We start from the raw sequence: 144,179 nt of genomic DNA on the forward strand, positions 1-144,179 counted from the left end.
CATATATGGACAGTGAAGTCAGGGGCTCCGTCTATGATAGGAATCCGAGGCAGAGCATCACCAATGCTCTTGCCGGGGATTCTGCTGCAGGATGTGCCCTGGCCTGACGTCACTGCCCTTATATGGACAGTGAAGTCAGGAGCTCCGTCTATGAGCGGAATCCCGGGGCCAGGGCATCGGCAACCCTTTGGCCAAGGATTCCGACGCTCCAGGAGGAGTGAATGGCACAGTAGGAAGCAGATAGTTTCCTGCTTTGCCATAGTATTCAATTGTATCTGTGTCCTGAGGACGCAGATACAATTGAATGTAACAATTGCAGAGAAAATTCCATGGACAGTAATTTGCCGTGACTGTCTCTGTAAATTCGGGACAGTCCCGGCAAATTCGGGACTATTGGCAAGTATGGACCAGATGAAAAAATAAAATACATTTAGACCCCTCTATATACTTAACTCTCCCCACTCCTGGATTCTCTCTACATCTGGGCGGTGGTGCTAGCCAGCATCAGGACTTTGATGCGCCATGCTCCTCTGACTGAGGAGCTTGCATTTAAAAAAATATATACAGTACTTACTATAAAGCAAAAGTTTTAGGCAGCTGTGGAAAAATGGTGCAAACTAAGAATGCTTTCAAAATTAGAAGTGTGAATAGTTTTTTAACAAAATGCAAAGTGAATGTACAGAAGAGAAATCTAAATCAAATCAATATTTGGTGTGACTACCCTTTGCCTTCAAAACAGCATCAATTCTTCTAGGTACACTTGCACACACTTTTTGAAGGAACTCAGCAGGGAGGTTGTTCCAAACATCTTGGAGAACTAACCACAGATCTTCTTTGGATGTAGCCTTCCTCAAATCCATCTGTCTCTTTATGTAATCCCAGACAGACTCGATGAAGTTGAGATCAGGGCTCCTTGTTCTTCTTTACACTGAAGATAGTTCTTAATGACATTGTCTGTATGTTTGGGGTCGTTGTACTGAAGAAAATGATAGTGCCTCATAGTAAATAGTGGCATACATATAATATATATCTGACACCAGAACCCTAAATGAAATCAGACCCCAGACCACAGAAGTAAATAAGACAAAAAAATAAAATAAATTTAGACCCTTCTCTCTACAGAATAAATTTGGAGCCGATCAGATGCCTCCCTGATGGTATTGCATGATGGGTAAGTATCTGCCTGTATTTCTCAGCATTGAGGACACCATTAATCCTGACCAAATCCGCAACTCCATTTGCTAAACTGTAGCCCCAAACTTGCAAGGAACCTGCACCATGCTTCACTGTTGCCTGCAGACACTCATTATTGTACCAGGCTCCAGCCCTTCGGCGAACAAACGGCCTTCTGTTACAGTCAAATATTTCACATTTTGACTAATCAGCCCAGAGCACCTGCTGCCATTTTTCTACACCCCAGTTTCTATGTTTTCGTGCATAGTTGAGTCGCTTGGCCTTGTTTCCACGTCGAAGGTATGGCTTTTTGGATGCAATTCTTCCATGAAGACCACTTCTGGCCAGACTTCTCCGAAGAATAGATGGGTATACCTAGGACGCACTGGTTTCTGCCAGTTCTGAACTGATGGCACTGCTGGACATCTTCCGATTTCGGCATGTCTTTGATCTGCTGCACTAAATTTCCTTGGCCAATCACTGCATCTACGATCCTCAATGTTGCTCGTTTCTTTGTGCTTCTTCAAAAGAGCTTGTACAGCACAGCTTGAAACACCAGGCTGCTTTGAAATCTTTGCCTGGGAGAGACCTTGCAGATGCAGTATAACTTCTTTGTGTCTCGTTGCTGTGCTCAGTCTTGCCTTGGTGGACCTGTGACATGAAACGGTCTTTTACAACCTCACATTTGTAGCGGAGTTTGTCTGTTCCTCACCCAGTATTAAGCCTCCTACACAGCTGTTTCTGTTATAGTTAATGATTCAATGATTTAATGTTTCAACCTACATAAAAAAAAAATATGATCATTATCACCTGTTTGGTATAATTCGTTAATCATGCACCTATAAAATCCATGACTTTGTGCAAATGTACCTAGAAGAATTGATGCTGTTTTGAAGGCAAAGGGTGGTCGCACCAAATACCGATTTGATTTTCATTTCTGTTCATTCACTTTGTATTATGTTAATTGATGAAAAAAAACACTATTAACAATTCTATTTTTGAAAGCATTCTTACATTGCAGCATTTTTCCACAAGTGCCTAAAACTTTTGTACAGTACTGAATATATTATTTATGCGCCGCCCCTGCCTGAGCGCCGCCCTAGGCACTAGACCTACAGTGCCAAGGGAAAAATATGGCCCTGCATAGAGTCTCATATTTAATGTACAATTATTTTACATTTCACTGTGAACTATATTTCTCAAAAAAAAAAGTTATGTATAATGGTGGAGTTGTGATGAGCTAACCTGAAACACTGGTATATTATACAGCTCATGCAGGGAGATGCAATATCTGAAAAACCATGGCAAAAAATCACTGCAATTGTTAGAACATTTCCTAGAACTGTTTCTTTAAGAAAAATTTTTTTCTACTGATTATAGCAACCACATGTACTGTATTAACATGCACTGTATTAACATGCACATTTTGCTGCACTTGTCCCTGAACACAGAGGCAAACTAAGTGATCTGAACTTCCAGGCATTAGAGATCATGGGCCGCTTAACACTCACTATAGCCATGATAAACTTGATTCAGGTTAATAAAATGCATGTAATGAGCAATTGTAGTGTTCCCTGGAAACTGTCCTGCTCTCTGCACGTTGCGTGAATGGTCGATTATGTCCATTGTGTTAAACGATGTCATAGCCGCCCACAACGTGTCTGAACGCTGCCTAGTGAATAATGTATTCACATATATAAATTATTGTTAAGCCCTTTGCATGGATGCCTGTATTGCGGCACCTAGGCACTCTGCTTACTGCCATATGGTGCCACCATGAAGCACTGTATTATACCCATATTTGCCTGCTTTTAAACAGTAACATCAGGGAGATTCCAAGAAATGGTGTAAAAAGTGCAGGAAAAAGCTGAAAATGCCGCTTTTTCCCAGAGGGAAGGCACCCAACTCATCCCTAAAGTTATACTTACCCATTCCTCACCTTTCCAGAGATCCATTGTGGGCTCCATCATCGCAGCTGCCTTTTCAGGTCCCAAGAAGCAGCTGTGATAAGCTGCCTAGAAACCTGTATAGGAAAAAACTTTCTGCGTTAGCAAATTTGAATGTATTGCTATGTACTCTCATGTGCATCCAGTGAGGCTGTCAGGTCCGTATTTCAGGGTAGCTTCCTTCTCCCTGTTATTCCACACCGAATAACCACCTCTGTAAATTGAAAGCTGAAGGCATGCATGTAAAGAAGTAAACCAGCCAGAGATGTTGGTACACAGCTTTCCTCAGATCAGACAGGAAGCGAACTGAACTTTATTCAGAACAAAGAAACACAGAAAAAGACACATGCCCTGTCCCTAGAGATGTGGGACTTGCCCCCATTGGCTCCTCAGCTGTAAGTTCTCCTGTACATTCTTCTGCACACTCCTCTTGCATTCCAGGGGGCGGTGTCTTCCATAGGCGTGTTATGCAGGCTCTTTGTGCTCCATGAATCCAATCTCTTTGTGTAATATACTGAATATATATATATATGTAAGGATAATATTTTTCAAACAATATACATGGTAATGATCCCTGACGAGGCCACATGACTGTCATTTCCGTATGGACACGAGGGCACTAGGTTATAGCCTGATATAGCAAGTGAAAGGAGAATCTGTACCGGTTAAGTAAGGTAAGTGTTAAATTTTACTTTTGTTGCTGTAAAAAAAGAAAAAAAAAAGAAAAAAACATAAAAAGTTTGTGATTAAAGGGGTTTTCCCATCAGAGACATTTATGGCATATTCACAGGATATGTCATAAATGTCAGATAGATGCGGGTCCCACCTCTGAGACCGATGCCTATCTCTAGAGCGGGGCCCCCTAAACCCCAGCTTTTTGTGCTCACGTTGCCTCCGGGCCACTTTCTGATTACATGGTTGGGAGTTACGGAAACAGCGTAACTTGCTGAGCTATGCTGTTTCCGTAACTCCCATAGAACTGAATAGTAATTATGGAAACAGCGTAGCTCGCATGCTACGTTGCTTTTGTAACTTCCATTCACTACTATGGGAGTTACGGAAACAGCATAGCTCAGCGAGTTACACTGTTTCTGTAACTCCCGACCATGTAATCAGTTAGTAGCCCGGAGGCAACGTGAGCACAAAAAGCTAGAACGGGGTTTTGGGGACCCAGTTCTAGAGATAGGTGCGGGTCCGAGAGGTGAGACCGGCATCTATCCTGTGGATATGTCATAAATGTACCTCTTTAAGCTTACATTCCTTGTCAATAAATACTAAAAAGGGTTAAGTCAAAATAAAATGTAGACCGATTCCAGAAGTAAACTCTCTTCCTGACTTGGTTTATTCTAGTCTGGTAATATTGAGGCTGGAGTCACATCACTGAGATGATAGACACAGCTCCCCTTCTCCCCCTCCCTGCACAGTGACCTCTGTCACAGAGCATGCCCACAACACTCTCCCATAGAAGTCCATGAGTCGTCTTCATTCTTCAGTTTCCTGTGTCCATGTAGCTGCTGTAAAGCAAATCTCAGAAATCACGTACAGAAAATAATAAAATTTCAATAACCATCCGAAAAAAAAACAGATTAGAGAAAAAGAGAATATGTATCAGTATAAAGTTTTAATTTTGAATAACTGTAGGTGATACATTCCCTTTAAGTCTTGAATTTCATTGTTAGCAGATACTGGACATATTATATTATAACTGCCAGGATCTTGTTACTAATTGGACTTCTTGAATTTCACTTATGTAAATTGAAGGAGGGAGAGCGTATTTTCTATTTCTTTGAAACAACATGATTTAGCAGTACATATTTAATAACCAGGTCCAGTTGAGACAGGATGGAGAGGTCGTATGTCTCTAATTGGAGGATACAACGTGATTAGTATCAGCAGGGAATATAAAATCATCTGACGCAGAGAGGACAGCTGGGAGGATCGCGTGTTCTGCAGATTCTTGTGGTCTTTCTACTCTAAGAAACCAAGCATTTTATAAATAAACCCTACATTCTCAACTCTGTCATGGAATCATGGAGGGAAGTGCTGCCTATAATAATGTGCCCTCTAAAAGTATCATTGTATCGGGGTGACAAGAAATAAATACTGTAAATCTGCCGACACAGTATAAAGTAGACGAGACTTGACAAGTTGAATCCAAATCTTCATATCAAAGGAAATATCCCGCTACAAATATTACTTATAAACCTAAACCTTTAAAAATACTGTAAGTATATTTGCAATATAAATGTGTAAAAAAAAATATTCCTATGTGATGACTTACCTTCGTGTCAGTGGTAGTGCCCCTGAGCTATCCTCCCGTGTCCTGATATGTGCATCCACCTTCTCTATTGGGCAGCGGTGGACACACATAAGCAGTTGGTGTCCATCTCCCTGATGCGGCTCGGCGCTGTGTAGTGATCTTTTCTTGTTACTTAGGCAGCAATTCACTACTGCAAAATCGAGCGGCGGGAGGGCCGCGTGGTGCAGCACTGCTGTCCGCCCACAGACCCCAATGGACCAGAGAGAGAAGATAAGCAAGTAACATTAAAAAAAAATACAAACTAATTGGTTTAGACATGTGCTTTAGGGATCATTGACCATAGAATTAAATTTTTCGTACCTGGCTAGAGTATGTTTTGTAACTGGGTTGGTGGAATAACCACTTTTAAGGATAGAGGAACCCAAAAAAATTATCCGCATTTTCTGGGAATTTATGTTGAATGCTTGGATATGTAGTATTTTAACTTAACCCCTTCGGGACGAAGGCATTTTTTTATTTTTTTATTTTCGTTTTTCACTCGCCACCTTCCAAGAGCCATAACTCTTTTATTTTTCCATCAACAGAGTGGTGTGAGGGCTTATTTTATGAGGAAGGAGTTGTAGATTCTATTGGTAGAATGTAATGTGCCATATAATGTACTGGGAAACTGAAAAAATATATATTTGCGGGCTGAAATTGGAAAAAACTGAGATTCCTCAATAGTTTTTTGGGTTTTATTTTAACGGCTTTATTTTAACGACAACTTAACTTTATTCTGTGGCTCAATACGATTACAGTGATACCAAATTTATATAGGTTATTTTATATTTTACTACTTTTAAAGAAAAAAACTATGTTAAAAATTTTTTTATTTGTGTCGCCACATTCTGAGAGCTATAACTTTTTTTTTTTCATCGATTGAGGGGTGTGATGGCTCATTTTTTGCGGGACAAGCTGTAATTTTTATCGGTATTATTTTTTGGTACATGTCATTTTTTTATTACTTTCTATTCATAGATGGTGCCCCCCAAACAAGTTAAAAATGTATACTCACCTGGCCCCATTCCTGCATCAAACGGAACTGCTTTGCAAGCCTCTTCAGCTACGTTAGGCCTGCAGCCTATGAGATGCCGAGACGGGACCCTTGCGGAAGTCGGCGCAATGCACTGACGTTATCGCGCAGGGACCCTGTCCCCAAAAATCCTGGTCTTCCTTCTGTATGCTCGATGCTAGCGGTGCCATTGGTCCGGACAACTGGCATGTGTGATTTGGGTTAGGACCACGGTCCACCAGTTGAGGTAATGGTTTTCAGTACAGACATATGACCATCCACTGACGCTGCATTAAAATTAATTTGAGTTATTGAAGCCTATGAGTAAGAATTGGAACTGGTTATTTTAGAAAATCACTAGTCGAAGATTTTGTAATGTGATACTGACCCACTACAATCAAAAACCCTTTTTAAATGTTTTTTTTTCCGATAGGACCACACCTGTCCATATTCTCTTATAGAGTCATATATATGTCACAGATGGGGACCCTTACTTTGAGCCAAAGCAGAGAGATGCTATAAAAAAACAACTGCTACTCTGGGGAACTCAAAGTGGCCATGTATTACAACATCTCTGCTTGCTTTCAATACAATAGGAACCTTTATTAAAACCTGTGCTGGTCATGTGGTGATCACACAGGTGCACGGCTCGTTACAGTACAGTTATCAGAGCTGTGTCTTTAATGAGCCATGCACCTGTGTGATCATGACATATCCAGGACAGATTTTTATCCCCTGGGTGTAAACAATGAATGTTCCTATTGAATGACAGCAAGCAGAGATCTTGAAAACCATAATCAATTAATAAAGAAAGAAAGCGAGAGAATAACATTTATTTAATGAAACCAGAATACACTTTTAATACCTTACAGTATTTTCCAGACCCCTCTCAGAACTGACAAAATTATTATGTATTATATTTAATGCTCTGAAATAATATGACTGTAAAGTAGGAAAATAACATGTAACTGTACGTTTTATTTAGTTCAGTGATGGTTCTCTCGGCTTTTCTCTGGCCACTTTGTCACTGGTTGGGCATGGGGATAGCTTTTCTCTCTGTGCACCAATTAAAGATATAAAAGAAGGGAGAATACTATTTGGTATTGTTGTTAATGTGAATTGGTGCTGTAAATCATAGGCTACATCTACCTGTATGTAATTCTGCTCAATACAATGATTACATCGTTCAATAAGCAGTTTCATTCTCTCTTTATCACCACCTGATGGTTAGAAGTAGCACTGCATCCTTTTTTTATTTTTTTTTAATTCTAATCAACTTTGTATTTTTTAAAATGCTCTCTCACGCAGCTAACCAGGACCTTACTCTGTCCATAAGATAGTTCTCTGGTTTGCCTGATAATCTGAGTCATGTTTCAAGGCTCTATAAAGGCGTGGACATTGACAAACAGGGTAGCCTCTTATAGGTGGCACTAGAGAGACAGTTTTCCTCCCTTTGGAGAGTCATTTTGGATACTTTTTCTTATGGAGCATCGCCATAAGAAGTGAAGGGATCCCGGATGTTACAGGGCCTAGTGCAGGCGGTGTCACGGAATAGATGGTATGGAGACCTCTTTAAATTCCCCCCCCCCCCAGCATAATCTGTACTGCCCTACCACAGACACAAGTCAGTAGGCCGGTTGGCTAACTGGATCAACAGAAATGAATCCCTTTACAACTGCCTAGTGGCAACACAAGCAGGCTGGACGGCCATAAAAGCAGTTTCTCAAAGACATCAGGGGGACACACGGTACCACTGGAAGAGGACACAGGAACTGTCCTCTCAGAAACTTAGGAACAGGCAGGATAGCCAAAAGTCCCTTCAGGCTTACTCAGCTGGGGAGGTCGGCCCAGGCTGGATCACTGTTTGGGAAGTAACACGGGCACACTCACAAGCGGGTCGAAAGAGGAGTTCACTACCATACAGTCCCCGTACCCAGCCATGGGACACCCAGCATCGTAGCAGAGACTCCTCCTGCCACTGGCAATTCTCTTCCTCTCTGCCAAGAAGTCCATGGCAGCCTCATTCTTGGTCAGCCAGACAGTCCCACTGGCTCTGACTCCACAGGTGGCGACCAACCCTCTCCCCCCCACCTCTCCCTTTCTTGGATCACTGCTACTTCGGACCCATCTGGATGTGGCGCTTTTCTCTTCTATGACATCAAGATTATCCAGCAAATGCCATCAGGAACCGCCCAAGTTCACCATACAATCAGTCTTTCCTCTCCTGTGACGCATCATCCTGCCGACTACGCCAAAGTTTTAAAAAGTGAACAGGACCCTGGATGTTTTATGGCCCGGTGCATATTGTGTAGTGGAATAGATGGTATACAGACAGTAGGTAGCTGCAAACTTTGGACTTTGTTTCAGGCAGGGTGCCAATGGTCACACGTCCACACGTATAGTGAGTTCTTTCCAATATGGAAGACACAACAATTAGACACATCACAAACAGGGCCAAGGGTGCTCCTCTCTGGTGCAGGGGTTGGTCTGGTAAAAGGCCTTGCAGGCCGCAAAATGGCTGCTCACCATTGGTTGTTTGTGGAACGGCTCCTTCACTTGCCCTTCCCTGTTCGCACGTACGAACACCACACAATCGGGAAAACTCTGGCCTCAACCTACCACTCACTATTCAGGACCTCTGCCACAGACCCAAAGATCAGCAGTGATGTCCACAGCAGCTTTCCATTTGCTAGATCTCCTCAGCAGCTTTTCATCACAGCACTCTCTGTACAGCACCAAAGCACAGGTCCCACCAACTTCCTCCTGACAGAATATGTTTGGCGGGCTAACTAACCTTTTATACTACAAGCACCAACCCAGCTTGATGATGTGGTGTAGCCACATTTCGCCCTCTTCACCTTGAAAAAAGAGCTGCAAATGCAGCCAAATAGAAGGTCGGCCCGTGCGTCTCAGCACCAACCAATTTAAAAGGACTGCAAGCCATTCACTTTACCTGTAACAAATGAGAATTATAATGCGAAATATCCAACATTATATGTAAAGGCAAATCAAATATACAGTGTCCGGTATAATTTCTGAAGACCGGACTACCCCTTCAGAGCCAGATTACCTGTTGACGAAAGACAATAAAATGATTTAAGCATACCGGTCATCGCTCGTCACATAAGTGCAATATAATACAGTACAATACAGTACCACTCCACCTCCGGATAACGCCACCTAGGGGGAAAACAGCAGACAATATCACATTGTTAACATCACAATGTATATGTTTACAATGCCTTGGAAGGCCCAAAGTACAGTAGCATGTAAAGAAACAGAAAGTCCCCTTTAAACTTTAGAGATTTTTTCCCCACACTTTACATCCCTACTAGCTGGATCTCTGCAAAGAGAATCAGTACCTTCCAAGAGCTGCTTAAAAAGTGCTGCTAAGTATAATTCACTGAAAAGCCAGATATGAGTCCTAGTTAGAGTGGTTTCAGTAATACTAAATACATAGCTGCCATACACTAAATGAATGTGACACTGCTGACAGTCAATCCGCTGTATGCATTCCAGTTCTTGCACATTAAAAGCAGCGTCCTCCAAACCTAGAGCTTATCCAGCGACATCACATGAGCATAACAAATGTTATAAGACCCCAGGAAAATCATTACATAGTTGTGCTTACCCCATGACGATATATTGCTGTACTGGAAATGCAGGTGAGCCCCCTACCATCGCTCACAATGCAGCTATGATAATAATTGACAAGTTTTATTAAGAAGTAATGTAATGAATGACAAGTTATGATTGTAATGTGTCGGCAACTACTAGTTCCCTTGGATTGGATCAGTGTTTCCATAAGTATTTACCAAACCGGTATGCAAATGGCGTAAAATCCCAGAGGTTCAAAATGGGACACTTAGGCTGGTTTCGTAATATGGCTGGATTCTGGTGTTTATATTACAGCTGCAATACCTGGACCTCCCTCGGTTCTAATGACCTCCAGTGGGTTCTATGGCTGCTTGTAATCACGGCTAGGCATTTCTTGACCAGGTCAATAGGAGCCATATACAGCTGTGACCATCTAGCCCCCTTTAAATTTACTTTCATTTGTCTCATCTAATGTCACTGCCCTGTCACTTTCCTCACTACGTAATCCCATGAGTGGACAGGTCACTGCCTCCCACAATGTCAGCACACTCCGCTCCTGCTGCTGTAATCTGACTGCAGGTTGTTCTATTTCTTTCCATTTCCTACTTAATAGCTAGAGGTTGATGAATAAAAACAAAAATGTGGAAAGATAGTTCTGTCAATGGCCTCTTCATATTAAAATTTATTAATGGTGCAGAATAAAAGCTTGGAGTAGGAAGTGTCGCTTCATAATGTTTGTAACATGTACAGCAAACAGATCATTGAAAATGATTAGAAATTCGGAAATTAATTAAACTAGTAAGTCCCATAAATGTTCATTATACAATGATTAAAGGGGTTTTCCCATCAGAGACATTTATGACATATCCACAGGACATGTCATAAATGTCAGATAGATGCAGGTCTCACCTCTGGGACCCGCACCTATCTCTAGAACGGGGCACCTAAACCCCATTCTAGCTTGTTGTTCTCATGCTGCCTCCCGGCCATTTACTGATTACATGGTCGTGAGTTACGAAAACAGCATAGGTTGCTGAGCTATGCTGTTTCAGTAACTCCCATAGTAGTGAATGGCAGTTACGGAAGCAGCGTAGCATGTCCTGTGGATATGTCATAAATGTCTCTGATGGGAAAACCTCTTTCAGCTTTATTTACATACAAATGGAAAACCCCTTTAAATGCTATGAACACACTATCTGAAATGAAAATACGTATACAACAAGACATGAAAACAATGGGGGAGAATAAGCAATAGTGTCATACGGTGCACTAATTTACAAATTTCATGTAAAAGAATAAAATTGTACTAAAATTATCAAAATAGCGCATAAGGCTGATACATTTTGAGCAACTTACTAGGCATAATAGGTACTTTTCTGGTCCTTCACCACCTTTACATATACACCAATATTTAGCAAATAAAATGGCACTTTTAAAACTGTTGAGGTAGATCTAAACAGTTTCTAAAAATAATATAATACAATTCGTTTGGCTCACACCATGTGCTTTTTGTACTTTTTGGGAACTATTGTCCATATGGAAATGTAATTGTCATCATTATCATGATATCTTGTAATGTATGCCAGTTTGGTCAGATGAACATTATCCTGTCCGTGGCCGGCCGGCCAGCTATTTACGAGGATAAATCAAAAATAATCTGCACTGTGGCTGTAAAATTTATTTTAATCAACTTTCAGAAAAGGCAAATACATAATTTTTCGACATAATCTCCCAGTTTTTCAATCCACTTTGTCCATCTGTCGACAAGCTTTCGTATTCCCACAATAAAAGATGTTTTAGGCTGAGCTGCGAGTCACGAATGCACCGCATGAAACCCAAGTCTGTCGTGGATTATTGCATTGGCAGAGCCTATGATTTGCCACATAATCCACTGATGCTCATCTATCCAATAGAATCAGTTCACGTGCACGCTCAATGTTGTCATCAGTCGTGGACGTGGACAGGCATCCGGCTCCTTCTTCATAGCTGACACTTGTGTAACCTTCCTTGAACTTCTCTATCTATTCATGCCCCCTTCTTCCCGACAAAACACTTTCTCCAAATGGTGCACAAAGTCTTCAATAAATATCGGCACCAGACACAGCCTCAGACCACAAAAACGAATCGCTGCACGCTGCTCTTCTTTCGTGCAAATCACAAGTGGGGCAGCCATTGATTCTCGCACCGCAGTCACAAATAAACAGATATAACACGTTCAAACCAGTGACTGGGGAGACAGTGACCTCGTACAGAAAGACTGATAAGACAGTGCAGCCAACAGAAGTTTTAATATAACCGGAGTGCAGATAATTTTTGACTCACCCTCATATATATGAGCAACCTTGGGCTACATGACAACTTTTGGTTATCCCCAACTATTACACAACCTCAATGCTACTCTATGGGTGACAGAGTCTTGGGGGCATGTTGGAACTATTTTTTTTTAATGACTTTTGCCCCATATAATGGAAAAAGTCACCATGGAGTGTAAACAAAGCATGTAGTTACAAAACTAGATCTTCCCTAATTCTTTTCTCTAATTTTCAAAAAATCCCATTTGTCCTTCTGTCTAAGGCCCTGTTCACACTGGGTTTTTTTAACGCTCTTTTTGCCACGGAAACAGCAATAAAAAATGGAATTGCCTTCCATTGATTTCAAAGGGAGATGGAGGTGTTTTTTCCCGCGAGCAGAAAAAAACTCGCGGGAAAAAGAAGCGACATGCCCTATCTTCAGGCGTTTTCCACCTCAAAAACCCCATTGAAATCAATGGGAGACGAAAACAAAATACAGCGAACGGCCGTGGCGTATTTTTGATGCGTTTTTTGACGGTTTTATGGCAAAATCTGCTTGCATTTTTTTTCCTTTGCCTGTTGAAGAAAGTGGCAACAAACGCGGCAAAAAACGCTGCAAAATTTGTGGCAAAAAACGCATGTGGTGCAAAGCCACGTTAAAAAAAACCGGAGCTGATTTTTCCAGCCAGAATTTTCTGCCTGCATAAAACTCAGTGTGAACAGGGCCTAAAGTGTCTCAGACGGCGATACTGGATAACAGCCATACATCTAACCAACTTACAAATATCCACATTCTGAGCCAGTCCCCAGTACCACACTGGATACTTGTCAGGCCGTATCTATGTACTGGCACATACTAAATAACAAAAACAAAGATTAAGCCGTGAAACGATATCTCTCCAGAGAGCGTGAGGTTACATGGATATATCTGGAATATCCAAGCTGCATTACAAGAACCCCCATTTTTTTTATCTAACAGCTGACTATAAATACAAATCCTTTGCATGCAGCTGCAAGCTAGGAATTTCTTCCTTGATCCAAAATATACTTGGACAAAGAGTCTTGTACCTAATCTCTAAGACTGTCAGATACGTTCATTAGACACCATGTGTTTTGCCTGATTTACCAGCAAAAACAGAAAATTCAAAGGTGAAAGGCTCTAAGAAAAAGCATTTATTAATTTTTTTTATATATATTTTTCTGGTTACTTTTACTATTAGTGTGGTGACAAACAGATGAAGCCACCTGGGATGTACTTTTCTGTTTTTTTAGGGTATGTGCACACGAGAAGTGCCTTTTACGTCTGAAATGACAGACTGTTTGGGCGGGTTCACACATAGCGGAATTTCACTTAAATTCCGCTGCGGACACTCCGCAGCGTTAATCCGCAGCGGAGCCGTTTCTCCATTGACTTTCACTTTAATTTAGCAGTGTTCGTTTACACGATGCGTACAATTCCGCTGCGGAGCATAGGCTGCGGAGCGGAATTTGGTGTCCGCAGCATGCTCTGTCTGTTGCGGAGCAGTGGCGGACTCATGGCGGAATTTCTCCATTGACTTCAATGGAGATTCAAAGTTCCGCAATGAAGTCCGCAGCTGTCATGCACATGTCATGTGTGCTGCGGATGCGTCTTGCTTTTTTAACTTGACATTTCTTCATTCTGGCTGGACCTATGTATTTCTAGGTCTACAGCCAGACTGAGGAAGTCAATGGGGCTCCCGTAATGACGGGAGCGTTGCTAGGAGACGTCAGTAAATAGTCACTGTCCAGGGTGCTGAAAGAGTTAAGCGATCGGCAGTAACTGTTTCTGCACCCGGGACAGTGACTACCGATCTCAATATACATGTATCTGTAAAAAAATATATAAGTTCATACTTACCGAGAACTCCCTGGGTCTGTCTCCAGTCCGGCCTCCCAGGATGACGATTCAGTGTAAGTGACGGCTGCAGCCAATCACAGGCCAAGCACAGGCTGCAGCGGTCACATGGACTGGCGCGTCATCCAGGGAGGTCGGGCTGGATGCCGAAAGAGGGACGCGTCACCAAGACAACGGCCGGTAAGTATGAAAGTCGTTTACTTTCACTAGGGAAAGTGCTGTCCCTTCTCTCTATCCTGCACTGAATAGGGAGAAGAGAAGCACTTTTCCTGCAGTCCGCAGCGGCCAGTCCGCATCAATTTTCTGCACATTTTGTGCAGATCCGCTGCAGAATCTGCAACGCAGATTCTGTGCGGCATTGATGCGGACAGTTGCGGAGGAATTCCGCCATGTGTGGTCATGCCCTTTTCAGGAGAAAACAGCTGCCTCGTTTCAGACGTAAAAGCTCCTCCTCGTATTTTGCGAGGCGTCTGTGACGCTCGTAAATCTTGAGCTGCTCTTCATTGACTTCAATGAAGAACGGCTCAAATTACGTTGCAAAGAAGTGTCCTGCACTTCTTTGCCGAGGCAGTCATTTTACGCGTCGTCGTTTGACAGCTGTCAAACGACGACGCGTAAATGACAGGTCGTCTGCACAGTACGTCGGCAAACCCATTCAAATGAATGGGCAGATGTTTGCCGACGTATTGTAGCCCTATTTTCAGACGTAAAACGAGGCATAATACGCCTCCTTTACGCCTGAAAATAGGTTGTATGAACCCAGCCTTACAGTCCAGGATGGAAGCGAGTTCAGCTGTTATAAAACCTCAGCATATGACTGCATAGAGTAAGGGATGGCTCCTTACAAAATAATAAAATATATATATCGCTCAGCCATAACATAAAAACCACTGACTGGTGAAGTGAATAACATTGATTATCGTTATAATGGCACCTGGGGGAGCGCATATATTAGGCAGCAAGTGATCAGTCAGTTCAAGGGCCACATTGGGCCACATTGTGATGGCTAGACGACGAAGTCAGATCATCTCCAATTGGCAGGTCTTGTGGTGTGTTCCTGGTATGCAGTGGTTAATGCCTACCAAAAGTGGTGCAAGGAAGGATAACCGGTGAACTAGCAATAGGGTCATGGGCACCCAAGGCTCATTGATGCACGTAAGAAGTGAAGGCTATGATAGGTGTCAGAACACACAGTGCATTTTCAGCTTTGACAAATATTGGTTTGCATAGCCGCAGACTGGTCAGAGTGCCCGTGCTGACACTTGTCCACTGCTAACAGTGCCAACAATGGGCACGTGAGCATCAGAACTGGACCATGGAGCAATGGAAGAAGGTGACCTGGTCTGATGAATCACGTTTTCTTTTACATCATGTGGATGGCCGGGTGCGCGTGCGTCGCTTACCTGGGCATGAAATAGCTTCCAGATACACTGTGGGAAGAAGGCAAGCCAGCGAAGGCAATGTGATGCTCTGGACAATGTTCTGTTGGGAAAATGATTCAGGAATGGTTTGAGGAACATGACAAGGTGTTCAAGGTGTTGACTTTGTCTCCAAAATCCTCAGATCTCAATCCGATTAAGCATGTGCGAGATGTGCTGAAAATACAAGTTCGATCCATGGAGGCCCCACCTCACAACTTACAGAAATTAAAGGATCTGCTGCTAATGTCTTGGTGCCAGATACCACAGGACACCTTCAAAGCTCTTGTGGAGACAATGCCTTGAACGGGCCAAAGCTTTTTTTGCCGGCACAAGTGAAAACAACTCCATATTAGACAAGTTGTTTTAATGTTATGGCTGAACAGCAAAAAATAGTCCAGTGAGCCCACGGGCACGGGCAGCACTACACTGGATCCTGAACCCATCCACCGTCAGAATGTAGTGTGGGGAGCAACCGGCCCGGGTAGCAACCGCCGAGGGTGCTGGCTGATTGGGAAACTTATTAGACAACAGAAGGAGCAGATGGATAGAGGGCAGCTACAGTCAGGACTGAGCGAGTCTCTCAGTCAGTCTGCTCTGAGAGAGGGCCTGGGACCTGAGTTAGGTTAAGGCTACATAAAGCCAACCACCAATGTTATATCATTGTAAAAAATATTTTCTATTAAAATGTTATCATATGTATTAATTGATATAATATTAAGCGCAGGGCGAGAGACAGAGCAAGAATATAGTATGGTGTGGAAATAATAGCGATGCAATAATTACATTACTCATTTTTGCATGCCAAATCACCATGTATTGCATAAGGCCGTGGCTGCTATCATGCTGGTTTGGTGTGGCAAAATATAAAAGATGCGAGCAATGTCCTGCCTAAGGCCATGATTGCTATTAGCGTGAGAAGACACGGAGTGACAGCCACTCTCAACCGAAACCACGAGCACATACAGTGTCGAATTGCCACACAAATGCCTGCAAATCGTGCGGCCAATTGCCCCCACATGTGGGCTAGGTTTTGGCTGCGCGCAGCTGGCACTCTAGGTGTTCTTACCCTGAGGCCTCATTTACACGAGCATAATATACGCGCGTGCGACGCGCGTGCTTTTCACGCGTGTCGTACGCACCTATATTACTCTATGGGGCAGTGCAGACGATGCGTGAATCTTGCGCAGCGCGAGTGCGTTGCGTAAAACTCACGACGTGTTCTATAATCGTGCGTTTTTCGCGCATCACGCACCCATTGAAGTCAATGAGTGCGTGAAAACCACGAAGGTCGCACGGAAGCACTTCCGTGCGAACTGCGTGATTCGCGCAAGAGCTGTCAAACTGAATGTAAACAGAAAAGCACCACGTGCTTTTCTGTTTACAAACATCCGAACGGAGTGTCTTAGACATGAGCGAACCGAACTTTACCGGGTTCGGCCGAACTCGTTTTGACCGAACCCGGCAGGAGACAGTACTGTGCAGGGTGCTGAAAGAGTTTAAACTGGTTCAGCACCCTGGACAGTGACTTCCGATTCCAATATACGTGAACGTGTAAAAAAAAAAAATAAAGTTCTGACTTAACGATAACTCCCGGCTTCTTCCTCCAGTTTGACCTCCCGGGATGACAATTCAGTCCAAGTGACAGCTGCAGCCAATCACAAGCCAAGCACAGGCTGCAGCGGTCACATGGACTGCCGCGTCATCCAGGGAGGTGGGGCCAGATGTCAAGAGAGGCGCGTCACCAAGGACGTGTCACCAAGGACGCGTCACCAAGGCAACGGCCGGGGAGTTATTGGTAAGTACGAACCTCTTTTTTTTAAAACAGGTTACTCGATATGGTGATTGGAATGCACTGTCGAGGGTGCTGAAAGAGTTACTGCCGATCAGTTAACTCTTTCAGCACCATGGACAGTGACTGACGTCGACTAGCCTCACCTCTATGATGGCGGCTGCGCGAAAATCACGCAGCCGCGCATCATACACGGATGACACACGGAGCTGTCCAGTGCCTTTTGCGCACGCAAAACGCTGCGTTTTTTGCGCGCGCAAAACGCACACGCTCGTGTAAATGAGGCCTTATGCTGAGTTGGTGTGGAAAAATAAACGATGCGAGCAATGCCATGAATAAGGTCATGGCTGAGAACATAGCGGATGCCGCTATATGTGAGAACACACGGAGCGGCAGCCGCTGTCGGCCGAAATCACGCTTGCATGCGGTGGCGCATTAAGTGATGTTAGGGGGAGGGGGTGCTTTTTTGATGTTCACCCTGTTGCCCAAATAGCATAGAAACTGCCCTGGGTAAGTATATGCAGAACTCTGGTCTGGGTTATGATTAATTTAAGGGGTCCGGTTTGATTAATTCAGGGGTTCTGGTGTATGATAAATTAACGGGTCTGGTTTGGCAAATTAATAATTTAGGGTCTGGTCTGGGTACTGAGTAAATTTAGGGGTCTGAATATATATATTTTTGTCTGGTGTCTTATTATTTAGGAGGTCTGGTCTGGAGTTACGTCTTAGGTCCAAATTAATTTAGGGGGTGATAAATGATGTCTGATAAATGTAGGGCCGGGTCTGGGGTCTGATTAATTCAGGAGTTTGATAAATTTAGAGAATCTTGTCTGATGTATGATGAATTTAGGGGTCTGGTCTGGAGTCTGATTAACCCTTTCAGGACCAAGGGCCATTGATGCCTCAATGACCAGGCATAAATGTAAAGTTTTGGCATACATTCTTTTAAACTGTCATAACTTCTGAACTACTTCGGATAACTTAACCATTTTTTAGGGGTTTTTTTTTCGCAAAACAAATCACACTTTCAAAAAATATATATTTTTACTACATATGCAACACATATTTTATATTACAACGAAACAATTGATCAAAAAAGTGCCTGATTTAGTGTCATTTATTCAATTACACTGAATAGTTAATGTATGACTTAATTAACTAACAATTCATGATCACGCTAACTAACCTACTATTCCTGCCTGCCTATTCTAACACTATGGGGCACAGGGAATACAAAGTATATACTTTCTATATACTTTATAAATTTATATATACATATATATATATATATATGTGTGTGTGTGTGTGTCTATTTATATGTGTGTGTGTGTGTGTCTATTTATATGTGTGTGTGTGTGTGTGTGTGTGTGTGTGTGTGTGTGTACGCGCACATATATATGTGTGTGTTTGTATATATATATATATATATACACACACACACACACCTGTATGTAATGCTTTTATTTACTTGCTTTCTGTCTTCTCTCGATCAGTCTCCTACTCTCTGAAACACTGTGACAGAGTGAAGGAGGCTGAGACGACAAGACAAGTGGGAAAAGTTTGTTTGTAAACAAACTTTTCAGAGATCACCATGATTGGTTAATCATGGTGATCACATGCTCTCTAGCCGAACCAATTGGTTAGCCGGGGACACTGACACCGCCAACGTCAGAGCGATCTCCCCAGCGCTATGCCGGCAGATGCAGAGGTCTGTAGATTCACGCCCTGGCTGAATGGGGTATATACGGATAGGACTTGAATCTACAGATTGTCGGCATGAAAGGGTTAATTAAGGAGGTCTGGTGCCTGATAAATTTATGGGGTTTTGGATCTGATAAATATAGGGGGGTCTGAATTATTTTACATGGTCTTTTTTTTCTACTGGGATTTGATTATTTAAGCAGTCTGGTCTGGTGTTGAATTAATTTAAGGAGACTGGTTTGGGGTCTGATTATTTTAGTGGCTCTGCTCTGGGGTTTGATAAATGTAGGGGCCTGGTCTGGATTCTCAGCTAATTTAGGGCTCTGATCTGGGGTTTGAATTTGTGTTACTATAAGTGTGTGGGGGGGGGGAATGGGCTGCAGAAGTGAACAACTACATTCAGAGAAGACATCACCTGTAAGCCACTGTATTTAAAAGTTATGTATTCTTCCCGTAACTGTGTCTGATCAGTGCTTTTTTTTCTTCTATGATCTGCAGCATGATAATACTCTGCAGACCACCTGGTATCTAGTAACTGACCACTATATGGTCCCTTTATGGCGGTATTATTAGTTATATTGGTCTTTGTATAGTAACAGTATACACCTGTCCCTGATTGAAAGAGTGAGTTTATGCCTGTCCCTGACTGTGTGATTAGATGTTTCTGTTTCCCACTTTTTCATTATTTTTCTTCGTGTGTTGATGGTGTGGCTTACATATTTATAACATATTCAGTAAAATTTGGTTCAGCATGCGTTGCATGCAGGGACTTTCACATGTGAATGCAGCCCTACCTAATGCTTGAGGTTGGGCCGGGGGGAGGGGTGCTTTTTTTTTATGTCTGCCCAGTCAGCAAAATACTTTAGAAATTGCCTTGAACAGAGTTACTATATATATATACATTTTTTTTCATTCATTGCAAATGTGGAGTGTGAGATTCCTGCTGAGACGGTTGTTTACAAGGTATATGGAATCTGTGGTACAGAACCATATCTCCATGACTTATTCTATTATGTATTTAAAGTATGTTCACACAGGCTATATTTTCAGCCTTTTTTGGTCCGTAAACATCCCGAAAAACGGTTGAAAAATCAGAAGCAAGATGCCTACAAACATCTGCCCATTGATTTCATTGGGGAAACGGCGTTCTGTTCCCACGGGGCGTTTTTTTATGCCTCATTTTCAAAAGTGGTGTGTAAAAAGACGCCCCGTAAAAAGAAGTGCATGTCTCTTCTTGAGCTGTTTTTGGGGCCGTTTTTCATTTTCTATTGAGTCAAACAGCTACAAAAACGGCCGTAAAAAACGGAGCGAAAAACGCTAGTTTGATTAAAAAACCTCTGAAAATCAGGAGCTGTTTTCCCTTGAAAACAGCTCCGTATTTTAAGCCGTATTTTGTTGACCGTGTGAACATACCCTCAGATTATAACACAGGAAGCAAGTTTATATTCTATGACTGTTCAGGGGGTTATTTAAATATCGGGCGCCAAATATAACGGCACCGATATCTAAATAACGGAGGGAGGTAGAATTTTTTTTTTAAAGTGCCCCAGGGTTTGTGTAGCCCTCCCCATTACATGCTGCACTCAGCTGCACATGTATGGGGAGGTGAAAGGTTCTCTTTAATCAGCTTTTTCTAAAAATATATTTTAAAGCACAAAAAACATGCAGGGCAGATTAAACCGGTGTGTACAAAGAATGAGTACAGGACGATATTCTGCTGAGAATTTTTAGGGAAGACTTGTAAAGACATTGTAAAATACAGAGCATTACCCCTCAGCTCATGCCTATGTATATGATTTATTTGGTAAAATGAAGTTCTAGTTATGTATACATAAGAGCTGTAGCATCAGTGATGTATCACTCAACTCCTGCACGATCAACGCTCAATTTTCCACTGGTTTTCTATCAACAGCTGTAAAATCTGCTTAGTAAGGAGTCACCACTGCAGCCAGGGACTAAGACAGTTTACAAAAAGCCAGAGACCTTTCCTCATAAGATACATACAATAATCTAACATCAAGCAACTATGCTTTGTCTTTTGTTGGCGGCTAAATTTGACACAATCCTGACAAAGGTTTTTTTTTCTGTTCATCAGATAAAAGAACGTCAAATAATATGAAGCAAAAGTTTACACGTAGGATAAAGACCTTGTAGGTGTATTATGATTTATTATCAACAAAGCTTAGGGAGGTTTAGTGTTTTAGTGCTTTTCACGTAAAGTCAGATGCAGAAAAGTAGCGTTCAATAAGACGTTTTTGTTTTAGTTCTTGCCCAAAATTCACTACAATAATATTCTAGTTTGGGGCAGGATCACTGAAAGTTCTGGCAGGGCAGTCTTTAAGAGCTGGGAAACTGGGCAGTTGCTCAGGACCCTGTTCCCTAGGGGCCCCTGAGGATGGGACCACAAGAAGAAAGGCATTTTCTATAAAACCGGCCCTGAGTTTCCAATCGGTTTAATTTTCTGCAATTTGAGTACTAACCTTTCTGGTGGGTCTTCAAAATGTTTTTACCATGCAATGTATGCAGACATTTTTTTTATATAAATAGGTTCCCCAATAACATTGGATTAATGAAGGAAAATAATAGATTTAATTTAAAGCCTATCTCCTCTTGCTTTATAATGTCAAGCTTTATAGAGATTGTGAGCCTGGCACTTCAGGGAGGGTATGAGTCCCTTAAGGGTTAGGCAGACCTTAGGTAAGGTAGGTCAAGTGGGGGAAGGGTTGTTAAGAGGCTTGGTAAGGATGAGTGCAGAGGCCTCTTCATTCCTGTAACGGTATGTTCACACTGAGTTTTTTGCAGGCAGAAAATTCTGCCTCAAAATTCCGTTCAGCGCCACGGGCAAAAAACACAGCGAAATACGCTTTCTCTGCCTCCAATTGATGTCAATGGGAGGTCAGAGACGTAAACACCCAAAGATAAGGCATGTCGTTTAATTTTCCCGCGAGACGGTTTTCCGCATTTTCAAAAAACGCGTAAAAAAACTCTGTGAACTGGCCCTAAAACTGCTGCAGTATCTACATATACAGTGTAATTTCTGTAACATGTTTATTTATGATCTTGCAGTCACCTGTGGTGTATTCTGCAAGCTTTGATATTTCTGGTTTCCTAGCAATCACTTAATCTCCAGTCTGGGTGACCAAAATGTAAATATACCTTACATCCTCTATAAGAATACATTGCATTTCCTTTCCAGGTCTGGCTGAGGTCACTCTCACTCAGGTAACAGGAAGCATGAGAATGTTGCACAATCATGATATGCATGTTTATAAGGACAGTATCTATAACCACAACGTTACAGGTATCATTTTTTTTTATATACAGTATTTGATGAGCTCCGCTCTGGAATGGGTAGGCACTGTCCGTTATAATATTCTTCCATACTCAGGAGCACTGCACCCTTTCCCCCAGCCCACAATTCTGTGCCTGCTTCTAGCAGCGGATTAAGATCCATCTCCTATATGAGCTCCCCGTGTTCTCCCAGCCACAGAACTATTAAACATTGTCGGCTCCTTTATGAGCCATGACAACTGGCAACCTGTCTGCAGATGCCCCAACAACAGCACATACACAGCAGCAGCAACATTTTTGGGACATTTAAAATAAAATATTACACTGAAATGACTGAGCATTCACTGGTATCCGATAGTAGAATACAGTACTTCCTAGAAGATAATATGATCAAACCTCATAGTTGAAGGGGTTTTTCAGTGAGTGCAGAGATTCTGAACAGAAAGTGCAATACCAGGTATAGGGGAATAAAGAGGCATCTGATAACTGAAGAAATAGGCATTTTTCTTCAACAACATATGTTTCAATGTTTATATTTTGCATATACTACTGACTTATGGGGATAAAAAGTTTCAACAGTAGAGACTCTTTATTACTCATTCCACCGTTCAATCTATGGGTGAGGAACAAAGACCCAAGGTGGCTACCAGTGGTCTAAATTACATTTGTTAACAAGTGATTCACATTTTTTGCGATTTGTTTTCATTTTTTCTTCCCCACCTTCCATAACTTTTTTATTTTTCCTTCGATAAACCACATGAGGGCTTGTTTTTTGCGGGCACCATTCATTGTACCATATAATGTGTTGGGAAACTGGAAAAGAAGTGGTGGAATAAGAAAAAAAACATTGATTCCACAATCTTTTGGGGGGTTTCGTTTTTACGGCTTTCACCATACGACATGGAACTTTATTGTACTGGTCAACACCTATATATATATATATATATATATATATATATATATATATATATATATATAGTTTTTTTTACTGTTTTAATGTTTTACTTCTTTTACAAGGAAAAAACTAATTGTAAGAAATAAAATTTGGGTTTTGTCACCACATTCTGAGAGCCATAACTTTTTTTTTTTCGTTGATTGAGTGGTATGAGGGATATTTCTGGTTTCCTAGTAATCACTTAATCTCCAGTCTGGGTGACCAAAATGTAAATATACGTTACATCCGCTATAATAATACATTGCATGTCCTTTCCAGGTCTGGCTGAGGTTATTTTTTTTGGGAGACGGCTGTAGTTTCTGTTGGTACCATTTGGACTACTTTAGACTTTTTGATCACTTTTTATAAAAAATTTTTTGTGGGATATGAAGTGGTCAAAAACAGCGATTCTGTCATTTTTATTTTTTACGCCATTCACTGTGCGGGTTAAATAATGGTATATTGTAATAGTCCGGATTATTACAGACGCGGCAATACCAATTTTGTTAATTTTTTTTATTTTTTACATTACTTTAGAGGAAAAATGGGAAAAGGTGCATTTTTATTTTTTTTACACTACTAAAAACGTTATTTTACTTCTTTTACACATTTCACTAGTCCTCGTTAGATCGCTGGTACACCACAGCAATACTAATGTATTGCAGTATATTGTCATTTTTACAGGCTCCTGTTAAGACCTGCCAGAGGCAGGACTTAACAGGAGATGAAGAAAGGCAGTCCTGGAGGCCTTCATTAAGCCTCTGGGCTGCCATGACAACTATCGGCATCCCCCAATCACGTTGCGGGGTGGGCGATGAGATGTCGGAGTGGGGCACCCCCCTCTTTCTAACGCCTCAGATGTTGCGATAGTTATTGACCGCAGCATTTAAGAGGTTAAACGGCCAGGAACAGCGTGATCACTGTTCTTGGCTATTAGTCCCGGTTGTCAGCTGTAACACACAGCTGAAACCCGCTGCGTACGAAGCGAATGAGCCCGCTCCAAACATCACCCCCTGCACCACGACATACTATTACGTTGTGGTGCGGGAACAGGTTAAAAATAATAAGTCTTCATTCTATACAACATTCTTCCAAAACCAAAGTTTTCTTACTGTTTCCACAAAGCCTCACAGGGCATCATAAATACTTTCTAGTGAGATCTGTGTTCCCTCTCCGTGCGGAAATCCAAACTGACAGGAGTGTGTTCTCATTATACCATATACCTTACACTGATTTTCACATGCCGCCATTTCTAACAGCTTTCAAAGGTGAGTCAAAGACGTTTTAGAATCGAATCCATCCAAAACCAATAACGTAGCTGACCAGACTGGCAAGAGGCCTGCTCCGTCACTTTCTATAAGCCCATTTGGAATATGTATCTAACAAGACAGCTGCAGCCAGGCCAATGGCAGAGCTTCACTAACTGCTACGCTCTCATAATTACACGCAGGCTCAGAGAAGGTTAAAGAAAATCATTATTTCTTAATTTGCCATCTTGAAACCATTGCATCTTTTATAAGCTGTTTTATGTTTGGATAATAATTCAACCGAACACAGATCCAAAAAATGATGAATATCCTTTAGTTCACATCGATGTGCAGCTCATAAATGCATTGTCAAGTTTACAGTTGCATCTAATGTAATAGGAAACTTATCGCTCTGATGTTCCTGTGTTAAATAAATCGCTGCGGTAGACGAAGCTAGGAATATTTTTGGCTTATTGCAAAGAAAAACGGTGGCCCATAACAACCTGTTAGATATTAGCCATAATTTCCAAACTGTGTGTGACAGAATTTCATACTCTGAGTAGCACTATTATTTTATCAATTTTTTCTGGGAGGTACACTTTTGCAACCAAACGTCTTAAAATCACCCAATGCCTCTAAAAAGAAAAATGAAGCAGCTTTGCAAGAAGCCTTAATTAAAGTTTCATCGATTTTGTGTCTACAGCTCCTGATAACAGACTACAAACAAACTCTGTGTAGTCTGATCTTGCCGTCATACTGCCTTTTGTCCGTTCAATATCACCATCCTCGCTCCAAAGGAGTAAAAACTGCTTTACCACCATCCATCCTACTCCACACAGCCTGAGGATTATTTTGGGGGTAAATGCCATTTATTGTGACTTTTACAATAGGCATTGCTGTATCAAAAAAAAAAATGGCTCTTGTAAGAGACATCCATTGGCAACAATGACCCTCCTTGTCTTAGCAGTGAAGATCGTCCAGATGAAAATCACTATCGGATCCTCAGCATTTCAAGGCATCTTCAGGCTAGAGATGGTGTTGCCACAAGTGGCAAACTCTCTTAACCAATGAATTTGGGGCTCTATGACTGCGAACCCAACTTAGTAGTGACAGAGTTGTAGAATTTCTGCTTATCTCTCAAGAACCATATTAAACCAAGATGCAAGATTGACCATGTTTATTGGGTTGTCGGGGACAATTATTTGGCCAACAGCTACTGCATGTATAATGGCCATCTGTACTGCTTAGGGTCTGTTCAAATCTGCATTAGGGTTTTCTGTTTTTCTGCTCCGTCATAGGAGCATAACAATGAAAAACCAGAAGCACCAGATCTGTTGCATGAAGGATATCAATGGTGCCCGACTGAACCTATTGACATTAATGGCTTCCATTGGGTTTCCGTCATTTTACCGGACAAAATACTGGACATAATGAGCGGAGAAAAGATGTGAACACAGGCTATTTGGAAACATTGCCTAGTGGCCAGACCCAGCACCAAGAATCTCCCTGCTTTCACCTACTGTGGCACTTCTTGGTATTGGCATACTCGTTCTCACCCGATACCTACAAGTGAGAAATGCCAGTGCAAATCTTAGTATGTGACAGGCATCAATTCTGACTAATGTGAAATCAGAGGTTTGCTACCCGGTGGGCAAATAGAAGCTTGACCTATAATTGTCCAAGAAATGTCAGGAAAAATTAAGTGAATCAAGAAAACATATTTAACTGGGCCAGTTTCATGCCTTCAAACATAGACTAACATTCGGAGAACTTGCTACAGGACTCCTGATGGACTGGCCCACCAATGCAAATAATGCCCTGCATATACTTAGATTTTACTATCATGGTAATTTGCAATAAATGAAAATATATAAAAAATCTAATTTGATGACATTCGTCCTTAAAAAGAAGCTAGAATGGGGGAGGTTTCCGTGTATAAATAAGACATTGGGGGCAATGTTCCCATACCAGAGGCTCAGCTGCTACATGTGGTGCTCTGGATGTAACACCCCAGCTGGTGACAGCTCTAAATAATATTGTGCACTAGTGGTACCAGGGATGTTATACTTTTACTGAAGCTTTATACTATGGTCAGTTGATGCTAGGCTGAGGCCCATTTAATACTCTCACTAATAACCAATAAATAAACTTTTTCCCTTTAAAAGATGTATCTCGTATTGCAGCTCGGTGACACAGCTGCAATACCAGACACCGCCCATAGACAGATGTGGCGCTGTTTCTGGTAAAACAAAAACAAACCCTTTTTCTAATCCTGGACAAACCTGTACCCAGCGTGGTTTGCGAGCTATATAATGTTGGGGAAATGGGTGACATGTCAGAGCAGCAGTTGTTATTTCACCCCATTCATGTTAAGTATATGGATAAGATTTTGCAGAATTCTTGTCAGACCTCTAGAAATGAGGACTTAAAGAGGCTCTGTCACCAGATTTTGCAACCCCTATCTGCTATTGCAGCAGATCGGCGCTGCAATGTAGATTACAGTAACGTTTTTATTTTTAAAAAACGAGCATTTTTGGCCAAGTTATGACCATTTTTGTATTTATGCAAATGAGGCTTGCAAAAGTACAACTGGGCGTGTTGAAAAGTAAAAGTACAACTGGGCGTGTATTATGTGCGTACATCGGGGCGTGTTTACTACTTTTACTAGCTGGGCGTTCTGATGAGAAGTATCATCCACTTCTCTTCAGAACGCCCAGCTTCTGGCAGTGCAGACACAGCCGTGTTCTCGAGAGATCACACTGTGACGTCACTCACAGGTCCTGCATCGTGTCAGACGAGCGAGGACACATCGGCACCAGAGGCTACAGATGATTCTGCAGCAGCATCGGCGTTTGCAGATAAATCGATGTAGCTACTTACCTGCAAACGCTGATGCTGCTGCAGAATCAACTGTAGCCTCTGGTGCCGATGTGGCCGACACGATACAGGACCTGTGAGTGACGTCACAGATCTGCACTGCCAGAAGCTGGGCGTTATGAAGAGAAGTGGATGATACTTCTCATCAGAGCGCCCAGCTAGTAAAAGTAGTAAAAACGCCCCGATGTACGCACATAATACACGCCCAGTTGTACTTTTACTTTTCAACACGCCCAGTTGTACTTTTGCAAGCCTCATTTGCATAAATACAAAAATGGCCATAACTTGGCCAAAAATGCTCGTTTTTTAAAAATAAAAACGTTACTGTAATCTACATTGCAGCGCCGATCTGCTGCAATAGGAGATAGGGGTTGCAAAATCTGGTGACAGAGCCTCTTTAAGTGCATGTTTTCAATGGCTAAAATGTTATTTTCTAGATAATGACTGAATCTCTACAAAGATGTTTTTGTAAGTACAGAAGTTTTTAAGACAAAAACGTGAATGATATCTCAGAATGCGGAGAATTTCCTGACTTTTAGTAGCCGGACATTTCTCGCTGCAGTATAAATTAATTGATGCATTATTTGGAAGCTCGAAAATGAAGAGAACAGGAAACCTTGAGGAGCACCAAAAATTATTTTTTAAGCACAAGATTGTTACTAGGTAATTCATTATTTCATTTCATATATGACAAGATAACAGTTTGATACAAATCATGTAGCAAAATGTTGGAAAACAAAGTTTAGATTTGCAAGGGTCAAGAAAATGTCCTTCCTGTCCTGAGCTGCAAAAATTCCACCAAATGTGTTGTGTATGTGCTTTCCGTTAAAGATGCTGTTTTTAGCTCCAGAAACAGCGCCACTTTTGTTCATGGGCTGAGTCTGGTATTACTGCCTTTACTTGAATCTCTTCTAGAGACAGATTATTTTCTTTGTAGACTGAGAAACTGCAAATGTGCACTAAGGGTTATTTTACACCGGCCCATTTTGGCCGTAACGAGTGCCGATCAACAAGACAGCTTGTTGATTGGTGCTTGTTTGCTCCTTTTACAAGGAGCTACGAACAGTAATGTATGGGGACGATACATGCGAAAATGAATGTAGTATCAATGACCAAATGTTTACTGTCAACCATAGATACGTTAGATAAGCCAGAGCCTTCATCTTACTATGTAGCACATAAAATATATTAAGGGCTTTTTTGGGAGTTTGTTTTTTTTATAAAAACAAAGGATGCTGGGAAGCAGGGGTGGGATCCGGCTGGTTTGCCCCGGTTCTCCGGAACTGGTTTATTAAAATTACAGCCGGTTCGCAGAACCGTGTTGAAGCGGAAAACGGGAACCGGTCCCCTGCACTCAATTGTATCCGCGTCCTTAGGACGCGGAAACAATTGAGTTGCCTAGCGCTGCCCTGGCGAGGCACAGGATGCCTCACCATTCAGCATTTAAGCAATGATGCAGTCGGAACGATGGCGTCATCGCGCAGCTGTGTCGTTCCGCCGGAGGACTGGTGTCGCTGGAGGGCAAAGCGGGAATGGGACAGGTAAGCATATAATGTTTGGGTTTTTTCCTTCTACTGTGGGCAGCATTGGGGGCCTTATCTATAGGGGACTATACAGGGAACACTAACTACAGGGGACTATATAGGGAGCACAAAATACAGGGGACTATATAGGGAACACTAACTACAGGGGACTATATAGAGGGAACTAACTACAGGGGACTATATAGGGGGCACTAACTACAGGGAACTATATAGGGGCACTGACTACAGAGAACTAGATAGGGGCCCTATCTACAGGGAACTATATAGGGGTCCTATCTACAGGGAACGCCTCACGGGGCACTATCTACAGGGAACGCCACAGGGGGCACTATCTACAGGGAACGCCAAAGGGGGCACTATTTACAAGGAATGCCACAGGGGGCACTATCTACAGGGAATCCCAAAGGGGGCCCTATCTACAGGTAACGCCACAGGGGACCCTATCTACAGGGAACGCCACCGGGGGTCCTATCTACAGGGAACGCTACTATCTACAGTGGGCTCTATGAGGGGCACTGTGTGTGTGTGTGGTGCATTACTTTACAGTGTTTGACACAATTTTATTCATGGGCACAGTGTATGGTACTATTATATTCGCACTATTATATTCGGGGGCACAGTGTATGAAACTATTATATTTAGGGGCATAGAGTATGGCACCGTGAGAATTTTCTCAGTTTATAGGTGCGGAAATGTTGGAAGTGAGAAGCTGAAGACGTCTGTGTGGCGAACTCTGCAGAAATGGGTCGTGGCCAGGATGCATCATCATAAAGGTCTGGAGCGGATGGAAAAGAAAAGAGAAAAAGAACGACTCCAATCTAAAAAGTCATCACCGGTGAATCACTAAATGTAAATGTTTAGGCCCCATGCACACCACCGTAAAAAATGTCCGGACTAAAGTTACAGACCAATTCACTTCTATTGTCCACGGACACCTTCCCGTTTATTTACGGGAAGGTGTCCAGGCCGTAGAAGTATACAGCAAAAGATAGGATATGATACTTTGTATAGGAGCACAGGCCGAAAATGCGGGCTGCTGCCTGCGGTCGTCAGCAGCCGGCCGTAACCACAATCGCGGGCCGTGATTACGGGCACAGCCGTGTGCATGAGGCCTTATTCTTCCTGTGACTGATCAGTACTATAGTCACTGTATGATCTACAGCGAGATGATGGCTGTATCTTTTTTTGTGAAACAGCAACTCCGAGCATATTCTTATCATTGTTGAGGCCATACTGGGAGCTGTAGTTTTATGCCGTACAAACTTATATGGCAGGGGTTAAACTGAATTTGAAAATGATTTCTGTACTGAGCTGTATTTGTGCTTGTGCTGTGTATATGTACTGAGATTGGTTCTGATGTTATATACATCATAACAACGAAGCTCAATAGATATATACAGCATCAAAGAGAAGCTCATTACATATATACAAATACAGAACGAAGCTCAGTACATATATACAGCACCAGAACAAAGCTTAGTACATATATACAGCATCAGAACCAAGCTCAGTGTCACGTAGGGTTCGTGGACCCACTGGGCCGTACCGCCTTGGTGGTATGGCAGCTGGCCAACAGGGCACAGGTTAATGTCTATAGTTCATATACGCTACCTGTGGCTGGCAGCTCGGACAGTAGCAAGGCAGGCTTGGCTGAGACTAGGCAGCAGGCAGACATCAGGCGTGGTGAAGCAGGACAGGCATGGCATACAGCACAGCATGACTCTGGCTCAGCACGGCACATGACCAGGATAGCACGGATACAGGAACAGGAACACACTAGGAGACCATCGCATAGACAAACTTAGGGTACGACAACAACGCTAAGGCATAGGAGCAAGGGGCTGAACACCTCTTATAGACCAGGGCACTCATGCGCTAATAATTCATCAAAGTCCGTTGCGCACGCTGCCCCTTTAAGAGTGGCCGAGGTAAGTGAAAGTGAGCGCTCGCCGACCCATGGCTGCGGCCGTCAGGGGGAGAGTGAACCTGATGGCCCGCAGCCACGGACCTGACACTCAGTACATATATACATCACCGTAATCAAGCTCAGTACATATATACAGCACCACAACAAAGCTCACTACATAAATACAACACCAGAACCAAGCTCAGTACATAAATACGGCACCAGAACCAAGCTCCGTACATATATACAGCATCAAAGAGAAGCTCCTTACATATATACAAATCCAGAACAAAGCTCAGAACATATATACAGCACCAGAACCAAGCTCAGTACATATATACAACATCAGAACAAAGCTCAGTACATTTCATACATCCCCAGTACAAAGCTCAGTACATATATACAGCACCAGAACAAAGCTAAGTGAATATGTAAAGCACCAGAACTAAGCTCAATACATAAATACAACACCAGAACCAAGCTCAGTACATAAATACAACACCAGAACAAAGCTCCGTACATATATACAACACCAGAACAAGGCTCAGTATATATGTACTGAGCTTGGTTCTGGTGCTTTATTTATGTACTTAGCTTGGTTCTGGTGTTGTATTTATGTACTGAGCTTTGTTCTGGTGTTGTATTTATGTACTGAGCTTGGTTCTGGTGTTGTATTTATCTGCTGGGCTTTGTTCTGGTGTTGTATTTATGTATTGAGCTTAGTTCTGGAGCTGTATATATGTTTGAGCTCGGTTCTGGTGCAGTATTTATGTACTGAGCTTTGTTCTGGCACCGTATCTGTGCATTAGCCGTGAGATTTGTTGCAGCTTACTATGCTTGCCGCACTGTCCTCCACCTTTCTCACAGAGCAGAGTGTAACTAAATGGGCTGAGCACGCTTAGGATATTGAATGTGCACATTGAGGTCTATACGTAATGGATGAGTTTAATATAATGAGTGAGGGTAGGTAGGTATTCTTATGTAATTATATACATAGTGTGGAAATCCACACTAAAACATTCTGGACAGGGAATTTATTTATTTATTCATTCATTCAGAGTCCACTTTAATATAGGGTGTATTTGGAATATCGTAATTGTTTTATTTTATTTTCAGAATCATTTTCCATGGCGCGATACACCGCAAAACACTGCAACAACCCCCCCCCCCATGGCGCGTACAATGGTGTAGCTAAAGGGGTCGCAACGGTCGCAATTGCGACCGGGCCCCGAAGCCAAGGGGGCTCCCGGCCCCCCGCACCACATCAATAAAAAGTTACTATAGTAATTGGGGCCACAGGCCCATTACCATAGTAACTACAGTACTTACCTTCCTGTTTCTGGAGCGCAGCGGAGGTCCTGACGTCACAGCGCTGTGCGCAGCAAATGACGTCACAACGCTATGCGCCGCGCACAGCATCCTGATCCTGGATAGAGTCAGGACATCAGCTGCGGCTGAAGAGGAGGGTAAGATTAATATCCTTGTCTGCTGAAGCTGATTGGCGGGTTCCAACCCCCGGGACCCCCGCCAATCAGCTGTTTTGAAGGGGCCACAGCGCTCGTTCAAGAGCTGCTTCCCCTTCATTCCGGTCACTTGCTCACATTGTGAATCCGTGTCGGCGATTCACAGTGTGAGTAAGCAAGGGAAATGAAGGGGAAGCCGCACTCGTACGAGCGCTGCGGCCCCTTCAAAACAGCTGATTGGCGTCCCGGGAGACGGACCCTGACCCATCAGCTATTGTTGGCCTATCCTGAGGATAGGCCATCAATGTTTAGGGACTGGACAACCCCTTTAAGCCTATGATGTGGCAGGCTTAGAGGGCCCATGAGACAGGATCCCAGATTGTGTGATGCTGTCTGCTGAGCCCTAAATCTAAGCCAATCACATGGTAGGCTTAGATACAGGGCCCGTGTGTAATTCTGTCTGATGGGCCCTGTATATGGTAGGCTTAGATACAAGGCTCCAGCAGACAGTAATCTTATACTGCATAAGTTTACTGTCTGCTGGGGCCCTGTATCTAAGCCCTGTATACATGTCCCATGTGTGATCCTGTCTGATGGGCCCTGTATATAAGCCCTGTATATAAGCCTGTATAAGATTACTGTTTGCTGGACCCTGTATCTAAACCTACCTTGACAGACAGTATCACACATGGGCCCTGTATCTAAGCCTACCACATGTGTTACTAATCGTTTTTTTTATGTTTGTGTTTTCTTACAGGTTCGGTCCTTGGACTACGTCGGATTCGAGGACTACTTCGATGACGGCTTTTTTTATTATCAATAAAATGGTTAATGAGGGTTGTGTTTTTTTTATTTCAATAAATAGTTTTTTTTTAACTATATTACTACCGCCTTAGTAATGGCCGCCGGCTGATTGACAGCGTACAATACTAAGACGGGGCTTAGTGTTAGCCGGTGCAGATGCTAACACTAACCCTCATTATTACCCCGGCACCCACCACCTCCAGGGGGCTGGGAGGAGCCGGGTACGATCCAGTACCCGACCATCTGTAGTGATGGTTGGGTAATGGGGCGGCCTCAGTCTGGTATTATCAGGCTGGGACAGGCCAGAAACAGCAACCCTTTCCCCCCTGGTAATGCTAACCTGCTGCTGCTTTATTGTATCTGGCTGGTTATGAAAAATGGGGGGGCCCCCCACGTCATTTTTAAAATATTTTTTTTTTTGGGGAAAGAACGATGTGGGGTCCCCCCCAAGTTTCATTACCAGACAGATACAACACAGCAGCAGTCTAGCATTACCAGGGTGGGGAGGGCCACTGTTTTTGGCCTTTCCCAGCCTAATATTACCAGCCTGTGGCCGCCCCGGTGCCCGACCATCATTACAGGTGGTCGGGTATTATTTCGTACCCGGCTCTTCCAAGTACCCCTGGTGGCGGTGGGTACCGGGGTAATAATGGGGGTTAGTGTTAGCCTCTGTACCGGCTAACATTGAGCCCTGCCTTAGTAATGGAGGTTGTCAATCAGCCGGCGGCCATTACTAAGGTGGTATTAATTAAGTTTCAAAAATACAAGGACATAGAAAAAATATTTTATTGAAATAAAAAAACACACACACATTTTATTGAGAATAAAAAAAACACTGTCATTGATCTAGTCCTCGAATCAGACGTAGTCCAACGATCGAACCTGTAAAATAACACTAACACATTAAAATAATTAGTAACACATAAAGAAGCAAAACAATTATTATTCTTACCTTTCCTGGGTCCAGCGTTGGAGCCGCAATGTCAGCGAGCTGGGCCCTATATCTAATCCTATCATATGTGATACTGTCTGCTGAGCCACTGTATCTAATCCTATCATGTGTGATACTGTCTGCTGAGCCACTGTATCTAATCCTATCCATAGTTTATAGGGTCGTAGTGCTATAGATATCCTGTCTCCTATAAGTACACATACACATATACACACGTACATATGTTTGCAGGAGGGGCCCAATAAGAACTTTTGCATCGGGGCCCATGAGCCTTTAACTATGCCCCTGGGTGCGTATGTCTTTGTCCGCAAAACAGGGAACCTGTTGTTAAAAATTTGAATCCCACCCCTGCTGGGAAGTGTGCTGAGGGAGTATAACTAGTGTATCCTCTTATATGCAGTTTGTGCTCAAATCCCTGGAGATAAACTTTCTCTTGTCAAAAACTTTTGCTTTAAATTCTGATCCTTATCTTTCAAATTATTATCTTTGAATTTGATTGGAGCCAGAAGTCATGATGGTGACGCAGTCCATATTTACACTAGCAGTCATATCATTAGCATCCTTTAAAAATTGAATTTCTGTAGATCTGTGCTAATTATATATTCAGGCTTCAGTACAATTTATCTTTACCCTGGATCGCTATGAACTTCCTGTCAGACAGAGGACTGTAGGGAGTTTCTTTCATGGTCTTATAAGATAAATGATTTACAGTTTATTTTAAAAATTCCAAATCAGATAAGAAATATCTTAATGTTCACATCAAACAAAGGTCTGATCATATGTTAAAAAAAAAAAGGGAATGAAATGGTTCATAGTCTGCTCCAGAAAACTCAGCTTTCTACTACATTCAAGTAGGTGCAGGAAGAAAAAAAACAAGTTTAGGGCTTATTCAGACGAACGTAAAATACGCGCGTGCAACGCGCGTGATTTTCACGTGCGTTGCCCGTAGCTATATTAGTCAATGGGGCCGTGCAGACATGGCAGCGTTTTTTGCGCAGCGTTGCTCCGTTGCAAAAAACTCACGACATGTCCGTTGATTCTGCGTTTTCAACGCATCACGCACCCATTGAAGTCAATGGGTGCGTGAAAACCACGCATGTCGCACGGAAGCACTTCCGTGCGAACTGCGTGTTTGCGCAACAGCTGTCAAAAGGATGAATGTAAACCGAAAAGCACCACGTGCTTTTCTGTTTCCGAACATCCAAACGGAGTGTCTTTGCGATTAGCGAAGCCGGACAAGCGAACCGAACTTCACCGGGTTCGGCCGAACTCGATTTGGCGGAACCCGGCAAAAAAATTATCGGTACGCGACGTCAGGAGATAGTCACTGTCCATGGTGCAGAAAGAGTTAAACTGTTTCAGCACCATGGACAGTGACTACCGATCCCAATAAACATGAACCTGTAAAAAAAAAACGAAGTTCTGACTTACCGATAACTCCCGGCTTCTTCCTCCAGTCTGACCTCCCGGGATGACAATTCAGGCCAAGTGACAGCTCCAGCCAATCACAGGCCAAGCACAGGCTGCAGCGGTCACATGGACTGGCGCGTCATCCAGGGAGGTGGGGCCCGATGTCGAGAGGCGCGTCACCAAGGACGCGTCACCAAGGCAACGGCCGGGAAGTTCTCGGTAAGTACGAACTTTTTCTTTTTTTCACGGCATTCACTGTCGAGGGTGCTGAAAGAGTTAGCTCTTTCAGCACCTTGGACAGTGACGGGCGTCGACTAGACTCATCTCTATGATGGCGGCTGCGCGAAAATCACGCAGCCGCGCATCAGACACGGATGACACACGCAGCTGTCAAATGGTGTTTGCGCGCACAAAACGCCGCGTTGTTTGCGCGCGCAAAAACGCAACGCTCGTGTGAATCCAGCCTAAAGAGAACCTTTCACCTGCCCATACATGTGCAGCTGAGTGCAGCATGTAATGGGCAGGGCTGCACAAACCCTGGGGCACTTTAAAAAATGTTCCTATCCTCCTCCGTTATTTAGATATGGGTGCCGATATATTTGGCGCCCGATATTCAAATAACCCCCTGAACTGTCAATGGGGCGTGTAATTGCAAAGAGGGCGTGTAATATCGCTGTAACACTGTCCAATCAGCTATGGAAAGTGCCACGGCAAGAGCTGGGGAGAAGAGAACGTGTGCGTGTGCGCACTCTCTGACTCTTCAGTTCTCGGCAGACAAGCTGAACAAGACTGTGTGATCTCTCGTGAGAGATCACACAGTCTTGTCCTTGTCTGCGGAGAGCTAAAAAGTGAAAGCGCGTGCCCGCACGCACGCGACCATAGCTCCGATGATGCTACCGAAGATACTCCCACCGCCATGGAACAGAAGAAGAATTCACATTCTCCTTCTCCTCTTCTGTTCTGTGGTGGCGGCGGAGCACACGCTCTCCTGTCTCCAGCTCTTGCTGTGACAGTGTCCATAGCTGATTGGACAGTGTCACAATGATGTTACACGCCCCCTTGCCAATTACAAGCCCCATTGACAGTTCAAGGGGTTATTTAAATATCGGGTGCCAAATATAAAGGCACTGATATCTAAATAAAGGAGAAAGATAGGAAAAAAAAATTATAGTGAGACAGGGTTTGTACAGCCCTGTCCATTACATGCTGCACATGTATGGGCAGGTGAAAGGTTCTCTTTAAGAAACATAAGTCCGTTGAAATAATACCACGATGCTGAATATTATACAGTAAGTGACGATATCACCGCTTGTAGTAACAGAATTAAAGGGAATGTCTCATGTATTTAATTTTAGTTTCATTAATTAGATTTACGTTTTTAGAAGAAAAATAGTTTTATTGATTATTTTAAAATGTCGTAAATATTTATTTTTTAAAAGGTTCCCTGGGGCGGCCATATTGGAAACACACTTCTTTAGGGTACAAACACACTAGGCGGATACGCTGCGTAAAACTCAACATCGAATCCACCCTGGGGGCCGCAGTGCAGCAGTGTGTGTGCAAGAAGTAATGGAGTACAGCCCCACCCCGGGAGTGCAGGTAGTTACAGGGGAAATGCATACAAAGCCTTATCTGTGTGTATAATGTTGCAATCAAGCTTTATCTAAGCCTCCAGCAGTACTAAAGAGCTGTCGTTAACTTGTCCACCCTCTAATGATAATGAGATGACTCTGCTAGCCATGTCCCTGGCTACACAGCAATGCTGACAAGTGAGCTACAGCAAACAGGAAATTTCATCCTATTGTGACTGCTCTAGTGGTCAGTGTGAAAACTGTAATATTTCAACATTACCAAAAATTTATTAAAAATGTTTATAACAAAAATATGATTTAAATGGACACTGTTTCTGCTTATCCAATAGTATACCTGATATAGATCAACGTTCTAATAAACGTACTGTTAAAAAATGTTATCCATGCAAATTCTGTGTAAAGTTACTGCCACTAGGTGTCTCCCTTCTTGTAATCTGCTGTCCACCCCCCTGTTGTTAAGCAAAATCCTTCCCTAGTTACAGAAGGACTGCAAGAAGTGGTGGAAGGAGAGCGAGAAAATGAGAGGAGAGAAAAGAGAAAAAATATATAAATCCACATCTTTTTAAGTTTCTGCAGATTTCCACCATTCTTTCTTTAGCACCATTTTGGATTGATGACTAAAGATGAGCGATGAAAGCTCAAACTCACAATAAAGAAAAAATAAGTGACCACAATATATTGATTGTCATTAAGATATTTAAGCAGAATAACTTGTTAAAGAGGCTCTGTCACCAGATGATCAAATCCCTATCTCCTATTGCATGTGATCGGCGCTGCAATGTAGAGAACAGTAACGTGTTGTTTTTTTTTTTAAAACGATAATTTTTGGCCAAGTTATGAGCAATTTTATATTTATGCAAATGAGCCTTTCTAATGGACAACTGGGCGTGTTTTCTCGTATTTCCAACTGGGCGTGTTTTCTCTTATTACCAACTGGGCGTGTATTGTTTTTGTAACATCTGGGCGTGTTTACTTGTTTTACTAGCTGGGCGTTGTGAATAGAAGTGTTCGTCAGCATCATACACTTCTATTCACAACGCCCAGCTAGTAAAACAAGTAAACACACCCAGTTGGAAATAAGAGAAAACACACTCCCAGTTGTCCATTAGAAGGGCTAATTTGCATAAATATAAAATAGCTCATAACTTGGCCAAAAATTATATAGTTTTTCAAAAAAACAAAAACTTTACTGTCATCTACATTGCAGCGCCGATCACATGCAATAGGAGATAGGGGTTTGATAATCTGGTGACAGAGCCTCTTTAAAGTAAAACTCTATCTTGCAGTTTCTTTAAGGAATAAATTAACAGGGTTTGTATGTTTAGAAAACCAATTTTCATATACTATATTATAGAATTCTGAGTTAATAAAGGGGGGTCCTCTGTTCATGAGTGGACTTTGAGTGACTTCAAAGAGTGTCTTGCTCTGGAGGACCTGTTATTCATTACACAGACAACCCATTGATTTTAACGGGCACTGTGTAATGCTTAATTTTCCCTGTGGTGGCGCTGTGATGATATTAAACACTCACTGCCAGGTTATCCCACAGATTGGGCCAGCAGGGTGACACTTTATAATCAGTTTATTTTCATTGGACCCTTCCAACAAAAAGATTGCCCAAAGCAGAGAACCCCTATTTCTCTAATATAATTATCTAAATTGCTCCCTTAACAAATGGAAAGGATGGAATAGTAACCATGCAGGGTCTATTAAACGGAACTAAGGGACGCTGGCTTTAACCTTTCACTACTCTAGACCACCAGGGATATTACCTAGCCTAGACCAACAGGTAACCTGTTCATTTAGCGTAGCCACCTGGGGCCTGAGATTATATGGGCGGCATTGGTGCTAACAACTGAGCAATAAAAATGTATATAGTAGCAGGTCAGGAGTTTACACAAGATTAGTTAGGCTGGCCATACATTTTAGATAACTCTTGGCCGAACAATCGTTCAGTGCACTGCTATTCCTCCCGACTCCTGCATACACATGCACGCTCAGCCGCGGGTGCATGTGTTCTCAGGGAGAAAGCTGTTGCCAGACTTATCTAATAACAAAAAAAAGGAATCGGGCATGTTGAAATTCATCATGCCCAACCCTTCTCTTCCCCGTAATCTGCCATTGGGGGAGAGTCAGGACATCAACATACACTTAGATGGTTGGTCGGTGCCGCCTAAATCAGCGGGTTTGGCCGACATACATCTAAAGTGAATGGCCAGATTTAGTAGGAGGGTGGCGCTGCGTCACCCTCTAACCCAAATTGATAAAAAATAGAGTTGTTAAATTACATTATAAAATATAGATAAAGTGTTATGGGGGACTTGAGGGGTATTTCGCATGGAATTACTTTATATTACAATATTAAAATAATTAAAAAAATATACATAGTCCCATACAGGCCATTTACCATAAAGCCAAACCAAGTCCCAATCCATATAATTTTTGGTATCCGCACCAATAACATACAAGAGACAATAATGGAATGGAATCCGAAGATTTTATTTCTCCTGTGACTGCAATTTAGGAGAGACTGTGAAACATAACGCTGTGAATCCCAGACAGAATACTTAGGGTGAGATAATATAGCAGGTAATGAGATTACAAAGCTGCTCACTAAATACATTTTCTGTTACTCAGACAGTGAGTTCCAATGCTGAACCCAGAAATAATCCCAAAAGAGAGTTTATTTCATGTCCTAGCAGCTTCCCGAGGCCTGGTTACACCAGATATAATACTGTATTCAGGTTGGCCAATAAAACCCATTAAGAACTCAGTAGTGAGTCATATAGTGAGTATATAGCGGCATTCTTCCTTGTCTTTTCTACACGACTCCTACAGTTTTTCAATCTGCATAAAGTGACTCCAGAGAGACATAGAATCCACACATAGAATCCACATATAGAAGTACAATTGAGACCGGCTGTAAAGGAGGATTTACAAAGTTATTTCATCTCCCTCCATATTTTAACACATTCATCTGCTTCTTCTATGTAAGGATTCATTTTTGTATTTTCATGTCCTTTTTGTAACACTAACATGAGATGCAGAGGCGTAATTTGGAACTTTTGGGCCCCAATGCAAAAACCCATAACAGGGCCCCCAATCTACCATGTGCCATTTATAATACAGGTGTGTTTTTATGGGGCAGGGGGTCTTTGGAACCCATCAGAAACGAGGGCCATGGTGCGACTGCTTCCTCTGTACCCACTATATCTATGCTCTTTATGAGATGCCAATTTTTACATTCTTTGGCTACAAAATGCAGTATGAGACTCAGCTTCTGTCTGGAGTTATTTACTAAATATACAACAGATTTTTTTGCTTTTGCTTATTTTCATTTTTTATAATGGCAGAATACAAAAAACCATGCCACCATATTTTTTTTCTTATGCCACTCACCATACATTATAAAGAACATATACAATGTATTCTGTGGGATACATTTCGGGAGATCTAATTTGTGTATTTTGATTTTATATGAGTTTTATTTTGTATGACTTTTTTTTGTTACATTTTTTTTCTCCCACTAGAGTATTTTTACTTCTGATTGGCACTTCTTAACTGTAATGTATTGGAATACATGTGTTGAGAACGGTTCCTCTGCAATGGACCCCTTGCGAGACATTACATGACAGTAGAAATGTAGTTTACTTTTGTACTATACCTGGCATTGATCTTGAAAGGACATTTGGGAGGAGAACCATGCTCACAGCAACAAACAATGCTCCTCCCAAATGTTTTCAAGGGCCCATACAGAAGACCAAGAATCGAGTCTACATCTCTTATGTTTGGATGGCCTACTTTCAGAAAGTTATATTTGAATAAAATAGTAAGGATGCACTCCAATATTTATTGGTGCTATTCAGGCTCGGGTTGTACCCCACTCGTAGATATAGAGAATAAACCTAAAAGCACTCCAAAGATACTCGACTGTGTTGATTTCCAAGGAAGAATTATTTATTTTCATTCATTCCAAAATGGTAACTTGTACACAACAGAATTTTATAAATGCAAGCGATAAGTGTTGACGTTTCGGCCTATCCAAGGCCGTTTTGCCAAAACGGAGCGTCTGGCAGACGCCATTACTTAACTACACCGCTTCACTATATCCCTCCAGAACTATATGCAGCGAGTGTGAGAAAGGCCTTGGATGGGCCGAAACGTCAACACTTATCGCTTGCATTTATAAAATTCTGTTGTGTACAAGTTACCATTTTGGAATGAATGAAAATAAATAATTCTTCCTTGGAAATCAACACAGTCGAGTATCTTTGGAGGCTTTTAGGTTTATTCTCTATACTTTCAGAAAGTGACATGTTATTGACCTCTAATTATTGTATTCTACTTCCACTTTATATTATATGCAACCATATAAAAATTGTTATCCCCAGACGAAGGCAAGTGCGCCGAAACGCGTCGGGGTAGACGTCCATCAAACTACTCCAGCACTTTATGAGTCAGTATGGTTACTCTCTCCTCTGTATTTTCCTCCTATACAGACTATTGCTGAACATATATTTATACACTATTTTTGCACTGTTCTCTGTCTGTATTTGGTCTGTTTATGTACGCCATACCTTATTCTCTGACTCATGTACACATTGTTAATTACTCTTTAGCAGGAGTTTATTTGATGGTCGTCCTTCTGTTAGTGTGTCTGTGGACCTTTTTATATGCTCTATTTTAGTAGTTCCAATAAAAATAGATTTTATATTTGATACATTTGATACAACACCATTGCGTTTTGCATCTCTTTTTCGTTTTTTGGTCTGAATATAAAAATTGTTAGTTTGTTGAATCTTTAGAGAACAGGCAACGAAAGGGTTAAATATATGAAAGATCTCCTTGAATTTACATTACCTTTTTAAACGCACTCCACTTACAGCCTCCATGTTTTATGGACATTTAAATCTTATTTAATACACATATAATTTACAGCACTGAGCTCATTATCCCTTTTCTTTCCAAGTCTCTGCATTACATCACATTTATTGTTTTCTTGACAAAGCCAATACGTTCTAAAAATCGCCCTTATTTTTCAATGATGTTTCATTCCTTTCCCCCTTAAATTCTTCTTATGTTTAGTAACTTATTTATGTTTCCTATATTCAAGTTTCCATCTCGAAAACGTACAACCAATTAATATTAAGCAGCAATATTAATTATAGATCAAGATGGCCAAGGCAATTATAAATGGCAGCTTTAAAACCAACGGGACATAACATATTCAAGAGTAGTAGATTATGTCTTATTTTATCTCATGTATTTGCCTTTAAAAGTATCAATCCCGTAGAGACTTTAAGATTCGAAGAAAATATCTCCAACTTTGCCTCCTTCCTGATGTGTATATGTAAAATTCTAATTTAGCATTCATCTCCAAAGAAGAAAAAAAAAAAGTATGTATCAGGATGGATAGTGAAGGATGTAAAGAGGAAGGAGACGTGAAGACGAGATGTGAGATGATAGAATCAGGTTAGGAGGCGTAGAACGGCTGCATGGAGAAAAGATTTCTGACGTGTCAGTGAAGTTTATCTTACAAGAGAAAACTTTCTAAGGAGATATAAGGACAAATATGAGTAATGTGACCTAAAGTAAGAATCAAAACTTTTAATCTGCACTGTAGGGACGGAGTGATGCTTTGAGGGCTAAAAATTCAGGACCTTTTAATACTCCACCCTTGTGAATGAGCATTAATAAGAGCTTTATACAAGATTAATGAATCTATTGTTCTATGTAAAACTATTTTAAAATGTCAAAATAATCTTCCTATCCAAGAAACCTTCTCACATTGGTGATTTTTCAACTGGGAGTCACCATGATCATCCCCTAAGCTTTAGATAAAAGTCAGCTGAACCTGACGATTTTGTTCTAAATCATGAAAGAGACTTCATAAACTGGTCAATGTCCTCCATTTCTAGTAGTTTACAGGAAGTTGGCTTCAAGGTCCTTTACTGTTGGTACAGGGTCCCTGCCAAGCTCCATGTCGTAATGCCCTCGGGCTCCTCTCTCAGTTGGAGATGTGGATCTGAGGTGGGTACACAATTGTACATTTTCTGGGATCTTGACTGGTTTCTGGGATGAAGTGTGCTGATTCACAACCACTCTTTTGTCTTACCCTGTTCAATATCCCAGTGTCCACCTACAAGTCGTAATCCAACATCTGACTGATTAATGAAGCACAAGCTTGTATACCAGCATTATGGAGTAAGTAGTTTGTGCCGTTCATTCGCCTGTGAGGTCTCCAAAATACAGGAGGTGATGCTGATGAAGGACTTAAATTATAGGTATTTCAAAACATGGCACTAATGGCTCTGTTCATGGCGTAACTACCAGGTTAGCAGACATAGCAGCTGCTTTGGGACCCAACAACTAAGGCGGGCCATCTCCATAAAGAGGTAAAGTGCAATTAGTGATGGCTCATTGTGGAATACTAAGTGGAGCCATAGTCCAAGTTTTGCTATGAAGCCCCATGTCTACTTATTGCATCCCTGTAATGTGCATTATACCTCTCCGACATCACCTTTTTTCATTATTCCTGTGTTGTGACATCACTGTTTTTATAATTATTGTGCTCTAACTTAATTTTGAAAATCTTTGCACTGTGACTTCACTGTGTGCATTATCGCTATACGGTGACATCAATGTATGCATTATCCCTGCACTGTGACATCATCAATGTAGGCATTATCACTGCACTATGACATCATCAATGTATGCATTATCCCTGTACTGTGATATCATCAATGTATGCATTATCCCTGCACTGTGACATCATCAATGTATGCAATAGCCCTGCACTGTGACATCATCAATGTATGCATTATCCCTGCACTGTGACATCACTGTATGCATTATCCCTGCACTGTGACATCACTGCATGCATTATCCCTGCACTGTGACATCAATGTATGCATTATCCCTGCACTGTGACATCACTGTCTGCATTATCGCTGCACTGTGACTTCACTGTGTGCATTATCCCTGCACTGTGACATCACTGTGTGAATTATCCCTACACTGTGACATCACTGTATGCATTATCCCTGCACTGTGACATCACTGTATGCATTATCCCTGCACTGTGACTTCACTGTGTGCATTATCCCTGCACGGTGACTTCACTGCATGCATTATCCCTGCATGGTGACTTCTCTGTGTGCATTATCCCTGCACTGTGACAGCACTGTGTGAATTATCCCTAAACAGTGACATCACTGTATGCATTATCCCTGCACTGTGACATCACTGCATGCATTATCCCTGCACTGTGACATCAATGTATGCATTATCCCTGCACTGTGACATCACTGTCTGCATTATCGCTGCACTGTGACTTCACTGTGTGCATTATCCCTGCACTGTGACATCACTGTGTGAATTATCCCTACACTGTGACATCACTGTATGCATTATCCCTGCACTGTGACATCACTGTATGCATTATCCCTGCACTGTGACTTCACTGTGTGCATTATCCCTGCACGGTGACTTCACTGCATGCATTATCCCTGCATGGTGACTTCTCTGTGTGCATTATCCCTGCACTGTGACAGCACTGTGTGAATTATCCCTAAACAGTGACATCACTGTATGCATTATCCCTACACTGTGACATCACTGTATGCATTATCCCTGCACTGTGACATCACTATATGCATTATCCCTGCACTGTGACTTCACTGTGTGCATTATCCCTGCACTGTGACTTCACTGTGTGCATTATCCCTGCACGGTGACTTCACTGTGTGCATTATCCCTGCACGGTGACTTCACTACATGCATTATCCCTGCATGGTGACTTCTCTGTGTGCATTATCCCTGCACTGTGACAGCACTGTGTGAATTATCCCTAAACAGTGACATCACTGTATGCATTATCCCTACACTGTGACATCACTGTGACTTCACTGTGTGCATTATCCCTGCACGGTGACTTCACTGCGTGCATTATCCCTGCACGGTGACTTCTCTGTGTGCATTATCCCTGCACTGTGAATTCACTGTGTGCATTATCCCTGCACTGTGACACTAATGTGTGCATTATCCCTGCACTGTGACACTAATGTGTGCATTATTCCTGCACTGTGACATCAATGTGTGCATTATCCCTGCAATGTCACATCACCGTACACGATTCCAAAGTTTTAACCTTATTAAGTGAATTAACCCTTTATTGTGTTAATAATGCCCCCGGGGCACATTCCTGCCAGCCCTTGTGCATTTGGGAATAACAGATTTTCATGCACTGAATTTGTTGCTGAAAGTAGCCATGGCAAAGTAGGGCTCCATTTTGAATTTTGCTATGTGGCCCCATGGTTATTTGTTATGCCCCTAGCTCCACTACCAAGATAATGTGGAGTTCAAGGCGTTCTGGCTTGATCCCCAGTTGAGTTATCTGGCCTGTAATCTAACTGAGGAGGTTTACGGGTGCCTCCTCCCTTTGCCCATTTTTCCTTATTCATTGTTTTCTTCTCTCCCTTTTTCTACCTTTCCCACTTGTGTTGTCTTTGTGTGTTGGTTCTTCTGTGTCTTCTGCATCCTTTTTGGCTGTCTACAGCAGGGGTAGGTGTGCCGATAAAAATAAAAAAAAATCAATGATGAAGTACTCAGTGTGCCATACAAACATGAAAGTCATATAACGCAAAATGTTACCACGTATGTGACATAAAACAATTAATAAGTTAATTAAACTTACATTTCAGTTTGACCTTTGTCCCTGACTTTCTTTGCAAAGATGATCCATCTGTGGTGCATACGAGATAACTGAACACCAGCTGGGGGGTTGCACATAGGAGAGGCTGCGGCTACTGAATACCAGCTTTGGGGTGCTGCACACAGGAGAGAGCAACTACTGAACACCACTTTGGGGGGCACACATAGGAGAGACTTCTGCTACAGAAAACCAGCTGAAAGGGGTTGCACATAGAAGAGACTGCAGCTACTGCATACCAGCTTGGGGGTGCTGCACACAGGATAGAGCGACTACTGAAAACCTGCTTGGGGGTGCTGCACACAGGATAGAGCGACTACTGAAAACCTGCTTGGGGGGGGGTAACAATAGGAGAGACCACGGTTGCTAAACACCAGATTTGGGGGTTGCACATAGGCAAGACCACGGCTACTGGTCAACAGTTAGGGGGGTGCACATAGGAGAGAGAGCTGCCAACTTTTGCAAATTTTTTCTTCTACAGAGCGGTTAATTAACTCAATTCTTGCGGCGTTGATCACCAGAGAGCAGAGCTGCATTGTTTGCTTGCCAAGTGTTCAGCAGCGACAAACATGATGAAGCACTGCAGTCTCATCTGGTGATAAGCCCCGACAAGCGCATACTGAAGCGCTGCTCTCTCTCCCAGCGTTCAGCACCGCCAAGCACACAACAGCACTGGACACCCGGAGAGGGAACTATGCCCCACATACCGGCTGTGGCACTGGTGCCAGAGGTTGCTGACTCCTGGTCTACAGCTAGCTCTATGGAGAGCTCAGCAGTTTATAGCATACTGATTTAATATTGAGTTGAATGGAAGCTGTATCTAATAAGCTCCCCCTAGTGGTGGCTGCAGGCTGCAAGACTTTTACCCTTTAACTCTAAGGGCATCAGGGGATTTTTGTGAGAAAACAGTTTTGACCCCTAGAAAGATAAATTATAAAAATATTTAACACCGTTAGAATGTCACTTTATAAACTGTGGTTTTAATAGCTCTTTTGAGTTTCTAATTAGCATGGTGATGAAAAGTTTACTCATAGAAATAAATAATCCCCAAATTAAATAATATGAAATATTTTTATTTTAATGCCACATTTTTTTTGTACAATATAGTCCAAGTTTATGGATTTCCATCGGTTGCCTATAAAAGAGCATATGCAGCACCACTAATAACCCTCTTCATTGTAATTTACCCAGATCAAGCTGAGATGAGGAATGAAAGCTTAAATCATTTTCTTGAGTAATTTAATCATTAAGAAACTGTTCACTACCATGTACAAAGAACATTCTTCTAAGATGACAATACCCTAACGCCCTTCATTAAGAAAGCAGTGGAATGGAAATGACTCTCTGCCATGTCAGCTGCCCTTCTGATCTCCATGGATAAAGAATAAAGCTCAGCAAACTTTTCTTTGAAGAAAAAAAAAAATTGCTCTCCAGTTGAATTAGCTTTTTGAAGATTCAATGCACACGCCAGAGTGGTCCTGGAGCCTGTACGTACAGTGGAGTCCTTACGGCTGGTGCCTCTGTATGGCACCATTATATGGGGGTGTTCCGCCCTAGAAGTAATGCTTCTTCAGGCTTCTCGTAGAGCATGCCATGTTTTTTTTTTCATGTCAGACTCCATATGAGGTTGTAAAGAGTCTCACAGAGTTCCTTCGGGCACTGCGTATTCCGCTGTATGGTTCCTCCATATGGCACTGCATTACGGAGATATTCTTCCATAATATGGCATGATTTCCATCCGATTCTGAATCCGACATAAAAATAAAACTCCATATTCCTCCATATGAAAGTTGGAGGCATACAGAAGTAGAGTAAGACCCGGTAGACTTCTATGGCTGCTGTGCTACAGCTCCTTGCAACTTGAATCTTGTATAGAGCTGTAAGATGACCGTGTTCATGAGGCCTTATATGTGGTAACTGTATGAATTGTGCGCTCTGCAAAAAATTCTGATTTTGTTGAGAACAGGACTTCACTTTGTTTTATTTGCAATGCCCCTTTCATATATATTTACTTAAAATATTTTCCTTAAAGAGTAACTGCACTTTTAAAAAACTTTTGATGTGTCATAGAGACATATCAGTAGTTATAATCGGTAGGGATCAGTGTGCTGAGATTCCCACTGTCGCTGAAACGAAGGGGCAAGAGTGCTCAGTTGAGCGTCCTGCATCTTCGGCTGTGATTGACGCTCCTTGTTAGGCTGAAGACGGCTTATTAGAACATCTATGAGCCCGTCTTCAGCCTATCGAGGAGCGCCGATCATAGCCGAAGGTCAAGGATGTCTAGCTGAACGCTTCTCCACCTGCGTTTCATCAGCTGTGGAAGTCTCAGCACACGGACCCCCACCGATCAAAACTTCTGATATGTCTCAAAGACACATCAAAAGTTTTTTGAAAGTACAATTACTCTTTAATGACACGTAATATTTTAAAAGTAAAACATAAAAAATTCTATATTCAGCAACACGATGTCAGACAAGGACTGTTCCTATTATTCTGTACTGTTCCTATTATAATAGAATATTTGTCTTCAAGGAAAATTACATGCTTGTCCGCTACCATCATCGACAGCCTACTTTCCATCATTTTCAATTATCGAATGCCAGGTGAAGGCTTCCGCACTTCATTAAAACAATGCTGAGTTTGCCCATTTTTCATTTGATGTCGATCCTAAACTTTGTTCTTCAAGCTTTTGTGTTCAAAGCAGCTAGGTGAGATTTCCAGAGAAGATCTCAGCGAGTCTCTTAAATGCCTATACAAACCATAGATCAAAGCCGTCACTAAAAAAAACTCAGCCCAGAGCAACATTTTTTAAGGTAGAGACAGACCCTATATCTAGGGGTGGAAGGTGGGGCTACCTGGGGTGGAGTGGTAGTGCCAAACTGGCATCAGCAGCAAGAGTTAATTATAAATTATTAATAATAACAAGGATATATACTATTTTAGCAGCAGGCTGGTAGTTGGGCTGGGGAACTACATAAAGTTATATATGTCATAAACTTGTATAAGCACATCAGCATACAGGTACCTGTATGCATTGCAGGAGAGGGGTGCCAAACTTAAAGGGAATGTGTCGCTAGAATTTTTTTTTTCATTATTTAGTTAAACGATCATTATTTGAGTGATTACGCATTGTTTTAATTTTTTTATTTTTTCACAAGTCAGGAAATATTATAAATTAGATTCTAATTTATAACATTTCCATGTGCTGGTCACTAGAGGGAGCAGTTCCCAAAATTGCAGCATGGTCAATGTGGTAAAGCAACCTCATTGCTTTATGATGCAAATTTTGGGTAGACACGCTCTCTCTAGTGTCCTCACACAATCCCCCTTCCCTTATTCTGGCTAGTGCCAGGAGAAGGAGGGGGTTGAATCTTCAAACCTCCTACACGGTGTGCCGCAATTTTCTGAGCGAATGCACAGTGTAGGATGATTAGATACAGGGCTCAGCAGACCGTATCACATGAACATAATATACACATCACACACACAAACATAACTTTCCTGCTGCCGCTGCCGCCTCCACTCCTATTCCTTGCGCCTTCGCTTCCTTGAACATATGGCCGGAAGCCACGGCCGGAAGTCGTCATCTGACTGTCCGGCAGCAGCTTCCGGTCCACATGAAAATGGCGCCGGATTTCGCTCTGCTAACGAGCTTAGTTTTGGTCTGTGTGGGAGCGGCGCATGCGCCGTTCCCACACAGACGGCATATGCTGCAGTGAATGGAACGGCTGCCGTTCGCATTCTCTATGGGGATGTATGTGCCGTATTTCATCTCTGTATGTGTCGTTAATCGACACATACAGAGATGAAAAAAAAAATGGCAGCCCCCATAGAGAAGTAAAAGTAAGAAAACAAAAATAAGTAGAACACAAATAAATACAATTTATTTTAATATCACACTAAAAGCAATATGATAAAAAAAATAAATAATTAATGACACCTTCCCTTTAATCCTTGCCTTGGGTGAAGAAGAGCCTGGCTTGTTTCCAATCATGAGAAGAGAGGGAATGATAAAAAGACAAGAGTGGAGGCCGTAGGATCATCAAAGGGGCACGCGAAACAAAAACCAAGACAGTGCAGTCCCACATCATGAAGTGAATAAACCATCTGGAAGGAGTTAGGCGAGTGCGGTATATGATCTTTACTGTGAGTAGACAATGCATATTTGCATAGCAAAATATATGACAGATATGGATGGTTTTATACATATCGAGTAAAATTCCTCTAATCCAACAACCAAGGGACCTTATTGGTGCCAGATTATCAGACGGTCATGTAAAAGTATATAAAGCTCACTGGTAATGGTAGATAACCTTCTGGAAGAAAGCCCAAGGCTATGTTCACACTGCATTCGGTGTATATTTTCAGCATATGCACTGGGAAATGTTACTGGCTCATACGCGAAGCAGATCCATAGACTCCTGTGGTCCCAACAAATGGCAAAAGACTGTCCTCTTGCCATCTGCCGCGCAGGTTTCCATCAGTATACCTTTTTTTCACTGTATAGCAAAGCGTAGACTGCTGCACTTTCCTACACAGAGTGCCATTGCAAAAAACTGCTCCCTTAGAAACTATCTTACCTCAGTTTTGTGTTTCAGGCCTGGTAAGGGTCAGTTCACACGTTGCGTAAATACTGTGGGTTTTCCGCAACGGAATTAGTTGTGGAAAATCCGCAGCATAATGCAGTAGCAGCAAAGTGGATGAGACAGAACAAATCTCTCATCCACACGCTGCGTAGATACTGAGCGGAAAAAAACGCTCAGAAATTGGCATGCGGTGCAGAATTTTATTACGCAGCATGTCAATTGAATTTGCGTAAACGCTGCAGCGGTCTCCTGGGATGAAACGTCATCTCAGGAGGCCGGCCAGCTAGCAGGCCGGCTAAAAGCTGCGGTTTTCTGCAGCGGACATTCCGGACGAAGAACTGCACTATAGTTTGGTGCGGTTTTTGACCCGGAATCCCCTGCGGCGCACAGGGCAGATATGCTGCGTGCTTATATGCAGCGTATCCGCACTGTGTAAACTCAGCCTAATAGTGAACGTTGTATCAAATGTGCCAGATTATCAGGCTTTCTGGATTATTAAAATACTGGTAATTTCACTGCATATGGACATAGCCACTATTGCCTCACCTTAGAGCCACCGCTGCTGTATTGTTGTTGATGTCTTCTTATAAATCTTTATTCTTGGCCTATTTTTTTTAAAAAGAAGGAAGATTTTGTTTTCTGCTTGAGCAGGTCCAGAGATATTAGTGGAAGCGGACAACCCATGAACCTTGTCTTGACAATTACTCTGGAGGTAAAGTTCAGCTCTATGACAAGGAATCAAAACAGACAAAGTTATTCTTGTGCAGATAAAGACTAACTTACCTTTATCAAGACTAAAATGAGGTAACAGATGGGTCTTTATATATGTGCCAGTATATGGACTGGCACAGGAGACCTGGTGCTTACATTGAACTACACTACGTGCAGGCCTATAGATGCCATAACAATAACCACAGCTGCTATGGGGCCCATTAAGTAAGGGGCCCACCACCAGAGGTGGGTGCTGTTAGTGATGCTGATGGAAGGGGAGTAAGAAAGATTGAATGCAGATCACTGGGAGTCCAAAGAAAGACAATGGGGGAATATATTAAGTCTGACGCTGGTCTTAAACTAATCTACGTAGATGGAAATGCACCAAATTTATTAACAGGTGTACATCATTTCATTAATTTGGCGCAACTTTGGCTATCCGCGCGACAGAAATGCATATCTAGGCCTGCTATGAGCAGGTGTAGATTTGCACCATAACTTATGCCAGTTTCTGGCGTAATTAATAGTAAATTTATCGGTCTGTGGGATGCCCCTTCCCCTCAACGCCGCCCCCTTTAATCACCGCCTTCAGAAAGTGGCGAGAGAAGTAAAAAGTCACAAAATTTTGTTCAAATATGACGCGTACCAAAATATACAACTTTGTAACGCCAACTGGCGTCTAGCTTTTAATATATTTCCCCCATTATTCCAGTAGTGTGATATTACCATGTTATTTATCAAGGTGCGGTGTACTGTGAAATCACTCTGTGCAATATTCCTGTGCTGTGACATCACTATGTGCAGTATTCCAGTACTGTGAAATCATTGTGTGCAATATTCCTGTACTGTGACATCACTATGTGCAGAATGCTTGTACTGTGACATCACTATGTGCATTATACCTGTACTGTGACATCGCTATGTGCAGTATTCCTGTACTTTGACATCGCTATGTGCAGTATCCCTGTACTGTGACATCACTGTGTGCAATATTCCTGTACTGTGACATCACTATGTGCAGAATCCTTGTACTGTGACATCACTATGTGCATTAAACCTGTACTGTGACATCGCTATGTGCAGTTTTCCTGTACTGTGACATCACTATGTGCAGTATTCCTGTACTGTGACATCACGGTGTGCAATATTCCTGTTCTGTGACATCATTATGTGCGGTATCCCTGTACTGTGACATCGCTATGTGCAGTATCTCTGTACTGTGACATCGCTATGTGCAATATACCTGTACTGTAACATCGCTATGTGCAGTATTCCTGTAATGTGACATCACTATGTGCAGTATTCCTGTACTGTGACATCACTATGTGCAGTATACCTGTACTGTGACATCACTAAGTGCATTATACCTGTACTCGGACATGACTAAGTCCATTATTTACCTAGTGTGACATTACTTGGTACATCATTCCTGTACTGTGATATCACTAAGTGAGTCCCACTTGTGACAAACTGCATTATTCCAGAGTTGTCAGTTTGCGAAAGGCATTATCCCTTAGATGTGACATCACTGGAAGACCTAAATAATCCTAAACGTTACATGTTCCTCTGAATTAACTCCTGAAGTTGATCATGGTGAAGTGGGGTCCCATTTAAAATTTTGCTATAGGTCCCCATGATTATGATTCAGATTCAGACAATAATCAGGGGGCCCCTGCACGGTCTATGTGACAGGAGTGGACCCTAATGGGAATAAATGCTGTGACGGCTTTTTGTATTCTTTTTCTTTTATAATCTCGTACACATCCTTATTTTGTTTCATTTTCTCATTTAATGTTTGTTTTAAGATGCTTCTTTTTTTTTTTGCAGAAAAACACTATAGAAAGATACCCCACACGTTGAAGTTATGTTCCACCCTGTTCCGGGACGCTTACAATTGAGGTGTAATTATGTCAAATCAACCCCTTAAATTAAACCCGAAAGTCTACACTTCAATTGCATCACAGTTGTTTCATTTCAAATCCAATGTGGTGGCAGCAGAGCCCAAATCATGAAGATTGTGTCACTGCCCAAATAATTCTGGACCTAACTGTGTGTGTGTGTGTGTGTGTGTGTGTGTGTGTGTGTGTGTGTGTGTGTGTGTGTGTGTGTGTGTGTGTGTGTGTGTGTGTGTGTGTGTGTGTGTGTGTGTGTGTGTGTGTGTGTGTATATATATATATATATATATTATCCAAAAATGGCGACAGCACTCTGCGAACACTAATGCCACCTAAACACTATAAATAAATATGCATAGCTGCTGAATCTATTTACAATAGTGAGGTTCTTAGCGCATATTTTGATTAAATTGTGTGAGCCCACCTGCCACAAAAAGGCGACCTCTATACTCCATTGTTGATCTTGCACTCCTCCCATTTTGCCCTGGGTGATTTTAATTAATTTAATGCTGGTTCCCACTATCTCCAGGTATATGTAGGCTTAGGGTATGTTCACACGCAGAGTCAAAAACGTCTCAATATACGGAGCTGTTTTCAAGGGAAAACAGCCCCTGATTTTCAGACGTTTTTTGAGCAACTTGCGTATTTCACAGCGTTTTCTACGGCCGTTTTTGGAGCTGTTTTCTCTAGTCTATGAGAAAACGGCTCCAAAAACGTCCCAAGAAGTGTCCTGCACTTCTTTTGACGAGCCGTCATTTTACGCACCGTATTTTGACAGCGACGCGTAAAATGACAGCTCGTCTGCACAGAACATCGTAAGACCCATTGCAAGCAATGGGCAGAAGTTTGCCGACGTATTGGAGCCGTCTTTTCAGGCGTAATCCGAGGCGTAAAACACCTCCATTACGCCTGAAAATTGGTCGTGTGCACATACCCTTAGTCCCAGTTCTAGGGGCACGAGCAGCATACAAAATTTGCGTAGGGACCCACCTTATAGAGGTCGCCTTGTCATGGCAGGTGGGCTCACACAATTTGATCAAAACGTGCATTTAGAACTTCACTATTGTACGTGGATTTAGCAGTAATGCATGTTTATTTATTTATAGTATTTAGGTGGCATTAGTGTTTGCAGAGTGCTCTCGCCATTTTTGGATATTGTATTGTTTGCAGTCTTAGGCTATGTCCACACCGAGTTTTTTGCAGGCGGAATTTCTGCCTGAAAACTCTGTTTCGAAGTTTGAGGCAGATTTTCCTCTCCCTCCATGCCGATTTTCGCTGTGTTTTTGCCCGCGGCGTTTTATAAAACGCCGCGAAATACGCTATCTCTGCCTGCCATTGATGCCAATGGGAGGTCAGAGGCGTAAACGCCCGAAGATAGGGCATGTCCCTTCTTTCTCCCGCGAGACGGTTTTACCGCTCGCGGGAAAAAGACGCCTCCGCCTCCCATTGAAATCAATGGGAGGCATTTTCGGGCCGTTTTTGACGAGTTTTGCGGAGCGGTTTCCACGTCAAAAAACTCTGTGTGAACATAGCCTTAGGCCTCCTTGCACCTTTATACACGTTTTGTTTCATTTTATTGGAATGTGCTGATCAAATTTTGTCTTATATATATATATATTAAACTATGGACTGTAGAACATCAAAGTAAGTATGAAAATTATTCTCACAAAGTAAGAAACTGTACACCGGCAGATCTTCTTACATAATCTGATATATTCCATGTCCGGGGTGTGAACACATTCTGCACACATGGTTAATTGTTATTTTCATTGTGCTATAAAAAGCTTCATATAAATTATTATCACATGTAAATAGGATATTACTACGCACTTTCTATGTTATTACACAACATTCGCTTAGCAAGAATCTCTGGGAGGATTGGAACAAGAGGCCATTTATAAACTCAAAGTATATTTAGTACACAATAGACAGAAGACAAGAAAGCCATGGTTTACATATCTGACAGTGATGGAGGCTGACAGGCCTGAAATAGTGATCTGATCGGCTCGATCTATGTTATACACCAGTGGTTCTGGATATAAAACCAGAAAAAAAAAGTTCTTTCATAGCTCCACCCACCGCGTAAATGAGATATAAGCGTTTTTAAAAAAAAAACATATTCGATTGTGACTCTTATCTTCAAATACTGTTCCAATTACGTGGAGGGATCATTGGGCTTTGGATAGAGGGGGGGGCGTATTACAAGTGTAATATAGATTCAGGTCTTTACATTGCAATCATAGCACACATTCGTATATTTTGGAATTATTAAAAATTATTTAAATATTTATTAGAGGCTAATTCAATGTACAAAGTGTACTCACAAGTCTGGTTATACACGCTTATGTTAACCACCAAACCTAAAAATGGTAACGCATGATTATAATTTATGTCGCGCCAAGTCTCTACTTAAAGGAGTTACCAGACTTGTTACATTTTTGGGAAAACAGCTGCAAATGTCCTAAAAGGTAAAAAGAATCATTACTTACCTATTCTTTGCCCCAGTGATCCAGCGCCGATGCTCCGTCCCATGGCCAACCAGAGGCCTCCGCGGTCACGTGCTGTATTCCTGGCATGACCGCTCAGTGATGGGCACCGTAATACCAGGAATATGGCACGTGACCGATGAGGACTGATTGGCTGCAGCGGTCACATGATGGTCACATGTAAACACCAGAGTGTTAGCGCTGGATCACCAGGGTAAGGAATAGGTATTATTTTTTTCATTTCGGACACTTGCACGTTATGAGAGATGTGGATGAGACGTGTGAATGCTAGAACTATTTTATGAATATTGTACTGTATTTTAGTACATTGCATTTGAGATTTGTATTTTATATTAATAAACGGTTACATATCCTTTTTAGAAGAAAACGTTGTTTTCATGCCCATTAGCGTTGAGTGCCATAGTAATGCGTGTTAATTGGGATCAAAATAGGGATCCCGACTCTTAGGGTATGTTCACACGGCGGGGGTCCGTAACGGCTGAAATTACGGGGATGTTTCAGCCTGAAAACATCCCCGTAATTTCAGCCGTACCGGCATGTGCAGGCGCTTGAACGCCGCGTCAATTACGGCCGTAATTAGCGCTGCTATTCATTGGAGTCAATGAATAGCGGATCCAAATACGGCCAAAGAAGTGACAGGTCACTTCTTCTACGCGGGCGTCTATTTACGCGCCGTCATTTGACAGCGGCGCGTAAATATACGCCTCGTGTGAACAGACAAACGTCTGCCCATTGCTTTCAATGGGCAGATGTTTGTCAGCGCTATTGAGGCGCTATTTTCGGCCGTAAATCGGGGCAAAAACGCCCGATTTACGTCCGTAAATAGGCCGTGTGAACATACCCTTAAAGATGGGATTTTTTGTAACCAAGTACGAATACCATGTGCAAATAAAATATACACGAGATAATAACGTACCATTATCCCAAACCTTTTTTCAGATACGAGGGTGGAGCTGTGGCAATCTGCACCCAGACCAGCGTCGAGGTGGGATAGGAGGTCAAAACTCTTCAACTCCAGCTTTCTTTAGGTTTTCCTATGATCTGCCCGATCTACTGCGAGTTAACCACAGTCTTATTTCTATAGCTCTGAGTAATGTTAGATTAACCACAGTGGAAAACCATCTGCCTGCACTTCTTATAGCTCAGACATTACCGGCTCTGTTATTGTTGGTCGCAGCGCAGAAAGCGCTCGGCCAGAGTGACGATACAGGTCAAGGAGCAGCTTGGAAAACAATGGACGCACATTCTTCACATGGCACATACTTGAGATGCGTTTAGTGGTATTACATGAGCCCCGAGTTGTTACCGCAGCCTTTACCGGACAGCTTTATGAGCAGTGGAAGGTGTTTCATTGTAAATGCGAGATGTGCGGTTTTAAGAAACCATTGACGACATTTGCTTCTGTTTATGCAGCTGTGTCTATGAAACTTTTACTTTAGCGTGATAACTGCACTATAGCTCTAAGAGCCCAGACCTTGGATTTGCCATCTGTTGGATTTTGTTCCTTGTGAATCCTAAATAAGACTTTACATTGCCAGTGAAATATTTTATTTCTAGTGCATTTCACAAGGAAATACTTATTTCTAAAGATGAGCGAATTTCCCCGAATAAATTCCACTTTGGAAATAGTCCTAGAAGACGTCAGACAGAACAATCAGAGTACTTGCAATACAACCCCGATTTTTTTTTTAAATACCATACTCACCCTCCCCTAGTCTTCTGTAGCAACGTATCCCTGGTGGCCTCATGGCGTCGTTCCCACGTTACTGCTGGAACCTGTGAAATGGCAGTCGCCATTTTCCCCTTTCGTGGACTGCAAACCCCAGTTTAGGATTTCGGCTAAACCTTTGGAAAATTCTGACTGAATTTGATTTGTGCCAAATCTGCTTGATCATCACTTTTTATTATCTGTTACTTATATAGCACCAACATATTACACAGTGCTGTACAGAGATTGTTCTCATTCACATCAGTCCCTGTAGACAATGGAGCATACAATCGGATATCCCTAGCTCAGGAACACACACCAGAGTCACCTTCGTAGGCAGCCAATTAACCGGTCAGTATGTTTTTGAAGTGTGGGAAGAAACCAGAGTACCTGGTGGAAACCCACACGAACTCCAGGCAGATATTCTTGGTTGGATTTGAATCCAGGACCCCAGGACTGTAAGACAACCCAATACTAACCACTGAGCCAGACTCCTACATGAATGAGCATATAAGATAAGGATTTACATTTTTAATTAAATTCCTACTCCGTCCTCTTTTAGGGCCTGTTTACATCAGCGTTGCGCTTACGTTGAGGTGTTCCGTCGAGTTAACCCCTCAATGGAAAAGCAAACAGAAACCTCAGCTTCTGTTTGCATCACCATTGATCTCAATGGTGACGGAAACTTTGCGAATGGTTCCCGTTTGTCACCGTTGTGAACGGGTTCCGTTGTTTTGACGGAATCAATAACGCAGTCGACTGCAGCGGTGGTCACCAAGGTTTCCTAGGCTTCGGCAGGCATATACTTTGGCATGTAGTGATATATCCCATGTTCTTGTATTGTTGCCTAGACACCAGAAGATACTTTGTATAATGTAAACTCCACACTATAGACAGGCGCTAGTGTCTGAATAAAAAAAAATAACACCCAAAAACATTTATACCCCCTAGACTTTTTCATGTTTTATTGGTATATACTGGATTACATTTGGTGTATAATTGCAATGACCTTCGATTACTTTATACAGACTACCAGAAAAATAAAAGACAACCAATGTCAGAAAACACCTAATACACCAATTGTGATTCAATGATGGAGAGTATAGACTCCTTGTGGGCTGTTCATTTATGGTGTGGAAATGAAAAGTCAACGTCAAATGTAGAGAATTCAAACCCTTGTGTTTATGTACCTAAAGACAGGATCTCAAATTCACTAAGAAGTAAACGGAACAATCATACATTTGGCACGATGTGTTTTTTTTGCTGACTTAGAACTAAGGCTTTGTTCACACCTGCTTCGATGTGTTCCGTTGTTCTGGTCCGTCAGAGGAGCAGAACAAGGGAGTAACGGAAGCAACGGTTCAGTTGCACAACGGACACCGCCGGAACCCATTGACTTTAATGGGTTCCGTCTGCTTTCCTCGATTTTACCGGAGACAATAGCACAGCAGTAATCTCGGCCAGATCTGCAACGGAGGCACCAACACAGATCTGAATGAAGCCTAAGTGAACGTAGCTAAACCTTAGTAGTAATTCATCGGAGGAGGCAACGTCTGGAGTAGTAACATCAGCTCGTAACTGTGGGACGACAAATTCTTACTAGTCTGTTTTTGTCTTATGTAATAGGAGTTAAAAGCTTTGCTTCTGCTCGAATGGCAAGATGTTGTATGGCAGTGGTGTATATATTGTTAGAAATCTATTCATAAAATTGACCAGAACCGTTTCAGGCTTTGCACGACAATGAACAGATTTTTCATCTTCGTACACTTCATAGAACATGGAAAGAAATAAAATTAGATCAATGACGACAACTAAACTCCAACAGGCTCACATTGTCTGGAATAATTGGCCTCAATAAAAGGAGCCATTTAGTTTCTTTCCCTTACTATTCTAGCCATGTATAGGCGGGCAATTTTCCTAATTGTATTATTGTCTTCTACGTCAGGTTTTAACGTTTTTGTGTATTATGTTTAGGTGATTACGTAATGCTGTAATTTACCCGTTGGAGGATGGATAAAGTCTTCTATCAATCTATGGGGTCAGCAGTGGCTTCGAAAATAGTGGCTTTCCATTCTCTTTAAGAAGACTTCTCTTGTGCTTCACCTACACTTTGGAATCAACTTTTTACTCCTAAACTTCAGCAAACAAGCGATTTATTATGCCTTGGAGCCTGTAACCAGGCTAGACTGCAAGCCATCATTATTGTGGTGTTTGTGGCCAAGGATTTGAACCCCATCAGGACATCTTTATGCAGCTTTGATGGATTTCTATCCGGTATCTTAGAATCTTCTAGCCGATTGGGTGTTTTTGTTTGGTTTTTTTAAAAGCTGGACCCACGGCAATCAGGTGATCGCAGCACTGACTCGATTAGAAAAAGGTAATTGCCGAGATGAAACAAAGTCACCTTTTTTTTTTTTAAACCTCCACTACCCTGCAGTTGTACCGCTTATATTTAATAGACGGTCGTTCAGGGCTTCTATGATGTAATCTGCTTCCAATTCATGCTCTTCTGCACCCACAAGGGCATTACAATGGCCTGGAAGTAAACTGACCCTCTCCCACTCTTGGTTTATTGGATACAGCTGGTCAACGGTATAAAACTGTTCAGAAGTAGTTAATATCCCTATGAAGTTGATAACATTTGGTCTCGGCGGGTGGAATTAGAAACTACAGGCATGTAATTTAATCAAGTTTGTAGGAGGTCATTACGTACTCCATCACGAAAATGTAAAACCTATAGATGTGTGAATGTTGGTCGGCGGTTGTATCATTGCCTGTTCTATGTAGTTGAAATGTTGCTTTGTTTTTGCAAAATTTATGTAAAAAGTTTATTTGAAAGCACAAAAACATATCCAACTCTTGAGTTATAAAATACAAGTAGTAATTAAGTCTGGATTGAAAGGAAAACAAGGGACAAGGAAAACAGATACATAATTACTTTATTTAGAGTTAAGCCAGGATTATAGAAGTCAAAGCACCAAGAGCGTCAGCTTTTGCGTAAAATAAAAAATTGTGGCCTCTAAAGTTTAATAGTCAGTTATATGGTTTTCACTGTGAACTTTCAGAACAGGTATTAACAATACACAGATTCTACCACAACGGTAGGCATTCTGTGGCTTTCCAGGTGGAGAGTTTTCCTTCCAGACATACGTGAAGAGTCAACCACCGAAAAGCCTCAGATTACCTGACGTGGTTCTACATGAATATATAGATGTTAATGCATTTGATTTTACATTATATGAACCTTTAAAAAGATATGTAAGGTTTTTCCCAGTAGTGAAATGTGATAGTCGCCATATAAACAGTTGCCCTGGAACATATTTTAAAAAAATATTTAAAATTGCACCAAGGTTCTGCATAAGGCATTGGGGTCATGTATCTTGATAATCCCAACTCTGATGTATTTTCAGATTGTGACAAATGAAAAGCGTGGCATGATTCTATTAAGAAAAGGGATCGGATTGAGGCTAAGCCATTAGATAAGTCTTTTAAACATCTGCTATAGAGGATGAGCTTTCAAGTGGGTTACTTTTTTTTTTCAATGAAAAAAAAATAAAAATAGGTAATCTTTTTGTCTAGTCTTTGATTAAGCACCTGGGAACTACACTGCTGCTAGCATGATTCGATTTGTATGAAATGGGATTTTTTGGAAAATGGGACATTTCCCGTTTTACTACTTATTTAATGTTCGGGTGCAACAGATGCCAGTGTGGTTTCTTCTCCTGGGTTACCAAAAAAAGGGCTATTAACTCTTTTCCACCTTTACAGGAGTGTACTTAACATAGCCATGAATGCTCCCTAGTAGCTGTTAACATTGCAGTTTGTGTGACTATACGTGCTGTAATGCTACGATGGAGACCAATGGAGTTCCAACCAAAAGTTAAGGACACAGTGGACACCCTTTTTTTTTTTTATCTCTTTACCTCATCTTGATGGCTGCTAGAGGAGCAACCATGGTTACAAACTTTTATAGAGATTGAGACTATGTAATATCTGATGAAAAGTAAATGGGGATAGGAGTTGAAAAAAAACAAAAAACTTAAACTGTATAAACACTCAACTACTAATATAGTCCCACATTGGGCAATGCCCCCCCCCCCCCCCCCCAAAATAAAATTAAAATAAAAAATGTCTCAAAGACCATTTTGCTCTCTTAGCTACTATTTATAAAAATATTGACACAAGATACACTCTGGTCTATCTTCCTGTAAGCCTCTAATATAAAAATAGTTTTGTTAAACTTATTTAGCTGATCTGGAGGATCAGCAGTGCAAGATGAAAAACCCTCCATTAAAATTCCATTTAAAAAAATAAATAAAAAAATGCCCTTTCAAAATTGACGCTAAGATATTTCCTAATAATCCGTTCCCCATAACCAATACTGTATTCTTCAGCAAACAACTGAAAAGTGACCTCAGAATGGTGACCACTGCGAATAGAATATATAAAATTGTTTAAGCATAATGGGATATATCATGCCTATGAAAGAAAATTCATAATGGTGTAACACTGAAGTATTATTACACAAATCAGATTCCATGACAATACCTCCACCCACAGCAGAAAAAAATATATATGTTTTTTGAAGATCCTTTAATTCTGCCATTTGGGAAGGTTGGCGATACACAATGTAATTTTTAGCTAAATCAATGAGATCCGATATGTTCAAACAGATCAATTGCCCATTTCCTATGTTGTCCGAATGTTCATTGACATTGTTCCTCAAAAGAAAAATCTTCTGTAAAAAAATTCTCCCACGTTAAACCAATAAATTTGACTGCTTAAAAAATACTTGCCTATTGTATACAATATAATGGTTGAGGTTTGAAAGAAGTACACCATGTATGGCCGGCCTAAGTCTCAATTACTAATATTGCTTGAAATTAGACCACATTCTTAGAATTTTGGGCCAAATTTAGACAGTTTACAGACAGGATCCTAACCAATAAGATGCAATATCTGGTTCTTGAGCACAGCCAAGTATATGGTCCGTATTTCATGACAAAATTAGCCCTAGACTATTACAGGTAAAGACGAAGCTGCTTGCCTGCAGTCGTACAATGAACATTTAGAAAAAACATTCGTAAATTGCCCCCATGGTGTCCAGCTTTGGATTATAAATTAAATATGGTGTAAAAAAAAATATCAAGCTGCTATGAGGACTGCCAAAGTCTTCCTTTATTTGAAAATAAAAAAATTCCATAAATCAGAAGTGTAGTCACATTTTTCTCGCATATAGGCCGAGGGCTCTGGGAAGAGGGGGCACAGAAGAGAACAAGCCGCCGTCTGGTCACCATCTACATGGTAATATGTACAGATTAGTTTGAGCACCGGGCTGACTTGGCATTTTTTTTTAAGGAGAACAGACAAAAATATATGTCACACAGATATGCCTCAGTGGTTGCCATCCAGGGGCAAAACAAAATGTTCAAAATGTAGATGACCCAAAAGCGCACAAACTAATGAAGGCAGTCAGTCATTGTTGGTAGAAAAGTTTTATGCACCTACAGCTCATCGGGTCACCGGTTAAATTTTTATAGCGGCTGATATTTGGAAGAGTTGAATAGACCTCCAAGACGGCACTCAAAAACATGACTTATAGTAACATCTAAGGTAGGATATTTGCCCACAAAAAGTAGTAGAGAACATATTTAGTGATGTGGATCATCGTGACAAAGATGTTGATAGACTTTCCCACATCATGCGTTGCGAACAGATTAAAAGGTTTATTTTATTCGAAAGCGTGCACCATTCTTTGATGTTTTTTTTTTACCATTTAAGAATATTGACTTAATCTTTACACGCTACTGATGAATAGAGACTATTTTGAAAAAATAAATAAAATTATAGTTCATTACAACACACAAATAACTAAAGGGCAAACAAACCGTACACTAACCAAATGTCAACCAAAAGGATGGCGGTGCACGTACTTTGCTAGACACTTCTAGAAACTGCAATAGCAGTCACCGCTGGCCTTCGCAAAACAGAAATTAAAGCGGGTGTGACCATTTCGTCCAGAGGTCGTATGGCGAGCAGCCATTAGAAGAAAAGAGGCTTCCTGGTTTTGGACAAGCTTAGGTGGCGGCATTACGCCAATTTACTAGTATGTCAGGCTATGGTAATTACAGAGACAGCCAAGCTAAATGCACAGAATATACAGATCTGGTGCAAGTTCATGCTGGTACTTTTTAGGTTCCTAAGCACTAATCTAATACTTTTTATATGTACTGTACACTCACAATGGCTGAATACACAAGTTTGATACTAGCACGTATAGTTTTATGAACTTTTGGTCTATTTACAGATCCACGTACACATTTTACAAAACTTGTGTAGCCCTGGACTACTGATAGGGCAGAAAATGCAGTTATGTGGCAGTCCCCTCCGGCATATGAAGGGTTAGTCATCCTTCTGAAATACTTTTACACTGCAGCAAAAAGGAAAATATTGCCTCATGTCAGCAATTTACACCGTACAACATCGAAGATAATTAAAGTGCACACTTAGAAAAAGAATTGTTCCAGCACAATTGCATATTACGCATTAGTAAGTCTAAAATACTTTGGTATACACATGAATGGTGAAAAATAAAAATAAAAAAATAAAAAATATGGGGGTTGAAGTGAGGTTTCACTATGCTTTGGTACAACAAAAAGGAGTATTGGGCATTTCAATGGAGTCTAAAATCATGGGTTAGTTCATTGCATTAGCAATACAAGCTGCGGATAATGTTCCCCGATCACTACTTGGTTGCATTAGCACGCATGTTTCATTTTAATAATCCACTAAAGGACCAGGCTTGTCCCAAAGCAGAAGATACTGGAGTATTTTTCCCATCAGTAACACTTGAAAAACATCTCTTTGGTTACCTACAAACAGCGGCGAATTGAGAATTCAGGTAAATTGAGCAATTTCCAAGATACAGATGTGCCCCTTCAAGCCAAGTCAGCTGAGCCCAGTAGTAGTCCTGCCTGAAGCCACCAGAGAATTGGAGGACTTTCTCCTCCACCAGCTTTTGAGGCCAAGGGCAACTTGAATGAACTGATGGCCCCAGACCATAGAAAAAGAGCAGTCAGCCTGCCTCTGCTTAGCTTTGTGGCTGCCCCCAAATTATCTTTGCGTTAGATATCCACAAATTTTGTAGCACCCATAAAGTTCTTTAACCGCTCCATATGGACCTTGAAAATGAGCGCCAATCGATCGGCACTACTTTGCTACTTTCACAAGGAGAGATGATCGGAAAGGATAAGGGGGATTGAGCGATAGTTCGTCCCCATACATTTCCATCATTTCGGCAGCACATACAGGGAGATGTGCTGCCGACTAGCGACCATTTTATTGGCTGCATAAATGAGGTAATCAGCCGATGAACGAGCGTCTGCTCCTTCATTGGCTAACTGTTGTCCCGTTTACACACCGGGCAAATGAGGTCGTTCCCGATCATTGCCCTATCATTGGTCCATGTAAAAGGGCCTTAAGGCACAGGCCACACATAAGATCTCACGCACAGTACTTCATGTGGTGATCGGGTTAGATCAGCTCATTTTACACAAATTTTCTTGTTGCCTATATTAGTACGCTTTTGTGTTTTGACAGAAAGGGATGGGATATGGGTTAAATAGTAAGTATTCCAAATCTTCCATTCACAAGCAAACAATTTTCAAGTTTTACCAGCACAAAAAAACCAAAAACAAATAGAAACCCAAATATGATAGATCCCAATTTTAATCTTTACTCAAGTTTTCCTTTATATAACTGACCGGTCTAAAGATGTGAGAGGATCAGTTATGAAGCTCATGGCGCCCATACACATTAGATGAATCTTGACGGGACAGGGCGACTATGTAGTGCAGATTGGGGAAAGAGTCCGGGACACCCCCATGGCAGAAGTTGGGGGAAACGAGGATCAGGGATGTTGGATTACAACATGCCCAATCCTTATTTTTCAGGGTAGATAACCGCCACTAAAGGTGTTCGACAGCAGCTTATTCCCCTCTTCCCATTAAGTACAACACACGCACCCTCAGCCGAGCTCGCCTGTGTATTAGGGTGGGGCGGGTGGTCAAGAGGAATAGCTGTCAGCAGAACAAGCTAAGGTGTATGGCCACCTTTAAAAGCAAAGCACCAAAGACTAAAAGGGAAATAAAAAAAGGCACAGGAAGCAAAAACACTTCTAGTTATGTTTGCATAGAGATGTAGGATCTCTGAACTAAACTTCAAAAGTGTTACGTGTATTAATATTGTGTAACTTACTTGCAGTGCGCCAATCACAGTTGACGTGGCGGCGGCCATTCTGCTGGCTGAACCAATATTCAGAATACAGCCTATCAATTTACTGAGAACTAGGATGATCACTAAGGCATGAGGGAAGAAGGTCCAGCTGGCAAAATATGCAACGTCAACCGTGCTTAAGAGAAGGATACACTTACAAGAATCGGCGAGCATCCATGCTCATACGAACACAGTAATTTACACGAACAAACACACAACATCTTCAGAATGCTCGGCCAGGGAGCAATGGCAACACTGTCCAATGCCACCAATGCGTCTGTCCCAGACAATGGCAGAGTACACTATTACCCCCCTGTTTAAACCAAAGGGGTTAAAATTTAAAGTGCCAGTGCAGTCTTAAAAAATATTTACAAATTGCAAAGAATGCACAGTACCTTAAACACCATAAGAAACAAAGTTCCAAATATTTTATGGAAACGGGAAATAAGTTAATAATGTATCAGCCTGATGCTTTCATGGATGGGTGTAACAGTGGAGATAAAAACGTGTATTAGTGCAAGAAACAACATCACTGGCTCTCGCTGCACAAAGAATCGGATTCTGCAATCGCCATTAAACGCACGGGCGCGGACACGGCTTGAACACACATTAGAAGCTGTTAAAGTACTGCAGATTTTTCCATAAAAATCAATGATCCCTATGCACAATTGCTGACAAGTCGTGTCAGTGGATGCAGAAGTTACCAGCATGAACCTAAGGGTATGTGCACACACTAATTACGTCCGTAATTGACGGACGTATTTCGGCCGCAAGTCCCAGACCGAACACAGTGCAGGGAGCCGGGCTCCTAGCATCATAGTTATGTACGATGCTAGGAGTCCCTGCCTCTCCGTGGAACTACTGTCCCGTACTGTAATCATGTTTTCAGTACGGGACAGTTGTCCTGCAGCGAGGCAGGGACTCCTAGCATCGTACATAACTATGATGCTAGGAGCCCGGCTCCCTGCACTATGTTCGGTCCGGGACTTGCGGCCGAAATACGTCCGTCAATTACGGACGTAATTAGTGTGTGCACATACCCTAAGACTTTCACTAAAGCAATAAAAGGGTTCTCATTAAAAACAACCCCTTTAATCTGAAGGCCACTGAGACCAACAGCTTTTCGCCCCAGGTACAGCCCGAAGCCCTGGTCATACAGTCGATTTGGCCAGGGAAGGTCTAGTTGACTGATCATTTTCCCTGCAAGGGAACATCTAGTATTACATGGTGGCCATTCAGATTAATGTAATATATGGATCCCTCAGGTCCGCAAGAGCAGCGACTCTCCATAGGGGTCCACAGCAGGGCATAGCTCAGTTTTTACATTATGATGATTTTCTGGAAATGGAAGACAATAGTAACTCATTCATAGCCACTGCCAGGTGGAACAAAAGCAGGGTAAAATAGTGTATTAGCCATATTTCACCATAAAAAACTATGGCGGAGATTAATTTGGTGCAAAGGAAAAGTAGAGTAGTTATACATAGCAAACACCAATCACATCGCCTCTTTAATTTTCAAAAGGGCCTTAAAAAAAAAAATAAAAAGGAGCTTGAACCAGATTGGTTGCTATTGGCAACTACTCCACTTTTCCGTCGCACCAGCTTTGATAAATCTCCCCCTATGAGTCCTGAGGTAAAACATCCATGAAACAATTAAAAAGTAAAATTTAACAGGAGACCCATCACCTAAACACAGTGCACAAAACCATTGGGTGGGCTCGGCCAACAATTAGCCCATCAATACACTACCGTGATATCACTCAGGCGTAACACGTTATTTGCCATGTTATTCCCAGAAAATGGGTCCCTTCACTGTGTTGGAGGGGACACATCCCTGAAGCTTTACTGCTGCTGTAAATAAAGTCTCCACGTACACAAGCAAAAAATAATAATTACCTATACAACCCACCGGAGTCAGCCTGTACAGGTTACCACCCGCTAGAACCACACTGCATAACCTAGTAACGTGCCGCTTTCTGCTTTTTTTTTTTTTCTTCGAATGTTTCTTGCATTACTTTATATGTTATGACACCACCTAACAGATGGAACAAAAGCCCGGTACCAGGTCAAAAGACCCCAAAAATGAAGACTATTGACGAACTGGAAATCTCCAAAAACATAAATTCTACCACTGCATCTCATGGTAAAGAACACTTTCATTCAATTGGTTTGGGAAAACTACTACTCCCTAAGGAACAATCATCTTGATCAATGACTACGACCTTATTGTACAAGATACATCACAATGTAAATTCCTCTCCATGTCAAGAACCTGTCTGCATGTTCACTAGAAAGGAGCTCCGAACCCATAGCCTTATAAAAGTGCTACCAAAAACATTCACGGGTTAATGTGTAAGGATTAGAAAACCTTGAAGTTCGATGTAGGTTACTGGTCCTTTAATTAGGTTATCCGACAAGAAACCAAAAGAGAATCTATTTACCAAACAAGTTTTACAAACAAAAAAAACAAAAAACGATCATCCGCCTGCGAAGTAGATTTCACGAGTGGTACGCTTTGTGTGACATCTGAGAGACCAAATGGATGGTTGAAGCCATTACTAGAAAACACAAGTCTATCTGAATGACTTCCCTGTAGAATACAAAAGACGGTACGGATTAAAAACGGAAGAAGGGTCTTTTGGTCTAGAAAGTCTTTTAATATTGTTTTTATTATAGTTATGTCACAAGACTCATCGTGTCAAATCACCACTTTATTAATCTTTACCACCTTGGACAGAGTATATAGTTGCCACATAACAGTATGAACCCAAAGCGTGTGGATCGAAAGGAGCACATGAGGGGGTGGAGCCTGACACTTGTGATAAAAATGTGTCACAGACACAACAGCCACTAGCTGAAAGGCTATGTGCACACGCTAGACTAAAAACGTCTGAAAATCAGAGGCGGTTTTCTCTGAAAACCGTTCCGTATTTTCAGGCGTTTTTGAAGCTGAAAATGAAGCTTCTTTTAATTTGGAGCTTCTTTTCAGGCGTTTTTCATAGTGTTCAATGGAAAATCAGCCTCAAGAAGTGACATGCTACTTTTTACGCTCCGGTTTTTAAAACAGGTGTAAAAAGATGCCCCGTATGAACTAAATGCTGTTTTTCCCATTGATTTCAATAGGCAGATGTTTGCAGGCGTTCAGCTTCCGTTTTTTGAGGCGTAAACGCCCCAAAATACGCCTGAAAACACTGCGTGTGAACATACCCTTATTAATTAGGCTGGGTTTACACCGTTTTTTGCAGGCGGAAAATCTGCCTCAAAATTCTGTTTGGAATTTTGAGGCAGATTTTGCTCTTCCTGCACGCCGTTATTCGCCTGTGGCCATTGAGCGCCGCGGGCAAAAAACGCAGCGAAATATGCTTTCTCTGCCTCCCATTGATGTCAATGAGAGGTCAGAGGCGTAAATGCCTGAAGATAGGGCATGTCCCTTCTTTTTCCCGCGAGACTGTTTTCCCATAGCGGGAAAAAACCGCCTCCCATTGAAATCAATGGGAGGCATTTTTGGCTTGGTTTCCGCGTCAAAAAAACTCCATGTGAACTCCCCCTTACAGCTTAAAAACCACACTGTAATGGTGAATAAAGTCTTTCAAAACACTAAAGGTGAAGAATTAAAAGACACTTTACGACATTATTACAGACTAGTATTTTCCTTAAACGTTTACCCCCGGCTCGCATATCTCTGAAAGCCATTTGTAGAGGAGTCATGTGAGACCAACAGAAGCTCGGAGTAAAGAATAAATGGGTTTAAGCACCAGTTTGGTTGAAAGCAAAAAAAGTCACGCTAACTCATATTGTTGGCTACATCGTAGTAACATGCTACTGACCGCTCGCTTCTCAAAAAGGCCTTCAATTTTATTTCCGCAACAGAACCGCCACAAACATGCCACCTGTCTAGTGTCGTATAGAGAATCTGCAAATCTAGTTGGGAACATTTAAAGTTTTATACTAAACTACTGTTTTAAGAGGAAAAAAACAAACAAAAAACAGGCAGACCTCACCACCTGCTAAATAACGAATATGGAGACTATCCTTGCAGGGGTACAATAAGAGTCAGCATTCGGAAGAACACGCTTCATAGTTCCAAAGAACGCAGAACGGTCTTCCTTACAGGCAGATTATAGTTACCGATACACTTAAAGCTTGAAGTATCATACTCGATTATTTCTAAGTACAGGTACATGTGCTTTGTTAACTGATACAAACCGAGCATATCCTAAGTCTATATGGTGATATTTTGGAAGGTAGAGACCGGAGAATAGAAATGGGTTTTCTTTTATTTCGACTTAATTGGCTCCCTCTCCAACCACCGCACTCTGACTTTTTGCTTATAATGATATTCCTTAAGGAAGTCTTGTAACGTAGATGGCAGAGGAAGTAAATCAATACCATCATAGGTGGTAGCCCTGCAAATGGCAGCTCTGCAGATGTACTGCAGGCTAAACGGGAAAGTTCTATTTAATGGTACCGTAAGTAAAGGTTCAAAAAACATGCAAGAACTAGGATCTTTATAGTGTTCTAAGAGTCCCGTAACGGTGGAGGAGTGAAATACACAGGGATCGTGGGCGTCGAAGCTGAAGTTATGATTCCATTGCTCAATGCGAGCATGGAGAGATCGGTTGTAGCGACGGAAGCTCACAGAGAAAAGGTAGTCCTCTTGTGCGGAATCCCGGAGCAAAAATGTGCCTTCTGGCCTGCCGTCCAGCAATGCTTCTGCCTCGTAGCGATCCATGACTCCCCAGTAACACGGGTTTCCGGTAATCTCTACCAGATCTGGCACAAGGCAGTGAATATAATCAATCTGTGTGTGGACTTTCCAGGCCCCCTGTCTGTTAGTTTGCATATGGCTGTCTCCTGAAAACTGACGCTGCTTTGGACGACGTGAATGCAGGCAGAGAGTCGTGCCATCTTCTTCAGACTCGCAACCGCCGTGTGATGCTGCACTGGTGTCCGCGGACGTTTCAGCCATGCCAGGAGCAAGTTTTGGTCCGAGCTTATATACTGGGTTAACTTGTGCTGTAGCTTCGAATGTGTGGATCTGGGCATTAGGAGGAGGGTCGACACCTTCTTCAATGCTAAGTCTACGCCTCTCACGTAATCGATCTTCTTCGTCTTCGGTGGAAAGCAGAGTGTGCTCAAAAGTATCCAATACACTGGAGTTTGGGCTGACGGGGGCTGTATGTTGTTTAATCAGGTGCCATTTCTGAGCCAGATCGGAGCCTGGTGGAAATGGGCATTTTTCAAGCATTAGCTCTGAAAGATGGATTTTTCTCTTGGTTGCAAAGAGTGGCTTTAATGGTCTGTTATATGTTCTTATAGGAAAACACAATCCTACAGTCTCATTGAGTCTCTGTCTTAAACTGCGACTTCCGATAGCTCGATTAGACAGAACCTCCATGTCATGAACGGATCCCACCACATGTCTTCTGTCTCTTCTTGGAAGTCCACTCCTTTGCCGGACAATTTTCTTATCAGGATCAAGAGAGTTTTGAGTTTTGGTGGAGCAAGAATGCTTCTTTTTACTGCCCCAAGGTGCATGCCGGGTATACGAGTCCCTTCGTGCCAAGCGTGCCCCTGCACCAAGGCCCACATCATTGTCTTTTTCAATACTAATTTCAACTAGTTGTGGCATTTCAGATACACAATTTGGATTTCTCCTATTAGAGCTACTAAATGAAGTCAAGCTTAGATCAGAAGAGATGTTCCTCTGCACAAGACTTGTCGACAGACTAGAGGAAGTTCCTGCTTTCTCTCCGCCACCCAAACACCTGTTTGCATTAACATCCACCACATTGCTTTGATTTCCATCCTCTTCGTGGCTAAATAGATTCTGGCACCGATATTTGAATGTGTTCCACATTTTTCCAACTTTATCCATTGATCAGCAAACCTGAAGAGAAAAGAAAGTCACATATGAGATCAGTAAATAGAAGCATTAGCAGTAAAAGTGATGTAACTTGTAAGGATTATATAACTAGATGAAGGGGAAAAAATTAAGAGAGCAAATTTTTGCATGAATATATTTAAGGATGCTGTTGATCATGATCAACACTGCTCCAAAGAAACGGCGACCTTGTCAAAATAGGGACGGCTTAACTTTTAGCTTACTCCTCCCCACAATTGTGCAAGTTTGCCCCAGATTCTCTAGTTACCTTCCACGCTGCAAAAAATATACTGACTGGTTCATTGGCCACCTAAGAAATGGTTAGAATTTAGATTGAGCCTCATTAGGGGCAGGGACTGCTGATAATCTCTGTACACCGCTGGCACTATACAAGATACAGGAAATAACCTCCCACCAATTGTTCCAAGTTGAGTTTAGGGAACATATTTGTCGATTCTGCAGTCAGTAGAAAACCCATACATGCGTGTTTCAAGCGTTAACTTTGCAAAAGGGGAAGGAAAGAATAGGTCGACATCGGGTCAGGCTGCCACTTCCTAAAGCCCAAGTTCAATACGCAAGTTCGAAAAGGTCTAGGATAAGGTCTATTCTACAACCGTCGCCCAATGTACAACATAGTATAGAAATGTAAAGGAGCGGTTTTTTAAAAAAAAAGCCAAAACGCACAGGTGTGTCATGCAACAATGACACACACACACTTTTTTTTTTTTACAATAAATACACTTTTCAAAATAGAAGTCCCAAAACATGAATATACGCATATTTGGTATCGCTACGTCCATAACAACCTGTACAATATATAACGTTATTTATAATGATGGGTGTATGGTGTAAAAAATTTAAAAAAAAAACTGAGGCGGTACGGTTTTGTTTGTTTTTTTTTCTTTCTACATTTTTGCCAAAATAAAAATATAGAATTCTAGAAATTAAACTATAATGTAAATGTACCAAAACAATGGTACCTACATAAAGTACAACTCGTCCTGCAAATATACACAGTCTAATACAGCTACGTCAGACAAAAAAAAACCCAACACACACCAACAACCCTTAGGCTGGGTTCACACGACCATGTTACGTCCGTAATGGACGGAACGTATTTCGGCCGGAAGACCCGGACCGAACACACTGCAGGGAGCCGGGCTCCTAGCATCATAGTTATGTACGACGCTAGGAGTCCCTGCCTCTCCCTGGAACTACTGTCCTGTACAGAAAACATATTACAGTACGGGACAGTTGTCCGGCAGCGAGGCAGGGACTCCTAGCGTCGTACATAACTATGATGCTAGGAGCCCGGCTCCCTGCAGTGTGTTCGGTCCGGGTCTTCCGGCCGAAATACGTTCCGTCCATTACGGACGTAAAATGGTCGTGTGAACCCAGCCTCACACTCATTTTTAGAAATGGCAAAAAAAGACCAGAAATCACCAGTTACGTCACAAGGGAACAGAATATAATAAAAGGATGTCTGGTCCAGTAGGGTGGTGCAAGAGACCTACAGAACTTCCGTGCCCACTGGTTTAACCCTTTAGAGGCATCATGTAGATGCCCCTCTATAAAGACCACATAACTAATTTCGCCATCAGTTGAGTCACATCTGGTGATGCCACCATGACTGCCAAAATTAGAACACTACATGCAGTACAATGCCAACTTGTCCTAAAAATGACCAGAAAACCTATTTTGCCACAGCAAAACATAAGAGTAGCATAAAAGTTCACCCGCCTGTGATCTCCTGTATGCGACCCAGAACCCTTCTAGTGCTGTACATGACTGCACTACGCAGAACACCGCTTCTTCACGGAGCGCCAATAGCTGGCGACGGTCTGGCGGGTTTGTCCAGTTATTGCAGCCAGAGTTTTATAAAAAAAAAACATGAGTGTGTAAGGGAGATTAAAAAAAAAAAATACACCTGTGAAGAGCTGCCCAATTGTAATGTGTGTGGTGAGAAGCTAAATTTCCAAAACAGTAACTCCCCCTCCCCCTCTTCACGTGCAGTTTATCAAAGAAAAACATTGGCTGCGATATGGGGAAAACAGTCCTGCCATGTGAGCGCTCCGCAGACACGAGGACTATTATATAATCCCACAACCAAATTAACTTTGTATTGTACAAGGTTAAAAAGAAAAATGCAAATAACTGCAGTTAGGCCAGATTACTGCTCGCATTTGAGAATTAAAAAAATAAAATAAATATGTAATAAAAAAAAATTAATCCTGAAAAATAACCAGTTCGGTCTCATGCACACGTGTAATACCTCTAAGAGAAAAAGAAAACAATGTTGTTCAACGAATGGGAAAAAAATAGCAAGGAACAGATCATTTATTTCATTCCATTGATCGTTTTACATTTTTACTCCGATTATTTTTCCAATATACCAAATAACGCAGTCTCTTAAAATAAGCGATTTCTTGGTTACAAAGCCCAATTTCAAAAACCCTACTAAATAAGTTAGAGGATGGTCCATTCAATACCCTCATGTGGCAACAAAGAGCATCTACATCTCTGGAGGACCCAGCTTTTCCAACATTCCAATGAAAATGGTGTAATGCTACATTTCCACTGTGATGGCGCTGCAGGGAAATTAAACACTTATCACTAGAGGGCCCTTATAAACAAAAAGGGATCGTCAAAAGCGGACAGCACCTCGCTCTGTGTAAATTAGCATTTAAAAGTCATCTGGGCTATTGAAAGTCATACAGTTCGCTCCCTAAACACGTCCTTCCTGGCTGGATTGACGCCCCACAGGAACTGGCTTGTAATGACGTATCACATCCTATGGGACGTTAATCCAGCCAGGAAGGGAGTGTTTAGGGACTTTGATGCATGACTTGGGATAGCAGCACCGCCCAGATGACTCTAGAATGGTGACTCACATATAGCACGAAGAAACGGGGGTCGGGTCATTCAGGAGTGGGGCAGCAGGTAAGTAGACTATACATTTGCAAAGCTAGCCAAATTATTGTTTTTTTTTGGCTGGAGGCTCGCTTTAATAGGAATATTAAACCTATAAAATAAGACCATGACATATTTTAGTCAGACAGCATGATGTTCTGCAAGTTCCTGGAGTAATTGGTCAACCCACCTTTCACACCTTGGTTTTCTCCGTGTTTCGGTAGAGTATTAAAAGTATTTGAAACGTGAAGGGGTTTAATAAAATGGGTGGGTTTTGGTGTCAACTGCACTCATAGCAGTTAGCCCCCCCCCCCCCCATACACAGGACCGTGACTGTAATAACGGTGGGTAAAAAGCAAAAAATAGGACATGTCCTATCTTTTGCGGAATGTGTTCGTGGGCGATAGAAGCGAACGGGTCCGTAATTACAGACTAATTCTATGGTTGTGTGCATGGGGCCTAAGGTGTTATCTACTACCTCCTAGCCCGACACAAATTTTTTTTTTTTTAGAGATTGTGAAGTCAGGAGTGAGGAGGATAAAATAGGTGCCTCTAGGAAAATATTAAGAATTATTGTTTTGCAATACTTTATTTCAGTTTCTTAAAAAAGGGATTTACCAGGATTAGAAAAAAAACATGGCTGCTTGCTCCCGAAAACAGCACCACAATTGTCTACAGGTTCTGTGTGGTATTGCAGCTCAGTCACTTTCACTTCAATGGAGCGGAGCTGCAAAACCTTACACAACCCATCGACAGATGGGGTACAGTTTCTGTACAAAAGTAGCCATGCTTCTCTAATCCTGGACAACCCCTTTAAGTTACCCTGCCGTCAGTTTAGTGGCAATTCTACGTTGAGCTGAAGACCTGAGTAATTGGTTGAAAGGGACATGCTGCTTGACAAACCCAAAGAAAATTAAGCCTTTGATAGTGTAACCCTAGCAACCAAACAAGACTCAGTTAAGATCAAAAGATGGATTGCCACTTTGCCGACAACATATATAAAAAAAAAAAAAAAAAAAAAAAAAAGAAGGAGGCGGCTTGGCAGAGGTCACCCCATACCATACTCCATCTCTGGCTGAAGTATTATTTAAATTTTTCCAAAAAAAACATGTCAGCCGTAGTACGAGCTTTGTATATAAACATAGAAAACCCCCTTTTAGACACCAGACCTACGTATTTGTACAAAAACCTGCAACACAATATAAACGGCAGAGCTGCACCCGCACTCAAATTGTTTACATTACAAACATTGAGTAACAATAGACGGCGGCGCTATTATTCGGTAACAATTCTTAGAAATCTAGAGACGACATGAAGGAGCTCAAAATTTTCCAGTGCTTTAACTTCCAGGCTCTCACACGGAATCAGTGTGCACATTACGCAGAACCAGAGGCTGAGATACGGCTCATGAAGGTATCCGACTACCCCAAAAACCACACTGCGAGTTCACTCAAAGGGTATGTGCAGACAAGCAAACATTTTTTTTATTATTTTTTATTGCTCCAAACCGTCGAAAATAAACCATGAATAAACTTTGCAGGCAGTTTTGATCATAAAAACATCCTACCGTTTTTAGTCTTTAAGCTCCTATGCAGAACGATGTGTCTCCATGGTTAGAGACTATAAACAAACCCGGTGTATTCAGATCCTGCAGTCATACCCTGTCCGTTCCCAATCTTCTCCTGCTCGTAGGTAAGATGGAAGAAAAAAATAAATAAAAAAAATAAATAAAATCACCACGAAACAGCCGGATCAGACTACACATGGGGTTGGTTTGTAGCCGGTTCCATGGAGACGCAGTTCTGCATTGCAGCGGTGTAAGCAAATGGTAGAATTTAAAAAATAAAATCTAGACTAAAAAAAGTGTTCCACTTCATATTTTAGGTGCATTAGAGCAGTTGTAGACCAATATATACATAGCCTTTTAACCCTTTAGGACATAAGACATCAGGACTTAAAAAAACGACTGCTGCGACTAGAAGTATTAGAGCTTATATTTCGGCATATTAAAGCCCAGTATCAACTTTCAAATGAGCGTTACGTGCAATATTCTGGATGCAGAACTCGTTTAAAGTCGAGGAGCAGAATGGCAATTTTTATTTTCCAGTTTTGTGATACTGTAAGGGGAAGTGACACCTGGAGGAAAGATCACAGCCGGTCACTGTTATCTCCCCCTGTACAGCCTCCGATGAGCGGGGGAATACAGGAACCTTTCTTATCATACCTAATTACCAATATGAGGATATGTGCTCCCTGATTGTCCCATTTAGGGGGGGGGTTCCCACTACAGAGGTGCCAGGTATGGGCGTAGAATAGGATTGTTTTATAACTCGGGTTATAACGGAGTATGTCAAAAGTGTTACAATTGTTGGAGCAGGGAAAGGGTTAAAGAAAATCGCCACATTTGCAGAGAAACAGAAGAAATCCATTACATATTCTATTTAATAGAAACGTATGGGACATAATATGCGGGGGTTAATTTACCTTCTACGCCGGCCCACGGTAGATCTCTGTCCTTCATGCATGAGTGACAATATAGAGGGTGAACATTGACAGGACAAGTTTTTGCCTACTGATACATTTGGGTATATACGAATGATCCTGTGCTGATGGAAACTTACTGCAGTGTTACACAACTACAAAAAGGGGCAGCAGCCGCCTCGACGGCGCATGTGCTTATTATACACACACGTGGTCTGAATGTGTTGTTATAAGTACACACACACACTTGTTCCCGATTATACAATAACAGTCATATGAGGAAACGTAACCAACACTACACACCAATAAGAAGTTTTCCGTGGACAGGTCATCAGTATGAAAAATCACCCCGTGCCCTGACAATCCCTTTAAGAAGACCACGCATGCGCGCGGCTCTTTCCATTCTACTATATGGGAGTTAAAAGGCTTTGTAACACATTTGAAAAGTATTTTTTTTATATAAAAACATATTTTTACTTGAGCTACAGCTGCTTTGTATACTGTATGCAGAGCAGCTGTATCCAGCGCTGAAACACATATCCGTTAGGTCCGCGGGACTAGTTCAGTGAGTGGATCCTCCTGTTTACCGTTCACATCGAATTTCATAACTTCGATGTGATCGATAAGTCAGATGCAGGACACGCCGACACTGAACCAGTCCCTCCCGCTGACCTGACAGATACAGGTTTCAAAGCAGCTGCATCTCAAAAAGTAAATTTTAATAAAAAATAATTACAAAGTTACAATCACAGATACACTTTATTTAAAAGAAATAAATTTTTTTTTTTTTTTAAATAATAGCTTTCAAAAGGTGTACATAGCCTTTAACGAAACAGCCGAGCTGCGCTTCCTCAGCTTTTTCCATCACACCCACTGAACAGAATAGAGAGCAGCACACACGTGCCAGCCTCTCTCCTCTAGTTCGCGGCCAGCAGCCTGCGCACCAGGCTAAATGGGGGTTCGGTGACCCTGTTCTCGTGTGGGTTCCAGAGGTGGGATCCGCATCTATCAGACATATATTGCCCATCTTATGTCACCACCTGCACCACAAGGTCTGTTGCCAAGCATCACATTTAGGCAGCTGCTGTCCATAATGAATTAAATGCAGAAAGGGAAAAATGAGAATGTATGGCATAATACTAAAAGTTCTTCATCCGTTCATGGGGTGGTGTGTAGAAAAGGTTTGAATAACAGTTTAGATACTAGTCTTCTAGGTAAGATCTCGGCACAACCTCCTTATACAACGTAGTATTATTATCACAAGTAACAGGTTACATAGGTAGATGGGCTACTGTAATACCCCAGGGTGATAAAGGACATGCAAAGCTGAAGACAAAAGTAGTAAGGTGAGCTGTAGGAAATTGTTTTAACAAAAGGGGGGGGGGGGGAGAGAGAGAGAACCACATTCGCCCTTTTGGCAGAATAAATCTTCTTGGAATTCTCACAGCACGCCAGATGCCCGGCCGACTCACACGTGGGTAATAAGGGGTGAGGCTGAACCCTGCCTTCATCTATATTTGGAACTAAAGAGGGCCATTTAAAATAAACCCATATTTGTCAGCTTATTATACTACAGTTGCTTATTTTAAGTGTTTAATACTCTCCCGCTGCAGACACGACAACTCCGACATCACAGAGGGTTATAAAAGGTGCCCAGGATAATGGCTGGCTGTACGTTGCCTCGATGCCATCCACAAAGGTAGAAAGCTAATTCATGTGACCGCTATGTCCCCCGACACGCCATAAACCGGAAAAAGGACAGGACGCCGCCAAAATAAAAACACACACATGAATAGCCATAGCTACCATTAAATAGGAGGGGGCACATTATCCATTCATCCACCTCTTACAGCAGCTATGTGACTCATCACAATTAAAGGGGTATTCCAACGATAGTCATTGATGGTATAGAACTTGGAAATGCACCAATAACTGATCATGGGGGTCCGACCACCGTAAACTACGGTGATGTCTCTAAAGCGTTTGTCTGGTAGACAGCTGTGACTGACACCACAAGACGGTTTCTGCCATCAATGCCCATGCGAAAAATCTGCATAAAAAAAAAAGAAAAATGCAGATAAACGTTGGTAATTCCCCAGGTAAAATCTGCATTTAAAGGGGTTATCCGGGAAGTGAAAATTTGAAGTAAAATCTGCAAGTGAAATAAAGCAATGGTTACCTATCCTTGCCCCCAGCGATCCAGCACTGAGGCGCCGGGAGTACCTGTGGTTGTTTACACGTACGTAGCATGCGACTGCTGCGGCCAATCAGAGGGATCAGCGACCATATATTGTATTTATGGCAGGAATAAGATTAGTCACCACTGAGTGTGGATTTTTGCTGCAAGCCTTGGAGCTTTTTGTATAAAGTTGTCAGATACAGGACAAATGAACATAACCCTGCTCTACAACAGAGGGCCTAGTTTAACCCCTTAATGACCGGGCATGTTTGTACCTTAATGACCAAGCCAGATTTGTCAAATCTGGTATGTCTGACTTTATCAGAGAATAACTCTGTGAAAGTTTTGAATATCCAAGTAATTCTGACATTGTTTTTTCGTCACATGTTGTACTTTATTTTAGTGGTAAAAGTAGACTGATACGATTTGCGGAAATTAATTAAAAAATAGAAAAATGGAAGAAATTTTGTAAAAATTACCATTTTCCCCTATTTTAACTGCAATATGTCACATATGTACACACATACTGTACAATTTTTTTAATTAAATATATATTTCTAACTCTTTACTCTATTTTGGCAGCACTTTTGAAAAAATAAAATAAATTTTCAGCAATTTAGAGGACTTACAAATTGAATAATAACTTTATAAATTTTGAAGTACATTTTGTTTTCCTGCACCAAGCCAGGTTTTCAGAGGCTCATAGGTCTCAGAGTGATGGAAACCCCCACAAATGACCCCATTTAGAAAACTAGACCCCTTAAGGTATTTACCTAAGGGTATAGTAAGTATTTTGACCCCACAGTTTTTTGCTAAATTTAATACATAGCAGGTGAAAAAAAAAAAAGTTCACTTTTTTTCATAAAAGTATCAGTTTGAAGACCAATTTCTTTGTAAAGCGACCATGAGAATGAAGAAACACACCACAAAATCTATCACCCTGTTTCTCCTGTTTTCAAAAATACCAACATTGTGGCCCTAATGCGCTGCGTGGACACACAGCAGGACCCAAAAGGAAGGGAGCACCCGGAGGCTTTCAGGACTCATATTTTGCTTGAAAATGTTTTAGGCCCCACTGTACATTTGGAGAAGCTTTGAGCTGCCAGAACGATAGAAACTCCCCATAAACGACCCCATTTCGAAAACTAGACCCCTTAAGGTATTTATCTAGGGGTATAGTTAGCATTTTGACCACACAGGTTTTTTGCTAAATATATTGGAATTAGTCTGTAAAAATTAAAATGTACTTTTTTTCTGAAACAACATAGAAATTTTTATTATTTACAAGGAATAACGAAGAAAATGCACCCCAACATTTGTAAAGCAATGTTTTCCGATTACGACAATACCCCATATGTGGTAATAAACTGCTGTTTGGACCCACAGCAGGGCTCAGAAGGGAAGGAGCGCCATTTGGATTTATGATTTTGCTGGAATGGTTTTCGGTGCCATGTCGCATTTGCAATGCACTGGAGGGACCAAAACAGTGGAAACCCACGAAAAGTTACCCCATTTTGGAAAAACCTTCAAGAAATTTTTCTAGGGGTATAGTGAGCATTTACACCCCACGGGTCTTTTGCAGAGTTTATTGGAATTAGGGCGCGAAAATTAATATCAACATTTTTTCCACTAAAATGTTGCATTTTCTCATTTTCACAAGGGATAAAGGAGGAAAAAAACAACCATTTTTTATAAAGCAATTTCTCCCGAGTACGGAAATACCCCACATGTGGTCAAAAGTTTTTTCATTAGAAATGAATTAACCCTTTCAGGACTGATCCATTTTTTGCTTTCATATTTTAGATTTTCACTCCCCGCTTTCCAAGAGCCATAACTTTTTTATTTTTCCATCAATAGAGCGGTGTGAGGGCTTATTTCTTGCGGGACAATCTGTAGTTTTCATTGGTAGCATTTTGGGGTACATGCGATTTTTTTTTAATCACTTTTTATTCAATTTTTTTGCAATCCTGAGCAAAAAACTGGAATTCTGACACCGTTTTTTAGGTTTTCTTTTTGCGACGCTCACCGTACGCTATAGGTGACATTTTTACTTTATTCTGCGTGTTAGTACGATTACGGCGATACCAGATGTATATAGGTTTGGTCCTTTTTTTTAGCGTTTGCGCAATAAAATGACTTATTTATAAAAAAAAATATTTCTGTGTCACCATATTCTGAGAGCCATAATTTTTTTATTTTTTAGTCAAAAAAGCTGTGTAAGGGCTTGTTTTTTGCGGGACGGATAGAAGTTTTTATTGGTACTATTTTCGGGTACATGCGACTTTTTGATCACTTTTTATTCTCTATTTTGGGAGGGGTGGTGACAAAAAAAATTGTGATTCTTTCGTCGTTTTTTATTGATTTTTTTTGGGGTGTTCATCGTGCGGGAAAAATAACATTATAGTTTTATAGTTGGGGTCCTTACGAACGCGGTGATACCAAATATGTGTACTTTTTTAACGTGTTCATTTTTTTTCTATAATAAAAGTCTTATTATAGGAAAAAAAGCATTTAGTGTTTATAGAACTTCTAACTTTTATTTGTACACTTTTTTTAAAACATTTTTATTACTTTTTTTTACTTTTTTTACTTGTCCCACTAGGGGACACTTAGTCTTGCAGCTTTGATCGCTGCTAGAGTACATTACACTACACACGTAGTGTGATGTACTCTAACTGTCATTGTGACGTGACTGTCACACTGACAGGAAGCAGAGGAGGAACGGCCGGAGGCTGTTCCTCCGAGGCTTCCGTACATGGCAACCCGGAGGTCATTATCTGACCTCCGATTGCCGTGACAAGCATCGGTAGCCCCCACGATCACTTCGTGGGGGCTGCCGATGTGCTTCAAACCACTTAAATGCGGCGACGGCAATCCGTCGCCGCACTTAAGGGGTTAACTGCCGAAATCAGCGGCGATGGTCCGCTGTCCGGCAAGACTGATGTCTCAGCTGTCTAGGACAGCTGTCAGCGCGGGTCTGTCACTCTGTGTTTACACAGAGTGACAGTTTGAAATGCGGACGAAAATGAACGTCATGGTGCGGGAACTAGCAGCCGACCATGACGTTCATTTTCGTCCTTGGTCGTTAAGGGGTTAATAAGACAGATGAAGGTGTTGTTCATAACACTTTCATATAAAAGGCTATTGTTTTCTAAAATCCACAGTATATACTCAGTTTTGGAGGCTGTTCAAAGCACGTGGAAGCTGTTCATGCAGAATAAAGAAACCACAAAATATTAGCAAAAAGGAAGAAAAGCGGCAAAGAAATTTCCACCTCCCCATTCATTTTCAAGAGTCTGTTACCCCCATACTAGAGCTGGGACCCACCTCGATCAGACATTTATGCCATAAATGTAGAATAGGATCTACCATGATGGAACTGGACAACTCCTGCCCATATGCCCTAATAGAGTATATGGATGTCAGATGGATGCATGGGAGCACCCTCTATAAGTAAGGAGGCAGAGCCTCTGCCAACAGCAGCTCGTACTCTGACTGTTAGATGTCCTTGCTGGCGAAGGTGCCAGGCAGCCAATGTACTTGAGAAAAATGGCTTCACGTACCAAAAATCTACTGTTCTGCGTGTTCTTACTCCGCTCTATAAAACATTGTGCTAGGGTCTGAGTGGGAACATCTGCCTCCTCGTTTCTCACTATTGCCTCTCAGGCTAGAAGAGTTTTCATGCTTCGCTTTGCATTTTACCTCCACATAAATCGAATAACTTAAAAAGCATCGCCTCCAAAATTACACATCATCCCTTTTGTTAATATACTGACCGTTTGGCTCAGCCGTTTTACATGTTGAGCAGACGTTTCCGAGCAGTAGAATTAAGCCGAATCATATCTTATGGAATAGCAGAGATGACACTTCCGTTTAGGGCATCAGTCACCGACAATAGAAGTTAGCATGAAATACATGCCGAGTAAACACTGTCAATGGTTGGCAGTAGGGTTATCTCCTGGGTGACTTTAGCTGCTGCCTAAAAGAAGACCATTCAATGGGGGTAATATCCAAAGCAGTGCTATTCAGGTAAGCATTTGGAAGGTACTGGTTCTCCTTGTGGAGATCTAGTTAGTGTAAAGGCGTCTTACAGGCAATGCTTCTTGGGAAAAGTATGTAAATTAGCTCTCCTCCAGAGGGAAGAAAAAACAGTCTCTCTAATGCCACCTACAGATAGCTACCCTGTAAGTAACTGTCCAACCCATTAAAGAGCCCAGGTGCCTCTGGTTTGGCCGATATCCCTAGTCCTGTTTCAATTCTTTAAAAGAGGTTTTCCAGTTAGAAGTAATTGATGGCCTATCCTCCGTTTAATTACTTTTTTACTTGCGTTTTCGATTGCTCTAGAGAAGACTATGGCGGGGAAAAAAAAATCCAGGACAAAAAAAACAACAAACAAACCACTATACCTAGAAAATGCTGCGTTTTGATAGAAAAAAAAAAAACAAAAAACTAAAAAACGACACAAAAAAAAATGTATGATGAATTTAATTTAAGTGGCACAATTATTAAATTTAATAAAGCAATAATATCTCCTATGATCCCCCATAGATGGCATGATCTGTATACAATACTAAGGGCCCTTTTACACCATCCAATTAATCGGGCAAACGAGTGCCCAGAACGCTCGTTCCCGATAATTACCCTGCAACAATCAGCCAATGAATGTGTAAACGCTTGTTCATCGGCTGATTGTATCGTTTTTAAATGCCTAAAATATTATCGTTGGTGGGAAGCACATCTCCGTGTGTAAACAGGAGACATGATGAAAATGTATGGAGATGAGCGATTGGAGTAATCAGCGCTCGTCCAGATACATAGCTCCTTGTGAGATGAGCAAACGAGCCGTCTTGTTGATCGGTGCTCGTTTACACGGCCCATGTAAAAGTACCCTTTTAGTAAAATTCCTTCAGACCATGGATATGCTGGAGCTTTGGCTCAAAAAAAACGGAACAAAAATCTGCATGTGATCCTGGTCTAACAAAGACAATCCTGCACTTGGCATGTCTGATGTCTCTGGGACTTCATCTTGATCTTCTGGAGAGAAGTGCTAGAAATGACATGTATGGCCCTGCTCACACTAAGTTTTTTTGCAGACAGATTTTGACCTGTTTGCACTTTCTTGCTGCAGTTTTTCGCCGTGGGCAAAAAACGCTTCCTCTCCCTACCATGGATTACAATAGGGAGGTCAGAGGCAGAAGTACTGCAAGAAAGAGCATGCCGCCATTTTATTTTTTTCCCGCCGCGGAAAAAAAACAAAACAATTACCCCCGACTTTCATTGAAATTAATGGCAGGCGGTTTGGGACGGTTTTGGGCATGAAAAAAAAAAAAAACCTCTGAACTGGGCCTTAATGTCTGGTGGGTCGGAACAACCAATAATCAGGCATCTGCTGGATTATTGGAATTTAGTCATTCTACAACAAAGGAAACACTGAATAGGAGGCATGAACCAGCCTGGGTTGCATGTGAATACACTCACCGTTATTTATTTCTGAATTACATTCCTCATTGTGAAACCTGAATGAGTGCAGTCGAAAGAATATTAAATCTTAGCACATTTTTTACTTGTCCTCATCGCCAAGTGCTAAAAAGTTGCTGTGCTTGAGTGCGACGTGGCTTGATCGCTCCAAGTCTTCCTTTCCAGTGCAAAATACAGCAAGCCCTGCACACAAACAACACAAGAGCATTTACAATGGGAGCACAGCCGCGCTTACATCACTTTATGGAAAATAGCATGAACATAAAATACATAGGAAAACGTTTAGCGAAACAATCCGACTTGTACAAGCTTTAATATAAATGAGAAGAACGGGCAGAATTATGTGATGCTCCAGTATCTGCCAGCTGATCCGAGAACCCTAGAATATCATCAGCCCAGTCTATTTCTATTGTAATCTGATTAATTGTTAAAGCAGGTTGCACCAGATGGGGAATTAAACTTATTGTCCGATCATGAAACAGAAAATACAAGTCACTCCAACTGTTGAAGATAATTTCTGCCTGCTGCCATAATTTAAAGTTGTTTTTTTTTGTTAACATGGGAGCCTATGGGTGACGAATGCCACTGTATGCATGTGGCAGAAGTCATATGCATCTGTTTAACGTATACGTCATGGGCTTTCATGACGTATATATGTTAAACGGATGGCTAATAGCCATTCGTGACCTGTAGACTTTAACGGTCTGCGTTTAACGGATATATCATAAACGCTCATGACCCCAGTTCATGACATGAGTTTAGTAGATGCCATTAAAGTCTATGGTTACAGGTGCCACAGTTAGGCCCCATGCACACGACCGTAGAATATATCCGCAATTGCAGACGCTAATTACAGAACTATTCATTTCTATGGCCAATGGACACCTTCCCATATATATACGGGATGGTGTCCGGGCAGTAGAAAAGTTCTATAAAAAATAGGACATGTCCAATTTTTTTTTTTTTTAGGGACCGTGCTCCCATACTCGATAATGGGAGCACGGCCTGCAAATGCAATGACTTTCCGTGACCATGATTACGGGAACGGTCATGTGCATGGGGCTTAGGCTATCCAGCCTATGTCTAATGTATAGGTCAGGAGCCTCCCCACCCCCCCTCGATTAAAACGTCAAATATGTATTGAGCTTTGTTCTGGTGCTGTATATATGTATTGAGCTTTGTTCTGGGTGCTGTATATATGTATTGAGCTTTGTTCTGGTGCTGTATATATGTATTGAGCTTTGTTCTGGTGCTGTATATATGTATTGAGCTTTGTTCTGGTGCTGTATATATGTATTGAGCTTTGTTCTGGTGCTGTATATATGTATTGAGCTTTGTTCTGGTGCTGTATATATGTATTGAGCTTTGTTCTGGTGCTGTATATATGTATTGAGCTTTGTTCTGGTGCTGTATATATGTATTGAGCTTTGTTCTGGTGCTGTATATATGTATTGAGCTTTGTTCTGGTGCTGTATATATGTATTGAGCTTTGTTCTGGTGCTGTATATATGTATTGAGCTTTGTTCTGGTGCTGTATATATGTATTGAGCTTTGTTCTGGTGCTGTATATATGTATTGAGCTTTGTTCTGGTGCTGTATATATGTATTGAGCTTTGTTCTGGTGCTGTATATATGTATTGTGCTTTGTTCTGGTGCTGTATATATGTATTGAGCTTTGTTCTGGTGCTGTATATATGTATTGAGCTTTGTTCTGGTGCTGTATACATACTAATCTTGGTTCGGACGCTGTATATATGAACGGAGGTTTGTTCTGGTGCTGTATATATGTACTGATCTTGGTTCTGGAGTTGTATATATGTATTGAGCTTGGTTGTTATGATGTACATAACTTCAGAACCAAGCTCAGTACATATATACAGCACCAGAACAAAGCACAGTACATAAATATAGCACAAGCACAAATGCAGCTCACTACAGAGATAATTTGCAAATTCAGTTTAACCCCTGCCATATAAGTTCGTACGGCATAAAACCACAGCTCCCAGTATAGCCAGAACGATGGTAAGGATATGCTGGGAGTCGTTTCACAAAAAAAAAAAAAAAGGAACGCTACACCTATCATCCAGCGACTACAGTACTGATCAGTCACAGGGAGAACAAACATTTGCATTTAGTGACTCACCGGTGACTACTTCTCAGATTGGAGTCGTTCTTTTTCTCTTTTCTTTGGTTCTCTATGGATGACTTCTCACGGCCACGACACATTTCTGCAGAGTTTGCAGCTCAGATGTCTTCAGCACCTCACTTTTTCAACATTTCTACACCTATAAACAAAGATAAAATTCTCATGGTGCCGCACTCTATGCTCCTAAATATAATACACTGCGCCCCTGAATATAATAGTACTATACACTGCGCTCCTGAATATAATAGTATTATACACTGCGCTCCTGAATATAATAGTATTATACACTGCGCTCCTGAATATAATAGTACTATACACTGCGCCCCTGAATATAATAGTATTATACACTGCGCTCCTGAATATAATAGTACCATACACTGCGCTCCTGAATATAATAGTATTATACACTGCGCTCCTGAATATAATAGTACCATACACTGTGCACCTGAATATAATAGTATTATACACTGCACTCCTGAATATAATAGTACTATACACTGCACTCCTGAATATAATAGTACTATACACTGCGCTCCTGAATATAATAGCAATATACACTGCGCTCCTGAATATAATAGTACTATACACTGCGCCCCTGAATATAATAGTATTATACACTGCGCCCCTGAATATAATAGTACCATACACTGCGCTCCTGAATATAATAGTACTATACGCTGTGCTCCTGAATATAATAGTATTATACAATGTGCTCCTGAATATAATAGTACTATACACTGTGCACCTGAATATAATAGTATTATACACTGCGCTCCTGAATATAATAGTATTATACACTGCGCTCCTGAATATAATAGTACTATACGCTGTGCTCCTGAATATAATCGTATTATACACTGTGCTCCAGAATATAATAGTACTATACACTGTACTCCTGAATATAATAGTACCATACACTGTACTCCTGAATATAATAGTACTACACACTGTGTTCCTGAATATAATAGTATTATACACTGCGCTCCTGAATATAATAGTACCATACACTGTGCTCCTGAATATAATCGTATTATACACTGCGCCCCTGAATATAATAGTACTATACACTGCGCTCCTGAATATAATAGTATCATACACTGTGTTCCTGAATATAATAGTACTATACGCTGTGCTCCTGAATATAATAGTACTATACGCTGTGCTCCTGAATATAATAGTACTATACAATGTGCTCCTGAATATAATCGTATTATACACTGCGCTCCTGAATATAATAGTATTATACACTGTGCTCCAGAATATAATAGTACTATACACTGTGCTCCAGAATATAATAGTACCATACACTGTACTCCTGAATATAATAGTACCATACACTGTACTCCTGAATATAATAGTACTACACACTGTGTTCCTGAATATAATAGTATTATACACTGCGCTCCTGAATATAATAGTACCATACACTGTGCTCCTGAATATAATCGTATTATACACTGCGCCCCTGAATATAATAGTACTACACACTGCGCTCCTGAATATAATAGTATCATACACTGTGTTCCTGAATATAATAGTACTATACGCTGTGCTCCTGAATATAATAGTACTATACGCTGTGCTCCTGAATATAATAGTACTATACACTGTGTCCATGAATAAAATAGTGTCAAACACTGTAGAGTAATGCACCACACACAGTGCCCCTTGTAGATTGAGCCCCACAGAGCCCCCTGTAAACCTTTTATACCTGTAGATATTCGGCCGATGCGGCGAGCGACGATCAACTATACAGCGTTGATCGACGCTCGTTTGCTCGTCACACGCAGCTATGGAGGGGTACAAGCGGTCGTTACTCCGATCGCTCGTCCCCATACATCATCATGTTGGCAGCGCGTCTCCCTGTTTACACAGGGGGATGTGCTGCTGACATCCATAGTATTTTACTTTTTTTAAAACGTTACGACCAGCAGATGATCGAGCGTTTGCTCGTCTATCTGCTGATTGCTGCCCTTTTTACACAGGGCAATTATCGGCAACGAGCGTTCTATGAACGCTGGTCTGCACGGTAGTCGCCCAGTGTAAAACCCCCAACAGATCGCAGTGTTCCCTGTAGATAGTGCCCCCTGTGGCGTTATTATTGTTCCCTATAGTTAGTGCCCCCTATATAGTCCTCCCCTGTAGTTAGTGTCCCCTATAGTTGAGGCCCCAAATACTTACCTGTCGCTTTGCCACACCATCCTCCAGCGGAACGACGCAGAGGCATGATGACGTCATCGTGCCTACTGCGTCATCACTTTAGCGCCGAATGGCGAGACATGATGTGCCTCGCCAGGGCAGCACTAGTCAACTCAATTGTCTTGAGTGCAAGGGACCGGTTCCGGTTTCCCGCTTAACCCTGGTTCTGCGAATCGGCTGTAATTTTAACAACTGGTTCAGTAGTACCGAGGCGAACCGACCAGATCCCACCCCTGACCATAGTGAATGTACATGGAAATAGGAAGCAAAACAGGCGTTTGATACATTATTAATAAACTATTAGTTGGAGTAAGATGCGACGCATTAAGAGGATGGCTGTGTGCCACAATTATGGCGTAACGACATGGCTGTGGGCCATCCATGCACTCTCCCATCGGACGTAAAAAAATAAAATGTATACCTCACTGCTCCTCCCTTGCGGGTCCTTTCAGGCCCCCACAGCAGGCCGCGGCTCATACAAGGTCCTGACACCGAGAAGCATTAGGGCCACAGTGCTACATCACATGCAACGTCCTGACGTGGTACGTAGTCAGGACCTAGTATCAGACACGGCATGGTGAAGAAGCCTGACGGAATCCAGAGGGGAGACACGATGAGGAGCAGCGAGGGAGTAAACTTATTTTTTTCCATTATCCAATGGGCATGGAGAAGGGGGGGGGGGATATCAAAGTTCGGCCCACAGAGTGAAATTTATGCCGTGACCTAAATTTTAGTAGGAACGTGGCTGCCTCGCCCACTTTTAGGAAGCCACGCAACTATTCCTAACATTTTTCAACCCAAAATTGTGGCTTCTGGGTCTTTCGTTACTTTTGTAAGCCAGAAAACTAGCGTAGAAAGGTTGATCGATTTCCCCCATTATATTTAAAAGCTGGTCTGTCAGGTGACTTTTGCTGCCCAACCTAGAGATGGCCATACACATTAGATAGCGGTCATCCAAACAAGCATCTAATCTTTCCAACTCCCCCATACACACGCACGCTGGGCTCTGCCGAGCATGCTTTTGTTATCAATAGAAAAAGGGGACACCTCCATAATTATTAGATGGTCAGCCGGTCCCGCCAAAAATCGTCTGACCTTGTAATTAAGAGGGCTGCCCTGTGCTCAGTGATACATAGGTGTCTATACTTTGATGCAGTATTATAGAGAAACAAGAAAATGAATTGGACACCATTTTACGTATAGGGCTAACCTACATATAAAGTGACCTTGTACATAGATTGTATTACTTATCTTGTATGGATTCGGAGCCACGGCCTGGATCATAGTCCAGAGCTGAAATCACACTTCATACAATGTCTCCCACCATTCCTTGCTGGCTCAATGTCTGCGCGGAGCTTGCCCTGGTGATCTGAAGTCTGGGAAGTGTATAACTTACATCAGACACTGTAAAACTAAGTGCCCCCTGCATTATAGTAGCTCAGCTGTTTAAGCGTCGTCCGACTTCAAACTTGTCACCCCGACGAACAGCAGAACTGTAAATGCAGCTTAGAAGGCATCAGATCAACCCACGGACTAGAAAGGGCCAAACAATATTTCATAGTTATTAGTACTCTCCTAAATAAAAGATATCACCTCTACAGGACAACCTTATCCACGGACAGAGCACGGTGGTCACTGTATCCCAGCAGGTATCTTTACCGAACATGAATCACCTTCATGTTACTGGTGTCATTCATTACCCAACCTCCTCTGCTGACACCAACATGGCCTCCGGGCTCGCTGTAAAATTCAGAACAATTGGACAACATGGATAAACAAAGCAGCTACAGATGCAGGAAATATAGTGCTGACCCAGCAAAACTTTGTGAATAAACTGCAGTTTAACCGGTTCAGGACCGGGCTATTTTGAGCTTTCAGTACTAGACACATTTATCCATTTTTAGCACACGTTCATTAAACGGCTATAAACTTGTTTTTTTTTTTCGTAGACAACGCAGTTTTTTTATTTATTTATCATTATACACATCTTGTGCAATTTTTGATTTTTCAGGCTTATAGATTGAAGACATGCTTTTTTTTTTTTTTACTTTGCAGCTATTTATTCTATGGTAATAATATCGTTGCATTTGCAACAGTGATTGACCACCGTAAAATTTGATATATTACATATCTATTCTAGGGTCATTGGGTCAGGGCTAGCTTGAAGACATGACCAACATCAGCGATTCTCCTGAGGTGGAGCCTCCTCGCAGCCTCTGACACTGTCCTATCAGCATGAAGCTGCTTCACACAGTGTGAGACTGAGGCTGGAGGAGGGTCACTTCAAATAGCCATATCTCCAGCTGTGGACCACCTAGAACAATGGTTCTGATGGCATTTGAAACATGAGATTCTAATATTTCATATGTCACCAGGATGGCAGTTCTAGCTGTGACACATCCGGAGGTATCACCAGCTGGAAATGGAAGCTGTATACTATATGAATACACTGTGTTGCTGGGCAGGGAAGGGGGAGAAGCTGTATGCGGATTGGACAGAGTCATACAGAAAACATGACATTGCCCAGAGTGAAAAGAAAGAGTCACCTCCTATTTGGCTATTAGAGCCACATTTACATATTTAGAAAAATGCTATTAACTGCAAATAATCTCTTCACTCAGCCGGTCACTGTTCTCCCTTCTTTGAAACTAGGGTTCAGTAGGAAGATTTAGTGGGGGCAGTTTATTAAAGACGGCTACATCGTATGCCAGTCTAAGCTAAAGAAAACTGGAGTAAGAAGCACCTAATTTATTAAGTGATAAATTATGCGCATCTCTGGCTGTCCGTGCAGCGGAATATAAAATCTACTCCAGCTATGAGCCGGAGTAGATTTGTGCTATAATTCATGTCAGTTTTCTCTAGAAAAGTGCCGGAGGTTGCCTAATTTTTTTTTTCAAAAAAAAATATATTAATAAATATGACTGTACAGAGGGCTTCGTAAGTTCCCCCCATTCGCTTTTAGGCCTCATGTACACGGCACCGCACGGCTGGAGTCCCGTCTACATCCATACAATGCTCAGTAAGGTGCCTGCACGTACAGAGAAAAGCTCTGTACATATGGATAAAAAAAAAATGGAGAACAACTATTTTTTTCTGTCAGCTTCATACGGAGTACACCACAAAAAAGATAAACCTCAGCATGCCTTCATGTGAAATGTGAGGCATACAGAAGGAGCGGTGCCCTTTTACTGCTCTGGTTTGCACATAGATGTAATACAGCGTTTACACGAGGCCTGATGGGTGAATAACCGTCTGACAGAAATAAGGAGAGGCGGCTAGATAGGTCTTGCGGGCACCGCTTAATTGAGCTTCACGTTGTTATGCCTGGGATTCGTCTTCAACTCAAGGCAGAATGGCCACTAAACTGAGGGCAGGAAGGGGGCAACGAGGCTTGGCAGGACCTAGACCACACTTTTTTCTGTTTTACTGCTGTGTTAACCTTATTTTTGGTTAGTGGTTAGAGCAGAATGGGGCGAGTATTTTGGACGCTTCTGTGTTTTACCACAGCAGCCACATGTTCCTTGCGTGTGAAAGAGTTTAGGAGATTCGGCAGACACAACAGTGGTGCAACAGGGCAGTTCACCGCGCTATCCGCCATTGTAAATTATCTCATCCACTAGGACATTGAACAAGTGATCTACTACTTGGCTCAGAACACTGTTCTTCCAAAGTGTTTCCAAAACACATTTTTATGAGAACTTACAAATGATTTTCTAAAGCCATTATTTGTAGAAACAGAAATCACTTCAGCATGCTTAAAAGGGCGCTCTGTGCCAAGGTGACCTATAGAGGAAATGGCCCAAAGGGGTGGTTTTTTTTATTAGAAGAAAAGCTCGGTTTTTGCCCCCAGAAATGGCACCACTCTTGCCCGTGGGTTGTTTCTGGAATTGCAGTTCATCCCAATTCATGTTAATGCTGCAATACCAGACCACACCCACGGACAAGAGTGGCGCTGTTTGTGGGAAATAGTTTAGGCTGGATTTACACACAGCGTTTTGCTGCATTTTTCAATGATTTTTTTGTTTGTTTTTAGAACATAGATGCTGCGGAAAGGATATTACTTTAAAGTGGAATAGAGAAAACATTACTAACAAAGCGTTTTCTTGAGCGGAAATTTTTCCCATTGTCTCCTCCTCTATAAGACTTCAAGAAAACCTGAAAAAAAACGCCTGTACAAAATGACACTAAATAAAAAACGCCACAAAGTAAAAAAAAAGGCTAGACAAAAACCCTGTGAGAAGGAGGCCTAAACAACCACACCACTGCCCATTAGCCCTATAATCAGAACAGCTGATTGACCTGGGCCGGCATGGATTAGCAGATTGCCGTACCCGATCCTTTTTAAAAAGGGGTTGTCTTCCCCTTTAATAACACTATCCTAAAGAGTGCAATAGATCCCAATGCCAATCCGCCCCCCCCCCCCCCAAATATCCAAATCTGGAGTTCGATAGAATTCACATGCCAGGATTGTTCCATTAAATACACATATCTATGCAAATATCTCATCAGTATATTAATATGGCTCTGTTCACATGTGTGTCGGAGGCTTCATTCGCAGATTTCATTATAGTCCAATGCATAGTGATATTTTTCGGTCAAACTAATGAACACCCAATTTACCCCATTACAAGCCAAGGCGCGGGTGATATCAGTCGTAGCATTGTGGCTTTTATTCATAACGGAAGCCGCAATGCAAGTGTGAACAGAGCCTAAAATAAACACAAAGGTGAATAAACAGAGAAGCAAAAGACGGCGCTAATATGCGAGAGCCATATATTTAGTGGGATTGGATCCAGTCAGGGGAATGCAAATTCGCATTATACACAAACCGTAAGACAGACCCATAAACAGAGACTTTGTGCGTCACCACGCAGGCGCCAGGCTTTTCTATATGCACGAGGTCGAACGCTAAACTAATGGTAGACCTGGGTACAATAAACTCACTGCGACACTAGTGCCAAATAATGCTGGGCACAATATATATACAGAAGGACAGGGTGCAATGGGTTTCGCTGACAGATGTACACAGTATATATCATTTATTGATATACTAAAACTGAGAATAATAAGAGAATATCAATGATCGCCTGTGTCAAAATGTCAATGATACCGGCATCCTTTGTAGGGTCCATCGGAAAGATAGGGCGCAATACACGTTTACAGAGGTGTGTATGGGATTACACGCCATCTTGTAGGGGTTCAGTCACAATGCAGTTAGCAATAACCACAAGGGGTAGAGAATGCTCTGGCATTAAAAATTAAGCTGAACCAATATGTAGGAGTTCAGGGCAGGGAGATATTTGGATGCCACACAAACCTTTCAGTGATGTGGGTGTAAGATGAGGGCTCAGAACAAGGAGAGACTGTGGAAGAAATAATAAAAGGAGCTGACTCTGCTCGAAGATGCGGCAAACTACAGGGAGAGGACGGCACACACCGTCACCCACACATCTGGAGCTGGGTGCAAAACGACTGGGTGCCTGTAATATATGCGGAGGGTGTAGAGAGATTTACTAATCAAAGTGCAAAAACCGGTGCTACTCAGTTTTGTGGGCACTCTGCAGGGGAAGAAGAGGGGGTGCATCGACGTAGCTCTAAAAGGTGGGGGTGAACACTGTATGATACACACATTGCTAAGAAAACATGATCCTGCAAACCCCTCACTAATCTGCAGCATCCCCTGCCCTGAGAACAAACATAAAAAATAACCCGATACCCCCAAGCAAAAAACCTCTACACGCACACATGGTATACATGTTATTTTTTAGCACTAGACACAGGAGAAACAGGGGGATTAGATTGTAGGAAATATTTCACTACAGAGGGTCAGCAGTCTTCTGCACTCCAGCTATCGTGAAACTACAATTCCCAGCATGCCCTGACAGCCTTTGGCTGGAATAATAAAGCCTTTGACTGTTAGGGCATGACGGGAATTGTAGTTTCACAACAGCTGTTGTGCCAAGGTTACTGACCCCTGCTGACTAGATCAACCAAGTTCAATAAAAATCAATGAAATCTACCAATCCCTTTGACCCACTGATAAATCCAATTATTATTAAAGAATCTGACGATCTGCATTTATTGTACACGATTTATGGTCTCTGATTTAACACTCGGATGGGAATTGCCCGTATAAAAGTGATGCAGATGAAAGTCTTTTTTTATGTGAATACATAGGGGACACTGGTCATCAAATTTACAATCAGGACCTGTCAATCACACACATCGATCAGTTGCCACAATAGGATAAATTCCTGAAACACTTAATTTACAGAAAAGTTCCCATCAGGTCATATAGTGACATTAATACACAATGGGGGGAGATCTATCAAAACTAGTGCAAAGGAAAAGTAGAGTAGTTGCCTATAGCAACCAATCAGGTTGCTGCTTTCATTTTCCAATTAGCCTCTGAAAAAGTGAGGTGGAATCTGATTGGTTGCCATGGGTAACTACACTTTTCCTTTGCACCAGTTTTGATAGGTGTTCTCCAATTACTAGTGACATTAATACAATCTCCTAACATTACAAGTCACCCAATCCACTCGCTCGATAAAAGACCAAAGAACTATAGTTACAAGCGATCATTACGTCTATGGGTATCTGAGCACATAATGAAGACTACGGCAGAAGTTTGGGTGGCAGGCAATGGCGCACGTTAATAAGTAAGGTTCAGATCTCTTATTTACCGTACCGTTGATGTAATAGATGTTACCAGTATCCAGGCTGAGACACACACATCCCCGCCGGACTGCGCGGCCCAGACTCCGGCCTCCTATTGAAATATATCCCCGCCCTCGGCAGCTAATTCCGGATTCCTTTCCACCACCACTCCCGGGATTACTCCCAGGCTTATCCGTTACCAGAAGCCTGCTTCCAGTTACCGAGGCGTAGGCTGCCGCTGCTGTGCGTCAGGCAGCGGTGGCGGCTCCTCCGAAGATACTATGGAGGTAGCAGCGCAGCATCCCCCCCAAGTCTGACCGTGACGCAAAATAACGAAGGGGACTAGACAGATCTGACAGACAGCAACTTGTCGCCAATCACAAGACAGGATGGACGCTTAAGCCAATCAAAAGCCGATGTAGCCAAGACAGCGTGGCTCGGGTCGGTGCAGTTAGCCAATGAGAGTGCTGTTGGCTGCCAACCATGCGTATAGTGGGCGGGACGAGCAGTAAGATAGGTAGAGAGGGGGCGAGCTGTATAACCCGGTAGCGTTATTGGTGGGGAGGTTGTTACTGGGTGAGACCCCCGGGCGGAGAGGCTGCACAGCGCAAAGTCTATGTGGACAATAATGTCTGTGGTCTTTGGCCATTTAGTGCCTATATCTACACACAATAAGGCATTGTTCACACAGTGCAGATTTTGCATGCATTTGTTTTTTAAGCCAAAACCAAAATTGGATCCAGGGGAGGAAACCTATAAGGCTTTCCTATATATATGAGCATGAGATTTTCTAATTCTCATCCACTTTATTGCTACTGTAAATGCTGCGGAATTTCCGCACAGAATTCCGTTGCGGATATATTCTGCAGCGCTTACGCTATGTGGGAACCAGGGGCGTAACTAGGAAAGACTGGGCCCCTTAGCAAACTTTTGACTGGGCCCCCCTCCTAGGTACCACACACAGCCCCCCTTAAAGATAGTGCCCCCTGTAGATTGTGCCATACAGCCTCCCTGTAGACAGTGCTATACAGCACCCCCTGTAGACGGTGTTACACCCCACTTGTAGATAGCGCCCCCACCTCCTCCTTGTAGATAGCACCATACAGCTCCCCCTGTATATAGTGCCACACAGCCTCCTGTAGATAGGGCCACACACAGACCCTCCTTGTAGATAGTGCCATACAGCCCCCTAGTAGATAGTGCCACACAGCCTGCCTTTAGTAGTGCCATACAACCCCCTTATCAGTGCCACACAGCGCCTCCTGTATATAGTGCCACACAGCCCCCCTAGTATATAGTGCCACGCAGCCTCCCTTGTATATAGTGCCACACAGCCCCCCTAGTATATAGTGCCACACAGACCTCCCCTTGTAGATAGAGTGCCACACACATCCCCCAGTAGATTGCGCCACACAGCCCTCCCCCTTATAAATAGTGCCATACAGCCCCTAGTAGATAGTGCCACACAGTCCCCCTAAGTAGTGCCACACAGCCCTCCCTTGTGTATAGTGCCACACAGCCCCCTTGTATATAGTGCCAACCTGCTCCCCCTTGTATATAGTGCCACTCTGCTCCCCCATTGTATATAGTGCCACCCTGCTCCCCCCTTGCATATAGTGCCACCCTGCTCCCCCCTTGTATATAGTGCCACCCTGCTCCCCCCTTGTATATAGTGCCACCCTGCTCTCCCCTTGTATATAGTGCCACCCTGCTCCCCCCTTGTATATAGTGCCACCTGGCTCCCCCCCCTTGTATATAGTGCCACCCGGCACCCCCCTTGTATATAGTGACACACAGCCCCCCCTCCAAAAAAAATATTGTACTTACCTTGCCCCGTTCCCGCGACGGACGGAGCACTGCACAGGCTCCGAATGGGACACATGCGCAGACCAGCGTGTTGCTGTGACGTCATCACGCCGGCCTGCGCAGAGAGTCTTAACGTGGCCTGCAGCCTATAATATTCAATTTGTATCTACGTCCAAAGGATGCAGATACAAGTGAATGCGGCTGTCGTTAGCACCGGGGCCCCGTTTCTAGCGACGCCAACGGGCATGAGGGCACCCATGCCGCACAGCCCATAAATGCTAGGGGCAGGGCGGCGCCACCTGGCATGGGGGGCTGTGTCGGCGGGCGGCCCCCTCAGGCAGCAGGCCCAGTAACAGCCGCTACAGCTGCTACAGCGCTAGTTATGCTACTGGTGGGAACCCAGCCTAAGGGCTTATTCAGACGAACATAAAATACGTCCGTGCAACACGCGTGATTTTCACGCGCCTCGTACGGACCTATGTTAGTCAATGGGGCCATTCAGACAGTCAGTGATTTTTACGCAGCGTGTGTCCGCTGCGTAAAACTTACGACATATCCTATATTTGTGTGTTTTTTGCGCATCACACACCCATTGAAGTCAATGGGTGCGTGAAAATCACACGCAGCACAAAGAAGCACTTCCATGGGACGCGCGTGATTCGCGCAACAGCAGTCAAAAGTATGAATGAAAACAGAAAAGCACCACATGCTTTTCTGTTTACAAACATACAAACAGTGTCATAATGATGGCGGCTGCGCGAAAATTACGCAGCCACGCATCATATGGTGATGACACACGGAGCTGTTAAGTGCCATTTGCGCGTGCAAAACGCAGCGTTTTTTGCACACGCAAAACGCACACACTCGTGTTAATCCGGCCTAACAAAGAATCCAACGAATATGTAAAAATCCTTAGGCCTTGTTCACATGGCTTTTCTTGCAAGCTGATTCTGACGTTGATACAGTGTACTAATCCAGTGGCGCTGAAAAAATAAAACTGTCAAGACATATCTTGGAGAGAAATCTGCCTGAAACTTCCCATTGAAATTAATGGGAAGCTGAAAAAACAGTGCGATAAAGAGGCTCTGTCACCACATTATAAGTGGCCTATCTTGTACATGATGTGATCGGCGCTGTAATGTAGATTACAGCAGTGTTTTTTATTTCGAAAAACGATCATTTTTGACGGAGTTATGACCTATTTTAGATTTATGCTAATGAGTTTCTTAATGGACAACTGGGCGTGTTTTACTTTTTGACCAAGTGGGCGTTGTGGAGAGAATTGTATGACGCTAAACAATCAGTGACCAATCAGCGTCATACACTTCTCCCCATTCATTTACACAGCAGATAGTGTTCTTATTACATCACTATGATTAGCCACATAAACACACAGTAACGTTACTCAAGTGTCCTGACAGTGAATATACATTAGCTCCAGCCAGGACGTGATGTCCATTCAGAATCCTGACACTTCTGTAGCGTCTGTGTGATGTTTACAGCAAGGCAAGCGTAATCTCGCGAGATTACGATGTAACCTGTTATTTAATACGAGATTACGCTTGCCTTGCTGTAAAAATCACGCAGACGCTACAGAAATGTCAGGATTCTGAACAGACATCACGTCCTGGCTGGAGGTAATGTATATTCATTGTCAGGACACTTCAGTAATTTGCATATTTGACAGTGAGAATCCGACTGTGCATACTGCGGAGTGTAAATTGTACACCGCAGCCAAAATTCCGCTCTGTTATTTTCCACAACGTCTAAACTAAGTTTCCTAAAAAGCTATAGAAACCAAAAGAAAAATAGGCTGCTGCGGATTTCCACTGCAGACTCTCCACAGCAGTCAATTCTGCAACTAATCTGCCGCGTGTGAACTGTGTCAACTACTGAACCTGTTTACGATTAGGTGCCATATCATATTAAAGACGATCTGGCAGCTCTTCTGACATGTCTGCTTTAGTAAATATTCCCCATAAGATAACAATTCTGGAGCATCTTCTCTTAGAACTATGCTGTTCCTCCGTTATTCCTCCGGTAAATGTATGAATAAATTGACAACTTATCAATCAGACGTGTCCCTACACAGTCTGACACTATCATCACTGATTGAACAGTGTCAACCTGTGTAGAGACATGCCCCAATGACGAGGAGAATATCACCTAATTTATCCAGACATTTCCAAGAGGAAAAACAGAGGAATGGTACAATGTATAGTTCTAAGAAAAAGTGCTCTAAAATTGTTATTTTATGCAGGAATATACACTACCGTTCAAAAGTTTAGGGTCACTTAGCAATTTCCTTATTTTTGCAAGAAAAGCACAGTTTTTTTTTCAATGAAGATAACATTAAATTAATCAGAAATACACTCTATACATTGTTAATGTGCTAAATGACTATTCTAGCTGCAAACGTCTGGTTTTTAATGCAATATCTACATAGGTGTATAGAGGCCCATTTCCAGCAACCATCACTCCAGTGTTCTAATGGTACATTGTGTTTGCTAACTGTGTTAGAAGGCTAATGGATGATTAGAAAACACTTGAAAACTCTTGTGCAATTATGTTAGCACCGCTGTAAACAGTTTTGCTATTTAGAGGAAATATAAAACTGACCTTCCTCTGAGCTAGTTGAGAATCTGGAGCATTACATTTGTGGGTTCGATTAAACTCTCAAAATGACTAGAAAAAGAGAGCTTTCATGTGAAACTCGACAGTCTATTCTTCTTCTTTGAAATGAAGGCTATTCCATGCGAGAAATTGCCAAGAAACTGAAGATTTCCTACAACGGTGTGTACTACTCCCTTCAGAGGACAGCACAAACAGGCTCTAACCAGAGTAGAAAGAGAAGTGGGAGGCCCCGCTGCACAACTGAGCAACAAGACAAGTACATTAGAGTCTCTAGTTTGAGAAATAGACGCCTCACAGGTCCTCAACTGGCAGCTTCATTAAATAGTACCCGCAAAACGCCAGTGTCAACGTCTACAGTGAAGAGGCGACTCCGGGATGCTGGCCTTCAGGGCAGAGTGGCAAAGAAAAAGCCATATCTGAGACTGGCTAATAAAAGGAAAAGATTAATATGGGCAAAAGCACACAGACATTGGACAGAGGAAGATTGGAAAAAAGTGTTATGGACAGACGAATCGAAGTTTGAGGTGTTTGGATCACAGAGAAGAACATTTGTGAGACGCAAAACAACTGAAAAGATGCTGGAAGAGTGCCTGACGCCGTCTGTCAAGCATGGTGGAGGTAATGTGATGGTCTATGGTTGCCTTGGTGCTGGTAAAGTGGGAGATTTGTACAAGGTAAAAGGGATTTTGAATAAGGAAGGCTATCACTCCATTTTGCAACGTCATGCCATACCCTGTGGACAGAGCTTGATTGGAGCCAATTTCATCCTACAACAGGACAATGACCCAAAGCACACCTCCAAATTATGCAAGAACTATTTAGGGAAGAAGCCGGCAGCTGGTATTCTATCTGTAATGGAGTAGCCAGCGCAGTCACCAGATCTCAACCCCACAGAGCAGTTGTGGGAGCAGCTTGATCGTCTGGTATGCAAGAAGTGCCCATCAAGCCAATCCAACTTGTGGGAGGGGCTTCTGGAAGCATGGGGTGAAATTTCTCCCGATTACCTCAGCAAATTAACAGCTAGAACGCCAAAGGTCTGCAATGCTGTAATTGCTGCAAATGGAGCATTCTTTGACGAAAGCAAAGTTTGAAGGAGAAAATTATTATTTCTAACCTTGTCAATGTCTTGACTATATTTTCTAGTCATTTTGCAACTCATTTGATAAATATAAGTGTGAGTTTTCATGGAAAACACAAAATTGTCTGGGTGACCCCAAACTTTTGAACGGTAGTGTATATACAGTGAAGCAAATAAGTATTTGATCCCTTGCTGATTTTGTAAGTTTGCCCACTTGCAAAGACATGAACAGTCTAGAATTTTTAGGCTAGGTTAATTTTACCAGTGAGAGATAGATAATATTAAAAAAAAAACTGAAAATCACATTGTCAAAATTATATATATTTATTTGCATTGTGCACAGAGAAATAAGTATTTGATCCATTTGGCAAACAAGACTTAATACTTGGTGGGAAAACCCTTGTTGGCAAGTACAGCAGTCAGACGTTTATTGTAGTTGATGATGAGGTTTGCACACATGTTAGATGGAATTTTGGCCCACTCCTCTTTGCAGATCATCTGTAAATCATTAAGATTTCGAGGCTGTCGCTAGGCAACTCGGATCTTCAGCTCCCTCCATAAGTTTTCGATGGGATTAAGGTCTGGAGACTGGCGAGGCCACTCCATGACCTTAATGTGCTTCTTTTTGAGCCACTCCTTTGTTGCCTTGGCTGTATGTTTCAGGTCATTGTCGTGCTGGAAGACCCAGCCACGAGCCAGTTTTAATGTCCTGGTGGAGGGAAGGAGGTTGTCACTCAGGATTTGACGGTACATGGCTCCATCCATTCTCCCATTGATGCGGTGAAGTAGTCCTGTGCCCTTAGCAGAGAAACACCCCCAAAACATAATGTTTCCACCTCCATGCTTGACAGTGGGGACGGTGTTCTTTGGGTCATAGGCAGCATTTCTCTTCCTCCAAACACGGCGAGTTGAGTTAATGCCAAAGAGCTCAATTTTAGTCTCATCTGACCACAGCACCTTCTCCCAATCACTCTCAGAATCATCCAGATGTTCATTTGCAAACTTCAGACTGGCCTGTACATGTGCCTTCTTGAGCAGGGGGACCTTGCGGGCACTGCAGGATTTTAATCCATTACGGCGTAATGTGTTACCAATGGTTTTCTGACTCTAACCTCTGGTTTTCTTGGTGACTGTGGTCCCAGCTGCCTTGAGATCATTAACAAGTTCCCCCCGTGTAGGTTTCGGCTGAGCTCTCACCTTCCTCAGGATCAAGGATACCCCACGAGGTGAGATTTTGCATGGAGCCCCAGATCGATGTCGATTGACAGTCATTTTGTATGTCTTCCATTTTCTTACTATTGCACCAACAGTTGTCTCCTTCTCACCCAGCGTCTTACTTATGGTTTTGTAGCCCATTCCAGCCTTGTGCAGGTCTATGATCTTGTCCCTGACATCCTTAGAAAGCTCTTTGGTCTTGCCCATGTTGTAGAGGTTAGAGTCAGACTGATTAATTGAGTCTGTGGACAGGAGTCTTTTATACAGGTGACCATGTAAGACAGCTGTCTATAATGCAGGCACCAAGTTGATTTGGAGCGTGTAACTGGTCTGGAGGAGGCTGAACTCTTAATGGTTGGTAGGGGATCAAATACTTATTTCTCTGTGCACAATGCAAATAAATATATATAATTTTGACTATGTGATTTTCTGTTTTTTTTTAAAAATATAATCTATCTCTCACTGGTAAAATTAACCTAGCCTAAAAATTCTAGACTGTTCATGTCTTTGACAGTGGGCAAACTTACAAAATCAGCAAGGGATCAAATACTTATTTCCTTCACTGTAGATATATATATATATATATATATACACATATAATTCAGGTATATAATATGTATCTGCACTGTTCTCTCTCCCACATAACATACATACAAGCACTATAGGGATATAGAAGTGAGATCATGCTATCACACAGCTGTATTACTGAAGAACCTGCAGGACAGACTCCACTGTACATACGTGTTCTCCTGATAGGGATGATATTTATTCTACAGTAATATTGAGAGTCATCAATGCGGCTCTCTGTCTCACTACTGTAATATGTGAATATGGCCTAAAGAAGCACTCCAGACAGAGCTCAGTGGGGGTCCCCATTTTAGAGGTCCTATACTATGCTCTGCCTGGATTACTGACTTCTATACAGTTATCTGTGTTACCATTTATAACCTGTAACTGCGGAGATAACCGGAAGGGATACTGTAGGAAAGAGCGACAGGAACAATTGCTCAGCAAATATTTTATTTTTGGTGAAGATCCACAATAAAGAAGATGTGTGACTGTTATATAATATTATTAATGGCCATGTCCTCATTGCGCCCCCTGTGCTATTCCACCATCAGTGTCCAGTGTAAATTTAATTGCTAGTTGACAGATTATTAACCACTGGACAGAGCTCTATACAGACATTTGTGGACAGCGGGTTCATAGATTGCTGGTTGTAACATGTATTAGGGCCTCAGCTACAAGTGGTACCAAACTAAGAGCTTATGATATAGCGGTACTGATATTATAGTTGTAATAATCAACTATCATGATCAAGTCCGATTATCTACCAATATAACAGTAGTGACATCCCGCAGATTTTCCACCTGCCCTGCTACCTACAGCTTCTAGCAGCAACCTGGCTCAGTGGGTAAATGCACCAGCTGCAAATAAATAATTCAGACTTATGGGCGACACTGCAGTGTTTCCTCCAACATCTGGCCCTATTAAGAAAAATTCCAAATATTAGACGTGTGTGTGTGTGTGTGTATATATATATATATATATATATATGCTCTGTACTATGACAATGATCTCCTGACAGATAGTAGAGAAATCTCTGGCATGACGGGCTGGCATTTGTACAAGAGATGGATGGTTCACATTTTAGTATTAGCGTTTAGTTATTATACTATACAATATATTACGCTCTTTTCTGCACAAAGGAAAATTTATTAGTCACAAAAAAAATAGTCCAGAGGGGGAGGGGCTTCTTTTCTCTAGATGTTAATGATAGATATAGTCTGATGGAGAAAGGCTGCGGCAGGTGCATCTCACACAGGGGCAGCAGCGGGCAGATCCAGTGACTACTCCTTAGTTATATCCTCCATGACATCTGGAAGTCTCCGGCTGTGATGGGAGGTCCAGTGTGTGGCTTCAAAGCTTCTTAGAGACCTGTGGATAGAGGATCAGGTTACATGGAGCCGACAGGTACAGCAGCATTTACACAGAATGTCATATATTCTATTATAAATATTGATTCAATTGGATAATTCTGGCATTGCACTGCAAAGAAAATATTAATGCCCCCCCTTCGTATTGCAAGAGCGAGGGGGTTGCAATGAAGAGTGACATGTGGCCATCTGTGCAAAGAAAAAGGGGATCCGGCCAACCGTGTTTTTGAGATTGGTGGGGCTCTCAGTGGTCACCAATCACACTTTAATGGCATGTCTAGTTGTGATCCCATAGTTGTATATCAGTAGAAAACCCTCTTGAAGGGGTTGTACAAGAATCTAAAATTATTATCTATCCACAGAATAGGTGATCATTTCCTTATGGTTAGGGGCCCCACCGCTGGGACCTCCACTGATCGTTAGAACGGGGATCCCGAATCCTCCGCTCTATTCAATGTCCTCCTCATTGCGGTTGAGCAGTGAGGAGGATATTTAATAGAGCGGTTTTTCCAAAATATACAACTGCAACTACTACTGTATATAAATGTATGTAAGACAAAGTAATGAGACATAAATCCTTCCCAATTCCACGTACCTTGCCAGTGGGATCTGCCGGTAATACCAGGGCTGTTCTTGGATTATGACTCCGGACACTGTAGGTTGGGTCTCTTCTCCACATTTTCATTTGTCCAACGAGCAATTTAAAATTTTTGTTTGTTCTTGAAGTTCTTTTTTAAATAAGTAACTAGTAATAGTCCTCCGTGCAATGTTTTCATTGGTTACAAAAAGTTTAGTTGGAACATTTTTTCAGGAGGAGCTTTATGGCTGTTAGGTTTTTAGGTGGCACATACCTTGCCAGCATTGCGCCCAGTCTAGGGTGTGGAGCTAGACTGCTCAGGATTTCCCTGCCATACATCCTGGCTTCGGGGCAGCGGTCCTGTAAAGATTGAACTACAGCCGGTATTGCCCTATCTGTGATCCCTTTTCTACCAGACAGAAAGAAGTCTGGGCCCATTCTGTCCACCAAACCTACAAGATGCTTGACTGTGGTGGATCTGACTTTGCTGTTGTTGTGGCAGAGTCCTCCCTCTATTAGGGCTGTCAGAGCGCGACCTGGGCTGACATTTTCCACCATTGATGTCAGAGCGCTGTCCACTGCTTCACGGATAAAGGTGTTGGATTCCCCGGCCTTGTGTAGCAACACCCGGACAGTTTGCTGGAGGTCGCAGTCCATGTTCACCTGCAATACTGTGAACATCATGTCCAGGCACTTGATCGCTGCGAGGGACACTGCGGATCTCAGGTTGGTCACTTCCTTCATTACTGCTGTCCTCAGGTCTTGTATTATTAGAACAGCAGCTTCAGGATGGACCGATATCAAGGATGAGATGGTGTCAATGCCTCGAATCTTTTTCTCCCAGTCCTCGTTTTCCAGCAGGATTAAGGCGTCAGCAACGGTCATCTTGGACTGGGACATCTTCTTTAGTGGTTTATTGTGCGTTGCTTTATGGCTTTGGACTGCATGATGACTTGATGGTCCTATAGATGGTAATACAGATGTCTTCTTCCTCTCAGGTGCAGGAGGCTCATCATGCTGGTTCCTTTGATGTAAATAGGAATTGTTATACTGCACCGTACTCACAGGCGTTATTTTTGGTAAAGGTTTTGATGGATACGCCTGGAGAGAATTCCTCCCATTGTTCATATTCCTGAGTTCTTCCAAGGTCTTTTCCGCTGCTGCAATATACTTTTTATATCTTTGGCCAGTTTCCTTGGTAACCTCTTTTTCTGTGGCTTTTTTGGGCCTTTTAGGTGGTTCTGGGGTGTTAGGGATTTTCCAACCCAGATTTTTTCCACAGTCACCAGATGGCGGATGTTTGTCAGGGATTCTCAATTGAAGATTGCTGGTCAACCTGGCCAGCACTCTCTGAGCCACCACATCCCGGTAGTCAGCAAAGTTGTCACCTAGGCTGTACTTGTGATTCATGCCATAACAGATGGAGGAAATATCTGAGAGGTCAGAATCTGAGCTGGATGTTACCGAGCTACTACAGTCAAAGGAGTCTTCTGCCCACATCTTCCAAAAAATTATATAAAACACTTGGTGCGAACACCAATATCACTGCTTCTCTCTGTAGGGAAAGTCCAGCAATGTACAGAGTACTCAGCAAGCGAAGTTCTAATACAATAGTTTCACCATGACGCTTCTATGACATCAGCCAGACCTGTAGAACTTTTCCCTTAAAGGGCCATTGACTTAAAAATAGACGAATATGTTTAATATTGTTCACAAGTAAAACACCTAACAGGACAAGTACTGGATACAAATATTTACTGTTAATTGTTGTAAAATTTAATTTTTGGGGGGAAGATTTATTTATTATCAGCCAATATTTATTTATTATCACCCATTTCAGAATAACCGAGCTCTTATTGCAACGTTTACTACACCTTATTTTTCCTGTACATCTCCAGCGCTGCAAGTAATTTACTTAATATTTAGGCTCTAGAGCACATAATCACCTAGTTGACTTGTTTTTCAGCATGTTATCAGCAGGCAGACCTGAGCCTGGGTTGAAGAGGCCCCTTAATAAGGGGCCTCAATATAAAATAATGCCTGGAGTACCCCTTTAATATAATGCCTGTGTTTAGGAAAATTTGCAATAAATACAGTAACTCTTTTTTTAAATTGAGGAAAATTTGTCTCTAGTGGCATTTACATGACTGTCCCTGCAAACGCTGAAGGAATCTTAGGATATGACTCAGGTATTAGCCAAACAGAGAACCATAGCTAGGAACAGATCTGTTTAGGTCTTTTTGCCCTCAGCAGCACATGATAGTTTAAAGGGGTTGTTCGGGCACGGGGCGGTTTTTCATACTGATGACCTATCCATAGGATAGGCCATTAGTATATGATCGGTGGGGGTCTGACACCTGGATCCTGCACCGATCAGCTATTCTGGCTACCTCCGGGCACCGGATGTTATGCAGGGGCCGGTGTCAGAAGCAGATGGCTCTGTACACTGTATAGCAGCCGTGCTGCAGTACTGCAACTCTGCTTCTATTCACTTGCCCAGAGGTAGCCGGAATAGCTGATCGGTGCGGGGTGGTCAGGGTGTCGGATCCCCGCCAATTATATACTGATGACTTATCCTGTGAACCGTTCATCAGTATGAAAAACCCTGTCCAGGCAACCCCTTTAAGTTAAAGGGGTGATCTTTATATTGAGGTCTGTTTTGGTATATTTGGCAAATATAGTAAGGCTCTGTTCACATCTGTGTTCCGGGTTCTGTTGTTCTAGAGCACAACCACGAGAATGCCGGAAGCTCTAAATCCGTCGCATAAGGGCACGTTCAGACGTGGCGGAATTGCTGTGGAATTCCGCTGCGGACAGTTTTTCCATTGGTTTCCACACCTTTTTAGTTATCTTTGTGCAGACGTTGCGGACATCTCCGCTGCGGACCATAGGCTGCGGTGCGGAATTTGTTGTCTGCAGCATACACTGGCTGTTGCGGACTTGATGCGTACTTGTTGCGGAATTTCTCCATTGACTTCAATGGAGTTTCAAAATTACGCAATGAAATCCAGAGATGTAATGTGTGTTGCGTTGCGGATTGCTTTCACGAACAGGATATTTCAATATTCTGGCTGGACTGGGATGGAATGTTTGAAAGACAGCAGGAAGTACTCTTCACCTGAATACACAACGACTAATCCGCAGCAATTTACTTCACATTTTAGCCATATCCGCAACGGAATCTGCATCATGGATTATGTGCGGCATTGATGCGGACAGTGTCTGCAGAATTCCGCCACGTCTGAACATGCCCTAACAATAAACCGGTGCGGATTATATGCTGCATATTTTTATGCGTTTTTTATAATCTTGTCTGATACAATTCTGAGACGGAAGAGTAAGATAAATTGATATACTGCGGATTTTAAACTTTGCACCGCAGTTCAATTTTCAGCCAGGAAAATTCTGCAATTTGCAGATGAGATTACTTGCCGTTACTGTATTATGCTGTGTATTTGCCGCAGGAAAATCTGCACATAATAGAGCGGATTCACTAAATAATGGAAATTGTTAATAAATTTGAGTACTAGCTAAGGGTTAGAAGATGAAGATGCTGGCTTTAATCCTACCTGATGTTGGGTGCTTCCTGTTATTAATAACCTCTAACATCAAAGATACATTTATAATATCATAATAATATTCATCTTTGTGTATATAACGCCAACATTTTCCACAGTGTGCTGCAATTGGGGAACTAACAAATAAGTAAAATGACAAATAATCAAAACAAATGAACAAACAATGAGAAAAAAGGAGAGAGGTCCCTGCCCATAAGAGCTGACAATCTACAAGACAGAGGTCCCTGGCCATAATAACAGATAATATACAGGAGAGAGGTCCCTGCCCATAAGAGCTGACAATCTACAGGAGAGGGGTCCCTGGCCATAAAAACAGATAAGCTACAGGAGAGAGGTCCCTGCCTGTAAGAACTGAGAATCTACAGCAGAGAGGTCCCTGCCCGTATGAGCTGACAATCTACAGGAGAGCGGTCCCTGCCCGTATGAGCTGACAATCTACAGGAGAGAGGTCCCTGCCCATAAGAGCTGACAATCTACAGGAGAGAGATCCCTGCCCATAAGAGATGACAATCTACAGGAGAGAGGTCCCTGCCCATAAGAGCTGACAATCTACCGGAGAGAGGTCCCTGCTCATAAGCAGAGGTGTAGCTAGGTTTTCCAGCACCCGGGGCAAAGATTCAGTTTGGCGCCCACCCCCCAACTCTTTCCCGACATCTCCTTCCCCATCGCCGTGCTTGTTTTCTCTACCAATTGACGTGTCATTTCTTTTTCACATTTCTTTTTATGTAACTCGAGCATAAAAACATTTGTACATTTTACAAGCAATATAGTTCTATACACAACACCAGAACCAAGCTCATTACATATATGCAGCACCAGAACAAAGCTCGGTGCATATATACAGCAGCAGAACCAAGCTCAGTACATACACTACCATTCAAAAGTTTAGGGTCACTTAGAAATGTCCTTATTTTTGAAAGTAAAGCACAGTTTTTTTCAATGAAGATAACATTACATTAATCAGAAATACACTCTATACATTGTTAATGTGCTAAATGACTATTCTAGCTGCAAACGTCTGGTTTTTAATGCAATATCTACATAGGTGTATAGAGGCCCATTTCCAGCAACCATCACTCCAGTGTTCTAATGGTACATTGTGTTTGCTAACTGCGTTAGAAGGCTAATGGATGATTAGAAAACACTTGAAAACCCTTGTGCAATTATGTTAGCACCGCTGTAACAGTTTTGCTGTTTAGAGGAGCTATAAAACTGACCTTCCTTTGAGCTAGTTGAGAATCTGGAGCATTACATTTGTGGGTTCGATTAAACTCTCAAAATGGCTAGAAAAAGAGAGCTGTCATGTGAAACTCGACAGTCTATTCTTGTTCTTAGAAATGAAGGCTATTCCATGCGAGAAATTGCCAAAAAAATGAAGATTTCCTACAATGGTGTGTACTACTCCCTTCAGAGGACAGCACAAACAGGCTCTAACCAGAGTAGAAAGAGAAGTGGGAGGCCCCGCTGCACAACTGAGCAACAAGACAAGTACATTAGAGTCTCTAGTTTGAGAAATAGACGCCTCACAGGTCCTCAACTGGCAGCTTCATTAAATAGTACCCGCAAAACGCTAGTGTCAACGTCTACAGTGAAGAGGCGACTCCGGGATGCTGGCCTTCAGGGCAGAGTGGCAAATAAAAAGCCATATCTGAGACTGGCTAATAAAAGGAAAAGATTAATATGGGCAAAAGCACACAGACATTGGACAGAGGAAGATTGGAAAAAAGTGTTATGGACAGACGAATCGAAGTTTGAGGTGTTTGGATCACACAGAAGAACATTTGTGAGACGCAGAACAATTGAAAAGATGCTGGAAGAGTGCCTGACGCCATCTGTCAAGCATGGTGGAGGTAATGTGATGGTCTGGGGTTGCTTTGGTGCTGGTAAAGTGGGAGATTTGTACAAGGTAAAAGGGATTTTGAATAAGGAAGGCTATCACTCCATTTTGCAACGTCATGCCATACCCTGTGGACAGAGCTTGATTGGAGCCAATTTCATCCTACAACAGGACAATGACCCAAAGCACACCTCCAAATTATGCAAGAACTATTTAGGGAAGAAGCAGGCAGCTGGTATTCTATCTGTAATGGAGTGGCCAGCGCAGTCACCAGATCTCAACCCCATAGAGCTGTTGTGGGAGCAGCTTGACCGTATGGTACGCAAGAAGTGCCCATCAAGCCAATCCAACGTGTGAGAGGGCCTTCTGGAAGCATGGGGTGAAATTTCTCCCGATTACCTCAGCAAATTAACAGCTAGAACGCCAAAGGTCTGCAATGCTGTAATTGCTGCAAATGGAGCATTCTTTGACGAAAGCAACGTTTGAAGGAGAAAATTATTATTTCAAATAAAAATCATTATTTCTAACCTTGTCAATGTCTTGACTATATTTTCTAGTCATTTTGCAACTCATTTGATAAATATAAGTGTGAGTTTTCATGGAAAACACAAAATTGTCTGGGTGACCCCAAACTTTTGAACGGTAGTGTAAGTATTTAATAAAACAGACATGTCAGGTCAGATGACAGGTCCTCTTTAAAGGCTATGGGTAAGGCCATACGGTGCGTCGCTGACTCGATTTTGTTGAGTTTGAAAACCGCATGCGGTCAGTTGCATGCGTTTTTTGTCTCTGTAATCCTGCAGTTCTGTTGCGTTTTTAAAGGAAATAATTGATGGACATAGTTTTCACCTGTGTTGAAGTTTGTTAGGTGCTTCCTGTATATAGATCATTACATTGCCTTGCAGAACTGTTAGCAAAAACGCAAGCAGTTCAGCAACAGCATTGGCAGCGCGGTCAATAACTGCATGCGGTCGGACATTATGAAGATGCAGTTTTCATCTGCATCAAAAAACACATTGTAATATAATAGCAGCCGTCTGTCCATAACACAAATTTCACCATAGACTTCTATTGAAATATGACTTGCTGCAATTTAAAAACGCAACATAAACGCACCGTGACCGCACCGCGTGGCCTTACCCTAAGTAAACCTTTGAGGGCATATTTTTCTTAAATAATAATTAGATTAGTCACTGTGTTTGGTGTAACTTTGTAATTAGTTTTTAATGAAAAATTCCTTTTACTTTTGGAGATACGGCTGTTCTGTATTCTACAAAACAGCTGTATCGCTAGTTTTACACTGAATCCGGCAGTCCCACGGTCCTGATGGGTTCAGTGTCGGCAGGTCCTGCGTGTCTCTGACATTAGATTTTTTGGCCGCTGGCTGACACCAGGCGTATATGGCATAATTGGCCGATTACGACTAACCATTCACTATTTTGAGCAAGTGCATTCTGTTGTCTTACTTATTTTTTTTAACTATGTGTCTGATTTGCCAGTTTTGTTTGGCATGTTGTGGTCAGATCATGCGACGTTTGATTGATCGGCCACATATGGCCAGCTAAACACTCCACAACAAACAAACCAACCAAAATCGACATCAAAGTCAATCAAACCAGATACCTGTTGAACTGGTTTACCAGCATATTAAGGTGCTCCATTTTCCCTGTCATCGGTGCAAAAAATGTTCAACTTATTTGAGAAATAATTATGAGTAAAGATTAGATCAGTTTCAGTCCATTACATTAAGGCCTGATTTAGGGCACGTTCACACGTGGCGGAATTTCACTTAAATTCCGCTGCGGACACTCCGCAGCGTTAATCCGCAGCGGAGCCGTTTCTCCATTGACTTTCACTTTAATTTAGCAGTGTTCGTTTACACGATGCGTACAATTCCGCTGCGGAGCATAGGCTGCGGAGCGGAATGTGGTGTCCGCAGCATGCTCTGTCTGTTGCGGAGCAGTGGCGGACTGGTTGCGGACTCATTGCGGAAGTTCTCCATTCACTTCAATGGAGAATCGAAATTCCGCAATGAAGTCCGCAGATGTTATGTGTGGTGCGGAGCGTAACTTGACATTTCTTCATTCTGGCTGGACCTATGTATTTCTAGGTCTACAGCCAGACTGAGGAAGTCAATGGGGCTCCCGTAATGACGGGAGCGTTGCTAGGAGACGTCTGTAAATAGTCACTGTCCAGGGTGCTGAAAGAGTTAAGCGATCGGCAGTAACTGTTTCTGCACCCGGGACAGTGACTACCGATCTCAATATACATGTATCTGTAAAAAAATATATAAGTTCATACTTACCGAGAACTCCCTGCGTCTGTCTCCAGTCCGGCCTCCCAGGATGACGTTTCAGTGTAAGTGACGGCTGCAGCCAATCACAGGCCAAGCACAGGCTGCAGCGGTCACATGGACTGGCGCGTCATCCAGGGAGGTCGGGCTGGATGCCGAAAGAGGGACGCGTCACCAAGACAACGGCCGGTAAGTATGAAAATCGTTTACTTTCACTAGGGAAAGTGCTGTCCCTTCTCTCTATCCTGCACTGATAGGGAGAAGGGAAGCACTTTTCCCGCAGTCCGCAGCAGCTAGTCCGCATCAATGTACTGCACATTTTGTGCAGATCCGCAGCAGAATCTGCAACGCAGATTCTGTGCGGCATTGATGCGGACAGTTGCGGAGGAAATCCGCCACGTGTGGTCATGCCCTCACACGAGCGTGTGCGTTTTGCGCACGCAAAAATGCGGCGTTTTGCGTGCGCAAAGGCACTTAACAGCTGCGTGTGTCATCAGTGTATTATGCGCGGCTGCGTGATTTTCGCGCAGCCGCCATCATTATGACACTCCGTTTGGATGTTTGTAAACAGAAAAGCACGTGGTGCTTTTCTGTTTACATTCAGAGTTTGACATCTGTTGCGCGATTCACGCATTTCGCACGGAAGTGCTTCCGTGCGGCAAGCGTGGTTTTCACGCACCCATTGACTTCAATGGGTGCGCAATGCGTGAAAAACGGCGAAATATAGAACATGTCGTGAGTTTAACGCAGTGGACTCACGCTGCGCAAAACTCACGGACTGTCTGCACTGTCCCATAGCCTAATATAGGTGCGTACGACACGCGTGAAAAGCACGTGCGTCGCACGCGCGTATATTACGCTCATGTAAATGATGCCTAACATACAGTGTCTACTCTTTGGGGAATCGCACAAAAAATGTGTGTATAGCCACCTATACACTGTATATACACGAATAAAAAAGCTTCAACCAGGCGGATGTCCGGCAGTTATACTATGTCTATGGCCACCTTAAAGTGGTATACCATGCGATAGGGCATCAATGAGTGCATCGTGGGGTTCCTTGCCCTTCACTACAGTACCCGCCAGAGTGAAGTCCATACAAGTGTGACTGGGCCTGGTACTGCAACTCCACCCATTTAAGTTAACGGGACTGAGCTACAGCACCAGTCACAGTCACACTTTTATGGAAGACAAAGTGCCGCTACTGTAGTGGAGTGGCTGTGCTGCTGCCACTTTGTTCTGCTGATTGGAGGAGTAACGGGGATCACAGCCGTGCCGATCATACATTGATAGGCCATTAATGTATGGTCCCAGGAAACCCCTTTAAATCTAACAGTAAGGTACAATAATATATGCACATAAGTTGGCAAAGTCTGCCACACAGAGAAAGGTTTATAAGTGTACCTCAACCACGTGTGGACAGCTGGCCAAAGATATTGTTTTTTAACCTTATTTTGCTACAATTTTATGGTTGTTAATGATAATCATTATCGGCTTCATCCTTAGAAATCTTCTCCGTCAAAACATTTAGAGTATGTTCACACGGCTTGTGTTAAGCCGCCACGAAAAATGTACGAAAATACGGAAGCTGAACGCCTGCAAACATCTGCCCATTGATTTCAATTGGAAAAACGGCATTTCATTCCGACGGGGCATTTTTTTACGCGGCCCCTAAAAAGAAGTGCATGTCACTTCTTGAGCCGTTTTTCATTATCTCAATAGAAAAACAGCTCCAAAAACGTCCGTCAAAATTTGAATAAAAAAAACGCTTAATGCTTTAAAAATGTCTGAAAATCAGAGGCTGTTTTCCCTTGAAAACAGCTCCGTATTTTACAGCCGTTTTTAGTTTGCCTTGTGAACATAGCCTTATCCTCCATGATTTGTAGGAGAGAAGTACATGTGTGGCAGTGAAATATATGACATATCCCTCAAAGTGTATAAACTTCCATTGGGAAGAATGGTTCATATTATGGGAAATAACTATTTGTGAATGCCCTACGTACAACCCAATCACAAAAATATTGAATGCTTGTTGTATTGCGGGAGAAGCTATTCTTAAATATACTATACTTAATGCTTACATCTATACTATGGGTAACTTTGTATATGCCACGTCGTAGTGTATTATTCTAACTTCTTCACAATGATCACCTTTGCAACTCCCATAGTTGTTGTTAATCAGGTTCCTCAGGGTGGATGTATCATCTGGCCTGAACCAGGGCCCACACACCACTCCTGCCCTAAAAGTGTCACCTAGCCTGGACCTTAGCCCACACACTGGTCTTGCCGGGGTCAACTATATAGCAACCTTTTGCCCACTCTCTTTTACTCCCATGTCTCTTTTTTTCACTACCTGAGCTAAATTTTGAGGTGGCCATACACCTTAGATAGCTGTTCCTCCCATACCCTGCCGAGCAGGCACGTGTACCCAATGGGGAGAGGAGAATAAGGCGCTAACAGACACCCGGGCATGTCGAAATCTAATACGCCCGAGTCGGGAGACGTCATCCTGTCCCACCGAAATCTGCTCACTCACCCGATATTCACCTGATATGTATGGGCACCACTAGTGTGATAATACAGGTCAATGTTATCAGCTCGTCTAGTTATGTCTAGTTTTTAAAGAGCCAGATCTTTCCAGCTCATGATTATACTAACATTTATAATGGTAACACAAGTTCTGAACCTTATCAGACAAGTTTTGCTGTAGTGTAAACGTCATTGTTATTTCCATACATAGCTACATTGTACAAGTCTCCATTGTTTCATTGCCTTTTTACTGGTTGGTGCTATGTTATGCAGAAACCTAGATGAATAATTGATTGTCTGCTTTAAGGCAATTTTTTCATAATTCACTTATCTATATTAGGGAATCACCTGATCGCTGCTGAAAAGGGGGACACTATTGATAATAAGGAAATAATATAGAATTGCTATCAATATGTGCTTATACGTTGACTGAAGGGAATCTATCACCAATAAGGAATCTATCCCCAGGACAAATATTTTACCTTCTTGGAAACAGTTTTTATAGCAATCCTCCATTACACTTGCTTTACCAAATATGTTTTGTTTGAAGCGTAAGTATCACTACAGATTTTCACGCTGTTGTCAGCTAATATGCCTGCAAAATTGACGATAGTTTTTAGCAGTCCTGCCCACTCGCCCCTAAATTACGGTATACATACAGGGATATAGAAAACTGATGTATGGGCAGTTGTTTCTCCATGTGCCTGACCGTAACTTGCCCAAAAAAAGGAATTACTGGAGAATTTTGTTCCACGAGAAAAGAGTAGCTCTGCAGGGTCCGAACATATATTTTGATTACTTAAAGGGGTTGTCTTGTCACAGAAATTAGTGGTATATTGCTAGGAAATGGCAACAATGTCCGATCAGCGGAGGGTCGACAGCTTTGCCCCCACTGATCGCTCAAACAAAGTGGCATAGTGCTTTCATATCAATGCCTGATCAGTGGGGGTCCGACAGCAGGGGTCCGATCTCTAAACCTAAGTGGCCCAGTCCTTTCCTATCAATGTCCAATAAGTGGCGGTCCATTTCTGCTATGAAGTGAAATGTTAGCAGCCAACAAGCAGATGCTCACATGTCTCTTCCTCCAGATGCCGATCTCTACCTGCACAGATCAGTGGACAGGAAATGATCAGTCCCTAATTGTCCCTGCTGACCAGACTCACAGCTTTGCTGGAGACTTGCCTGGACTTCTGGGGTTCCAGCATATCTCCCCCTTTTTTAGGGGGAGATTGCTAAACAATCCAGTTGGGTTGGCAAATATGGTGAGGGTCCTCAATAACATGAACTCCATCCGCCAATCAGCTTGACACCATGCAACCCTTGTAATAAAAATATCAGTGACACAAGCTTTCCTGTATTCGGAGATTGTCAACTAACTCCCAAATATCAGCTTTCTGGACCCTGGTAAATATGAAATTTTTTAAATGTGGTCTTTTTAAGATCCTGTCCTAACGGTAAGATTCTTTTAATACTAGTTAACGACCGCCCGCCGTATATATATGGTCGCCTGTGCAAGCACTTAAAGCACCTGCCATTGTATATATATGGCATGGGTTTAAGCTGGCTGCCCGTGTGATCGGGCAGTCAAATGTCTCGGATGCCCAGTAGTCAGAGACTGCGGGGGACCCTTACGAGAAGACAAAATCAGTTTTCACCTCTTCTGTCTTTCTCGGTTCTCACGTACACAGCGCTCAATAAGTGATAATGTGGTCACATGATCGCTGGGATGCCGGTGGTCCAACTAGACCCAGCACAGCCCTAACAGTGACAATAGTCACTATAACACGGCTGATTTCCCCTGTACCTGGGGCTGCTTAGCAGTAACACTGAAGAAGTATAGTGAGGGACGTTTGAGGGACAGGCCATAACAATATAAAAATAAAAGTTAAAAAAATAAAATTAAAAATACACATAAAATAATCCCCCCAAAAAGTTTCCCAACAATCACTGTAGTAATGATACCCCTGACCCAATTTTATCGGTATATGATGACGAACACAAATAAAAAATCTAACACTGGGGTAACAGGAAATGATTACAAAAAAATTAACTAAAAATGATAAAAAAAACAACAAAATTTAGTGTATAAAAGTGATAAAAAAAGAAAAACCCCAATTGCTGACAAAAAAATGCAGCAAAAATCACATCGATATCCCAACTAATAAATTTTTTTATAGCCGTTAAACTAACGCATACAAAAAACGGCTAAACTGTGTCTGGTCCTGTAAGACCCAAAATACCCTGAGCCTGAACCGGTGGAAATAAACCAAAAATAAAGTTAATATCCTTCTTCGTTTTTCTGTGACATATTACGCAGTCGGAGATGGCTGTAACCGGCTCGTGCTCCCCCCGTTTGTGAATGTATGAAATCTTTTCTCATTCAGCCAGTTGTGTTCAGAATTGAAGTGAAGAAGTTACTTATCGTATAATTGAGGACTATTCTGAATGTTTGGAATGTAAACCTTACAGTACCGGAGCTGATCATCAAATCAATCAATACAGTTTGGTATACAAAGTTGTAATGGTCGCAAAATAAATGGCAGAAGTTTGTCATGACATCACCTTTGTTTAACAACAATTTGTATGTACTGGACACTGAAACGAAATGTTAAGGCCCTCAAGGAATTTTGGAAGGTGGCCTAATACCATAGTAATACTGTCAGCCATTGTAATGGGAAATGTAGGTTTCATAGGGCACAGAATTACATTCACAAGCATACATGAGACCCTTAAGTGGTCCTATCATATTCCAAAAAGTTTTTTGCATATTGAAAAATACGGACTGCATGTACAAATACGTTCAAATACAGATATGGATGTGTGAATAACTTCAGGAATAATATTGGATGTGTATCCGGGACATATTTTATACAAAAGGAATACAGATCCCAAATACACTAGTCGGAACGTGGCTATAAACATGAACGGCCGGACGTGGCAGCATCACTTTGCTTTAATGTGCGCTATCGGGAAAAATGGAACAGGCATCTTGTATAATAACCCATTAATGACCAGGCCATTTTGCACGTTAATGACCAAGGATTATTTTTTGTTTTTTCACGGTCGCATTCCAACAGTCGTAACTTTTTTTTCATTCATGTCGACACAGCCGTATAAGGGCTTGTGTTTTGCGGAATGAGTTTTATTTTGCAATTGCACCATTTTTGGATGCATATAATATATCGATTAACTTTTATTAACTTTATTTTAGGAGAGAATTGAAAATAAGCAGCTATTCCAGCATTGATTTTCATGTTATAAATTTATGCCGTTTACTATGCAGCGTAAATAACATCTTACCTTTATTCTATGGGTTGGCACGATTACGGGGATGCCAAATATGTAAAGGTTTTATATGTTGTCCTACGTTTGCACAATAAAAACCCTTTTAGAAAAAAATTGGGGGAATGGAAGAAAAGCAAAAATGTTGCCGTTGTTTTTTGCAGTTTTTTTTGGACACCGTTCATCCGGCGGTTTAATTAATGTGTTCATTTTATTGTTCGAGTCGTTATGATTGCGGGGATACCATATATGTGTATGTGTGATTTGTTTTGAACCTTTTACTAAGTAAAACCACTTTTTGGGGAAAAAATTTGGTTTTATTTAATTTTGACTATAATATATATATATATATACTACCGTTCAAAAGTTTGGGGTCACCCAGACAATTTTGTGTTTTCCATGAAAACTCACACTTATATTTATCAAATGAGTTGCAAAATGACTAGAAAATATAGTCAAGACATTGACAAGGTCAGAAATAATGATTTTTATTTGAAATAATAATTTTCTCCTTCAAACTTTGCTTTTGTCAAAGAATGCTCCATTTGCAGAAATTCCAGCATTGCAGACCTTTGGCATTCTGGCTGTTAATTTGCTGAGGTAATCGGGAGAAATTTCACCCCATGCTTCCAGAAGCCCCTCCCACAAGTTGGATTGGCTTGATGGGCACTTCTTGCGTACCATACGGTCAAGCTGCTCCCACAACAGCTCTATGGGGTTGAGATCTGGTGACTGCGCTGGCCACTCCATTACAGATAGAATACCAGCTGCCTGCTTCTTCCCTAAATAGTTCTTGCATAATTTGGAGGTGTGCTTTGGGTCATTGTCCTGTTATAGGATGAAATTGGCTCCAATCAAGCGCTGTCCACAGGGTATGGCATGGCGTTGCAAAATGGAGTGATAGCCGTCCTTATTCAAAATCCCTTTTATCTTGTACAAATCTCCCACTTTACCAGCACCAAAGCAACCCCAGACCATCACATTACCTCCACCATGCTTGACAGACGGCGTCAGGCACTCTTCCAGCATCTTTTCAGTTGTTCTGCGTCTCACAAATCTTCTTCTGTGTGATCCAAACACCTCAAACTTCGATTCGTCTGTCCATAACACTTTTTTCCAATCTTCCTCTGTCCAATGTCTGTGTGCTTTTGCCCATATTAATCTTTTCCTTTTATTAGCCAGTCTCAGATATGTTTTTTTTTTTGCCACTCTGCCCTGAAGGCCAGCATCCCGGAGTCGCCTCTTCACTGTAGACATTGACACTGGCGTTTTGCGGGTACTATTTAATGAAGCTGCCAGTTGAGGACCTGTGAGGCGTCTATTTCTCAAACTAGAGACTCTAATGTACTTGTCTTGTTGCTCAGTTGTGCAGCGGGGCCTCCCACTTCTCTTTCTACTCTGGTTAGAGCCTGTGTGTGCTGTCCTCTGAAGGGAGTAGTACACACCATTGTAGGAAATCTTCAGTTTCTTGGCAATTTCTCGCATGGAATAGCCTTCATTTCTAAGAACAAGAATAGACTGTCGAGTTTCACATGAAAGCTCTCTTTTTCTAGCCATTTTGAGAGTTTAATCGAACCCACAAATGTAATGCTCCAGATTCTCAACTAGCTCAAAGGAAGGTCAGTTTTATAACTCCTCTAAACAGCAAAACTGTTTACAGCGGTGCTAACATAATTGCACAAGGGTTTTCAAGTGTTTTCTAATCATCCATTCGCCTTCTAACACAGTTAGCAAACACAATGTACCATTAGAACACTGGAGTGATGGTTGCTGGAAATGGGCCTCTATACACCTATGTAGATATTGCATTAAAAACCAGACGTTTGCAGCTACAATAGTCATTTAGCACATTAACAATGTATAGAGTGTATTTCTGATTAATTTAATGTTATCTTCAATGAAAAAAACTGTGCTTTTATTTAAAAAATAAGGAAATTTCTAAGTGACCCTAAACTTTTGAACGGTAGTGTATATATATTTATTTTTTTCATAAACGTTATTTAACTGGTTTACATTTTGTTTTTTAGTCCCACCAGGGGACTTCACCATGTGATCTTTAGATCGCAGATATAATGCTTTGGTATACTTAGTACTAGTTTTACACTGACAGGCAATCTATTAGGCTGTACCTCTGGCATGGCCTAATAGGCAGTTGCTGAAGGCAGACCTGGGGGCCTTTGTTAGGTCCAGCCTGCCATGGAAACCCAACGGCGCCCCGCAATTTCTTTGCGTGGGGGCCGATGGGGTGACAGAGGGAGCTCCCTCCCTCTGTCAAACACATTAGATGTCGCTGTCGATATTGACAGCGGCATCTAATGTGTTATACTGACGGAATCGAAGCGCGCATTAGCTGTGCTCCTGCCACTTATTGCGTGGGTACACTGGCAGTACCCACGTGATCAGAGGACAGATATATCGGTCCTTCGTCGTTAGGAGGTTAATATGCTCGCTGTTTTGTTGATTCAGAGATAAGTGGAGGCAAAGGTGTCTGGCAACCGCTTATCCCTTCTCTTCCTATGTCAATAAACATTAATGTTAAGCAACCGGAGTTGTTTAAGTGTAGGGAGATGGGGCATTGGCGCTCTGGACAAATTCCTATGCCTTGCTGCTCGGGGGTGAAAGCTGTAAGGCCTCATGCACACAACCGCATTGGTTTTGCGGTCTGCAAAACCAGGTGTCCATTTCTGTCCATTGGACCACAAAAAACCCTTGTTGTGCATCTGTGTGTCATCAGGTCTCATGGATCCACAACAGTTTACCAGTATTGGTGAATCCACAAATTTGGACTGTATAATGACATTTCCTGAGTTTTTGCGGTCCAGATTTGCACCCCCCGCACCACGTAAACCACCGTCGAGTACATGGAGAACATAGAAAAGAATGGGTCTGCAATTTATCTGCAAATATACGGATAAATTGCGGCCGCAAAAGCACGGTCGTGTGCGTGAGGCTTAATGTAGTGGAGACTCCTGGGCATTTGCTTCTTTTGCACTCCATATTATCTGGCCCTGGGGCTGGGGCATGGTCTTCCCGTTTCATCACCTGCTACTGTTTTATCAGAATTAGGTTGTTCAGTAGCTTGTGCGATCTTCCCCAAAGAGGCGGACATGCCAGCATTAGTAAATCTCCACAATGTCTCACACCAGCCTCCATCTTAGTACCCAGATAGCACATAACAAATAGCATATAGCTGATCATTATAACATAGTCTAATACCCCACTCCCCTCGTTTTGTATGTTCTTACCCAAAATTTTACCATAGACATTAAATTTGTGAATAGGTGCTGCCAGGCCCTAAAGAGCTGTCTGTGGGTGGAATCAGATGCGTCATGTTTTGTTTTTTGCAGCCGGGGTACCTCAATATAAAGCCAACAACTAGACATGTAATAGGACTGCAAATGTCACATAGCGGGTTTGTGGACCCACTAGACCGTACCGCCGTAGCGGGGAGGCAGCTGGCCAAACAACAGGGAACCCCAGCAATACAATGTCCTGCACAAGGGTACCTGGATAGTCCAGACAGTGGCCGCAGCTCTGGTACAGATGGAGATGGGTGCAGCAGGTAACGCCAAACGTGGCAAATTCTTCCGGACGTGGCAGATGACACAGGACGTGACACGACTGACACTAATAGGCACAGGAACAAGAACAGCACAGGTTACAGGAACAGGTAACAAGGCACGGGTAACAACTGGAACGGGAAACACTAAGGGACCATTTGCAAGACAGACTTGGGATAACTAACAACGCTCAGGCAAGGATCAGAAGGGCTGGGGCCTTCTTATAGACCAGGAAATCATGGGCCGTTGATGATGATGATGATGATTTCCTGATGTGCGCGTGCTGGCCCTTTAAGGCCGGGCACAAGCGCGCGCGCACCCTACGGGACACAGCAGAATCAAGCGGAAGTCAGCGCTGGCGTCTCCTAGGAAGGAGATGGGGACCAGCGCTCACGGATCCATTGCTGCGGGCGTCGGAGGTGAGTAAACCCGACGGCCCGTGGCCATGGACGCTACAGCAAATTACCTTTCAGAGAGTATAAGGGGTTAAACTGAAGCTCGGTGGACGTTGTATGTTGGACGGTCAGCTGTTAATACTCACACCCAGTGACAGCTAATGATCACCAGTCTACCATACATCATTCCTATGTCTTTGTTCCATTCTTCTGGGCTTATTAGTGCTTTGCTTTATAATGCATATTGTGTTTCTAGTTGTATACATCACTAAAGATTAATTATGTCTTTACTGGTGAAAACACATTTTGTTAGTCCAGGTTTCAAAGTCTGATTGAAAGAATGAAACACAATACTATATGTTGTCTCCTGGTAAATATTAGGTTTACAGAAGAGAGTGCTGAGGATTCACCTTTTATTTACAGGTGATGATCCGCGGCTTAAGATGATCCCATCACATACAGTATGTTGAATGCTGCTTTATCCAGCAATGATCATTTTCCTATGGTTATCATGGTCCTTCGAGGCGCTATGTGGGCATTATCATGTGTGGGAAAGCACCAGGGTCTCTTTATTATGGAATGATTCACAAATAATCTATGAGATCTTATTGATTTCCTATACTGTGTGTACAATGATAACAACAATGATTACAATGGGGCCATCCAGGATTTGAAAAATATGGCTGCTATCTACAGGGGGGCTGTGTGGCACTATCTATAGAGGGCTGTGTGGCACTTTCTACGGGGGGCACTCTGGCATTTTATACAGGAAGTAGTGTGCGGCACTATCTACTAGGTGCAGTATGGGGCACCATCTACAAGGGGCACTATCTACGCTGGTTTTTATGCTGCCAGTAGTGATAAAGTAAGACATCACCTGCCTGTATACAACTTATTACCAGAGAGATATACTAGTCACCTTAGTAGTTGGCAGCCAAACAACAATAACAACTTGTAAAAAATTTGTGTTAGTTTATTTGTATGCAGAAATTCTGTAAATAAATCCACACCCCATTAGCCACACCCACCAGATAAACTACGACCCATTAGCCACACCAACCAGATTAACCATGCCCCATAAGACACACCCACCTGATAAATCATGCCCCGTAAGACACACCCACCAAATAAACCATGCCCCGTAAATCACACCAACGAGATAAACTATGCCCCATAAGACACACCCACCAGATAAATCATGCCCCCATAAGACACACCCACCAGATAAACCATGCCCTGTAAAACACACCAACGAGATAAACCATGCCCCGTAAAATACCCAGCAGATTAACCATGCCCCGTAAAATACCCAGCAGATTAACCATGCCCCGTAAAACACACCCACCAGATAAACCATGGCCCGTAAAACACACACACACCAGATTAACCATGGCCCGTAAAACACACCCACCAGATTAACCATGCCCCGTAAAACACACCCACCAGATTAACCATGCCCCGTAAAACACCCACCAGATTAACCATGCCCCGTAAAACACACCCACCAGATTAACCATGCCCCGTAAGAAAGACCCACCAGATAAACCATGCCCCGTAAAATACCCACCAGATAAACCATGGCCCGTAAAATACACACACACCAGATTAACCATGGCCCGTAAAACACACCCACCAGATTAACCATGCCCCGTAAAACACCCACCAGATTAACCATGCCCCGTAAAACACACCCACCAGATTAACCATGCCCCGTAAGAAACACCCACCAGATAAACCATGCCCCGTACAACACACCCACCAGATTAACCATGCCCCGTAAAACACACCCACCAGATTAACCACATCCTAAGTGTCCTGTAAAACACACACACCAGATTAACCATGGCCCGTAAAACACACCCACCAGATTAACCATGCCCCGTAAAACACACCCACCAGATTAACCATGCCCCGTAAAACACCCACCAGATTAACCATGCCCCGTAAAACACACCCACCAGATTAACCCTGCCCCGTAAGAAACACCCACCAGATTAACCATGCCCCGTACGACACACCCACCAGATTAACCATGCCCTGTAAAACACACCCACTAGATTAACCACATCCTAAGTGTCCCTGGAAAAAGTTTTCAAAGTTTGGCAACTATGCCATTGTGTTTTTTGCTGTGGGTTCAACATCCATAGATTTCTGTAAACCTCCACAACTAGCTATTGATAGGGTGTAGGGGCAAGTGTATGTAAAGTGATGTAAAATAGATTATTTTAGGTGCACATGTAGACACTACCTTATCATACAGGTTCTGCAACAAACTGGGAGTAGTTAATTATAAGCGGTTATATAATCTGCAATGAAGCCAGGCCCTCTCCTCCATCATTAGTGTCTGACCTCACAAATGTTCTTCTGAATGAATGGGCAAAAATTCCCACAGACCCGCTCCAAAGAAGAGTGGAGGGTGTTTTAACGGCAAAGGGCGAACCAAATCCATATTAATGCCAATGGATTTAGAATGGGACGTCATAAAAACTCCTGTAGGTGTAATGTGTAGGTGTCCCAATAGTTTTGTTCATATAGTGTATCTATACACTGTGGTATTACATAAGTCCCCTTTGCACAATACACAATAGATTTGTAATTGCTGTCAGAGGAATATGATGCAAGGACATGTAATAAATGCAATATTATACAATGAAATTATGGAGATTCAAGACATTAACAAAGAGCTGTAAGAATTTATATGTGTGTACTTGACAGCAGATTTGCATTTCTGACTATAATGATTGTTTCGTGGGTAACACATGAGGAGTAAAGCATTGTCATGATTGTCATGGTTTATATTTACGTCAGTGGCACAGTTTACATGGAGACCAGTGTACAATTCCTAGCGTTGGATGTTTGAAGGGGTTTTATGCCAGTATGTGAGTTCTCAGGGACCCCATGTTGGATGCTGTCCTGTGTAGAACCCATCCCCAATATGGGGTATACTGTTATATAGAGTACAAATAACTCTAAAAAACAATATCATTAGGGATGCAAGAGACATCAAAACTTCGATACTGTTTTGATACTCTGCATCCCCAAACGGTTTGATACCGTTATTTCATGTATTTCGATACTTAGCTGCGCGGCCGCACAGCTCAGTCTAGTAACACATGAATGTATGAGAGCGGGGCTGCGCTGTGTGATACAGCCATTGCCCTGCTCCTGAGTCCTGACATGTGCACGCGGTCATTGAAGGACCCCAGGGCTGTCCTACCATATTTCCTGTTGTTAGGGCATACTTAGGTATGTCCTAACAACTGCCTGTATACTATCAGTACACAGGCTAATGTACTGTAATATAGATATATGCCAGTACATTAAAGTTGAAAAATAAAGTAAAAACATAAAGTAATATTAAATTTAAAAAAATCACACATACACCTTTTTTACAATAAACATTAAAATAAGTCTCAATACATAAAATATTCACATATTCGGTATTGGCGCGGCCGTAATAACCTGCACAACTATTTTTTTGCGTCATTTATGATGTGTACGCTGTAAAGAAATAAAATTAAAACGGCTTTCTATCACTTATTGTGAGGCACGAGGTGTGATGATGAATTTAACCTCCATGTGCCTCACATTAATAGTAATTAACCCCATCATGTACCTTACACATTAACCCGTTATGACTGAGAAAGATGAAAAAAAAGATTAAAAACACACTTTTTCCCTTACAAAATGCTTTATTATTAAAAAAAACTAAAAAGTTACACATATTTGATATCACCGCGTCCGTAACGAGCCCAAATATAACGTTATTACATTATTTAACCCGCACGGTGAACGGCGTAAAAAAAAAAAAAAACAATGGAAAAATTTCTGTTTTCTGTGAATCCTGCCTTAAAAAAAATTTGATAAAAAGTGATTCAAAAGTCGCATCTACTCCAAAATGGTACTAATAAAAACTACACGTTGTCCCGCAAAAAAAAAGCCCTCCTACATTGGCGGAAAAATAAAAAAGTTATGGCTGTAGAAATATGGAGACACAATAACAAATAATTTTGAAAAAAAAGTGTTTTTACTGTGTACGGCCCCATGCACACGACCGTAAAAAATCTCCATAATTGCGGACCGTAATAGGTGTCCGTGCCGTAGAACTGTACCGCAAAAGATAGAACATGTTCTATCTTTTGCGTTTTACGGGCCGTGCTCCAATACCCTGTATGGCCCGAAAATGCCGCCTGCAGCCCACGGCCGTCAGCGGCCGGCCATGCCCCCAATCGCAGGCCGTGATTACGGGCACGGCCGTGTGCATGAGGCCTAAAAGTAGTAAAACATACAAAATCTATATAAATTTGGTATTGTTGCAATTGTAACAACCCTTCTGAATGAAGTTATTGTGTTATTTATACCATACGGTAAACGGCATAAATTTAGGACGCAAAAAAGTGTGGGAAATTGCTGATTTTTTTTCTATTCCCCCCCAAAAAAAAGTTAATAAAAGTTAATCAATAAATTTGATGTACCCCAACATGGTGCTATTAAAAAAGTGTTCCGCAAAATACAAGACCTTATACAGCTATGTTGACGCAAAAATAAAAAGGTTATAGCTCTTGGAATGAGACGATGGAAAAATTAAAAAAATGGCTTGTCATGAAGGCCTAAAATAGGCTGGTTTTGCATTTAGTAAGCAAACGAACAATAAAGAAATTTTGCAATGCAAAATTGTCCATGGAAATGGAGTCATTAATAGTAAGACCGTTGTATTGCAAACAGCCTTAACCCTGTATACTGCCTTACTTCACCTGTTGCGGTTGTATTGCAGTTTTCCTGCGAGTCCCTCAAAAACTTAGCGGTTTTGCAAAGAATTGCAGCCTATTGGAGCCGGTCCTCGGATCTTGCTTTATTTTATACATATTTTAGCCATTCAGGCCCTGCTTTTTCTGTCCTAACAAGCTTGCACACTAGCAGCTGTGGCATATTTTCTGATATGATCCTATGTAAAACCTCATAGGATGTTTTTGATCTTATCTTAGTTTAGTTTGTCTTAGGCCTCATGCACACGACCGTAGCCATGTGCACGGCCCGTGATTACGGCACGGACAGCCGCTGAGTGTCACCCGCGTCCATCTACAAATTACGGACCTTTCACACATTGATTTCAATGAGCCCTGCCCGTATAATGACTTGTCCTATTTTTTTTGCGGTCCGGGCTCCCGGCCAATGCATGAACGGTGTAAACCACGGTCATGTACATGGTCTCATAGAAATGAATGGGTCCGCAATTCATACGCATGTTTGCAAATGAATTGCGGACGCAAAAACACGTTCGTGTGCATGAGGCCTTTAGTCTGTTCCAGTTCTGCCATTCTACTGTACTGTGTCTCATGTGTCCAGCACTTTGATTACCCTGTGCCTGTACTGTCTTTATTCCAGTCCCTCTAAACATGCTAAAAGTTTGCATTGTTGTATACAATTATATACCCTATTTGTTAAAATACTACCCGTTTTGCCTTTAAGCAGCGATTTAGATGATATCTGCTTGCTGTCAGTGGATTGAAACATTATTGTTTACATTCACAGGCTGAAAACCATACTACAGTCATACAGCTGCAGTTTGGTACAATGTATACATGTAGGTAAGATCTATCAATCTGCATGCGGGACAAGAGCTGCTGCTGTTTTTATCTCACGAAGGCCCTGTTCACCTCAGCGTTGCCCTTCCGTCTGAGGTTTCCATCGGGTTAACCCCTCAACGGGAAGGCAAACGGAAACCTTAGCTTCCGTTTGCATCACCATTGATCTCAACTGCGATGGAAACTTTGCTAATGGTTTCCGTTTGTCACTGTTGTGAACGGGGTCCGTTGTTTTGACGGAATCAATAGGCAGTCGAAACCTCAGACGGAACCCCTCAACAGAAGGGCAACGCTGATGTGAACAGGGCCTAAGGATTACCTAGACTAATACATTGTAAACATCAAGTAGATAACATGCAAACTATTTTCAAAATAAATGCCATTTATACATATGCAATTTATGCAATGATTAAAGATGTTCTGTCAACACATTATAAGTGCCCTATCTCCTAGATAATGTGATCGGCGCTGTAATGTAGATAACAGCAGTGGTTTTTATTTAGAAAAACGATAATTTTTGACGGTTATGACCTATTTTAGATTTATGCTAATGACTTTCTTAATGCCCAACTGGGCGTGTTTTTCCTTTTGACCATGTGGGCGTTGTGAAGAGAAGTGTATGACGCTGACCAATCAGTGACCAATCAGCGTCATACACTTCTCCCCATTCATGTACTCACACACAGTTTGCTGGCACTTACTTACACATTAACGTTACTGAAGTGTCTTGAGAGTAAATAGACATCGCTTCCAGCCTGTAAAAGACAACAAGCGAGTACAGGTCGGACCCGGCAGAAGGCCATAGGGGGAGGCCACCATGATCAGTGATGTAGATAGGGAAAGAGTTAAGGGAGTTAGGAGGGGTGGTTAGGAGGTAGTGGGGGCGGAGGTTAGTGGTATTTAAGGGTGGGGAGTGTGGAGCGGCGCCATTACAGAGCAGACAGCGTGGAGATTGTACACAGTCTGCTGTAGATAAAATGGAGGCCCTACTTACCCAGCTCCGGGCTGCTGTGGCAGAGCAGGGGATGGCGTGGCTTGTAGAGGGGCTGGGGCTATTCGGCCCTCTGTCTTCGGCTCCGAGCTCAGCGGTGATCGGAGGTGGAGAGGAACTGTTGGGGCCTTCTGCGCCGGCGGCAGGAGACGGTGGTGTGTCAGCTGGTGGATCCGGGGCTCAGCCGATGACGTAATCTCCTCCTCCTCCTCAGCACCAGAGACCTGATGTGCTGCCGGGTGCCGGGTAAGGAGCCCCTCAAGGGACCTCCAGGCCGGGCTCCCCGCTCTGATGCCAGGAGCAGGACGCCCCGGCCTGAGAGGAATCCTGTTAGCCGGCCTGGCTCAGCGGAGGTGGGGGGGCAGACTCCCTTGCATCTGGGACCGCCCTCTGTATCCAGTCGTCTAGATGCTGGATTTCCGGCGGGCCGTGCTGGTGATGATCCAGTTGGGCAGCCCGTCTGTCGTCTTGATGAGGTACTGGGTTCCAGACATGTGCCGCGGTCGGTGGCGAAACGGCGGTCAGGTGGGTGGCTACCTGCGGGGTGGACAAGGCCCCCAACCGTCGGGTGGAGAGGCCCAGTTAGTCCGCGCTGGTCCAGAGCGTTTCCGTGGAGATTCGTGGGTGTCGGTCGTGTGGCGCTTGTCTGGGTCCGGCCTGTCCGGATGAAGCTGACGACTGGGAGGTCGGTGGACAGGATGGACGTCTGGATGAATCCTTCGCCCTGGCTGGTGGGAACACAGCACCTACGCAGCCGGTGAGTTGATATCCCCTACATTTTCCTTGCCGGCTATATTTCGGTCCCCGGGGGTGGGGGGGGGGGTGGGTTCCCACTTGTGCCAACAGGGGTGCCGGGGTGTAGCGGGGTTGGGTCTGGTTGTGGGGTGAGTGAAGGGGAGGAGATTCGGGAATTGTTGGACTCTGTACGGGAGCAGTTGGCGCGTTGCGGGGGGGGAGGGGGGGTCGTTGGCATCCCCTTCCCCGGTTCCGGCGTTGGTGCCGCCGTCAGTGGGGCCTGCAATGGTGGATAATCCGCCGGGAGGTACTGGGGGTGTGGCGAGGGATGCGTGTGTGGCGGTGTTGGTGCAGACGGAGAAGGATGAGGCGGTTGATGAGATGCGGTTGGATGATAAGGCAAAGGGGGAAGTATATGTCTGCTTTGAGGGCCTGTTAGGAGCGCATCTGAAACCAGAAGTCAAGGAAAAAATATGGAAGGATGAATACGTCGAAATCTTTTCATTCTTGCCGTTAGAAAAGTTCAACTTAGATAAGGGAAAGTGGTTGGAAAGTAAAAAGGAGGAGGAAAAACGACTCTATCGCTTGATTCCCCAAACTTTTGTTAATTGGTTGCAGGCGTTTGTGATTTTGGCAAGCGTGATAGGCCAGAGGGCGCCGGAGCATTGTTCCGCGCTCTTCTATTATATGGATGCTATCGGGGAAGCTCATCGATTCTACGGCGGGCAGACATGGCTGCGCTATGATGAGCAGTTCCGGCAGCGGAAAGCCGTGCGGCCTGACATTAGATGGGACAATAAGGACATAGGGTTGTGGTTGCGGGTCATGTCTCCGGTGCGTTATGGCCAGTGCTTTCCTGCGGAGGGGGGGGCTGATTCAGTCGGCCACTCAGCGCCTTCTAGTGCGGGGTCAGGTGGGGCAGGAGGGAAATCCAGGTTCTGCTGCCAGTTTAGTGAGGGCCAGTGTGAGTTCGGACCGGGTTGTAAGTTCAAACATAGTTGTTCCTCCTGCGGCGGGACTTCTCACGGGTCCGCCAAGTGCTTCAGAAAAGGTAAGGGGCGGGGGCCAGGGGCGCTAGCCAAGGGCCTGACTCCGGTGAGGTGGGAAGAAATGGAGCCCTTCCGAAATTTATTCCCTGATAGATCGCGGGCGGTTTTGTTATTAAATGGTTTTCGGGTTGGTCTCCGTATCCCTGCCCCCTCTCATGAGGTTTTGTTTCCATTGCGTAATCTGCGTTTGGCGTTGCAGTATGCGGCGGTGGCTAGGGATAAGTTGCGTAAAAAGGTTGAGTTATGGCGCATGGCGGGTCACTTTGTTGATTGCCCTTTACCTAGTGGTATAGTGGATCTAGTGGTATCTCCGCTTGGAGTGGTGCCCAAGAAGGAGCCGAATAAATTTCGGCTCATACATCATTTATCTTATCCGCGGGGGCAGTCGGTTAACAATGGGATCTCTCCTGAATTCTGCTCCGTATTTTATACCTCCTTTGATGCGGCGGTTGACTGGGTGCATCGTTATGGTACGGGGGCTTTGATGGCGAAAACAGATATTGAATCGGCTTTTCGCCTCCTCCCGGTGCATCCTGATAGCATACGGCTATTGGGGTGTTATTGGGATGGGGCTTATTTTGTGGATCATTGCCTCCCGATGGGTTGTTCGATTTCCTGTGCCTATTCTGAGGCCTTTAGTTCCTTCCTGCAGTGGGTGGTCTGTGATGTGGCGGGCGTCTCGTCAGTAATACAATACTTAGACGATTTCTTGTGTGTTGGTCCAGCGGGTTCCTCGGTTTGTTCTATTTTGCTGCGCACGATAGAGTGGGTGGCGAGTAGATTCGGTGTACCTTTGGCCCTTGACAAAACAGAGGCCGCTCCTGTCTGGTTTTTCTGGGAATCACGATTGATTCCGTAAGGCTGGAGTGTCGTCTTCCTGGAGATAAACTTGTGGCTTTGCGGGCGGAGGTGGATCGGACTAGGCATTTGCGAAAGATCTCCTTGCGCGAGTTGCAGTTCTTGTTAGGCAAACTTAATTTTACTTGTTGAATTATGCCCATGGGTCGGATTTTTAGTAGGCGGCTGTCGGGAGCGACGGCCAGGGTGAAGGCTCCACTTCATTTTATTCGGCTGAATAAAGAGCTCAGGGCTGATATGGCAGTTTGGTTTGAGTTTCTGCATAGGTACAATGGGAAGTCCTTTATTATGTCCCCGGTGGTGGACAGTGTTGATTGGGAGTTATTTACAGATGCGGCAGGGAGCGCGGGTTTTGGTGCTTACTGCAAGGGGCAGTGGTGGATCTGGGATTGGTAGAGAACTTTGCTTTCCTGGAATTCTTTCCTATTCTGGTTGCGGTGGAGATTTGGAGCGATAGGTTTCGGGACAGCAAAGTCCGTTTTCATTGTGACAATCTGGGGCTGGTAGTGGCTATTAACAATGTGTCAGCTTCTCCCCCCCCGGTCGTCCGCCTATTGAGACATTTAGTGTTGCGTTGCTTGTCACTGAACGCGTGGATAGTTGCGGTCCATGTGCCGGGGGTCCAGAATGACATTGCAGGTTCTCTTTCTCAATTGCAGTGGGATCGTTTTCGCTTGTTGGCTCCGGATGTGGATTCGGAAGGGATCTCCTTCCCAGAGTTGCTGTGGGGGCTGGCTTACGAGACACGGGAGGATTGATTCGATCTTCTCTTGCACCCGGGACTTGGTCTGCTTCTGATTCTGCGTGGAGGGATTGGGAAGGTTTGCTGGCGGCTCTGGATGGGGTAAGGACAGATGACGATCGCGTGGTGGCGCTGCTGGTTTTTCTGGGACAGGTTTCTATTGCGGGCTGGTCCGTATCCAAGGTTAGTCATTTTGTGGTAGCCCTGGCCTTTGATTTTAAGCTCCGGGGTTGCAGGGATATTAAGTTATAAAAAGTTTTTGGGTTGGCCAGGCCCTAAAGGGTTATAGAAAGGGGAGGGTTTTACCTGATCGTCGCCGCCCTGTATCTTTTGTGTTATTGCAACAGTTGTGGGGGGTGTTGGTGGATGTTTGTTTTTCAGATTTTGACGTGATCTTGTATAGATTGGCATTCTCGTGGGCGTTTTTTGGGGCCATGCAAGTTGGGGAGCTGGTGGCGCCTAGCAATAAGAGGGCTGGGTGGTTGCAGATGGAGGATGTTTTTCTGGCGGACAGGTGTGTAGAGTTCCGGCGCTCTAAAATGGATCAGGGTGGATATGGTAAGCGAGTGGTGTTGGGGCAGCGGCGGGGCCAGGATGTGCCCGGTCGCATGATTTGCGGGTTATAGGGATGTTCAGCCGGTTGCGAGTGGGCAACTTTTGTGTCACGTGGACGGGTCCTTTTTGTCTCGTTACCAGTTTACCTGGGTTTTTCGTAGGGCAGTTGGGGTTGGATGGGTCCTTGTTTTCCCCCCATTCCTTTTGTATTGGGGCGGCAACAGAGGCAGCGTACTGGGGGTTGGGGTCGGACGTGGTAAAGCAGATAGTTTCCTGTTGTATGTGCGCCCGCGGTTTTTATAATGATTATGTCTACGTTGGTTCTGTATCCCCCTCCTTCCCTTCATAAGGTTTGTTTTATTACCTTTTGCTTTTGTCATCCTAGGTCTCCCTTGCCGGTTGGTGTGGATTATTGGGCATTCCTATGTGCATTTAGGTGCGGAGCGGGCAGATGTTCGGACGGGCGGCAGTTAGGTTTCGGCGGGAGGAGGAATTGGTTCGGTAGCTGGGGAGTAGACGTATGGTGTGGAGTCGGGTGTTGCCTGATGTCCATAGGTTTGCTCAGTTGGATAGGGCCCCTGATGTGCTAGTATTGCAAGTGGGGGGGGGGGGGGTACTGGTTTGGGTCGTTGCCCATTCCGGGAATTGATCAGGGATATTAAATATAATCTACTTAGGTTGTGGTCCAGTTTCCCGGGGGTTAAGTTGGTGTGGTCCGAAATTGTCCCACGTAAGGCCTGGCGGCATGCTAGGTCTGTGGCACGCTTAGGTAAGGCCCGGGTGAAGGTCAATAGGGCGGTTTTCGGGGTTTGTGGTGAGGAACGGTGGCATCTTCGTGCGTCATTATGACTTTGAAGATGGCCAAGGTAATTTCTGGTTAGGTGATGGTGTTCACCTGACGTCTGTGGGGATTGATCTTTGGACTCTGCGCCTGCAGGAGGGGATCGAGCGGGCTCTTTTGCTGGGTGGGGGCTCTCATACTTAAAGGTTGTCTAAGTATGTTCGTGTGGCGGGTTGGGGGTCCTTGGAGTTGGTGGTAAATTGGTGTGGGGGGGGGATCATTGGGGGTATGGTCCCTCCCTAATTTATTATGGTTTAGTGGTCTGGTCAATTTGGGCTCCTGCTGGGTGGTGTCCCGGGGAGTGGTTGCAGTTTAGGTCAGCCAATTGCAGGTATCACGGTGCCCCTGAGCCTGTAGGGTGACGGCTGGGAGTAAAATACGATGCAGGTGGGCTGTTTTTTGTTGACAGACTTTTGTAGCTCCAAGGACTCCCCTTCCATTGTTATTCTTATATGTAAATTGTTGTTTCCATTATGTTTGTTTGTAAATGAAATGGCTGCTGTGGCCAAATTTATACAACCCAAGGTGTCCGTGTTTTCTTATAGGTGACGGGTGGGGTAGGTGGTATGGCCACTAAGGGGGGGTAGTAGTCATAGTAGCATTACCCTTGTGAGAATGGGCGTACTCTACAGTCCCCTGATCATGGTCTCGAGTAAGTGACACACATTAACGTTACGGAAGCGTCGGGAGTATTTAATAGACATCGCGTCCTGGCTGGAGGTGATGTCCATTTACTCTCAAGACACTTCAGTAACGTTAATGTGTAAGTAAGTGACAGCAAGCTGTGTGTGAGTACATGAATGGAGAGCAGTGTTTGACGCTGATTGGTCACTGATTGGTCAGCATCATACACTTCTCTCCACAACGCCCACTTGGTCAAAAGTAAAAACACGCCCAGTTGGGCATTAAGAAAGTCATTAGCATAAATCTAAAATAGGTCATAACTTGGTGAAAATTGATCATTTTTCTAAATAAAAAACACTTCTGTTACCTACATTACAGCGCCGATCACATTATGAAGGAGATAGGGCACTAAATGTGGTGACAGAGCCTCTTTAAGCTTTATATGCATGACATTGGACAGCTCTATGAAATAAGTGTCAAATTTAGTGACAAATTCTTTTTATAATCCATTTTCCAAGTATTTTATTGAAGAATTGCAGTTCAGGAAAGTAACACTAGATGGCAGTATAGATATTACTGAAGCTATATCCCAGTAATTACACAGTGCAGAATACCTTATTCCTTATAGTCCTCATTCAACTGAATCAACGAGTCAATTATAAAATGATATTAGAAAAACCATCTTTCTTACTGTCTATTTTTGTATTCTGCATTTGAAAGGCGCCACTCAGCAGTTGAATCTTCATTACAATGAATCTTCATGCTCCTGTTTCTGACATAAAAAAGTCAAAAAATATCCAAAAGTCGCTATCTGCTGGGAAAATTGTGATTTTTGTACAGTTGACACCGCTCATGGTACTTTTGAAAAAATTGGGTGGGCCTTAGCTGAAAGGGGTGAGGCCCCCTGCGTCCCTACAAATTTACGAATTTTATGCCCAAAACTGGCATCAATTAGACTTGCGCTGGGCCCCGTACCTCCCGATTGCACAATAAAATAAAGCATATCGTATGTGGCGAAGCACTCAGGACTATAAGTGCTGCAGTGTCAGGACCTTGTAAGCGATGCGGCCTGCTGTGAGAGGCTGTGGGGATCTAGGGAGGGAGCAGAGTGGTGAGTGTTTTTTTTTTATGTCTGACTGGAGGAGGGGCGGCAGAGAGGGATGGGGCCCCGCTGCAGTCATATGAAACGCCACTCTGTAGATAGGGCCACAGTGCCCTCTATAGATAGTGTAGATAGTGCCACAAAGCCCTCTGTAGATAGTTCCACCCACGCCCCCCCCCCCCTGTGGATAGCGCTATCTATAGATAGCTCCATTGGGGCTTCCTCTAGTACTGGAATCCCCAGTATGACGTCCATATATGGATAGTGACATCAGTGGCTTCTCCAAGAGCGGAATCCCGGCCAGAGCATTGGCAATTCTCTGGCCGGGTATTCCGGTCCAGGAGGACCCCTGACGTCACTGTCCATATATGACAGGGATGTCATTGGCTCCCTCTAGCAGCAGAATCCCCGGCCAGAACATTGCCGACGCTCTGGCTGCGGATTCCGCTCCTAGAGGGAGCCCCTGATGTCCCTGTCCATAAATAGACATGGACATCAGGGGCTCCCTCTAGGAGCAGAATCCCTGGCCAGAGTGTTGACTACACTCTGGCCGGGGTTTCCGCTCCAGGTGGGGCCCCTGACGTCACTGTCCATTTATGGATAGTGACGTCAGTGGCTTCTCCAGGAACTGAATCCCGGCCAGAGCGTCGGCAATGCTCTGGCCGGGGATTTCCACGCCAAGTGCTGCAGGAAGATGCAGCACCCGGCATTCATCCGGCAGACAGTACATTATGATAGAATATGGCGCCACCCCTCCCAGGGAGCTGGTCACAAAAACGCTGCAGGTAACGTTTTTGGACCCGGCTCTGGACAGGTTCTGCGCCGTACGGCGCCACAACTTATGTCCCAGAAACCTATGGGATCCATTCTAGCATTAGTTTCCCTCTGGCTTTTCTGCACAGTGCCCTGAGGGAAAGTGACAGGGACAACGGATATATGTGAACGGCCGCTTAATAAATTTCCCCTTTGAGCTTTATGTATCAAATTAAAAGGGGGTTGTCCAGATGAAGAATAATTTTAGGTTAGTCTTTCTGCACATTTCTGTTATGAGCAGAAGCCATAATGCTACATTGGATCCATTGTTTGATGGATCCAAATGGTGCCTACAGACCCGTAGGGTCAATTCATTGGGGTCTCATCAAGGTTTCCGTAGGTCTGACTGCATGAACAGCGCTATATTCTGCGCTATTCTTTCCATCAAAAGTAACAGAACTGCTGACAGGACCTCCAACAGATGCGCCGAACAGCAGTGTAAACACAACCTTACACAGCAAGACAAGCATCCAAAACACAAAAGTCTACATTTGAATGTCTGAAGGGAAATGAAAGCAGAATTTACACTTTATGTGCAAAAATTCAACAATGTGTTTGAATGCAGTTCTGCAAATAAAAGTGGACAAATATTTCTCAACAGTGTTGACTGATTCCCTTATGCCAGCACGACATATAGGGAATATCTGCCCTGCGGGCTGATAGGGCGTGTGCCAATTTTAATTGACACCTGAACACTATATAAGGTGCCACCAACTTGGCCCTCTTGTGTTTTTCTGTCCTACCACTGGTAGGACAGGTGGATGAGTGTCACGAAGCGGGTTAGTGGACCCACTGGGCCGTACCGCCGCAGCGGGGAGGCAGCTGGCCAAACAACATGACACCGCAGAAATACAATGTCCCGCACAAGGGTACCTGAATAGTCCAGATGGTGGCCGCAGCTCTGGCACAGATGAGATGGGTGCAGCAGATGGCGCCAAACGTGGCGGATGACACAGGAGCCGCAAGTTGCGCCAGACGTGGCGGATTCCGCCGGACGTGGCAGATAACACAGGACGTGGCGGATTCCTCCGTACGTGGCAGATGACACAGGACGTGGCGGATTCCTCTAGACGTGGCGGATTCCTTCAGACTTGGCAGATTCCTCCAGATGTGGCAGATGACACAGAACGTGGCGGATTCCTCCAGACGTGGCAGATTCCTCTGGACGTGGCAGATGACACAGGACGTGGCGGATTCTTCCGGACGTGGCAGATTCCTCTGGACGTGGCACGACTAGATACTAGGGCAAAGCATGGAAACAGGAACGGGGAACAAGGTACGGGTAACAACAGGAACGGGAAACACTAAGGGACCATTTGCAAGACAGACTGGGAAAACTAACAGCGCTCAGGCATTGAACTAGGGGGCTGGACCCCTCTTATAGCCCAGGGTACTCACGGGTCAAAGGTCGTTCAAGATGTCCGGTGCGCGCGCTGCCCCTTTAAGAGCGGGGACGAGCGTGCGCGCGCACCCTGCGGGCTCCGGCGAAGGTGAGTGGATGCAAGCGCTGGCGTCTCCTGAGGAGGAGGCTGGGGCCAGCGCTTGCCGACTCGTGGCTGCGGCTGTCAGTGGGAGGCTGGAGCTGACAGCCCGCAGCCACGGACGTTACAGTATCCCCCCTCTTACGCCCCCTCTTCTTGGGACCGGAGCGAGAGAGAAACTTCTTTAGAAGAGTAGGGGCATTGAGGTTCTCCTCTGGCTCCCAGGACCTCTCCTCGGGACCAAACCCCCTCCAATCCACCAAATACAAGGTCTTTCCTCTCACTCTCTTGGTGTCCAAGATCTCCTTTACCTCAAAGATGTCCGAGGAGCCGCTGGGAGCAACCGCAGGGCTGGGAGTCTTGGAATAGCGGTTTAGGATCACAGGCTTCAGGAGGGAGACGTGGAAGGAGTTGGGAATCCTGAGGGTAGGAGGCAGCCGAAGCTTGTAGGCGACAGGGTTGATCTGCTGCAGGACCTCGAATGGTCCAAGGAACCTGGGAGCGAACTTGTATGAAGGCACCTTCAAGCGAATGTTCCGAGAGGACAGCCAGAGTTTAGTCCCCGGAAGATACTGAGGCGGCTCTTTTCTCTTAATATCTGCCTTTCGCTTCATGCAATCTACTGCCAGCAAAATAGAGGACCGGGTCTGTTGCCAGATTTGCAGGAAGTCCCCATATGCAGAGTCAGCAGCGGGAACCTGAGATGAAGTCGACACAGGGAGAGGAACTCTGGGATGTTGACTGTACACGATGTGAAACGGAGTGGAAGTGGTGGACTCACTTGTGTGGTTGTTGTAAGAAAATTCGGCCCATGGTAGAAGCTGTACCCAGTTATCGTGCTGTGAAGAGATGAAATGGCGGAGATAATTTTCCATGATCTGGTTGATCCTCTCAACTTGCCCATTGGATTGGGGGTGATAGGCAGAGGAAAAGTCCAATCTCACATCCAGGAGTTTACAGAGGGCTCTCCAGAACTTAGAGGTAAACTGAACCCCCCGGTCGGACACAATGTGAAGAGGCAAGCCATGCAAGCGGAAGATGTGCTGAATGAAGAGACTTGCCAGATGAGGAGCAGAAGGTAGGCCGGTCAGCGGGATAAAATGAGCCATCTTAGAGAACCGGTCCACCACCACCCAGACAGTGTTACATCCTGCTGAGGGGGGAAGGTCTGTGACGAAGTCCATCACAATGTGCTGCCAGAGGGCATTGGGTACAGGCAGAGGTTGAAGCAGGCCGGCAGGCTTGGAGTGAGTCACTTTGTTAGAGGCACACACCGTGTAAGCAGAGACAAAGTCCAGAACATCCTTAGGTAGCGTGGACCACCAAAAGTGACGAGCAATTAGGTCTCGGGTTTTACGGACACCGGCGTGCCCAGCAAGTTTAGAACTATGTCCCCAGCGGAGAATTCTATTCCTGTCCGCCAACCGAACAAAAGTCCTCCCAGGAGGGATGTCTCTAACCTGCAGAGGATTAGCAGTGACGATGCAGGACGGGTCTATGATGGTCTGGAGGGACTCCACCGTGTCTTCCGTCTCAAACGATCTGGACAGGGCATCGGCCCTCACATTCTTGTCTGCGGGACGGTAGTGGAGCGCAAACAGAAAACAGGTGAAGAACAGCGACCACCTGGCTTGACGAGGATTAAGTCTTTGAGCGGACTGAAGGTAAGTGAGGTTCTTGTGGTCGGTGAAGATCAGGATGGGGTGAGCAGCGCCCTCCAGAAGATGTCTCCACTCCTCCAGAGCCAATTTGATGGCCAGCAGCTCCCGATCTCCAATGGAGTAATTGCGCTCAGCAGAAGAAAACAGTCTAGAGTAGTAGCCACATACTACTGCCTTTCCTTTGGAGCTCCTCTGGAACAGGAGTGCACCTGCACCGACAGAGGAAGCGTCCACTTCCAGTGAGAACTGCCGAGATACGTCAGGATGATGGAGGATCGAGGCTGAAGTGAAGGCACTCTTCAGGCTATTAAATGCAGACTCTGCCTCTGGAGTCCACTCTTTGGCGTTCACACCCTTCTTGGTAAGGGTCGAGATGGGAGACGTTAGAGAAGAGAAGTTAGGAATAAACTGCCGGTAGAAATTGGCGAATCCCAGGAACCGCTGTATGGCCCTTAAGCCTTGGGGACTTGGCCACTCCAAGACAGCCTTCACTTTCTCAGGATCCATCTTGAGGCCTTGATCCGAGATGATTTAGCCCAGGAAGGGCAGAGAACTCTTCTCAAAGACGCACTTCTCCAGCTTGGCGTATAAATGATTCTCCCTCAATCGTAGTAGAACCTGACGAACATGCCTCCGATGAGTCGTCTGATCTGGGGAGAAAATTAAAATATCATCGAGATAAACAACAACACAGACATAGAGCAGATCTCGGAAGATGTCGTTAATGAACTCCTGAAACACTGCGGGAGCGTTACACAGTCCGAAGGGCATCACCAGGTATTCGTAGTGCCCGTCCCGGGTGTTAAATGGCGTCTTCCATTCGTCACCCCGGCGAATCCGGACTAGATTGTAAGCCCCACGCAGGTCTAGCTTAGAAAAATTTTTGGCCCCTCGTATGCGATCAAATAGCTCAGAGATGAGTTGCAACGGGTATTTGTTCTTGACTGTGATCAGGTTGAGGCCCCTGTAGTCAATGCAGGGACGAAGGGATCCATCCTTCTTTTTAACGAAGAAGAATCCAGCCCCGGCCGGGGAGGAAGATTTTCGTATAAAACCCCTCTCCAGATTCTCCTTTATATAGGCCGACATGGATAGAGACTCAGGCAGGGAGAGAGGATATACCCGTCCACGGGGAAGAGAGGCATTAGGAACCAGTTCAATGGGGCAGTCATAGGTGCGATGTGGAGGCAGCATCTCAGCCTCCTTTTTGCTGAAAGCATCTGCATACTGAGCAAAATGGGGAGGCAGTCCCGACAGTGACTGAGGCAGAGAAGGCTTGACAGAATGGATCTGCAGCAGACAACGACCATGGCACTTGGAGCCCCATTGGAGAACCTCTCCAGAATTCCAGTCCAGGACTGGGGCATGTAGTCGAAGCCAAGGCAGGCCCAGCAGAACAGGATTGATGGCTTTGGGCAAAACAAGGAACTAAATAAATTCAGAATGAAGTACTCTAACCTGGAGCTTCAACGGCTTGGTTCTAGAGGTAATGGGATCAGGCAGAGGCAGTCCATTAACTGAGGCAACAGCCAAAGATGTCTCTAGGGGAACTGTGGGCAGCTGAAGATGATCCACAAGCTCTATCTGGATGTAATTTGCAGCAGAGCCAGAGTCAAGATAGGCAGAGACTTGATGCGTCCTGTCGCCGGATACCAGGGTCACAGGAATAGTCAGTTTGGAAGCGAATCCTCTGTTAGATTCTGTTCCACCTAGTGTTGTCTCTCCAACCAATCCCAGGCAATGGGGTTTCTCCGGCCTCTGGGGGCACAGACGCACAACATGGCCTCCATGGCCGTAATACAAACAAAGTCCAGAAGTGCGTCTGCGTTGTCTCTCCTGGGTAGACAATTTAACATAAGTACTCTGCATCGGGTCCTCTGGTGGGACGACTGAGGAGGATTGCGGGACAGCAGAATCCAGCCTGGGAAGTTCTCTTCCCTGGAGAACCTCTTGGGAACGTTCCCGGATCCTCTTGTCGACACGGGAGGCGAGTAGGATAAGATCGTCCAGGGTAGATGGCAGATCGCGAGCAGCCAGCTCGTCCTTGATCCCTGAAGACAGTCCCTGCCAGAATGTAGCCACCAAAGCCTCGTTGTTCCAGGTCAATTCAGCAGCCAGGATACGGAACTGAATGGCATACTCGCCCACGGAGAGGTCTCCCTGGTGTAGGGTCAGCAAGGATGCAGCAGCCGAAGAAACTCTCCCAGGTTCCTCAAAGATCGAGCGGAAGGTCTGTAAGAAGCACTGCAAGTCCCGGGTCTCTGGTCCCTGATGTCCCCACAGAGGATTGGCCCATGCCAGGGATTTGCCGGTAAGGAAAGAGATGATAAAGGCGATCTTGACGTCATCCGAACAGAAGGACCTAGCATGTAGTCTGAAATGGATCAGGCACTGATTCAAAAATCCCCTGCAGGACGTCGGATCTCCGTCATAGCGTGGAGGTAGCGGCAAGAAACACAGGGGGTTGGTACCGGTACAGACAGGAAGTGTAGCAGGCGGAACCGCAGGAACGGGTGCGGTGATGACTGTGGACGGAGCAAGCAGCCGATGGGCTATGGCGTTCACCGACAGGAGGAGCTGGTCTTGTCGTGACTGGAGATCCTCCATCTCAGCCAGCATGGCTTGTGTAGACAACGTCGCAGGTTGACCAGCGGGGTCCATGGCCTGAGCGTACTGTCACGAAGCGGGTTAGTGGACCCACTGGGCCGTACCGCCGCAGCGGGGAGGCAGCTGGCCAAACAACAGGACACCCCAGAAATACAATGTCCCGCACAAGGGTACCTGAATAGTCCAGATGGTGGCCGCAGCTCTGGCACAGATGAGATGGGTGCAGCAGATGGCGCCAAACGTGGCGGATGACACAGGAGCCGCAAGTTGCGCCAGACATGGCGGATTCCTCCGGACGTGGCAGATAACGCAGAACGTGGCGGATTCCTCCGGACGTGGCAGATAACACAGGACGTGGCGGATTCCTCTAGACGTGGCGGATTCCTCCAGACGTGGCAGATTCCTCCAGACGTGGCAGATGACACAGGACGTGGCGGATTCCTCCAGACGTGGCAGATTCCTCCAGACGTGGCAGATGACACAGGACGTGGCGGATTCCTCCAGACGTGGCTGATTCCTCTGGACGTGGCAGATGACACAGGACGTGGCGGATTCCTCCGAACGTGGCAGATTCCTCTGGACGTGGCACGACTAGATACTAGGGCAAAGCACGGAAACAGGAACGGGGAACAAGGTACGGGTAACAACAGGAACGGGAAACACTAAGGGCCCATTTGCAAGACAGACTGGGAAAACTAACAACGCTCAGGCATCGAACTAGGGGGCTGGACCCCTATTATAGCCCAGGGTACTCACGGGTCAAAGGTCGTTCAAGAAGTCCGGTGCGCGCGCTGCCCCTTTAAGAGCGGGGACGAGCGTGCGCCCGCACCCTGCGGGCTCCGGCGAAGGTGAGTGGATGCAAGCGCTGGCGTCTCCTGAGGAGGAGGCTGGGGCCAGCGCTTGCCGACTCGTGGCTGCGGCTGTCAGTGGGAGGCTGGAGCTGACAGCCCGCAGCCACGGACGTTACAATGAGCAGACTAACTTATTTCTGATTCGCAGGCTTCACGGTTATCTATGAAAGGATTTTTTTCTGCCTAAAAACCTCAATATTCTTCTTCACATCCACAATGTACTATAGTATATTAATATATAATTTTATATGGCAGTACAATATAGCTCACCACATGATCATAAACAGAATTTTATCCACTGGAAGTAAACAATGAAGGTTCCTACTGAATAACAACAAGCAGAGATCTTGAGAACTGTGAGGAATTAATACAGAAAGTATATTGGAAAATGTCTAACTTTTAATTATACAAAAAAAAACATTAATTTGCTGAAACCGTACAATTCCTTTAAACATACACCTGATTTGGCACACCATTTATGAGACTTACGTTACATATGCCAGCTGTGATCTCTACAGGTCCTCCCTGAAAACTACCACCAGGTGGGGCTCTCATCCTTATTCTTTTGCTACGTTTACATAATGTTCTTAGATTTCCTATTTGTATATTTTGAATGATTTTTTTAAGGCGATTTCATTGTTGATAAATTTTTCAATTTTCATTTCCCTTCACTGCGGAACGAAAGATTTTCTGACTATAAAGTTTACGTAGTAAAATCGTGTCGGGCAGAGGAGGAGCAAATAGCGGTGGTTAATAGTCCGTGTAGAGGGGATAATGATTTTAGTATCTGTACCAGGGCTCCACCCAGTGTGATTGTATCCAACCATCTTGTTTCTGGCAGTGATGTACCGCCACAGTGCCAGTCGGGTTTTTCGAGCTGTAAGTGGTAGGCAGGGGCGTAACTAGGAAAGACTGGGCCCCATAGCAAACTTTTGACTGGGGCTCCCCCTCCCCTAGGTATCACACAACCCCCCCTTGTAGATAGTGCCTTCCTATTGATTCCACCACACAGCGCCCCCTATAGATAGCACCATACAGTCCCCTGTAGATAGCACCATACAGTCCCCCTATAGATAGCACCATACACAGCCCCCTGTAGATAATGCCTTACAGCCCCCCCTGTAGATAACGCCATACAGCCCTCCCCTGTAGATAACGCCATACAGCCCACCTGTAGATAACGTCATACTGCCCCCCCTGTAGAGAACGCCATATACAGCCCCTGTAGATAACGCCATATAGTCCTCCCCTGTAGATAACGCCATACACAGCCCCCTGTAGATAACGTCATACTGCCCCCCTGTAGAGAGCGCCATATAGCCCCCCTGTAGATAACGCCATACAGCCCTCCCCTGTAGATAACACCATACAGCCCCCCTGTAGATAACGCCATACAGCCCTCCCCCTGTAGATAATGCCATACAGTCCCCCTGTAGGTAACGCCATACAGCCCCCCTGTACATAACGCCATACAGCCCTCCCCCTGTAGATAACGCCATACAGCCCCC

At 43.2% G+C, this 144,179-nt stretch overlaps 2 protein-coding genes across 5 annotated transcripts; both read right to left on the reverse strand.

The window, feature by feature from the left end:
* Window positions 1-48,234: 48,234 nt before the first annotated feature.
* On the reverse strand, window positions 48,235-95,813 carry SOCS5 (suppressor of cytokine signaling 5). Of its 3 annotated transcripts, XR_012883262.1 has the most exons (4): window positions 95,487-95,813; window positions 84,451-84,633; window positions 50,968-51,146; window positions 48,235-48,584 (listed from the first exon to the last, which is right to left on the reverse strand). XR_012883262.1 is itself a non-coding variant. In XM_075863209.1 (3 exons), exon 3 carries the CDS (start codon window positions 71,394-71,396, stop codon window positions 69,795-69,797), a length of 1,602 nt encoding a protein of 533 aa, XP_075719324.1. In that variant the 5' UTR covers window positions 71,397-71,408; window positions 84,451-84,633; window positions 95,487-95,803; the 3' UTR covers window positions 68,155-69,794. The 3 variants fall into 3 exon arrangements, 2 of the variants coding, with proteins under 2 accessions (XP_075719324.1, XP_075719325.1); XM_075863209.1 differs by lacking the exons at window positions 48,235-48,584; window positions 50,968-51,146 and adding an exon at window positions 68,155-71,408 and having other exon boundaries at window positions 95,487-95,803; XM_075863210.1 differs by lacking the exons at window positions 48,235-48,584; window positions 50,968-51,146; window positions 84,451-84,633; window positions 95,487-95,813 and adding exons at window positions 68,155-71,408; window positions 75,880-75,973.
* Window positions 95,814-103,883: 8,070 nt separating this feature from the next.
* On the reverse strand, window positions 103,884-106,289 carry LOC142761381 (TOG array regulator of axonemal microtubules protein 1-like). Of its 2 annotated transcripts, none has more exons than XR_012883624.1 (2): window positions 104,721-106,289; window positions 103,884-104,126 (listed from the first exon to the last, which is right to left on the reverse strand). XR_012883624.1 is itself a non-coding variant. In XM_075864571.1 (2 exons), the coding sequence occupies exons 1-2, from the start codon at window positions 106,200-106,202 to the stop codon at window positions 104,119-104,121; spliced, it is 972 nt and encodes a 323-aa protein (XP_075720686.1). In that variant the 5' UTR covers window positions 106,203-106,289; the 3' UTR covers window positions 103,884-104,118. The 2 variants fall into 2 exon arrangements, 1 of the variants encoding a protein (XP_075720686.1); XM_075864571.1 differs by having other exon boundaries at window positions 105,239-106,289.
* Between the last annotated feature and the right edge of the window lie 37,890 nt (window positions 106,290-144,179).

Source organism: Rhinoderma darwinii, chromosome 4, assembly GCF_050947455.1.
Source record: "Rhinoderma darwinii isolate aRhiDar2 chromosome 4, aRhiDar2.hap1, whole genome shotgun sequence".
Classification (NCBI taxonomy): domain Eukaryota; kingdom Metazoa; phylum Chordata; class Amphibia; order Anura; family Rhinodermatidae; genus Rhinoderma; species Rhinoderma darwinii.

What these genes read in the sequence shown, in the direction of transcription:
- SOCS5 (XM_075863209.1), bottom strand. Translation starts at nt 71,396, where the DNA reads ATGGATAAAGTTGGAAAAATGTGGAACACATTCAAATATCGGTGCCAG.
- LOC142761381 (XM_075864571.1), bottom strand. Translation starts at nt 106,202, where the DNA reads ATGTGGGCAGAAGACTCCTTTGACTGTAGTAGCTCGGTAACATCCAGC.